The 144,179-nt window shown below is 36.0% G+C and overlaps 2 protein-coding genes across 2 annotated transcripts; both read right to left on the bottom strand.

Annotated features, from left to right (window-relative positions):
* Positions 1–45,698: 45,698 nt before the first annotated feature.
* LOC142335227 (uncharacterized) lies at positions 45,699–48,528 on the bottom strand. The gene has a single exon (XM_075383625.1). It carries the CDS (start codon positions 48,133–48,135, stop codon positions 46,216–46,218), a length of 1,920 nt encoding a protein of 639 aa, XP_075239740.1. The 5' UTR covers positions 48,136–48,528; the 3' UTR covers positions 45,699–46,215.
* A 371-nt stretch (positions 48,529–48,899) lies between these two features.
* Positions 48,900–126,489, bottom strand: LOC142358590 (neuroendocrine convertase 2-like). Its single transcript, XM_075410016.1, has 13 exons — positions 126,087–126,489; positions 121,967–122,050; positions 121,793–121,897; positions 114,040–114,269; positions 113,618–113,706; positions 113,047–113,219; positions 81,345–81,494; positions 80,907–81,011; positions 78,314–78,441; positions 66,711–66,956; positions 61,958–62,205; positions 52,667–52,930; positions 48,900–50,030 (listed from the first exon to the last, which is right to left on the bottom strand). The coding sequence occupies exons 1-13, from the start codon at positions 126,267–126,269 to the stop codon at positions 49,765–49,767; spliced, it is 2,271 nt and encodes a 756-aa protein (XP_075266131.1). The 5' UTR covers positions 126,270–126,489; the 3' UTR covers positions 48,900–49,764.
* Between the last annotated feature and the right edge of the window lie 17,690 nt (positions 126,490–144,179).

Genomic DNA, 144,179 nt, shown 5'->3' with positions numbered 1-144,179 from the left:
TTGTATAAAGCATGATGTACAGAACAAGAGCCGTGCATGAAATATGATGCACAGAACAAGAGCTTTGTATAAAGCATGATGTACAGAACAAGAGCCGTGCATGAAACATGATAAACAGAACAAGAGCTTTGTATAAAGCATGATGTACAGAACAAGAGCCGTGCATGAAACATGATGCACAGAACAAGAGCTTTGTAAAAAGCATGATGTACAGAACAAGAGCCGTGTATAAAGCATGCTGTACAGTACAAGAGCTTTGTATAAAGCATGATGTACAGAACAAGAGCCGTGCATGAAAAATGATGCACAGAACAAGAGCTTTGTATAAAGCATGATGTACAGAACAAGAGCCGTGCATGAAACATGATGCACAGAACAAGAGCTTTGTATAAAGCATGATGTACAGAACAAGAGCCGTGCATGAAACATGATGCGCAGAACAAGAGCTTTGTATAAAGCATGTTGTACAGAACAAGAGCCGTGCATGAAACATGATGCACAGAACAAGAGCTTTGTATAAAGCATGATGTACAGAACAAGAGCCGTGCATGAAACATGATGCACAGAACAAGAGCTTTGTATAAAGCATGATGTACAGAACAAGAGCCGTGCATGAAACATGATGCACAGAACAAGAGCTTTGTATAAAGCATGATGTACAGAACAAGGGCCATGTATAAATCATGATGTACAGAACAGGAGCTATGTATAAAACATGATGTACAAAACGGGAGCCGTGTATAAAGCAAGCTGTACAGAACAAGAGCTTTGTATTAAGCATGATGTACAGAACACGAGCCGTGCATGAAACATGATGCACAGACCAAGAGCTTTGTATAAAGCATGATGTACAGAACAAGAGCCGTGCATGAAACATGATGCACAGAACAAGAGTTTTGTATAAAGCATGATGTACAGAACAAGAGCCGTGCATGAAACATGATGCACAGAACAAGAGCTTTGTATAAAGCATGATGTACAGAACAAGAGCCGTGCATGAAACCTGATGCACAGAACAAGAGCTTTGTATAAAGCATGATGTACAGAACAAGAGACGTGCATGAAACATGATGCACAGAACAAGAGCTTTGTATAAAGCATGATGTACAGAACAAGAGCCGTGCACGAAACATGATGCACAGAACAAGAGCTTTGTATAAAACATGATGTACAGAACAAGAGCCGTGCATGAAACATGATGCACAGAACAAGAGCTTTGTATAAAGCATGATGTACAGAACAAGAGCCGTGCATGAATAATGATGCACAGAACAAGAGCTTTGTATAAAGCATGATGTACAGAACAAGAGCCGTGCATGAAATATGATGCACAGAACAAGAGCTTTGTATAAAGCATGATGTACAGAACAAGAGCCGTGCATGAAACATGATGCACAGAACAAGAGCTTTGTATAAAGCATGATGTACAGAACAAGAGCCGTGCATGAAACATGATGCACAGAACAAGAGCTTTGTAAAAAGCATGATGTACAGAACAAGAGCCGTGCATGAAACATGATGCACAGAACAAGAGCTTTGTATAAAGCATGATGTACAGAACAAGAGCCGTGCATGAAACATGATGCACAGAACAAGAGCTTTGTATAAAGCATGATGTACAGAACAAGAGCCGTGCATGAAACATGATGCACAGAACAAGAGCTTTGTATAAAGCATGATGTACAGAACAAGAGCCGTGCATGAAACATGATGCACAGAACAAGAGCTTTGTATAAAGCATGATGTACAGAACAAGAGCCGTGCATGAAACATGATGCACAGAACAAGAGCTTTGTATAAAGCATGATGTACAGAACAAGAGCCGTGCATGAAACATGATGCACAGAACAAGAGCTTTGTATAAAGCATGGTGTACAGAACAAGGGCCATGTATAAATCATGATGTACAGAACAGGAGCTGTGTATAAAACATGATGTACAAAACGGGAGCCGTGTATAAAGCAAGCTGTACAGAACAAGAGCTTTGTATTAAGCATGATGTACAGAACACGAGCCGTGCATGAAACATGATGCACAGAACAAGAGCTTTGTATAAAGCATGATGTACAGAACAAGAGCCGTGCATGAAACATGATGCACAGAACAAGAGCTTTGTATAAAGCATGATGTACAGAACAAGAGCCGTGCATGAAACTTGATGCACAGAACAAGAGCTTTGTATAAAGCATGATGTACAGAACAAGAGCCGTGCATGAAACATGATGCACAGAACAAGAGCTTTGTATAAAGCATGATGTACAGAACAAGAGCCGTGCATGAAACATGATGCACAGAAATAATTAGCTTAAATTACACGATGAATCGTTTAAAAACATAGATGTGAGGAAATAACATAAACAGGCTCTATTATGCTATGAACAGAATACTATTCAGAGAAAAGGTCTTGCTGGAAAATCTATGGTCCAGTACAGTTTGTGGACGCGAGATAGACCTGATTGTACGCATATTATGTTAAACTGATTAGAACGAAAATGCTATGTTAAATGACTGAATTGGAATGGAAAGCGAAAAGAAACTCATTTCACCAGTCGACAGCAATTGCAGTGATTGTCTTGATGTGTATCTCCCCAAAATTTTGCTACAAGTTTTTCGAGCGATTCTTCGCGGAGAGGTGCAAAAATAATACACCTGCAATTGATTTTTTTAAAATTAATAAGTCACTCAGAAGATTTTCCCAATGTTTTCTTTTTCTGAGAATTTGAGGCCCAAAGTTTTGAGGCGTAAATTTTTTTCACATTATCAAACTTGTCATATTACGATAATGTACTCACCGAGTCTTTAAATAAAGAATATAGAGAATCGAGGATCTGATGAAATTGCTTATGGAAAATTTTTGAATCTTAAGTGGATTCAAAATCAAAACAACTAGAGTGGCACACTAAAACCAGAAATTTTGAGTTAAATAAAAGAAGATAAAAACTAATTTTTTTCGCCCTTTCTTCAAAAATTTTCGGTCATCAGATGGAGTTTTAAAACCCGAGGCGGAGTTTTCTTATGATTAATTGAATTTCTGATTGCCTCTGAAATTGAAGATCAATTCGCAACAGTTTTGGAACACGCTTATTTTAATATTTTAACAGTTAAAAAAATTCGCCCAAAAATTTTTAAACTGAATTGTCTCTCTTAGAAGTGGTGTTTACCTAAATCTGCAACCTGAAATGCAAACCTTTAGATTTTTTGTAATTAACTGAAAAGGACGAACTGGGAGAAAAATTTCGTTGATATTGGCGCGGTCATTTCAAAAATTTTTTATTGAACTTCGCTTGAATTGGGCTCATAATTTGGTGCCATAACTTTCCATGAGGTGAAGGAAAAACTAATTTGAGTTTTTGTTTGTGTTTAACGCATTTTTTGTCTTAAACATCTTATAATTCTTACCTGACCAAAGCCGGGAGAAAAAAAATTTATACGTGGAAAATTTAAAAAACGCTGAGGAAATGAGATTCATAAACTGTTGATTTGTTGCATTGATAACCACCGTTATGTTAACCACAGTAAATTCTTAATTGAATCCAAAAAAAACATAAACATCAAAAGTTTTCAGAAGCTGATGGCAAATTCTTCATTTTTGAACGTAATTGTTGTTTTGTTCAATTTCTTCTTGCTCAGGCTTAACATTTATAGGAATTACCGGTTTTCTGAAGAAGCTTAATTGAAGGTGTGGTAATGTTTCAAATATTGCCTAAAGATTCTTTTTTTAATAATAATTATTTTCTTAATTGTTCGAGTTTTGAGTTTTGGAAACGTTTTCAATTTCTTGTCATTTTAGCATATATTTTTGTTGCTCAGCGGTCTGATCCGTTCTTAGCGAGACATGGAAAAATTGTTGTTAAAATTGCACTGAAAACCAGAGTTTTTCAAAACTTTTGCCTTTTAACATGAATAGAGTGTTAGTGGTCTTTGAGTTTTGCCCGTGTTAGTGGTTTTTCTGCTGTCATATTCTTCCAACCTACGCATAATAAGCCATGTTAGTAACAAAATATGAACAAATAATACCAAATCTTATGATTGTATTATTTTCACTTCATTTCGTCTTTAAAAGAGGAGTAAAAATCAAATATTTTTTCTCATTTTTGTCCATTTTCTGAGTTGGTTCTGATATATGCTTAGTTAACTATCGAGTGTGGTTCCAATAATGTGATTGAGCTACTGTTAGTCGAAATGTGATTATGTTCATTTGAATGGATTTTAATTCAGTCAATGAACTGGTCATGCTAATTTTGGAATCGTCTGGAAATCTTCTCCTTGCCCACTTTTGCCTGTTTTTCAATAGTTTTCGTGAAGTCTTATCGAGTTCCTCTAATTAATTTGATTTTCACTCCAGTTACTCATTGAGCATATGAAAACTAGATGTTCAGCAAAACAATTAGAATTGATTTGTTTCAACATCGAAAAACAAAAAATCAAATGTGATCAACAAACAAAGTCCATTCTATACGCTCTTTACCCAAACTTCGCTTCTTTGGTGCCAGGCCTATTATCCAGTTTATTCGAGTTAATCCCATTATCCTCTCGTTTTGAATATGAGTTAGTTTTATATGCTAAAAACAAAACAATCAAAATATTGTAGGAGAATGTATACCGCGAAAGGTTGTAAGAGATTTAAAGCGCATTGTTATGGTTAGCTACACGACAAAAAAAACTTTTCCTCACATTCCACCCCGTCTGTCTCATTTCTCAAGCGTGCATCAAGACTCTAACACTGGTTCTTGTATTGCAGTCGTGAGATATGATCTTTTAGAAATCGTATAGATTCAGAACTCCCTGTCCAATTATTATTTGTTCAAAAGAAAGAGATTTCAGAGGACCAGCTTGTGCCCAATCGGTATAAGACTTTGGTTAGTTAGACTCGAGACGCAGTCTGAATCGGAGAGATTTCGTTTTGTATAGATCCGCTTAAAGCACCTTCTTTGAACTTTACTTGGGAACCATACATTTGAGCCTTGTAAAAATTGAAACTCCGTAACTTCTATCTAGAATACACTTAACATACATTTTTGTATTAGCTGGCAAAACTCGTCAAAATGAGCAATTTTCGGAAGACCTTTTTTTTAATAACATGATCAATGTGAAGATTCCATGAGAGGTTTTACGAGAAATTTGAGCCAAGGTCTCTTGTTGACTTGACACTTTCAATTTGATGTTCTTTTGCTTAAAAAGTCACCTCACGGTCAGTACAATTTTTATGGAAACGTTTCAAAAAGTTTCAAATTGTTTTTTGTTTCTTCGGGCGATAGCACTATCAATATCAGTTTGCAGAGTAGACTGAAGAGCCAACATTTTTTTGTGACTCCAAAAAGAATCAAATTCTTTCATTCGGGAAGATTTATGGTAAATCATTTGAACAAACCAGGAACAGAAAGACTGCAAAAAATGAACACAGATCAATTGACGTTAAATTTAAAATAACTACACTTAGATGTCTGCCGAAAGAACAAAATTTGAACACCTTTTCATCAAAACCATGTTGAGATATTTTGTGGATAATAATTCCGAAATTTATTGTGTTTTTCGCTATCGCGATGTTGAGGCAGACAGATACCGTAATAACTTTGGCCTCCAGCTCTCAATACAGTTTTTACCGAAATACAAGGAGTTGAGTTATGGTTTATCGACCAGCGCTAAAATATGTTGTTCGAGGAATATCCGGTTTTGAATCAATTGCTTGAATTGTTTTTAAACCAAACTTTCTATGACAAATGACAAGGACGTGAACATAGCAATATGTCTGTAATTATTGATATCAAGTTGTATTACTCTTGGTATCAAGTCTCACAGAAATTTTTCTCCATATATCCTTGAAATGGCATTTGATAATTGAACAAATGGAATTGTAAAAAAATTGGCTAATCAGCAAGGGAGCACTTGTTTTAAGGACAAAAGGTAAAACGTTGCCATCGAAAACTGAGAGCGCTTTAAGTTCAGTAATTTCGTCGGAAGTTGCTCTTTTTTTTAAAAAAAGGCCATATCATCTAAGTAAATAGTGTTTATAGCAGTGTTTGGTTCTTCTACTAAAATTTCGTCCCGACTGAAAGCGGATGCAAAATGACTGATCAATGCATCAAACATGTTCTGAGGTCCGTTGAATTCTTTGACACTATACATCATTTTTGCTGGTAATGAGCTTTCATTCGGGATTTTTATAAGTGTTTTGTAAGGTTTTTTTGGATTCCAGCTTCAACATCCTTCAACAAACGTTTGTCTGTCTATCATAAGAGAATTTTTCAGTTGATTAAAAGTAGTGCTGACTTTAGATGCTTTTTATTGTCGGCTGGCGTTTAAAAGTTTGTTTCATAGGTGGATAAATTGAGAAGACAAATAAAGATTCACAATGTTCGGCGACGAACTTTTAAAGGTAATGCGGACTTAATTGCTGATACTTAGTAAATTCATTCCCTTCATTATTTGCACTAGAACAATTGTGAGGAGAATAGAAAAAAATTTCTTCGAACATGTTCCAATTAGCATTTTTTTAGACTTAATCTCCTAAAAGCAGATAAGCTTGCGTTTTTTAAAAGTGAATTGTAATTTCCACAAAAAGAAGTTTATGGTCAGAGAAATTTTTCTCTTCCAAAACCCGAGATTATACTCAAAATTTTTCTAAGAAAACTGTTAGTCTACGAGTTTGCTGTTAGGAGCAAAAACAATTTCACCTGAGCAACCTTCTGGAGCGACAATTTCGCACTGAAGTGACTACTGGTCAGATTATCCAAATTTGATCCGCAGAAATTAATTTCAACATTTACAATCATACAATTTTCTTCTGCTTCTGTCACACATTTGTCAATTTCCCCAGTCATATAGTCAACTGTTTCCCAATGTTGACGTTATTATAATCTGTAGCTTCTATTTACTGGAGGAGTATAAGTTGTAAAAAAAAATGTGACAAGAATATCTCTGAGAACATAAACGCAACTTCAAACAAACTTCTTGTCTGTTTTGATTGATTTCATTTCCTTGAGTGCACGGTTAGTTTTATTAGCTATTTAAACAGCACCATGCGCGCCAATTTGTCCATCAGTCTTTCTCTGCAATTGTTACCTAGTATTTAAAAAGTTTTTGCGCTCTTTAAATTTTAAATTAAGTGACGTCCGGGACAACTTTCCTTAAAAAAACTCTAAATTTCTGCGTCTCTGTATCGTCAGAATTGATTTACAATAAAGAGCTGTATTTAGTATCACAATATTTAGTTATAGTCAAAATTGTCCATTTTGCTGACTCTGCAGCACTGAGCAGATAGTATTTATCTCAGGTGCTTCATCATTGGTTTTCATGTTATGATAGAACTTTCCTTCAATAATGTTTTTATGATCGATTGATGTTTAGTTTTCCCAAAATTATGTATTGACTATCAAGCAGCTGTTAACATTCGTCTTTGCAAAAGAATTTTTGGCAAATATGTTTTTCTCCTTTAACTTTTGGTTGGACATCAATAAAACACGATAATTCCATCTGTTTACAAACTTTAAAACTATAATGCCCGCTCTTTTGAGCTATCGTTTCTGCTTTTGCCTAGACGAAAATTGGTTTGCATAGCAGCACTTGTTCCCCAAAGAATCTAGATTTTTTCAACTCTGTGTTCGCCATTTCAGTATCTGTCAAAAAATCACTAGATGAGCCCTCATTAGGGACCTGGTTTTCCGATACGCCAAATAAAATTAGCTTAATTTCCTCTTGCTTTGTTTTTGGGTTATCATCTTTGTTAATGTTTGGAGATGACTTAGTTTTCTGTTGTTGCTTTGTTTTAGGTTGCGGATTAATTTTAAGGTCAATTGTATTCTGGGAAATTTCTCGTCTCAACAAATCAGTTAGAGATTTTAAATCGTTTTGACGTTTTCAAATTTTTCATGAACATCATTATTATCGTTTTATTATCGTTAATTATCGGTCAGCTCTTTCCTTTTTTGAATTTAACATCTTGACTCAATTTTTCTAGACTACCTCTTTCGTAAAAGAATTTTCATGATGCTCGAATGACAGATTTGGTATTCCTTTTCACATTGAGGAACAATCTATACCGCAAATGAAGCAGATAGGACACAAATGACAATTATGCTGTATCATATCACAGGTGAAGACGTAGTTTTCTCTCCGTAGTCCAATGATCGTAAGCGGCAAATAGTTTCAGCTGGCATTCAGCGAGTAAGCTCGCAATAAGTGATGGGCGTAATCGTTCAAACTCCCAACGAGTTCATCCGAAAAACATTCTGCAGTCAACAGAATGCAACTCTAAAAAAAGTTCCATTGTCTGTTCAAAGTTTCTGACGAAAAACGGCTACGAACCCCGAAATCAGATGTGGCAAATGGAAAGTACAATTGACTTGGTCCGTTCTAGCAAAGGCAAAAATACGACCTGGCAAACCACTGGGAAACACTGACAATAGCTAAAGCTGTCAATTGAAGACGTCTGCGGACTGTAATTCAAACTCAAATACCTATGAAGAACTCGAGTTTTTGCATCCTAACAAAACTGACTTCCATTGGCCAAAATTTCTAGAATCCTGCAAAATGGCCGTTCCTGTAGAAAATAGCGTCCTCGCCAAATCCGGCACTTGTAATTAGCAAAAGACACCACTTAAACAGTATGCGAAATGGCGAGGCCTCGAAATTATTAAAAAAAAAAACAGAAAATACACTAATAAAAAGTGCACTAATATACACTAATAGAAAATACACTAATATCAAAAAGTTTGCTTGAAAATAATGACAAAAAGATGAATGAACGTGACAACACAAGTGCAGTGTCCTCAAATGAACCAAGCAAAGCACGCAGTAAGCAATTTCGATATCCATAGAATCCATATTTCTCGGCGCTGCGAAGTTCACCATTCAATAATGCTGCCCTGGCAGCACCACATGCAACCTCCCTTCAAGCATCTACCTCTGTTCCATGCAGCTTGCTACATGAAAGCACATTTATTTCGCTTGCTCCTCAACTGCTTGCTTTTTATTCCCAACAACATTCCGTTCGTACTAACGGTTGTTCACAACAAATTCCGAACAATTTTTGTGATAGACATTCAGCTACTTTGGATACCTGTCAAGCATCAAAGCAAACGCATCGAGAAGATAAAATCGGAAACGTTCAACAACATGTAACTGCAGCAGTTGCAATTAGGCAAGCTATTCCAAGATACCACGGAAAATTTTTCCGATGACGAAATGCCAAACAGTTTGACTGATATTTTATGGAGTATCCAATGAAAAGGCGTCTGCAAGCATTACAAGAACTCTTCAAGTGATGATCTACTGTCAATGACAAAAAAATGAAAGAGGCAGAAAAAATGAAAGAGATAATATCGGCAAAGAACCTTGTTTAAAAAAATAATTGATTTAATAATCATCATTAGCATTTTATGACATAAGTCATATTTTTCGATAAATACCTAACCGGTGAATAATTTCTAATATTCTGTAACCTCTTTTTAAATGGAGGGTCTTCCGTTTGCTTCTAAATCTGAAATGAAGCCTGAGAGGACTGTTGTACATAAAAATTTCCTTATTCAATTGATACAGTTAATTGTTCCGACCCCACTTGTGGGGGGGAGGAACTATATACTCAAACGGGTTTTTTTTGTTCAGTCAATTTTGGCCGATCGATGTATTCGTCGTAGAGAAATGTGAGTGGCATCATTGAAAAGCTGGTCCAGCGTGGAATTTAAAAATAAAAAGATTTTTTGATTTTCGTTTTTTTCGAGGAGTTATCGAGGATTGAAATTTTGTGTGAACACGGGATGTTTTGTCCACTTTTAGTGTAATTTTTCTCAAAATAAAAATATTTTCTATAAAAATAGTATTTCAAAATTAAATTTCACGCCAAAAAATGGACCAAATTTGTGTTCCTAATAGACTAAAGGGGATAAAAAATACTAGTTCTGGTCTCATAGGGAAGCTCACTATCAAAAAAAATTCGAATTCTTTTTGAGAGCTTTTTTTATAAAATTTTTCTCTTTTTCTGCTTTTTTTAGTCACCTAGAGACAAGTCACTTTTTATATCGAGCTTCTATTAAAAAAACCTTCTTTACATCCAAATGAAGCCCCATGAACAAAAAACATCGTTTTCAAGGAATTGCGCATGTTTTTTTGGCTTCGATTCTGAGTTTTCATATTTTTAAAGGAAAATTTTAATTTCTTTTGAGGTTTTACTATTTTCTTGAGTCCTATGGCATGGATTCATTAACTAACAGTGCAATATGTTCCATAATAAGTCTTAAGTGAACATATCTAGTGCTTTGAGGGGACAGCTAATGGCTGTTAAGACTTAAAAATAATTTTTCGAATTTTTTTAAACATTAAAGAATCATAAAATTGTTATCGTGAACTGTAAGTCTGTACAGGGTGAAAGCACCCTGCTCCTTTCTACTGCAATCAAAATAATCGGATTACCGCTTTTATCTTCTTACTATTGGTTATATGACTTCAATGACACAAGATTTCAAAAAAATTAAAAAAATTTTTTTTGATATTTTGGTATTATTGTTTACTTTTCACATTATCCAAATATTGATATCCCGCATTGGCTTAAAAAAGATGTTCAATGGATCACAGAAAAAACTTTGTTAGAAAAATTTATGGTTTAAATGGCTTCGACACGTTCTTCTCGCACTTTTTTTGAGTTTTTGGTTTTTGCGTGTTTTTGTTGTTGTTTTAATAGTCATAAGACTTATTGTGACATCTTATTGATTACCTATGCATGACCAACATAAATGTAATTCCATGGGGGCACCTTTGAGAGTTTTTATTGACTTCCGTTGAAAGCTAATGAAATTTATGGCTGTTAAGAATTTAAAAATAATTTTTCGAAAATTTTTTTTGAACACTAATAAATCTACTTTTTTGTGAACTGTTAGTCAGTGTCAGTACTGACAGAACCCAACTGCTTTCTAGAGAGGGTGTTAAGTGAATCCCAGATAAATTTTTCAGGGAGAAGCTAATTGTTTAATTGGTTTCGACACTTTCTTCTCGCACTTTTCTACTAAATTTTTGTTTTTCCCTGTTTTTGTTATTGTTCTCACAGTCATAAGACCTATTGTGATGTCTTGTTATTTATCTATGCATAAAAAACAACCTTTGTCTCCCATCAGGTTATACTTGAGCGTAGTTATTGAAATCCGTTGAAAACATTTTAAGTTTATTGGCTGTTAAGAGTTTAAAAATAATTTTTCGAAATTTTTTTCGAACATTAACCAACCTTAAAATTTTTTCGTGAAGTCCTGGTCAATGTCAGCACTAGCAAAATTCCTTTTCGTTCTACTGCAGCCAAAATTAGTCTGGTTAGAGGCTTTATCTTCTACCTATTAGTTTTAAAATCTTAATGCCACGTGATTTCTTAATTTTTTTTAAATTTTCGGGTACTTTATATTATTTTTGGATACTTTTGAAATCTTATCACATCATCTTACTGCTGATAGTCCCCATTGGTTCAGGGAATAAGTTCAACGGATCATAGATAAAGTTTTCAGAGAAGAGCTTACGATTTGAATTGCTTCGACATTTTCGTCTGCCCTTTTACTACTGATTTTTTGGTTTTTGCCTGTCTTTGTTGTTGTTTTCATAGTCAAAAACTTGTTGTAAGGTTTTTTTGCTAAAATATGATTGGCAAACAAAATTTTTGTCCCATCGAGGCATAATTTAGCGTATTTACTGGCTTCCGTTGAAAGCTAATGAATTTAATGGCGTTGATAATACGTATTTCCTCGAAATTTTCGTGGTTCTAATGTATTTGTTCATAATTGTTGATTTTTTGAAATTATACTGACAAAAGAGAGTAATGCCATTGTTCTTAAAAAATAAAAGAAAATAGAAGAGTTTTTAGTGAAAAGTTCATTTTTTTAATGCCTTCGACTTTTTTCTCGCTCACCTTTTTCTTTAATTTGCTGTTTTTGTTCTTTAGGTAGACGCAAATTGATGACAGGTCTCATAGGCTTGTAATTGAGGATTGGATGATTGATATTTCCTGAAGCAGTCAGTTTATAGCAAATAATCTTAAAGTTTTGATAAACATTTCGTAATGTTTTTTCAACTTTTCAGTTTTTGTTGTTCTTTTCGTCAAATTGTAACTTATTTTCATCAATAAGAGGTCCAATCCTATTTCTTGTATTTCAAGAAAAAACATATCTGTTGATAATATTTTTCACTAATATTTTGTTTGTTATGCAATATGCGTTTTTCTTAACGTTTATTGAGTGGCCAATTTATGTGCTTCTTTTTCTCGTCTTTCAGAACAATCGCGTAATAACAGATCCCAAGGGTTTTCAAATGTGGCCCAATTAAACTTATTTAATCTCAGTGTAAATCCTTCAGCTGAATTAGTAGAGATAACAACTGAAATAAAAAATACATAATATTCAGATTATAGCTAATGGTTTTAATTGTAGCAATAGTTTGTGTTTTCGCAAATCGTTTGTATTTTTTTGAGTTTCTATGGCTTATTCTAACCAAAGACAGGTCCTTTTGGTTTTGTAATAATTTTTTAGTTATTTATCAAGGATTATTTATTTAAATTTTTTTCATTTATTGGGGTAAAAATTGTTGAATAATTTCCAAGTTTCGCCTCACTGTTCGTTCTTTTTGTCGGTTTGTTACCTAGTCTCATTAAGAAAACTCTCAATCTGCTGTATATTTAGGAAAAAGTAAACTTGTGTAGTTAAGGTTTTATCTGACTGCTTTTTGACGTTGTTAGTAGGTGCTTTTAAATTTAGATATTGAGTTTTTGCCGTGAAATTTTTGTTGGTGCTAATTTTGTTGTTTGTTTTTTTGTCTCTTAGTCTCTTTGATGTCAGATCACGTTGGCGCTGTAATGAGTCATGGCTTTATGTAATTCAATTAGTAGATAGGTTGTGTAACGATTGTTTGAAACTCAAACATCTATTTTTATCTCTTCATTTGGTTGAAAAAAAAATGTAGATGAGCTCGGGTCGGAACATCATGTGCGAACGCACATTAACGAGCCGCCTTGTTTGTATAAAACGTCAAATTAAATTCCAACATGTACCAATTTTGATTGCTGGTAGTGAATTTGCTCACCAAATTACAAAATTCGTCTAGAAACAATATATGAGGCACAGTAGATTACCCGTTTCTTCAATTTTGAGTTTACTTGCAATTTTATTTCTCTAACTTTGTGACATCATTTTCGACCGATACGTTTTTCTAACAACGGAAAGTGGAAAAGAACATAAGGAGAAAACTTCTGCGGAAAAATGACAGAATACGACAACAATGCCACCGTAGCAATCAGGAGGAAACAATTGTCAGGGAACGCAGCCAACTTTCGATAAAACTCCAGTCCCCCAAAATAGACGAACTCCTAAAAGCGTACGCAACTACGTACTAAACGAAAACGGGTGCCAGCTGGAAAAAAATTAACCCTACGTCTATCCCTAATTGAGAGGAGATCTACATTTACGATCTGGCCGTCATTGAAGATTGCATTCTTCTAGGTTGTGTTCCAAACCACGAAATCTAAATGAACTTCCAGGATGATGTAGTTACGAAAAAGGACATGAACAAACTTTTAACTATATTAGGTGGATTTTTCAATTATCCAGAAACTGAAAAATTTGAACAAACATATGGACAAATTGTACCAAATTTCATGGAGCAATACGTTATTAATCCTGAAATTTCCCGAACAAAACTCGTTCGCCAACCAGGAGCTTAATGTGCAGTCAAGTTAATTCTTACTTTGATCAAAACAAGCGACGAAAATCGCATGTATCGAAAAAGTTGAACAAGACACCGATACAGTTGATATGAATTGTTTTGATTTCAGTGATATACCAATGTATGTATTCGCAAATAAAAACAACGAAGAATACGCCTTTCAAGCTCAATTTGATAGCAAACCCAATACTCCCCTAATCAAAATGATGACTTCTCCACAAAGATCCCAACTACGTCCGCAGAAATACTACAAGAAAGTGAATAGAAGGACGATGCATCACAGTGGTATTGAAGTGAAGGCAGGCTAGACAATTGCAAGGCAAGATGCCAAAGACGATATCAAAACTCGTATTGGGAATTACCATTCCTATAATAAAGAAACGATAGCCTGTCAATTCCTCTCGAAAAAGTGGTTACACTCAAAGAAGTAAGGAAAATAAAAAGTCAGCAGCGATTGAAGAAAAATATTGTCATATTCAAAGAATTCCTAGCCCCTTTTTTGCATCTTAACAAAACTGACTTCCATTAATCAAGATTTCTAGAATCCTGCAAAATCGCCGTTGCTGTAGAAAATAGCGTCCTCGCCAAATACGGCACTTTTAATTAGCAAAAGACACCACTTAAAAAGTATGCAAAATGACAAGGCCTTGAAATTAAAAAAAAAAGACCGCTGAAAAGAAATTACACTAATATAAAAAGGCTTGCCTGAAGAACCATAGAATTCAAATTTCTCCGTTGAGAAGTTCACAACGCAATAATACTGCCCTGGCTACACCACATGCGATCTTCCTTTTAGCATCTATTTCTGCACCACGCTCCTTGCTACATCAAGTCACATACACTTCCTTTCCTCCTCAACTGCTTGACTTTTCTTCCCAACAGACTTCCGTTCGAGCTAACGGTAGATCCCAATGAAGTCTGAACATTTTTTGTTATAGACTTTTAACTACTCTGGAGACAAGCATCAAAGCAAATAGATCGATGAGTTGACATTGAAAACATTCAACAAACTATAAACGCAACAGATGCAGTTAAACAAACTTCCAAGATACCACGGGTAAAATTCCCTATGACAAAATGAGAAAGTTTTTGACTGATATTATCTCCAATGAAATGGCATACTGGATGCAATGCAAGAATACTTCTTTTGATGATATATTATCAATCAAAGTTAATAAAGTAGAAAAAAGTGAAAAAAAATTGTTTGAAAAACACTCACTTACTTTTCAAAATTGTTGACATAATGCATAAAATTCAATCAAAATTTAACCGGTAAATATATACTTTTTAAAAAACGAGTTTTCTGTATGCATCTAAAATTTTTTAAAAAAAACTGAGAGGAAAATTGTAGAGAGAAATTTTTATAACAAGCCATATATAGTTCTAACATTTAACGTTTCGATTTCTGTTAGTGACCTTGCCCACCAATTTACAAAACTTCCCCAAAAACAAACTATTAGCTTAGTGGAATACCCATTCAATCAGTTTCGAGTTTATTTGCAATTTTAGTTTTCTCACTTTGCAGTCTGGTCACTGTATGTCCAATTTAGTTTTAACTAAATTGTTGCTTGTCTTGTTAAGAGACAGAATTTGGTTTTAGATTTCGGTCGGATAAATTAACTAAAAAATGAAAATGAATTTGCTTCGCAAAATCCCTACTCGCCTGTGGTCGCTCTCGTACTTCGGTTACCAGTGATATCGCAGAATTCAAAATTGATAAAGGCTCTGCCGTTTAATGGAGTGAAGATGCACAGCGATACATAATTGTTTTTGCCAGAGAACAACTAGCGAATAATTGAATCAACTATTGAAATCAACGATTACAAACAAGATAAACAAGCATTGTAGTTGTGGCAATTGGACTACGTCCTAAAATTGAACAGGATCTTTTCCGCTTACTCGGTTTTAGTATAAGAAAAAAAACGCGCTGAATGGAAATTTCATATCAGTTTTCAGTTAAAACAGTTTGCGATGAGTCTCAGTGGTCTCATAGATTAAAGAAGAAAATTGGAGTCATATCATTCAATCAAAACAAGGAGAAAACCAATCATCCCAAAGTTAAGTTAAGGTTTAATTACAAAAATGTCACCAGGAAGGTAAAAAGTAAACTTGTCTGACAACATTTTCAGTTCAGCAAAATCACTTCACCTAAAGATAGACTTGCACAAAGCTTTACTGATAATGAATGCACAGCAAAACAGCATGTTTTTCAGCCATAGATTTTAAATATGTGTATCGCCAGGTAAAATATCAAACAGATACTGCACGAAACTGTTGTCTGAACCTGGTTGTTTGAGAAATGACGGTCATTTATCATATTACAATTGCTTTTCTCTGATTGATTGATTTTTCGGCCTTTTTCCAAAAGCCAAAAGTCTGTACGCTTCTTGTAATCCACAAAACACGGCCTTATGACAAAATTTTGACTTGAGATTTCGCGAATAGCTATTGTGTTTGCAAAAAATGAAAGCCTTTTGTCAACTGATATTGTGCACTCACAAGACCGATTGGTTGATTATTTCCTATTAATTTGTCCATAGACCAATTAACAGGTTCAAAAACGGGATTTTCAGATTATTCACATGCATATCAAACTACAGTAATCAACGTTTAATAGTGATAAAATCCGAACTAAGTCACATTGCTAGTCAAATTGTTTAAATTACTCAAAATAAATTGACAACGCTCCGCAAAAAACTAGTAAATAAATTGAACTCAAAGCCTTCCACACAATCAATTCCAACAACAATAGTTGCAACGCAACACAAATATTTTAATTAAAGGTTTCCAGCTACTTTTATGGCTTTGTAAACCGCAATAATAGAATAAGCACCCCTAATTCCCGCCTCGCTTGCTGCCCAAATTAAATTTGCCAATCAGTCATTTCTTATTTAGATTTTGATTGGTTAAAATTAATTAAAAAATAAAAATGATTTCGCTCCGCAAAAAGGAAGAAAAAAAGTGAAAAAATGAATATTGTTTGAAAAACAATTAAATTTTTTTTCTTAACTAGCCATTCCTGTTATAAGGCATATAATGCCTTGTATAATTCCTTGAGTAAAAAACTGTTTAACAAGCTATATTTAGCTCTAACATTTAACTTTTGATTTTTGTTGGTGACCCTGTTCATCAATTAAAAAAATTTTCACCAAAAACAAACTAATAGCTTAGTAGAATACCCATTCTATCGGTTTTGAGCTAACTGGCAATTTTATTTTTCTCACTTTGCTGTCTCTTAACTGAATGTCTAATTTAAACTCAACTAAATTGTTGCTTGTCTTGTTGAGCGACAGAAATTGGTTTTAGATATCGATCGGACAAATTAACTAAAAAAATGAAAAAGGTTTTGCTCTACAGAATCCCTACTCGACTGTGCTCACGCTTGTACTTTGGTTACCAGTGATATCGCAGAAGTAAAAATTGATAATGGCTCTGCTGTTTAATGGAGTGAAGATGCACATCGATAAATAATTATTTTCTCCAGAGAACAAATAGCGAATCATTGAATCATCTATTGAACACAACGATCACAAACAACATAAACTAGCATTGTAAGATTGACAAATGGACTACGTCCTAAAATTGAACAGGATCTTTTCCACTTATATGATTTTACTATAAGAAAAATTGCGTTGAAAAATTTTTTCAAATCAATATGCAATATTTTGCGTTCCGAAGTTCACAACTCAAAAATGCTGCCCTGGCAGCACCACATGCAACCTCTTTTCAAGCATCTACATCTGCTGGATGTTGCTTGCTACATCAAGGCACATTGTTTTCGTTTACTCCTCAACAGCTTGCCTTTTCTTCCCAACAACCTTCCGTTCGTGCCAGCGGTTGATCGCAATGACGTCTAAAATTTTTTTTGTAGACATCTATTTACATTGGATACCTGTCAAGCATCGAAGAAAATAAATCAATCAAGTGATATTGAAAACGTTCAACAGACTATTACTGCAACAGATGCAGTTAAACAAACTTGCAAGATACCACTTGTAAGTTTCCCTATGACAAAATGAGAAAAAAACAGACTGATGTTGTTATGGAATCTCCAAAGAAATGGCGTACTGCAGGCAATGCAAGAACCCTTCTTTTGCTGATAAATTATCAATCAAATTAAAAAAGGAGGAAAAAAAATGAAAAAAATGAATATTGTTTGAAAAACACTTAATTTACTTTTTCTTAACTAGCCATTCCTGTTATAAGGCATATAATGCCTTGTATAATTTCTTGAGTAAAAATTGTTAAACAAGCTATATTTAGCTCTAAAATTCAACCTTTTGATTTTTGTTGGTGACCCTGTTCACCAATTTAAAAAAATTTTTACCAAAAACAAACTAATAGCTTAGTGGAATACCCATTCTATCGATTTTGAGCTAATGGGCAATTTTATTTTTCTTACTTTGCTGTCTGTTAACTGAATGTCTAATTTAAACTCAACTAAAGTGTTGCTTGTCTTGTTGAGAGACAGAAATTGGTTTTAGTTATCGATAGGAAAAATTAACTAAAAACATGGAAATGATTTTGCTCTACAGAATCCCTACTCGACTGTGCTCACACTTGTACTTTGGTTACCAGTGATATCGCAGAATTAAAAATTGATACTGGCTCTGCCGTTTAATGGAGTGAAGATGCACATCGATACATAATTGTTGTTGCCACTGAACAACTAGTGAATCATTGAACAACTATAGAATTCAACTATTGCAAACAGGGTAAACTAGCATTGTAGTTGTGGCTATTACACAGTTTTAGAATAAGAAAGAAAAAACGCGCTGAATGAAAATTTCACATCAGTGTTCACTTAAAACATTTTGCGAAAAAACTATGCGAAAAATGAAGAACGAAGAAGAAAATCAATCATCCCAAAAAAAAGTTAGCTTAAATAAATTGTTGCTTGTCTTGTTATGTCGTACGCAGACAATATGGTGTACTTGATCCGCGATCCAAATCACAGTCAGTTTTTCTGTTGAGCTATCTTGTGCGGCGAGAGCACTTAACAACATTTTATCTTTGAGTTCGCTAAGCGAAACGTCTATATTTCACTTGTCTGATTTAAAAGGTAAGTAAATACGATTATCAAGAATTAAATTAAAGTGAGCAACTGTTTACGACATGCAAAACAAAAAGAGTGAAACTAGTTAAGAAATGGATTCACAAAATCAAAACAATTTTTAACTATAATTTCCCGATGCGGGAAACAGGGTAACAGACTAACAAATAAAATAATATTGGGTACTCTAAGAATGAACCTGACTTTTACCACATGTCATTCAGGATTAAGTACAATCAATAAATAAGTCATCATATAAGAAATGTACTGCACTAGATTAAATGATTATGTACAACATGTTACAAAAGAAATTTTGCATTTGGATTCTCGTAAATTCCTTCGTGTGGCTAAGAACTTTAGCCTCTGGCAATTTTTTTTATGTATGTGGTCCTCGTCTGTTTATATATTCCGGGAGCTTCATTTTGCGCTCGTCCCTTGTACCAAATTTCGCAATATCGCCATTGCCATCTGTAATATCCAGTTTGCCCGGTTCGCATATCGCCGATATATGTTGGTCCGTTTTCTGAACCGCAGAACCTGGAGCCAGTACCTCATATAAGCCATCGAGGTACTTCATAGATCACTTGTCGGGATGGCGTATTCGAGCAATATTCAATTGAACTGCTGCCTCTATAAGACAGATCGCTCGATGTGTTTTCGTCGAGCGAAGAAAAGGAGGCTCATTGTCATTGGCAATCCCTTCATGTGGAAGGGCTTCATGTGTTGCTTTACACATATTTCGTTCAATTTCTTCGTCGCTTGGGTAGTTGCCCAACGGTCCTCCGGTAGCAGTTCATTTCGGGTTACAGTTTCTTCGTCTAAATAATAATTTTAAATTCTTTCTTAACTGAAATCAGAATAATGATGTTTTGTGCTTATATTGTTAATCGGAGTGTAAACCCGTCGACCAAAGTGAGATTCGAAAAACGAAATTTTGGAAGTTTTAGGTTTGCAAATGATATAGGGTATTCTATGAGCTTAACATGACTTATATCACATGTCCTTCAGGATTAGGTACAATCAATAAATAAGTACATCAAATAAAAAAAAATACTGCAATAGATTAAATGATTATATACAACGTTTCTCCCCTTTTGACAAAATTAAAATTACATGAATTGTCAAATTTTTTAAGAACATTTTTGAGTATATACTAGCACTTATTCACCGGTTAAATAAATATCAACAATATATTAACTGATTTTCATAGCTAATCATAAGTAATAATATATCCTGTTTTAATAGTTTCAAGCTTTAATTAAAATTCTTCCTCATCAATAACTAATTCATCAGTAGGGCTCTGATCTGCAGCTCGAATACGAGTATCAGTGGGCAAGACTTCTCTTATGACTGGTGATGGGTAAGGATTGTAGATCGGATCTACTTAAGCTGCTGTTGCTGCTATAGTCTGTACAACTGAAGGTTGTACTGATTCGACGTCACCAACCGGTCGTTTTCTGCAAGGTTGTGCGCAGGAGTTGGTGCGCAGGAGTTGGTCGACACCCCGGGCGATTCTTGATAATCGAAACCAAAAAACATTGGGCTTTTTCGTGCTTTTTTTGTCGATTTTGTTAATATCTGCTCTAGAGCCTCCATGGGTGCAGAAGTAGAGGGTATTTCTGCATTTCGGCTCGTGGGTAGCGCTGCAATTAAATTTTCGGACCTTTGTGGTGCTGTGATAGTCGAATCTGTTATGGCTGTCATTTGCAGAGCGGAAGTTGAGGCTGATTCTGTTTTGGTCTCAGGTGGTGCGAAATTCTATGGAATTTTTGGGCAACCTTACTCGCATTGCACGAGCAATATTTGAGTGGATTGAAGAATATAAACTAGCTGTATCCCTTTTCCGGTGCTTCATGTTACGATCAACCTTTTGGATTCTCATAAACTCCTTCGTGTGGCTAAAAACTTTAGCCTCTGTCGATTTTTCAAAGGTATGTGGTCCCCGTCTGTTTTTATATTCCAAGAACTTCATTTTGCGCTCGTCCCGCGTCCGAAATTTCGCAATATCACTATTGTGAACTGTAACATTTAATTTGCCCGATTCACGAATCACCGATTTATGTTGGTCTGATTTTTGAACCGCAGAAACCGGAGCCAGTACATTTAAGTCATCGAGGTTCTTCTTAGATTGCTTGTTTGGATGGCGTTTTCGAGCAATAATCAATTGACCTGCTGCCTCTTTAAAACAGATAACTCGCTGTGTTTTCGTCGAGCGAAGAAAACGAGGCTTATTGTCATTGGCAATCCCTTCATGTGGAAGGGCTTCATGTGTTGCTTTACACATATTTCGTTCAATTTCTTCGTCGCTTGGGTAGTTGCCCAACGGTCCTCCAGTAACAGTTCATTTGGGGTTCCAGTTTCTTCGTCTAAATAATAATTTTAAATTCTTTCTTAACTGAAATCAGAATAATGATGTTTTGTGCTTATATTGTTAATCGGAGTGTAAACCCGTCGACCAAAGTGAGATTCGAAAAACGAAAATTTGGAAGTTTTATGTTTGCAAATGATATAGGGTATTCTATGAGCTTAACATGACTTATATCAAATGTCATTCAGGATTAAGTACAATCAATAAATAAGTCATCATATAAGAAAAGTACTGCACTAGATTAAATGCTTATGAACATGTTACAAAAGAAATTTTGCATTTGGATTCTCGTAAATTCCTTCGTGTGGCTAAGAACTTTAGCCTCTGGCAATTTTTCTTATGTATGTGGTCCTCGTCTGTTTATATATTCCGGGAGCTTCATTTTGCGCTCGTCCCTTGTACCAAATTTCGCAATATCGCCATTGCGATCTGTAATATCCAGTTTGCCCGGTTCGCATATCGCCGATATATGTTGGTCCGTTTTCTGAACCGCAGAACCTGGAGCCAGTACCTCATATAAGCCATCGAGGTTCTTCATAGATCACTTGTCGGGATGGCGTATTCGAGCAATATTCAATTGAACTGCTGCCTCTATAAGACAGATCGCTCGATGTGTTTTCGTCGAGCGAAGAAAAGGAAGCTCATTGTCATTGGCAATCCCTTCATGTGGAAGGGCTTTATGTGTTGCTTTACACATATTTCGTTCAATTTCTTCGTCGCTTGGGTAGTTGCCCAACGGTCCTCCGGTAGCAGTTCATTTGGGGTTACAGTTTCTTCGTCTGAATAATAATTTTAAATTCTTTCTTAACTGAAATCAGAATAATGATGTTTTGTGCTTATATTGTCAATCGGAGTGTAAACCTGTCGACCAAAGTGAGATTCGAAAAACGAAATTTTGGAAGTTTTATGTTTGCAAATGATATAGGGTATTCTATGAGTTTAACATGACTTATATCACATGTCCTTCAGGATTAGGTGCAATCAATAAATAAGTACATCAAATAAAAAAAATACTGCACTAGATTAAATGATTATATACAACGTTTCTCCCCTTTCGACAAAATTAAAAATACATAAATTGTCAAATTTTTTAAGAACATTTTTGAGTATATACTAGTACTCATTCACCGGTTAAATAAATATCAACAATATATCAACTGATTTTCATAGCTAATCATAAGAAATAATATATCCAGTTTTAATTTTTCAAGCTTTAATTAAAATTCTTCCTCATCAATAACTAATTCATCAGTAGGGCTCTGATCTGCAGCTCGAATACGAGTATCAGTGGGCAAGACTTCTCTAATGACTGGTGATGAGTAAGGATTGTAGTTCGGATCTACTTAAGCTGCTGTTGCTGCTATAGTCTGTACAACTGAAGGTTGTACTGATTCGACGTCACCAGCTTGTCGTTTTCTGCAAGGTTGTGCGCAGGAGTTGGTGCGCAGGAGTTGGTCGACTCCCCGGGCGAATCTTGATAATCGAATCCAAAAAACTTTGGGCTTTTTCGTGCTTTTTTTGTCGATTTTGTTAATATCTGCTCTAGAGCCTCCATGGGTGCAAAAGTAGAGGGTATTTCTGCATTTTGGCTCGTGGGTAGCGCTGCAATTAAAATTTCGGACCTTTGTGGTGCTCTGATAGTCGAATCTGTTATGGCTGTCATTTGCAGAGCGGAAGTTGAGGCTGATTCTGTTTTGGTCTCAGTTGGTGCGAAATTCTATGGAATTTTTGGCAACCTTACTCGCATTGCACGAGCAATATTTGAGTGGATTGAAGAATATAAACTAGCTGTATCCCTTTTCCGGTGCTTCATGTTCTATGGGGTTACAGTTTCTTCGTCTAAATAATAATTTTAAATTCTTTCTTAACTGAAATCAGAATAATGATGTTTTGTGCTTATATTGTTAATCGGAGTGTAAACCCGTCGACCAAAGTGAGATTCGAAAAACGAAATTTTGGAAGTTTTATGTTTGCAAATGATATAGGGTATTCTATGAGTTTAACATGACTTATATCACATGTCCTTCAGGATTAGGTGCAATCAATAAATAAGTACATCAAATAAAAAAAATACTGCACTAGATTAAATGATTATATACAACGTTTCTCCCCTTTTGACAAAATTAAAAATACATAAATTGTCAAATTTTTTAAGAACATTTTTGAGTATATACTAGTACTCATTCACCGGTTAAATAAATATCAACAATATATCAACTGATTTTCATAGCTAATCATAAGAAATAATATATCCAGTTTTAATTTTTCAAGCTTTAATTAAAATTCTTCCTCATCAATAACTAATTCATCAGTAGGGCTCTGATCTGCAGCTCGAATACGAGTATCAGTGGGCAAGACTTCTCTAATGACTGGTGATGAGTAAGGATTGTAGTTCGGATCTACTTAAGCTGCTGTTGCTGCTATAGTCTGTACAACTGAAGGTTGTACTGATTCGACGTCACCAGCTTGTCGTTTTCTGCAAGGTTGTGCGCAGGAGTTGGTGCGCAGGAGTTGGTCGACTCCCCGGGCGAATCTTGATAATCGAATCCAAAAAACATTGGGCTTTTTCGTGCTTTTTTTGTCGATTTTGTTAATATCTGCTCTAGAGCCTCCATGGGTGCAAAAGTAGAGGGTATTTCTGCATTTCGGCTCGTGGGTAGCGCTGCAATTAAAATTTCGGACCTTTGTGGTGCTCTGATAGTCGAATCTGTTATGGCTGTCATTTGCAGAGCGGAAGTTGAGGCTGATTCTGTTTTGGTCTCAGTTGGTGCGAAATTCTATGGAATTTTTGGCAACCTTACTCGCATTGCACGAGCAATATTTGAGTGGATTGAAGAATATAAACTAGCTGTATCCCTTTTCCGGTGCTTCATGTTCTATGGGGTTACAGTTTCTTCGTCTAAATAATAATTTTAAATTCTTTCTTAACTGAAATCAGAATAATGATGTTTTGTGCTTATATTGTTAATCGGAGTGTAAACCCGTCGACCAAAGTGAGATTCGAAAAACGAAATTTTGGAAGTTTTATGTTTGCAAATGATATAGGGTATTCTATGAGTTTAACACGACTTATATCACATGTCCTTCAGGATTAGGTGCAATCAATAAATAAGTACATCAAATAAAAAAAATACTGCAATAGATTAAATGATTATATACAACGTTTCTCCCCTTTTGACAAAATTAAAATTACATGAATTGTCAAATTTTTTAAGAACATTTTTGAGTATATACTAGCACTTATTCACCGGTTAAATAAATATCACCAATATATTAACTGATTTTCATAGCTAATCATAAGTAATAATATATCCTGTTTTAATAGTTTCAAGCTTTAATTAAAATTCTTCCTCATCAATAACTAATTCATCAGTAGGGCTCTGATCTGCAGCTCGAATACGAGTATCAGTGGGCAAGACTTCTCTTATGACTGGTGATGGGTAAGGATTGTAGATCGGATCTACTTAAGCTGCTGTTGCTGCTATAGTCTGTACAACTGAAGGTTGTACTGATTCGACGTCACCAACCGGTCGTTTTCTGCAAGGTTGTGCGCAGGAGTTGGTGCGCAAACAATTTTTAACTATAATTTCCCGATGCGGGAAACAGGGTAACAGACTAACAAATAAAATAATATTGGGTACTCTAAGAATGAACCTGACTTTTACCACATGTCATTCAGGATTAAGTACAATCAATAAATAAGTCATCATATAAGAAATGTACTGCACTAGATTAAATGATTATGTACAACATGTTACAAAAGAAATTTTGCATTTGGATTCTCGTAAATTCCTTCGTGTGGCTAAGAACTTTAGCCTCTGGCAATTTTTCTTATGTATGTGGTCCCCGTCTGTTTATATATTCCGAGAACTTCATTTTGCGCTCGTCCCGCGTCCGTAATTTCGCAATATCACTATTGTGAACTGTAACAATTAATTTGCCCGATTCACGAATCACCGATTTATGTTGGTCTGATTTCTGAACCGCAGAACCCGGAGCCAGTACATATAAGTCATCGAGGTTCTTCTTAGATTGCTTGTTTGGATGGCGTTTTCGAGCAATATTCAATTGAACTGCTGCCTCTTTAAAACAGATAGCTCGATGTGTTTTCGTCGAGCGAAGAAAACGAGGCTTATTGTCATTGGCAATCCGTTCACGTGAAAGGGCTTCTTGTTTTGCTTTACACATATTTTGTTCAATTTCCTCGTCGCTTCGGTAGTTGCCCAATGGTCCTCCGGTAGCAGTTCATTTGGGGTTACAGTTTTTTCGTCTAATTATTGATTTAAAATTCTTTCATAACCTAAATCAGAATAATGAGGTTTTCTGCGAATTTTGCTAAACTCCTTGAAATTGTATATAGTTATCAAAAAACTTAATTACATTTGCAGCACTTGCGTTTTCAAAAATTGTTAGTAGAGCCTGCAAAATCTATTTGTGTTTCTTGATTAGGGACTCTACATGGTTTATGGGCTTGAAATTGCTCTGTGTGAATGATGGATTTTAAATTTTTACCGACCGCGGTGCATGGTTTGCACTCTATTGCGCGATTGAGTAAATTTCTGTTCATGTTTGACCATACATACCGTTCCCCAGCTGCCTGGGTAACTAGCATTGAGATCTATCAACGCGTCTTTCAAAGCGTTTGGAATAGCCATCTTCTCGTCCATACATACACAACCACTACTGACGTGTAGATCCCGCCAATAGCTGCGTAGTTATGGATGAAGTTGTTTGACCATCTCTTCGTCTGACCGAATGATGCAGTCTCGGACTTCCTTGAGCACTGCATCTTTGCTCGTGAGAGAAGTGATTAGGTTCTTATTAAAAACCCTCCCAATCACCTTGTCAAATGACAGAACATGAGGACTGTCGGTGAGCGGGGTAATAATATTGGAATTTGAAGGTGATTGGCGGGGCGTATGTTGTGCCCTCTCATATGTGAAAGACACGCGAGGCCCAGTTCAAATTGTTGTTCGAGAGGAGGATTTTCCTTTCATAGCAGATACGTGTTGATTCATTTCTGATATGAATTGAAAAGATTTAGGTATGAACCGACTGAAATTGAGATTGAAGTTGGACAAAAAGCGATTTTGACTGTTTGTCAATTGGGCACGCGAAGTATTTAAAGTTTTTAAATTTTTTGTGTTAATTAGGGAAGGAATTTGATACTTATTTGTGATTGACAGATTAGAGTTGTTAATTTCAATGGATTGGGATTGATTTGGGTGAGCGAGAGACGCCTGTTCGGTATTTAGCGTCTCAAATTGTTGTATTTGAGCCTCAATTTGTATTGGATAATGAATATTATTTATACTATGCGATGCGAGGGGAGGAATTATTTAGTATATTTCAGTGTGAATTCCAAAAGAGGTGTTTGTGGTATGTGTTTTCTGCGATTGTTGAAATAAAGAAGAGTTTTGCTGAGGGGATGTTAATTGATTCTGAGTAAAGCGTACCCGCGATTCATGATTACTATCAAAAGTAATGTGGTTAGAGGGAATTGATTATAGACTTTTATTTCGCTGGGCAGGTGTTAATTGATTTTGAGAATAGCGTACTCGCGCTGCATTACGACTATCAAAGTTGGTTTGGATAAAAGAAGCAAAATCTGCATTATAATTTAAAGAAAAAAACACTGAATTTCCAAATGAGTATAAATAGGTCAAGGAGCCTAAAAAATAACACAAAAGGCAGAGTAAAGATAAAACATAAATTATAAGTAACAGATAAAGGATTTTCTTCTCTAGGTAGAAGAAACAAATTCTAAGCTCCCATGTGTAAATACAAACTCAAAAATGAAGCGTTAGTTAAATTTAAAAGCTTTCCATGAAACATTGCCGACAATGTTTCCATTTGGGTCCTTCTGAAATTGTTGGAAAAATTAGTTTTTGAAAACTTTTTTAACCCGCCTGTTTGACTCATTTTAAGTTTTTTAAGTTTTTTCAAGACACTTTTAAGTTTTTTTCAAGACACTTTTTTTAAATGTTTTTTAAATGATAAGCCTCTTCGGATGATACTTTTGTCCAGCCATGATGTTTTTGACCTCTCTCCAAGAAAAATAGTTTTGGTTCTTGAATGTCTGTAAAACTTGAAAGTTGGCAAGCTAAGTCCTGCTATTCTCCGGAAGGCAGGCGTCTTAAATGTCAAGAGTTGATTGACATACAGTGCTGTTCTGTATTCAAGCAATTGTTTACATTACAATTTTGCGTGGCAAGTGTTGATTGATTTTGAGGAAAGCGTACTTGCATTGCATGATCACTAAAGAAATTATAGTTGTTAATTTGAGTCATTTTTGAGGTAGTATTTTGCGTGGCGAGTGGCAGTATATTTTGAGTTAAATGTACTGGAGTTGTGGAATCTATTTTTAAAACTTGATTTTTAAAATTAATTTGTGTAGTAGGGTGTATTTGCGTGTCCAGTTTGTTGTCTAAATAAAAATTATTGAGGTGAATAGCAGAAAGTTTTTAATTGCTGAATTAATTTTGCATCTGTTTGTATTTTAGATTAATTAGCAACTAAAAATTCTTCGTCAAAATTAGAAATAGTTTTTGCTGGTTGATAAGGATTACAAAATATATAACCTACGAGGCCCATCCTTGCTCCAGGAAAATGTTCTATTTTAAATTGATAATGTGTTAGGCGATCTACTCATCTTGATAAACGTCTATAGTATGATTTGTTAGATCTATGTTCTTTTCAAATTGAAAGGAGAGTTCAATGATCAGTTATAACTGAAAATTCTTTTCCAAATAGATAGTTTTAAAATATTCTACAGACACAAACCACTCCAAGTATTTCTAGTTCACTAATGCTATAACGTTCTTCATAACTATTTAAAAATCTAGAGGCAAATGATATCGGCTTCAAGTGATTGAGTGTCAACTGTTCTAATGCTGCTCCGAGGCCGGAACGAGAAGCGTCATTTTTGATGCGTGTTTCGAGTTGCGGGATGTAATGAGTGTTCTCTGTTTGATTTGCGATTCGTGTTTTAATAGCTTTAAAGTGTATAAAGTGTTCGTTGGTCCAGATATATTTGAGGGATTTTCAAAGGAGAGGACTTAAAGGGTGGCAAAGTTGAGCTGAGTTAGGAATAAATTTACTAATATAATGAAGAGAGCCGAGAAAAGAACTTAATTTTTAAGTGTGTTAGGTGGTATGAGTGAAAGAATTGCAAAAGTTTTAGATTCAAGTGGCGATATTACAGTTTGAGTGATATTATAACCTGATCACGAAATTTCTTGTTTGGCAAATTGACATTTGGCTAAATTTACGCGGAGATTATCTGCGTCTAATTTTTCGAGACAATTTGTAACAAGTTTAAAATGATCTTCCGAACGTTTATTTACAATGAGGATATCATCTAAGAAACAGAAAGTGTTTTTGAGGCAGATTACTGTATAGTCCATGGCTTTTTGGAACTCGGCAGGCATATCAGTAAGTCAAAAAAAAACCAGTTTCGAATCGATACGTGCCTGTCATGTCAATACTGACAATATTGAAATTACCTTGTTTGGCGATATTGGGATGGAGATTTAGTTGATTATAGTCATATTTTAGATCTATCGTGGGAAAGAAAATGTTGTCAGCTGGTTCTGTGTTGTAATCTGTAATAGTTTGTGATATGGAGTCTATGAGGGTTTCATTATTAGGCATTTGGTACTTGTTTTTGTGTATAGATTTTTTGAGAAATTTGGAATCTTAAGCTAATTTTATCGTGTGATCTCTTTTGAATGTAATAACAGTTGGGGAAATCAAATATTGATCTCAACAATTATTGAGTTTTTCTATATGTTCTTCTTGAAGTAGTCTTTTAGTTTCAGTGTGAACTCGATCTTGTAAATTAATGGCTACTCTACCTTTTTGATGTTTAGGTGGAAAAAGTTCGCGAAATTTAAACTTAACAATATCTACTTTTGATCTACCAAATATTTTGATCTAACCCAACGATTGAGGAAATTGATTTGCTATGCCTATTTTGAATGGACATTGAGTGATGATAGCGTTGACCATTTTACCTTTGTCAGAGTTTGGGTGATTGATATCCCAAGGACCTCGAGCTGATCTCTACCAATTAGTGGCTCTAATCCATCATTAACTACCACAAATTCAGCATCTACAATTCGCTAACCGTTACTCTCCACTGGCGTCTGCATCATTCCAATGAGGAGTATGGGTTCATTCGCGAAAGTTTTGAGCTTTTGCGAAAGTCTCGTCGTTAACCATCGCGCAGGGGTGGAGTTGCTAATGACTTCAGCGGCGAGCGATTCATTTAAAGTGCTGTATACACTACCGGAATCGATGAGGAGACCTACTTTTTTATTTCCGATCTGCATTATCGTGTTTTTCGGTCTGATTTGTAAGGTATTACTCCCTATGCTAGCCACCATGCTGTCATCTGAATTATCATAATCCGATCCACACTCTTGGTTATAATTTGTTTTTTGGAGAGCGTTAACAGAATTATCAGTTCGGAATTTATTCGTCAACGGAAATTACATTGGGTCGGGATGATTTGGAGGAAGCAGATTTTGGTTTATGTCGTACACGAGAGAAAATGGTTTTGTAGACCGCAGTTGTTGCACGTTTTGTTTTTCGCAAGAGAGTTATCCTTGTGAGTTGTTGACCCAGTAAGACCACCGTTTCGACTCAGTTGATTTGTTTGCCGAGTTGCGGCTTGAATTTTTTGCCGCTGATTCGGGTAACGAAATGCCGTTGTAGTGTTATTGCGTTAACATGCAAGGCAGGTTGATTGCTAGAATTTTTTAATTGGAACTGTTGTCCGAGTTCCGTATTGATGGCTAAACTTAATGCTTGAGCTGGTTCCACAGTTTCTCTCAAAAGCTCTCACTGAATTTCAGGGTCATGCATGTTGGCAATAAAGAGGTCTCTGATTAGAGTATCTTCTTGTTTTCCAGGATCGCAGTTTTTTGATAGTTCCATTAACTTGTCAAAGAAATGTTCAATTGATTCTCCCTTTGATTGCTTGATGGTGAGAAGCATGTACCTGTCGAAAGTAAGGTTGCGTGGGCGAAAAAATGATGATTTTCTAGAGTTCTATAGTCGGCAAAGTATCAATCTTGAGATGCGGGTTTCTGATGCATATAATTCGTCTCCCTTTGGTCCCTTTGGTGCCCAGACTGAGGTAAAATATAGAAACAGTTTTGCGGTCAACTTGTATCCATGGTTTATCACCACACATGACTCCTATTTCTATTTGTTTTTGACACCGATTCCACCAGTTCATTTTCAGCTGTGCCTCTCTAGATAAACGTTCTCGTTCCGATTGGACAGAAGAACCAGTGATTTTACTTTCAAAAATTAGCTCTAAAGGAAGTTAAACGTTCTCGGGCTTGGGTTCCAGTAAAGTATCCAATGTAATGTTTTCTTTTGCTAGAACTAATTTTGCTTGCATTCGCAGTTTTTCCCACTTTAATAGGGGGATCTGGGCTAGGTTTTTCCCAAAAGGATTCAATGCCAAGTTGGTTCAGGTGTTGGGCTGCTGGCTGCGCCATGTAGTACACAGATAAAATTGTGTACTTGATTTGCGATCGAAATCACTGTCTGATTTTTTGTTGAGCTATCTTGTGCGGCGAGTGCACTTAACAAAATTTTATCTTTCACTTGTCTGATTTACTAGGTAAGTAAATACGATTATCACGAAGAAGGTTAATTTGAGGAACTGGTCGCGAGATGCAAAATAAAAAAAGGGAAACTGAGTAAGAAATTTATTCACAAAAGTCACAACACATATGTACAAAAATTCCCCGATGCGGGAAACCGGGTAAATGACTAATACATGAAATGAAAGAGTGAATTCTTTGAACTTAACATGATTTTTGTCACATGTCCTTCAGGATTAAATACAATCAATAAATAAGTACACCATATAAGAAGTACACTTCACTAGATTAAATGATTATGTACAAAATGTTACAAGAGAGATTTTGCCTTTGGATTTTGATCGGATAAAATCAACCAAAAGTGAAAATGAATTTGCTCCGCAAAATACCCACTCAACTCTGGCAGCGCATGTACTTTGTGTACCAAAGATATTGTGGAACAAAAAATGATAATGGCTCTGCCGTTTAATGGAGAGAAGATGCACATTGTAACTTAATAGTTTTTTGCCAGAGAACAAATATGGAATCACTGAACCATCTGTTGAATACAACGATTACAGACAAGCATTGTGGGGGTGGCAATTAGACTACGTCCAGAAGTTGAACCTGATCTTTTCCATTTATATAATTCTACTATAAAACAAAGGCGGCGAAAATAAATTTCATATACATCTCCAATATTTTGCGTTGCGAAGTTTACCACTCAATAATGCCGCCCTGCCGGCACCACATGCAACCTCCCTTCAAGCATCTACCTCTGGTCCATGCTGCTTGCTACATGAGGGCACATCCATTTCGTTTGCTCCTTAACTGCTTGACTTTTCTTCCCAACAACCTTCCATTCGTGCTAACGGTTGATCCCAATGAAGTCTGAACATTTTTTGTTACAGACTTTTAACTATTTTGGCTAGCGGTCAAGCATCAAAGCAAACACATTGATGAGTGACATTGAAAACTTTCAACAAGCTACAACTGCAGTAGATGCAGTTAAACAAATTTCCAAGAAACCACGGGTAAATTTCCCTATGACAAAACGAGAAAAGTTTGATTGAAGTTGTTATGGAGTCTCTAATGAAAGGGCGTTCTGCAAGCAAGCAATGATTTATTATCAATGAAAGTACAAAAGGTAGAAAAAAACGACAAAAATGAATATTGTTTGAGAAAAATTTTATTTATTTATCTTAATTGTTATTCTTGATATAAGGCTTATTTTTCGATAAATTTTAACCGGCAAATAAACACCAATTTTCTCTTAATTTTTTCACTATTCTTCTGTTTGCATCCAAATCTATAAAACAAATTGAGAGGAATGTTGTAGAGAAAAAATTATATAACAAAAAATATTTAGTTCCAACAATAAACCTTTTGTTTTCTGTTAATGACCTTGTTCAGCAATTCACAAAAGTTCCCCAAAAACGAACTAATAGCCTAGTGGAATCCCTATTCCTTCAGTTTTGAATTAATTTGCAATTTTAATTTTCTCACTTTGCAGTCTGGTCACTGAATATTCAATTTAATCTTCAATAAATTGTTGCCTGTTTTGTTAAAAGACAGAATTTGCTTTTGGATTTAAATTGGACAAAATTAAATTAAAAAATAAAAATGAATTCGCTCCGCAAAATCCCGACTCGACTCTGGTAGTGCTTGTACTCTGGTTACCAGTGATAATGCAAAATACAAAAATGATAATGCCTGTGCCGTTTAATGGAGTGAAGATGCACATCAAAACATAATTGTTTTTGCCAGAGAATAAATAGCGAATCATTGAATCATCTATTGAATACAACGATAACAATCATGATAAACTAGCATTTTAGGGGTGGCAAACGGACTACGTCCTAAAGTTGAACAGAATCTTTTCCGCTCATGTGATTTTACTATAAGAAAAAAAACGCGTTGAAAAATATTTTCATATCAATATGCAATATTTTGCGTTGCGAAGTTCACCACACAGAAATGCTGCCCTGGCAGCACCACACGCAACCTCCCTGCAAGCATCCACCTCTGCTTCATGCTGCTTGCTACATGAAGGCATATTCATTTCGTTTGCTCCTCAACTGCTTGCCTTTTCTTCCCAACCACCTTCCGTTCGTGCTAACGGTTGATCCCAATGAGATCTGAACACTTTTTGTTATAGACTTTTAACTACTTTGGAGACCTGTCAAGCATCAAAGCAAATAGATTGATGTGTTGACATCGAAAACATTCAACAAACTATAAACGCAACAGATGCAGTTAAACAAACTTCCAAGTTACCACGTGTAAATTTCCCTATGACAAAAAGAAAAAAATGACTGATGTTATTATGGAGTCTCTAATGAAATGGCGTACTGCAAGCAATGTAAGAACACTTATTTTGCTGATATATTATCAATCAAAGTATATAATGTAGAAAAAAGTGAAAAAAAACGAATATTGTTTGAAAAACACTTAATTCGTTTATCTTAACTAGCCATTCTTTATTTAAGGCATGTTTCGATAAAAATTTAACCGGTGAATAAATAATGATCTTCAATACAATTTTTTGCAATTCTTCTGTTTGAATCCAAATCTTTTGAAAAACTGAGAGAAAAGTTGCAGAGAAAATTTTATATAACAAGCCATATTTAGTTCTAACATTTAACCTTTTGATTTCAGCTAGTGACCTTGTTCAACAATTTACAAAATTTCCTCAAAAACAAACGATTAGCCTAGTGGAATATCCATTCTATCGTTTTTGAGCTAACTGGCACTTTTATTTTTCTCACTTTGCAGTCTGGTAACTGAATGTCCAATTTAATCTCAGCTAAATTGTTGCTTGTCTTGTTAAGAGACAGAGTTTGGTTTTAGATTTCGATCGGATAAATTAACTAAAAAATGAAAATGAATTCGCTTCGCAAAATCCCTACTCGGCTGTGGTAGCCCTCATACTTCGGTTACCAGTGATATCGCAGAATTAAAAATTGATAAAGGCTCTGCCGTTTAATGGAGTGAAGATGCACAGCGATACATAATTGTTTTTGCCAGAGAACAACTAGCGAATAATTGAATCAACTATTGAAATCAACGATTACAAACAAGATAAACAAGCATTGCAGTTGTGGCTATTGGATTACTTCCTAAAATTGAAAAGGATCTTTTCCACTTATGTGATTTTACTATAAGAAAAAAAACGCGTTGAAAAACATTTTCATATCAATATGCATTATTTTGCGTTGCGAAGTTCACCACACAAAAACGCTGCCCTGGCAGCGCCACACGCATCCTCCCTTCAAGCATCCACCTCTGCTTCATGCTGCTTGCTACATGAAGGCACATTCATTTCGTTTGCTCCTCAACTGCTTGCCTTTTCTTCCCAACCACCTTCCGTTCGTGCTAACGGTTGATCCCAATGAGATCTGAACACTTTTTGTTATAGTTTTTTAACTACTTAGGAGACCTGTCAAGCATCAAAGAAAATAGATCGATCAGTTGACATCGAAAACATTCAACAAACTATAAACGCAACAGATGCAGTTAAACAAACTTCCAAGTTACCACGTGTAAATTTCCCTATGACAAAAAGAAAAAAATGACTGATGTTATTATGGAGTCTCTAATGAAATGGCGTACTGCAAGCAATGTAAGAACACTTATTTTGCTGATATATTATCAATCAAAGTATATAATGTAGAAAAAAGTGAAAAAAACGAATATTGTTTGAAAAACACTTAATTTGTTTATCATAACTAGCCATTCTTTATTTAAGGCATATGTTTCGATAAAAATTTAACCGGTGAATAAATAATGATCTTCAATACATTTTTTGCGATTCTTCTGTTTGAATCCAAATCTTTTAAAAAACTGAGAGAAATGTTGCAGAGAAAAATTTATATAACAAGCCATATTTAGTTCTAACATCTAACCTTTTGATTTCAGCTAGTGACCTTGTTCAACAATTTACAAAATTTCCCCAAAAACAAACTATTAGCCTAGTGGATTATCCATTCTATCGTTTTTGAGCTAACTGGCAATTGGATTTTTCTCACTTCGCAGTCTGGTAACTGAATGTCCAATTTAATCTCAGCTAAATTGTTGCTTGTCTTGTTAAGAGACAGAAATTGGTTTTAGATTTCGGTCGGATAAATTAACTAAAAAATGAAAATGAATATGCTTCGCAAAATCCCTACTCGCCTGTGGTCGCCCTCGTACTTCGGTTACCAGTGATATCGCAGAATTAAAAATTGATAAAGGCTCTGCCGTTTAATGGAGTGAAGATGCACAGCGATACATAATTGTTTTTGCCAGAGAACAACTATCGAATAATTGAATCAACTATTTGAATCAACGATTACAAACAAGATAAACAAGCATTGTAGTTGTGGCTATTGGACTACGTCCTAAAATTGAACAGGATCTTTTCCGCTTACTCGGTTTTAGTATAAGAAAAAAAACGCGCTGAATGGAAATTTCATATCAGTTTTCAGTTAAAACAGTTTGCGATGAGTCTCAGTGGTCTCATAGATTAAAGAAGAAAATTGGAGTCATATCATTCAATCAAAATAAGGAGAAAACCAATCATCCCAAAGTTAAGTTAAGGTTTAATTACAAAAATGTCACCAGGAAGGTAAAAAGTAAACTTGTCTGACAACATTTTCAGTTCAGCAAAATCACTTCACCTAAAGATAGACTTGCACAAAGCTTTACTGATAATGAATGCACAGCAAAACAGCATGTTTTTCAGCCATAGATTTTAAATATGTGTATCGCCAGGTAAAATATCAAACAGATACTGCACGAAACTGTTGTCTGAACCTGGTTGTTTGAGAAATGACGGTCATTTATCATATTACAATTGCTTTTCTCTGATTGATTGATTTTTCGGCCTTTTTCCAAAAGCCAAAAGCCTGTACGCTTCTTGTAATCCACGGCCTTATGACAAAATTTTGACTTGAGATTTCGCGAATAGCTATTGTGTTTGCAAAAAATGAAAGCCTTTTGTCAACTGATATTGTGCACTCACAAGACCGATTGGTTGATTATTTCCTATTAATTTGTCCATAGACCAATTAACAGGTTCAAAAACGGGATTTTCAGATTATTCACATGCATATCAAACTACAGTAATCAACGTTTAATAGTGATAAAATCCGAACTAAGTCACATTGCTAGTCAAATTGTTTAAATTACTCAAAATAAATTGACAACGCTCCGCAAAAAACTAGTAAATAAATTGAACTCAAAGCCTTCCACACAATCAATTCCAATAACAATAGTTGCAACGCAACACAAATATTTTAATTAAAGGTTTCCAGCTACTTTTATGGCTTTGTAAACCGCATTAATAGAATAAGCACCCCTAATTCGCGCCTCGCTTGCTGCCCAAATTAAATTTGCCAATCAGTCATTTCTTAAATCAAACATACTTCAAATATGTCATTAACTTCAGAAGAAGCATATCACAGTAAAAAGACGCAGGTCATCCAGAGTACGCTTCAACGATTCTGACTCTGACTCCTATTATCATTTACCGTGGGTGCCATATGTAACAACTGCAGCTGTGAGGACCTCTGACTCCCTTGCGAATGCAGCCGGCTTTCTACATTTGAAACATTAAGTTCTCTCTACGATAACCCCAATAATCTGACAATCCCAATATAATCTGACAATCTCTACGATAACCCCAATAATCTGACAATCTAATTGGCAAAAACTTTTTGCGGTTTCAAAATGTTTTCTACGTGCCTGTAACCGCGGAGGCAAAAAGCAAAAGCGCAATCAAGACCAGCGTCTCGCGGAACGTTTTGATCGTTGAAACGCCGGTGAATATGGCAAGCTTTGGTCAGAAGCCGTCTCCTTGAAACAGTCAAAAAGACAGAGAACTAACATCATTGAAGAAATATCGGTCCGAGCGAAAACGTTGTGCCTACAAGGCCAATTTGGGCAAGCTGCTAAAGTTTTAGCTTCTGAAGGTCTTGCACCCGATAACAGAGCTACATTCAAAGCACTGGAAAAGTTACACCCGAAAGAACCGTTACCTGTTGTCAATTTATCTGACGATACTGCAACCAATGCGTTCCAATTTAGTGAAAACGTAGTTTATGAACAACTGAAGATATTCAGTAAGCACACTGCAGCCGGTCCCTCTAAGATGTTTCCAGAACATCTTCAGCACGCAGTAGACTGCACTGCACCTGATCGGTCCGAGTTTGACCTGAAAGCGATAACAAAGTTTGTAAACTTCGGTAGCAGGGGACTCTTTCCTGCTTTTATTTCCAAAGCAATCTGCTGCGCTTCACTCACGGCTTTATCCAAAAAGAAAAGTGGGGTGCGTCCGATAGCAGTTGGCGAAGTGTTGCGACGCCTCATAGCAAAATGCTTGGTAAGTGAAGCTAAATCAGGAGCAATTGAGCTATTTGATAGTTTGCAATTGGGAGTCGGCATTAGTAGAGGCGCTGAAGCAATCATTCATTCGTCAAAAATTACATACGATAACATAGTCAGTGCTCAGACGGACGAGGGCGTGCTTCAAATTGATTTTCAGAACGCTTTTAACTCAGTCAAGCGTTCACACTTATTAAAAGCAACTTATAAATTTATTCCTGGAATTGCCGCCTTCACCAGTTTTTGCTACTCCCAGCACACACCACTCTTTTACAACAATGCAATCATTCAAAGTGAATCGGGTGTTCAGCAGGGTGATCCGCTGGGACCATTACTGTTCTCCTTGACGTTATGGCCAATCATACAGAAGATCAAGACTTCAGTTCCGAATTTGTTACAGCAAACTTGGTTCTTAGATGATTTATTTATTGCACGGTCTGAAGATAAGATCAAACAAGCGCTGGAATTCCTAGCCGAAGAAGGTCCTGAGAGAGGTCTAATCTTGAGAAAAGACAAATGTGAGCTGTGGTCAATTAAAGATTTACCCTCCGTTGATCAGGCAGTAAAAAGAAATTTGGGAAACGGTTTTGATGTTCTGGGTGCTGCAGTTGGTTCAAAAGACTTTGTCGCTTCTTGTTTGAAGAGGAGAGTTCAAAAAATTTTTATCTATGCTGGACAATTTGCATCACCTCAACGATCCTCAATGTGCATTGGGTATCCTTCGTTACTGTTTGGGAACTCCGAAACTAGTATACTCTTTGCGAACTAACACTCCATCAAACGAGATGCTCGAAGTGTTGAAAAGTTTCGATGACGGCCAAAGAGAAGTGTTGGATCAAATTGTTGGCTCAATTATTGATGATGACGCATGGAAACAGTCTTCCTTACCTATCGGTTTGTCGGGACTAGGCATTAGACAGTCACAGGAGCAATATAAAAGTGCGTTTGTGGGCTCAATTTTAGCCTCAGACGAGCTGGTCAACAAAATAACAAGTAGAAGTCCCACAGAAATTGACACTTTTAAAGAGTTAAACCAGAGTTTGGAACCGTCCAATCTACTTTCGCACACACAAAAGAAGATCCAAGAAACACTTGATAAAGAAAAACTGGCTGCCCTAATAAGAAATCAAACGTCAACCAGGGAAAGAGCAAGACTCCGATCACTATGCCTGCCTCGTTCCGACGCGTGACTCCTATTATCATTTACCGTGGGCGCCATATGTAACAACTGCAGCTGTGAGGACCTCTGACTCCCTTGCGAATGCAGCCGGCTTTCTACATTTGAAACATTAAGTTCTCTCTACGATAACCCCAATAATCTGACAATCTCAATATAATCTGACAATCTCTACGATAACCCCAATAATCTGACAATCTAATTGGCAAAAACTTTTTGCGGTTTCAAAATGTTTTCTACGTGCCTTTAACCGCGGAGGCAAAAAGCAAAAGCGCAATCAAGACCAGCGTCTCGCGGAACGTTTTGATCGTTGAAACGCCGGTGAATATGGCAAGCTTTGGTCAGAAGCCGTCTCCTTGAAACAGTCAAAAAGACAGAGAACTAACATCATTGAAGAAATATCGGTCCGAGCGAAAACGTTGTGCCTACAAGGCCAATTTGGGCAAGCTGCTAAAGTTTTAGCTTCTGAAGGTCTTGCACCCGATAACAGAGCTACATTCAAAGCACTGGAAAAGTTACACCCGAAAGAACCGTTACCTGTTGTCAATTTATCTGACGATACTGCAACCAATGCGTTCCAATTTAGTGAAAACGTAGTTTACGAACAACTGAAGATATTCAGTAAGCACACTGCAGCCGGTCCCTCTAAGATGTTTCCAGAACATCTTCAGCACGCAGTAGACTGAACTGCACCTGATCGGTCCGAGTTTGACCTGAAAGCGATAACAAAGTTTGTAAACTTCGGTAGCAGGGGACTCTTTCCTGCTTTTATTTCCAAAGCAATCTGCTGCGCTTCACTCACGGCTTTATCCAAAAAGAAAAGTGGGGTGCGTCCGATAGCAGTTGGCGAAGTGTTGCGACGCCTCATAGCAAAATGCTTGGTAAGTGAAGCTAAATCAGGAGCAATTGAGCTATTTGATAGTTTGCAATTGGGAGTCGGAATTAGTAGAGGCGCTGAAGCAATCATTCATTCGTCAAAAATTACATACGATAACATAGTCAGTGCTCAGACGGACGAAGGCGTGCTTCAAATTGATTTTCAGAACGCTTTTAACTCAGTCAAGCGTTCACACTTATTAAAAGCAACTTATAAATTTATTCCTGGAATTGCCGCCTTCACCAGTTTTTGCTACTCCCAGCACACACCACTCTTTTACAACAATGCAATCATTCAAAGTGAATCGGGTGTTCAGCAGGGTGATCCGCTGGGACCATTACTGTTCTCCTTGACGTTATGGCCAATCATACAGAAGATCAAGACTTCAGTTCCGAATTTGTTACAGCAAACTTGGTTCTTAGATGATTTATTTATTGCACGGTCTGAAGATAAGATCAAACAAGCGCTGGAATTCCTAGCCGAAGAAGGTCCTGAGAGAGGTCTAATCTTGAGAAAAGACAAATGTGAGCTGTGGTCAATTAAAGATTTACCCTCCGTTGATCAGGCAGTAAAAAGAAATTTGGGAAACGGTTTTGATGTTCTGGGTGCCGCAGTTGGTTCAAAAGACTTTGTCGCTTCTTGTTTGAAGAGGAGAGTTCAAAAAATTTTTATCTATGCTGGACAATTTGCATCACCTCAACGATCCTCAATGTGCATTGGGTATCCTTCGTTACTGTTTGGGAACTCCGAAACTAGTATACTCTTTGCGAACTAACACTCCATCAAACGAGATGCTCGAAGTGTTGAAAAGTTTCGATGACGGCCAAAGAGAAGTGTTGGATCAAATTGTTGGCTCAATTATTGATGATGACGCATGGAAACAGTCTTCCTTACCTATCGGTTTGTCGAGATTAGGCATTAGACAGTCACAGGAGCAATATAAAAGTGCGTTTGTGGGCTCAATTTTAGCCTCAGACGAGCTGGTCAACAAAATAACAAGTAGAAGTCCCACAGAAATTGACACTTTTAAAGAGTTAAACCAGAGTTTGGAACCGTCCAATCTACTTTCGCACACACAAAAGAAGATCCAAGAAACACTTGATAAAGAAAAACTGGCTGCCCTAATAAGAAATCAAACGTCAACCAGGGAAAGAGCAAGACTCCGATCACTATGCCTGCCTCGTTCCGACGCGTGACTCCTATTATCATTTACCGTGGGCGCCATATGTAACAACTGCAGCTGTGAGGACCTCTGACTCCCTTGCGAAGGCAACCGGCTTTCCACATTTAAAACATTAAGTTCTCTCTACGATAACCCCAATAATCTGACAATCTCAATATAATCTGACAATCTCTACGATAACCCCGATAATCTGACAATCTAATTGGCAAAAACTTTTTGCGGTTTCAAAATGCTTTCTACGTGCCTGTAACCGCGGAGGCAAAAAGCAAAAGCGCAATCAAGACCAGCGTCTCGCGGAACGTTTTGATCGTTGGAACGCCGGTGAATATGGGAAGCTTTGGTCAGAAGCTGTCTCCTTGAAACAGTCAAAAAGACAGAGAACTAACATCATTGAAGAAATATCGGTCCGAGCAAAAACGTTGTGCCTACAAGGCCAATTTGGGCGAGCTGCTAAAGTTTTAGCTTCTGAAGGTCTTGCACCCGATAACAGAGCTACATTCAAAGCACTGGAAAAGTTACACCCGAAAGAACCGTTACCTGTTGTCAATTTATCTGACGATACTGCAACCAATGCGTTCCAATTTAGTGAAAACGTAGTTTATGAACAACTGAAGACATTCAGTAAGCACACTGCAGCCGGTCCCTCTAAGAAGTTTCCAGAACATCTTCAGCACGCAGTAGACTGCACTGCAACTGATCGGTCCGAGTTTGACCTGAAAGCGATAACAAAGTTTGTAAACTTCGGTAGCAGGGGACTCTTTCCTGCTTTTATTTCCAAAGCAATCTGCTGCGCTTCACTCACGGCTTTATCCAAAAAGAAAAGTGGGGTGCGTCCGATAGCAGTTGGCGAAGTGTTGCGACGCCTCATAGCAAAATGCTTGGTAAGTGAAGCTAAATCAGGAGCAATTGAGCTATTTGATAGTTTGCAATTGGGAGTCGGCATTAGTAGAGGCGCTGAGGCAATCATTCATTCGTCAAAAATTACATACGATAACATAGTTAGTGCTCAGACGGACGAAGGCGTGCTTCAAATTGATTTTCAAAACGCATTTATCTCAGTCAAGCGTTCACACTTATTAAAAGCAACTTATAAATTTATTCCTGGAATTGCCGCCTTCACCAGTTTTTGCTACTACCAGCACACACTACTCTTTTACAACAATGCAATCATTCAAAGTGAATCGGGTGTTCATCAGGGTGATCCGCTGGGATCATTACTGTTCTCCTTGACGTTATGGCCAATCATACAGAAGATCAAGACTTCAGTTCCAGGTTTGTAACAGCACACGTGGTACTTAGATGATGCGTTTATTGCTGGATTTGAAAACAAGATCAAACAAACGCTTGAAATCCTAGCCAATCAAGGCTCTGAGAGAGGCCTAATCTTGAGAAAAGACAAATGTGAGCTGTGGTCAATTAAAGATTTACCCTCCGTTGATCAGGCAGTAAAAAGAAATTTGGGAAACGGTTTTGATGTTCTGGGTGCTGCAGTTGTTTCAAAAGACTTTGTCGCTTCTTGTTTGAAGAGGAGAGTTCAAAAAATTTTATCTATGCTGGACAATTTGCATCACCTCAACGATCCTCAATGTGCATTGGGTATCCTTCGTTACTGTTTGGGAACTCCGAAACTAGTATACTCTTTACGAACTAACACTCCATCCAACGAGATGCTCGAAGTGTTGAAAAGTTTCGATGACGGCCAAAGAGAAATGTTGGATCAAATTGTTGGCTCAATTATTGATGATGACGCATGGAAACAGTCTTCCTTACCTATCGGTTTGTCGAGACTAGGCATTAGACAGTCACAGGAGCAATATAAAAGTGCGTTTGTGGGATCAATTTTAGCCTCAGACGAGCTGGTCAACAAAATAACAAGTAGAAGTCCCACAGAAATTGACACTTTTAAAGAGTTAAACCAGAGTTTGGAACCGTTCAATCTACTTTCGCACACACAAAAGAAGATCCAAGAAGCACTTGATAAAGAAAAACTGGCTGCCCTAATAAGAAATCAAACGTCAACCAGGGAAAGAGCAAGACTCCAATCACTATGCCTGCCTCGTTCCGACGCGTGGCTTGCCGCGCCTCCCAATTCCCTCTATAGGTCTACACCTTTAAGCTAAGGAATTTCAAGTCAGTGTCAAGTACAGGCTCGGAATCGCGGTTTATGATCAAGAAAGAAAATGTCCTTATTGCAAGTCATGTATATTGGACACATTTGGTGACCATGCAGTTGCCTGCCATGGAGGGGGAGATGCGATTGCAAGGCACGATAGAATTCGCGATCGTATACCTTCAGCCTGTTCAGCAGCTAATTTGTCTCCAGTAATTGAAAAACGCAATCTCATCGCGGAAAACAACTCACGCCCAGGAGACGTCTATCTGCCTTCTTGGAAATCAGGCCAATCTGCTGCCCTAGACATAACGGTGACTTCCTCTCTGCAACCGAACATTATTTCTCATGCGGCAGAGAAGTCTGGCTATGCAATTGAAGCTGCTGAAGATCAAAAATATGCTCAGTATGAAAATAGCTGTGCTCAACAAGGAATTTTGTTCGTCTCTCTGGCAATCGAAGTTTTGGGCGGTCTGGCGAGGACTCTGAAGAAGGCCTTACTGCGCATGTCGTTGTTAGCTGATAGCAGAAATTATCAGTCAGTGGGACAATCCATTGCCTTCGACAGAGCAGTTCAGTCACTTTCTGTTGTCATCATACGAGGATCAGCTAATATACTGTTGTCGCGAGCCCCATAGTTGAACGCAGCAATTAGTTGAACTTGTCCGATAATCAGCGACCCTATTGTGTGGGACGTAATGTGAAGATAACTTTTCCTAGATGCTTCTGTTGAGCTGAATCAATCTGTTGATGAATTAGAAACAAGACCGATTTTTTATTGAACTCACCCAATGAGAGGGGAGTCTTTTCGTATGCAATGTCATCCAACAGTAGGGTACTTGAGCTCAGTTCATTAATGCAAGGAAATTTAAAAAAAGAGAGTAAAAAGGCTGAGGGAGAGAGGAAGAAACGTCAGAGATCGGAGAAAACATTAAGATTGGCAATAAGAAATAATCAGCAAACATTTAAATTTTAGACCAATATAAACCAAGATTATTTGATAATGGAGACCATGCAGATTGCAAGAATTCAGATTGCACCTATTTAAAAAAAATCTCAACATTGTTCAACCAAACCTTCGTCGAAGAAAAGATAAGCAGAGATGCCACCTTGAAGAAAAAACGCGATTGTGTATTTACAAGCAATGAAGAGAAATGCAAGCAGATTTCTCCATAAACACAAAAATTTTGACAGACATGACAGTGATTTGCACGTCGGTATTAGCTGTTTATGTATTACGATTGAAATAGCAATTCCGTATTACAGTAAAGGTGCCTTGTGAGGAAGTTCAACGTACTCAAACTGTCTCATGGAGAATACTGATAGTGACATACACATGGTGACCACAAATGAGAAGGGACATCACCGAGAGACATCTTAATTTGAACCATATAGAAAAATTGGTAAAACTTAACACCAATAATCCGCGCAGTGCTTTAGCAACGCGTAGTAAGGTGTTAAGTCGCAAATGAGGAAAAGCTAGATGACTTTGGGGGAGTTTCATACTCTGAAAAACAAAAAGGCCTCTGTTTTCTAGCTTGCAATGAAGAATTTTTCGATATCTACCTGCAGGAGTATTTAAAAAAGCAAACGGCAATAACAACCAAACAGTTTTAGAGAAGCACTTTTTTATGCCCTGGGTTCCTACTGCAATTCGTAAAGAACGGGCACGCTGTCAAATCACTCGTAAAACACTAAATTTTGTAAAAAAGAAAAAAATTAAATATAGTCAAAATTGTATACTTGACCACAGATCAATAGGATTAGTTCAAAACTTAATTCAATCTTTAAAGAGACATCTGATTTGCATAGAATTAGATAGTAGAACTGAATTCAACATGAGTTTTTTTTATCGAACTCAGTTATTTTTCGTGAAATAGGGAAATATTTTATTTATGAAATAAAGAAATCTAAAAAAAAATAACCAAATATCGTTAAGACAATATCGTCTGTCTCCTCTATGAAGAAACATTGTGTAACTGAAATTCGCTTCAAAACTCATTTCTTTCTGAGGGATGGCAATTGAATGTGATTTTTTCAAATACATGAGATAGTCAATTCCGAGAAAAACATTTTCTCATTGTTTCTCAAAATTTATATTTGTTTACCATTTATTTTCTTCTTTGTAACTACGTTACAGTAACTACTTAGTAACTACGTTTTCTAGCAAGCTTTTGCGAGTATTTTCGCAAAACTGAGTCTTCAATTTCAAAAATTTTAAATTTTTGAAATAGCAAAAGTTAATTGAATCATGCAGGCAGAACATGCCATGAAAAATGTTGACTCCATAAGCTTTATGTTCTTGACTTTTAAACAAGAGCTACTAATTGGTAATCATTCCTTCAACTGGAGAATTTCCATCGTGCTCTTGATATCTCAGGATAAGTTTTTCATACTCAAATTTAAGCTTGAATTAGGAATGACAAAAAAGGTTATCATTGGGACGGAAAAAAATGTTCAAAAATACAACAGTTTGAATGGTTTGCATGTTGACTGGGCGACACTCTTGAAATACGATAACCTTTATCATCGAACTTTCTGTTATTATGCAATGAAAACATGCATAAGCGTTTTGAAGATGAGGGGTGCGAAGACTGTGAACGCATATGGCCAATCAACCTTTTTTCTTGTATATTGTCCCTTTCCAACAGAAAACCAAAAATTTCAAATCGTTTATTCTTAGAACTATCCGTTTTCTGGCAAAAGCTTGTGTCTTCTTTTGCATGCTCAGAGATTTCTGTGAACAAGTTCTGTGTTGATACAAAATTTGTTTAAACGTCTAAGAAATCGAAATGTGAACGCATACAAGAATACAAAATCTATTCGACGTTTAATTATTCTGTCAAAGAAAAGCATTTCGCATAATTTCTAAGCAATTTCCGTGTCTAAGTCCAAGCAGTATCTGCAAGCAGTAATGAATTGTCATTAGAATCTATTTTTCTGAATCTTTGCCAAGACGTGTAGAAGTTGTAAAATCAATAGTATCTCCAAATTATTGTGTTCTACATGCACACTTCTAGTGTCTTCTGTAACTTTTAAAGAGATGGAATATCAACAAGTCTGCACAGACCTGGTTTTTCAGAAAAATACCGCACAGTTAACCAAGGACAGGCTAGAATTTTACTAAGATGCCTAAGGAAAATTTTCGCTTTTCAAGTTTCTCTACGCATTCTGTTTGATTTTTGAAGCCTTCAGTATTTAATTTAACTTCAATTTGTTGCAAGTTTGAGGGTTGAAAACTTAGCTTCTTATTTAGTGACTAGCTATTCAACAGGGGAAGGGTTGTAAAGGACACGGACAGCATTTCACATCAGCCTCCTCCACTTCTAAATGAGCTAGAGGTACAATCGAAACTAGCATTTTAAATTAATAGCATTTAAATTACTATTACGAATTAATTTTTGTCCCGGGCAATTCTTATCAAAGTTTTCTCAATGTGCATTATCCAATTCTCCTATAGTTTTATCATATGTCTTTGTTATATATAAGCTGCAATTTTTGTTCGACTGCTGTTGTCAACTTAAACATGCGAATTTTCGATCAAAAAAGCTCAAGGCAGCACTCCACACATAAGCACTTGAGTGAATTTGCACTCTCGAAAGCGGAAAATAGCCCTTAGCATAACTGTTGCTAAGTACTCGTAAAAAACCATGGTGCAAATAAACAATTATATTTGTCCAAAATACATCTATTTGTATACATATTTAGGGATAAAAATTTGTGGGAATTGAAATGTCACTTTGTAAACGAGGAGGAGGAATGTATAGATGAGAGGAAAGAAGGGTTATTAATAGACTAATTAAGTAGAAAATTGGTATCCAAATTGGTGACAGTTGAAATTGCTTTGCTGTTCCGATATCTGTTGCAAAATGAGGCGCTCTTTCTCAGCCGATTGGTGCTGCTGTTGTTGATAAGTGTCAGTGGACAGTTTGGGTTGATCTTTCATCAAATCCATAGACGGGACAGGACAGATTATGTTGAGATGATTTACGTGGAGGGGTGTGGCCGTCGAATTTGAAGGAATTGCTACATTTTGGTGCTCCATTGATGCTAACTTATCAGCTGCTCCTAGGATAGAATGTGGCGAAGCCCCTTGTGTAGCGCAATAACTAGCCAGACTTACTTCGTTTTTCGGGTCAATGAGTGAGGGTGGAATAGCTTCGCTGGCTGAGAACTGGCAATTTAACTCGTTGAATGCAGGATTTCTGTTTTGATATAATTTTGCATCGATAGCAGATGAAATGCCATTGTTTGGGTTACAATTTGGGTTTTGTTCAATTAGTTGCTCGTCCTCTCGAAGGTTCAAATCTTCGTCGTCACTGCTACTTTCACCATCACATAGAACTCCGTTCTCAAGATCATCTGGGTGTTTCTGCCCAGTCGGGTCATCCAGATAAGCGCCAGTCATTCGCTTCTCCTTCTGTCGTCGATTGCAAAACCACACTCGCACAACTTCCTTCTCAAGTTGCAAACTATTTGCCAGGGCTGAGATTTCATGTGCGGATGGTTTTGGTTGAATGTGAAAATTGTGCTCGAGAGCATTCTTAATTGACACCTCGATCGATGTCCGCTTCTTTCGTTTTCGTCCTTGCGATGCTATCTTGTCCAAAGCACTCGGGTAGCCGTTATTGTTTTCAGCTTCGTCAAGCCATTTGGTCAACAGTGGTTTCAGTTTGCACATATTTTTGAAGCTAAGTTGCAAAGCCTCGAATCTGCAAATTGTGGTTTGACTGAAAACATTCCCATACAACGTTCCGAGAGCCAAGCCAACGTCTGCTTGAGTGAAGCCAAGTTTGATTCTTCTCTGCTTGAACTGCTTCGCAAATTGTTCCAAGTCGTCATTTGAGGGTGTTTCTTCACACTCGCGTTCCATGCAGTCCAGCAAAGCCGTCTCGTCTAGGGTTCTCCCGTACAGCAGAGATTGGTTAGCATGAACAGCGGCGGCCGCTGCATAGTAGCTGTGGATGGTTGGTGTGGTTGATAACGGGTAGGGAGGTGCAGCTACATTCGGGGGTGGTGAGTCCAATCTTGAAGGTGTCATGTATCCGTTGAAAGGGTGCATACCAGCAGCTGCCAAATGTGACCAAGTATTTGAGCTTGCAAGTGGGTGTCCCATACCAACGGCGGGTTGTGCTCCGTAGATGCTCGAAGCCCCTGCTCCGTTTGGGAAGAAAGTTCCACTTTGGATTAGACATTGCGGGTTGTTCTGATAGGGAAAGGATGTCGCGTTCCATGATAGATTGCTTTCTGGGGATATCAACCATCCTGACCCTCCACTTGTTGTTCCAGCTTGTGGTGGAGTTAAACAAGTACTATATGGCGCTGTTGCCATTGCTCCCAAATCCTTATTATATGCTGAATAAGGCGAGGAGTTTCCGTTCCCCAAGGCAGAATGATGCTGCAATGCTTGTAATCCTGCAGCACTTGCACCCGCCGAGCTCACTGCAGAAGTTGCTGTCGCACATTGTAATCCAGCAGTTGGTTGTGGCATATTGGGCGATATTGTGGATGCTAGATATGAAGTATTGTAATCGGGTGCAGCTGAAGTTGCAACTCCGAAAGTTGCCGAGGACAAATTTTCCCCAAACGAGTTTAAACCGCTGAGACCGGAAGTTGTTCCAGTTGTAGATTGGTTGTAAGAGGGAGAGCATTGCTGAATCGGCTGAACTAATCCAGATGCAACAATTGAGCTGTCGTGAAGTCCAGGTGTAATCACCATTTTGAAAAATTAGCAGGTTTCGACGCGAATATTTAACCGTTTCAATTTTTACAGTTGATCAGCGGGTGATGAAAAAGTTGGAAAAATAAAGCAGCAGGCGGCGAAATGAGACTTTTCCTTTCTTTTCAGTGGAAGTGTCAACAAAATGGAAAAGGTGTTCAATGATAGGATGGCAATGATTGGATCTCGCCTGTGATTGGCTGAGAGTTAGCCGGAGGGGAAAAAGAAAGTATAAGTATTATTAAAGAGTGCCTAGCGTATGGAACTATTTCTCAAAATAAAGAAAAGCTGCTTTCTATAATGTAATTTGAGAAGTGGAAGCTAATAGAGCCGACTAAAATGGCAAGTGAGCAATTTAATTAGCATACAACACCTAACACTTCCTAGCCATTAACATACAGCTAAAATAGCAACAGAGAGATTGAGATACCCTGCCGACATTTCATAGACTAGAAGCCAGTTGATGACATTACACTCAACCCGGATGCTTAAAAATTCGATTTTCAAACTTTTCATATTATATAAGTTATAGCGACAAGAATGTTCTAAGTCTTGACAAACTTCTAACGTTCTGGTAGAACTAGCATCCTAAGGAACGTTTTAATTCGCAGCAACAATTGAGTAATATCTTTCAAACTACGTGTTTTATATCATCCGTTATCAATTTCTTTGATTCATTTAAACTCACAATTAAATCGCTAACATAAATTCAAATTAGTGGGTGCTGCCTTCTAAAAATCCCTACTTAACGAAATAAAAAAGGAGAAAGTCTGAAGATTATAATTGAGCAAAGCCTGCAATCCGAATTTGAAATTGATCAAAAATGCTTAAGCACACACAACTATGTACAATTTAGATACAATATCGGGGATATGATGTTAAGTATCACGTGTTAACTATAACTAAATTGATATTGAACATTTCAAAAATATATTCTCGATTTGACACTACTTAATGAATGGATTGGAATAGCTGGAACAGAAAGGGGTGTGACGCTGCAAGATAGTTTGGAACCTTAGCACCTCAACTTGATTCCTTTACTAGGGCCGAGATTGCCCAAATTTGAGTCATACATAATAGAAATATTGCATTAGCCCCAACCAAAGAATTATCCTCGTCCATTGTTGTCCCGGGAGTTAAGCAAAGCGATACAGGATAATTACCAGGTCCTGTATATAAATAGTAGCAAAGCACTATAACTAAGCTCAAAATTCACGATAAAGTCAGTCTGATTGTAAGGTAAGATTGAGGTTTTACTAAATTTCAGACGTTAAACTAAATATTAGCTGCATTTAGTTGCATTGGTTGTCTTTGTCTACATTTACTATTACACGACACCGTCAAAAATTTTACTGAAAAGTTGAAAAATTTTGGCCCCGACCACAGGACAAGATATCTGTTTTGACGCACGAAAATTTGACCATCAATTGATCACTATCCCAAAAATTTCTTGGAAAACTTTGGAAGAAATTCTACACAGAATTCTTGAAAACTATAATCATTCCAGTTGACGATGCCGACATATGTTGCATTTCAAAAACTACAAGTCCAGTCCAGTTAAATAGTGATTTTAGTCTGCGGCTGTATAGAGTTGTAGATCAATGCGTATCACTTGCGTCGCTATTCCAATCAGTTCATCGTGTTTTCCCTCCGGTACTTCCTAGTGCGCGCATCTCGAATCAGTTTTCGTCTTTCCTCGTTGAGTCTAGGAGAAAATTCAAATTGAGGAGGTCTTATGCTCCAGGGGTCCTGGAAATCCTCCGCAGATCCCCAGCCATATCTGGGCGTATCACGGGCTAATTGAATCATTGGATGGCTAAATTGTCTTCTGCTCATCATTACACCGTCCCGCTTAAGAGGCTGCTGTCCGCCTCTCTTCATTATAGAGCCGCGATCTGAAAAATCGAATAAAACCATTTGGTTTGACGCAATGACCAATTCATTACCTGGAAGTAGATGGATAAGGGGATATGAAATTAGAGGTGGGTGGGGCAGATAATTGAGGGGGTTGAAGTTGAGGGGGGGGGGGGGGTCAAAACCGCAAAAAAATAATTTGACACCATTTATTAATGTCTTCTCGAAAGCTACAGAGAATTCAAATACTCAGGGCTATCTGGGCATTCCGTTTTTGAGGCCAAAAGGCAAAAGCGTCCGACAAAAATCGTTCATACGAAAAATCGCATAAAAAGGAAGCAAGACTTCATTTGAGTGCAATTAAACATAACCCAATAAAGCTGCGCAAGACCTGCTTGTCGTAAAAGTTGAATAAAAACAGATAAATCAATAAAGCAAAGACGTCGCAATTCTTTTTAAAACTGTGAAGAAAAACAAACAATGTTTTATATTTCTTGTCCAGATTGAAAAAACTTAATGCGAAGGGGCTCAGATAATAAGCATAATAAGATGATGTCAATGAATATGACTTTGCAACTATGTCGTGTAAACCGAAATTTAACGTCAGACGTCATAACCGAAACAAACATACCCAACAAATTCAAAATGCCAATAAAAACATAGCCAGCAGATTGCCGGAAAATAGCCGCGACAGACGCTTGGGGCCTTCCATGAATTGAAACAACTAAAGAGATTAGATAGACAGATCAACCACCAGTCCTTCAATAGACCACTAGACTTTTTGGGTTAGCTTTGGACGGTCGTTTTTATGAGACACATAAGCTCTATAAGGAGAAAGCCCCAATAGGGCTTTTCACAACTAGGATCTTTTCCGTTTGTGCCCCCTCAGCTTAGTGGGTGCATATTATTTGCACCCCTCAGAAGCACGTGCAATATTTTTTTACAATGGCTTACTATGTAACGGCAAGTGCTTTGTAACTGGGGGCGCATAACGTACTGGGGGGCAAAAACTGAGAAGATCCCAAAATTAATATTCGAAATCAAAAACTCAAGACTCTAATAATCAAGAAACATACCCGGCAGATTGCCGGAAAATAGCCACCGTTGATTCCAATAAGCATGATTGGGATTGCACGAATAGAATATATTGAAAAAAAAAAGATATTTGTACAAAAACATTTTTTAAGTCTGATTTATTTTGATGGTATTTCGTAGTTGAACATACCTTTGTTTCTTAGAGAGAGGCTACAGGGGCTGCTATCATAACCAAAAGCATTAGAGATGCTAAATAAGACTTATAGGAACGACGTTCAAATAGCGGGTATCCAAAATTGGGCTTTATGGGTTTATCCCGTTTCTGTTTCTGAATTCAATTTTTTATACTGACTCTGTTCATTTTGAATTGCTTTACTGGGCAAGTGATGTGCAAAATCACTTTTAACAGAATGAGAGAAGAGAGAAACTAGCCTAAAGAAGTCAAAAATATTTCACGCAAAATGTTGAAAAAGCGGCAAAATGAGCTAAAGCAAAACATTTTTTTCTTCGACGAAAAAAAAATAGGAGCGGTATAATAGCCGGATGAGAAGATGAGGGCGGCTATTAATTAGGGCATATATGTTTGGCACTACTTAGCTGCACCCTATTGACCTTTAATAAGTAAATGTTCATAAAATTTAAAGTCCCATAAGTGAGTTCAGAAGTCATTTTTTGAGTGAGGTAAGTCATTGGAAAAAGTCAATTCCAAGAAGTCAGGGTAAGACGAAACAAAAATCTGTTAGATGAAGTAAAAAAAAATTAGGAGCGCTATAATAGCCGCCTGGAATTGAGGACGCGGCTATTAAATATGACCGAACAAGAATTTCAGATTTCTATTTGAAGAAGTATGTTTTACGGATTTTCAATTTAGATGAAAATTTTTGATAATAAAAAATTAATAACATAAACCGAATAAAGCCGGACGAATTGCTCTCGAATTAGAAAGGGGCAAATGCTAGAGAAAAATATTCTTGTAAAAACCTAACTGTGGTATTAGCTAACTCCATATACTGCTAAACATTTAGAGCTTAGAGGCCTCGAACCTACTATCTCCAGAACCGCGATCAGGCATGCTACCGTTGCACCAACACTCTGCTGAAGTAGCAGCTTTGTCAGCTCGATATACCACAAGCTGGGTTATTACATTCTCAGTTAACCTCAAATCCTTCAATTAAAGTATCAAAAATCGTTTTGAAGTGGAGAAAGTCACTTTTGAGAGGTAAGTCGCCATGTGTGACCAGAACTTGATCATGCGAATGAACCAAAAGGCTCGCTCCAATAATAGTGAAAATGACCCAGCTCATTCGAAATTGTATGAATGACCGAAAAACAAATTTGCATTCACCTGACTTTAGAGGCCAGAAGAAAAATCTTGAAAGAAAAAGAAAGAAAGAGAAGGCCATAATAGCTGCGCTCACCTATCGCAATATTAAAAACCAAGTATATTGCAATACAGCTACGCTTAGCACCTATTTGATACATTTCAAGCACTAAATAAACTTAATCGATAAAAAAGAAAGAATTTCTGACTAGCATTCCGTCCGAAGCTGCACTCAAACCAGGCCGAGCTAGCTTTCGAATCCATTATTTTTATCCTAAAATTTGACCTTTTGTATTCAGACAATAAGATGAGGGGCGCTACCTATGGTCTCTCCAATTATATTGTTGGTCTTCTTGTCGAACTCAAACTGTTCCTGAATGGCCTCCCTTTCCAGTTTCTGTTTTCGCTTCAACTCTGCCAGTGCCGGACTGCTCTTGGAGGGGTTCACATGTCTGCTCTTCGTTCCATAGAGAACCAACTTAATGTTTGTGACTTCCGCTTTGAACTTGTTTGACTGAATGTAGCTAGGTCGGAGAGAATCGTCATAGGAGAACTTTACTTTCCAATCGCCGGTCGCGGGTTCGCCTGAAAGAATTATAGTTCAAATTAATCATCTTGCACATTGATATACTTCGATTACATCACAGTTGTTAAAAGGTTTAGCATTTGAAAGCGGTTAAATGAATTACGGTTACATATCGCTATGGCAATGACCTTTACAAAAACACATTATCATCAACTATTTACTTGAACAAATTTGTTTTATTAATTGCTTTCAATTAACTATGGTCGAACAATTGCTCGGAAACGGGAATAAATTTCCCCTTGTACCGCAAGTCAGGGCTCCCCACCAATTTTTGATCGCTGTGAACCTGAAAGACCACTAAAGCTCTAAAATACGCTGCACCTTGTATTCGGGATTTAGTAGTTCATCCAATTTGAGGACGACGGGTCAAATGGTCAGCCAAAATATTGATGGCACAAAAAATTGCATAAAGAAAGACGTTCGGCAAATTACTCTCAAACGAATGGCGAGTGGTCCAACCTTCCCAAAACATCCCATGTGATTAAACCTCCTCAGCAGTTTTGGTGACGTTTACTAGTTTAGTGAGATTAGTAGTGTTCTAAGAGCACTGGAGAAAAAGTCAGTTACAAACTTTGAGAGAAATTAAATTTAGCCGGCAGATTGCTCGTCAATAGCAGCCAAAGATACTGTTGAAACCCCTACCACCAACACCAAAGACAAAAAACCTATTCAAAAACTGAAATTGATTTCAAATTCTACTCTTATTTCCAAATCAGTTTTGAAACACTGACGTATATCAAGCAAAATGGTCTCTTAATTATCGAGCTTGGGTGACTGCTATTGAAAATCAACTGGAGATAAAGTTCTCAATTTAGATTTAGTGCGTCCAGAAGTCAAATAATTGAATGATGTATGTCATTTTGATGAATAAATTTATCATACGAGTGATAACTTTTACCAAGACGGCAATAAATGAAGTCACACACGAATTCAGCAACATTTTTTCGTCCCTTTTCTGGCCAGATTTTGGAAACTGTCCTGAATAAAACTACCACTCACTCACTGACTGACTCACTCACTCGCGGTTATTTTTCCCGACAACGTCAATCTCAAATGAATTTTATACAATAGGAGTTTAGAGACAAACTTTAAACTTTAAGGAAAACCAAAGCAGAAACTAAAATTACAAACATTTCCAAAAAAACTCGATTTTTACGAATGTCATTAAAATAAGTGGCATGAAAATTAATGAAACACTCAACTGAAACATGAACTCTCTTACATCTATTGCACTATTTATCAATAGCAAGCATATATCAATTATAATGAAAACAATTGATGCGGACCACGCAACAAATGTAGAAACAAATGCAGGCAACAATTAAACGTCCAAAAACCTTCGAAAACAAATGTGGTCCAAGCCAATTAAATAATTATCCTGTAACTTAAACCAATAAATAGATTCAATTAGAGAGCAAAAGGAATTAGAAAAGTGAACAACCTCACTGACCTTATCCATATTAACATAATTATCCAAAAATTTTGAAACAACAAAAATAACATGGGAAAACTTACTGACAAAAACTCAATAGCATTTGAAAAAGTTTGAGTTTCCTTTTATTTGTGACTCCAAAAAACTAGACGGCAAAACTCCCTGTAGTACAGGTAGTTTGATGCAAAACAAGAGCAAATGGCAGAAACTCTCATCAAAATGGGTTCATAAAGAAAAAGCAGATGAGAGCGAAAGGAGATGACGATGGACAAAACCGAAAAATAATGTTCTCCAAAAATGTCTCTGGCAACATTCTCTACAAAAGTCAGAAATGCAATTTCCCCATTATTATTCAAGTAAAAATGTTTAAAACAATTAAAAATGCAAAGAACAAAAAACAAGAAAAGAAATTTGTATAATTTATTTGTATATTGAGAAGTGCGATGTCCAGCCTTCAAATGTGAGCTCACAGAGCAAACAGAATAGCCCTTAGAAAAGAAATTAACAAAAGCGAGAAAAAACTAAAAAAAGAGAAAAAACTAGTAAAATCGCTGGAAAAAACGGACAAAAATTGGAAAAAATTCCTAAAATTGACAAAAAATTCAAAATAATTATCAAGAAAATTGAGATACTAATTTCAACTACATGCCACGACAAAATCAAGAAGAATGCATAAACTTCCATAAAACCATTACGCACGGCACACTGATTTTAAAAACTAGCACAAAATTGAATCTAAAAGTAACATTTGCTTCAGATGGTCAAAAACTTTTGCACATTATTGCTTCAGATGGTGAAAAATTCTTGCATATCATTACTATACCTAATTGAGAGCAACACCTTTGAGTGGACAAATTGGAGTTAAAACAAAAACCATGCCCAGAATTAGCGGAAAGCAAACCAATTGCCAGAAAATAGCCGCCATTAATTCCTATAACACCGATTGGGAATGAAAGAACAGAAGTGCGAACTATTTCGAGTTCATTTTATTGTTAGAAAACCTCCCGATATTTAATGACAGGATACGGGGGCTATTAGCAATATCAATAAGCATTAGAGATCGTAACTGTAGCTTAAAAGAACAAACTTCAAGTAGCGGGCATCTAAAATTGGGCTTTAGGGGTCATCCAGTTGAACGTTTAAATATTTGCTTTTGTTTTTATGACTCCGTTCATTTTAGATTGCTTTCCTAAGCAACTGCTGTTTAAAAGCACTTTGAGCAGAATAAAACTAGCCTGAAGAGGCCAAAAATATTTCACGCAAAATGTTGAAAATGCGGCAAAATGCTGCAAAGCGAAACAAATTTTTATTCGACGAAATAAAAAAACAACCGGAAGACTCCGGAACTGACTCGAATTACATATCCACTTAGGCACCAGACAAATACTCACTTCTTTATGAAAACAAGTTCCTCTACTTATTTATGATTGTTATTTTGAAACAATAACAGAAAAATCTAATCTGTTAAAATAAGATAAAAATTTCAGAAAATACCGTCACAACTTGCGACCCCCAATAAATTATTGGTCGAAAAGTTGCAATTAAAATTTGTTTCAATCGATAACTAAAAGTTTCTCTGCTTATTCATGATCGTTATTCTTAAACAACAACAGTAAACTAAACATGAGAAAAATCTTCTGTTAAAATATCAAACAAAAATTTCAGATAAAAACGTCACAACTTGCGCCCCCTAAGAAATTAATGTTACGAAAATTACAATTAACATTCGTGTTATTCGATAAACGACCACCAATTGAACAAAAACTATAAAACGGTGCACACGGAGAAAACAGAAACAAAAAGAAACAACATTTATAGTTTACAAAACCCTCTACAAAATGCTAAATGCTGCTTCACAACCTTCAAAACACTTAATGCTGTTTCCCATCAATTATTCAGTGCTAATTGCTTTTCTGCTCAATTGGCTATCCAACCAATGCCTGTCAGAGACCCACTAACCAACAATTAAAGCAAACAAAAGAAAACATGAAAAATTAGAAAAAAATGGTATCCTTTATTTTATAATATAATCTGACCTACATAACCTTGACCTGTCATCTCTTAACATCAGCACCAAGTAAACAGCTCCCAATTAACTAGGGAACAAGAAAACCACAGCAAAACACAATCAGAAATTTGCATCATTTCTCAAAAAACACACGAAATTGAAAAAATTTGATAACTTCATTTTTTTTAACAAGCACAACAAAAAATCGATTTTAATTAAATCAATTGATCATCAAATGCACTAAAAAATTAACCTTAACAAAAAAGAAAGGCCCCAATTGCTATAAAAAATTGAAGATTGCGAAAAGTGCTAAAAAGGCGTTCAACAGGTCAGAATTGCAAAGCAAAAGGAGCTCAAAATTTCATCTTAGTCTAATATTTGCCTCAAATATTAAAAATGCTTCCAAACTTACGTTTGTTAGCCAAACTGAGTCAGGAAAACAGTTTTGGAAGAAAAGTGTAAACAGAAAACCGCTTTGAAAAAGCCGCACGTGATCAAAACATCTCGCTCGCGTAGTGAAAAATTTCACACGCAGCCTGTGAAATTGTATCCTGTGAAAAGAAAAGTGGCCGATTAAAAAATAGATCACCATAACTCTTGGAGTCGTAAAAAGAAGCGCAACTATAGTCTGCTGAGAAACCTGTAATAATAACCTCGCTCTCTCAAAAACGATATGAACGAAAAGCACTCTCTTCTCTTTGCTCTTCAATTCGTTCAGCCGTTTGATCAAAACATTTAGTTTTCACATGCGGCATTGACTTTTACATCCTGTTTGAGGCCGACAGGATGTAAATAGGATGTTCACTCCAAAAACTTTTGATCGATACTCTTTGGACTTTCACTCCAAAAATTTTTGATCAAAAAATACGCTCCACCAATACTCCTCTTCGAGTCTTAAAAAAGACAGCGCACCAATACAATTCAAATTCTTTGAATTGCAGAAAAATCGCGATGAAATCATCGACAGCCCCTTTCGTAAGTTAAATGCTTAGTTATGAACCCTTCGGGTAATTGTTTGCAAATAATATCAAAAAAAATTTCAATCTGAGTGCAATGTATACGCATGAACACTTCGCATAATTTTTTGCACATATCTCTTAAATTGATATCTCTTAAATTAATTAATATAAAACTTAGAGAAGTGCGTATATGGCAGCGATATGGTTTATAATTATTTATAAAAATACAAAATTAAATTAATTGTTCAAAAACTATACTTTAACGCGCCTTCCTATTACATTAATTCTGTCACTTTTTCTGTCGGCTTCACTTACCTAAACTTTGAAGCAACTTTTTAAGCTAGCCCCTCATTGTGTGAATCAAACAGAACCAAGTATTGGACAAATGTCTCTTCTTATGGGGTGACCAATAATTACGTTTCAATATTTATTGGACATATAATTATCAATAAAAATATTCCTGAAGAGCTTGTGAAGATCTTCCTGTGCTGATAAATCCGAGATCGAGAGGGTGAAATCAATCAGTTGACAAAATCAGAAACAAGAGTTTATTTGTTAATGAAAGACAATGTACTACTTATTTAATTGGAGCCATTGGTTTTGATTCAGTTTAGGATTACGCTGAAATGCATTACATACAGCATTATTTATTTTCTACTTAGTTGACATTCGATAGACGCTTTTTATTACTTCACTTAACCCACAATTATGCTAATTCAGCATCAACACACAATATCAAGTTCATCCATGTCGCACTGAAAGAAAGTGAACATTGCAAATGTAGCCGGGTTGCTGCATTTCAACACATGAGAAATTATATGACATTTCACAACATAAAGAGACGTGATCCGGAAAATCGATGTTTGATTAGGATACGAATAAAGACACACACGTACAGATATAGATGCAGCAAAACTACTCGGGACCGCATATTTTTCTTTTTCGTTTTTTTTATCTTTGTTTGTTTACTAGGCATTTTATTTCCCACTTCAGATAGTGAGTTCTGAAGCAGTGCGTACGCACAATCACAAATACTGAATCCCTATAATTATCTGTTGCGGTACCTGTAAATCCATGAAAAATTGATCAGTAGCCCCTCAGTGGGATAGTAATTCCCATAAAATAGGACAATATCAGTGGATAAGGTAATCTATTATCTCGCAGATTGTCTGCACATATTTTAGCACTACTATTTATTCAAAGAGCCTTGAAAAATCAACTGTCATAATATTCAAAACAAAAATCAATTTTGAACGTAGTTGACGCATGTACATCCTTCAATGTATTAGGGCTATTTTTTGTTAAATAGAACAGACACATATATTTGATCTGAACAAAGCAGAAATTGGGCTAACGGGAGAGAGTTATGAAGATAGCCTAAGTTATTAAAGTTAAGTTAGAAAGCACGCTTAAAGAAGTTAGGCAGAGTTAAGTAGTTAGAGATGAGTGTTAGTTAAAAAGTTAGTTGTGTTTAGGGGTGATTTGATTTTGGTGATAACGAGTATTGATTTTGAACGGCTGTATGAACAAAAGTTAGCGTCATTTATGGAATCAGCTCCCAGATAAAATCAACAAGCCCTCACAAAACCACTGCAGGCCTTATTGACACCTATTCAACAGGCCTCTTAGTACACAACAATACACAACTTAGCACAGCGCCCAACTTACACAAAGCACCCAAAGCTCACTTACCCCACTCTCCGCCATTCCTCTCCCCTCTTCCCTAATTTTTATCACTACCACCCCTCACCCGCGCCCTCCCTCTTACTTTCAACCCTGCACATTAAACCCAATCGCTCTTAGTATAAAAGCATGACCACACTTTTGACTTGAGATGATCCCTATAGTCTCAGCTTATTGTAAGTAACAGTCATTTCAGGCAGGCCGTTTTAATTGAAAAGGATATTAGACCTTCACTTGGAATTGCCCCACACCCAGATGCATGCCAGCATAATGTGTGAAAAGTAATTACAGATATATCTAAACAATCACTCTAACTAAGGTGCCTTTAAACCACCAATTCTAATGGTTGCTGTGTTGTTTTAAATTAATCCAACTTGGGTATTGTTTCTAAAAGCTACTCTGAAATAACCTTTAATTGGAAAGAGCTTCCAGCTTTTGATTAGTTGATAAAAACAGAAAATGAAAAATAATGCATGTAGTAAAATCCAGTTGATAACACTACCAGTCAACTATCGAGATGGTTCATGAAGCACAGAGAAATTTTAGAAATAACTTAGAATTTAAATTAGCAGAAAACAGAACGTTTTGCCTCCCAACCACGCACTCGAAAAGTTTGAATCAAAAGTTTAACGAATGCTTTTTTGGTCTTTTTGCAGTCACAGACAAACCTAGTAGCAGCACTCTAGCGTATAGCAGATACAACAGATATCCTCAGTGGAACATAAATAATCCCAAAAACTACTTTTGAGAGTCAAATAAACAAAAACAAACTCCACACTAAAATGACTATACACACCACTCAGTTTCAAATTGCCGATTAGAAGTGAGAATGACGTCGCAAAATTTTGATATTTATTAGAAAAAAAAGACGGTCACTAGCTCGAGCAGCTATTGACAAGAAAATCGTTACTCCAAGATAAAGATAGCAAATTACGCCTTTGAGCTCTATCAGATGAAAATGACAGCTGAAAAGGTTTTGATTCGTTTATTTCAGTCGGGCAACAAGCAGATATTATTTACCTTTGAGCCTGACCTTATTAGGTTTGTACATGTAACAAGTTTCGGGTGCATGATTCCAGAACGCATATCACCGGAAACGCACGCATCATAAACTACTCACGAAAGACCCTTCCAGCCACAGAAAACAGAAAACTTTGGAGGTTGTTTTCAAAAAAATCTTTTGCTTGTCATTTACACATGTAACTTCAAAAACAATAATACGAAACAACGAATTTTACTTTAATTCGGGTTTTTGAATCTGAAAATTCGTAACTAAGAAATTTTGAATTTAGCTTAAAAAATCATTTAAAAAATGAAAATTCTAAGGCTCCTGTATGCGTGAAGGTATCAACCATAACTACTATCTCAACTTCTTATGCTTCGCCATATTTGACATAATGGCGGTTTTTATTTGGAAAATTTTTTGACCACACCACAAATTTGAGTAAAGATAGACATATTACTGAAAAACTCGCTGTGGACCCTAATGAACGAAGTTGGAGTAAATCAGTTCGAGAAAAATAAAGAATTGTCGAGAGCCTAATTTTTTTCCAAGTATCAAAAAGTGCTCTGATTTGATCCGCAGTTTCATTAGATTTGATAAATATGCTGATCTCACTCTATAAATTGAATGACCGCAAGCGCAATACAAAAAAAACAATTAGCAGTAAACTCTAAGGAACTTTGAAATCTTATTGCATGAGAAAAAATTGACGACAGCCTAATTTTGTTCTCAAGCGTTAAAAAGTGATTCGATTTGGTCCGCATTTTCATTAGATTCGATAGATATGGTGAATTCGCCTCTAGATTGGAGGATAACAAGATCAATACTAATAGCAGTTGGCAACATACTAAGAACTGTGAGCGCACTCGTTTAAATTTGCAGAATGAATTCTAAATTCATTTGAAACAGTCAGAAATCAAACGTGAAGTGGTGACTTCCGTAAAAACGAGAAAGTTGAATAAATTGTACAAAATGAGAGCGCCTATGAATAGCCTTTGAAGCTGACGGCAGCCATTACCCATAAGCGACTAAGGGCGACCGAAGTTGTCTCAAATGACTGGCGAATGGTTCGCTTCTATATTCACAATGTTATGCCTATCTTCACTTAGTAGGCGCAGGAGCGGCAAGATTGTGTTAAAAAGTGGGGGTCACACTTAAAATGTGGGGGCCAAAGCCCCTCACAATATGAATTTATGTTTAAAAGTTCCACTGAATTGCATACTTACAGAATAGTAATGTTCTAAGATAACTGCTGAATGAATAAATGCTCTCTGGCTTTTACCGTTTTTCTTCTACCAGCTTATCCCGTTTTTCAACACAAAGTACCAAAAATTGGAGGACGTAAAAATATTGGATGTACGAAAAATAGCATTAAAAACAACCGACTAACGTCGGACGAATTCTTCTCGAATGACGGGCGAGGCAAACAATTTAGAAGGGCGCATAGGCTAGAGAAAATTTTATGGTTCAAAAACTACTAACCGTGAGGGGTTAACCCTCGACATCCTGGATACGAGTCTTCCACATTAACCACAAACGTACACGCGCTATGTACGGTTAAAGCTGGCAATCGGTTTTAATTTAGCAACAAACTTTATTTCTGAATGCGTGCAGTTCAAATCACTCAGAAAATCAAAAAGTCAAGCATCCAAAAGTGACTCACGAAGTGAAATCGAAAGATGGTTCTAGAAGAAAACGGTCACCTGAAAATTTTGCATTAAAAAGACACGCATGTTTACAGTATTTGCTTCAAACTTCGTTCAAGAGCTATCAAAGACCGTGACGATTACAATTGAAAAAGTTTTGAGAGCCATTAAAAAAATCACGCCTACGTAGCTTCCAACGTGCTAAAAAAACTAGTGATATCGTCCTCAAAATGGCGCGTCTGAGGAACTACGAGCCAAATATTTGGACAAGTGAATCGATTCTTATTTCTCTCACCCCAGTGAAGAAAAGAGACAAATGGCCATGTTAGGAGTGGCGCGGATGAGTTGTCCTTGAAACGTGGCCTCATGAGAATGGAGGTGAATCCGTTAGGAGAAGTGAGTTCCACTTGTACGGCGCCTCTAAAGGAGGCCTCGTAGGAGGTGATGACGACCGCGTGCTCAACATAGTTCACCTCATCTATGCACTGCTTGCCATCAAATGTGAAAATCAACTGGTCATCGCTGTCCATCTTGTGCATAGCCCTGCAAACAAGGTTCATCCTATTTTTTTTTTGGTTAGTAACCATCAATCCATAATCCAAATTTTAGCTTCTAGCTTATTTCTTGGGAAACAAAAACATAACTGACTAACGTCAGGCGAATTGCTCTCAATCGACCGGTTGGCTTCGGTAGTAGCCAGCTTCGGCTTAGGGATGCTGGCATTAGGGGGGGGGGGGGGTGATATCGATGTGTGTGGGGATTTGGTTAAGCGATGGGGGGGGGGTAGTGTTGTGAGAAAGCTGGACGAGAGGGGGTCCAAATCGCGAGAGAGGTCGGAGGAGGGTTGACGCGGGGTGTCGGGAGGGGGTTGGTGGGGGGGGGGGGGGTGACTGGGCGGGAGAGGGGGGTTTCTGAGGGGCGTCAAACTTTTAAGACTAAGAACCGCCCTCTCACACCCTGAAATTGTTTCAAAACAGTTTTGTTGAATACGAGTAAAACGGAAGGGCTAGAAAGGCGGAAGGCTCTAAGAGAGCTGCTCAGCCACGTAATGCCCACCGAGCGCGACCTGTTCATCCAATTTTTGAGGAAAAAAATTAGAAGGGTTGTAGAAAACTGATCAAGCGAAAAATCGAATAAAAAGGCCACATGACTAATATAGTTGCTACAAACTCTGAGAGCAATTAAAATGCAGGATAGAGTAAAAATCGTAAAAATTAATCTTTACGAATAATTTCAAATTACGTTTTAATTATGCGTTTCATGCTGACAATGGTTAGCGTGGTTATAGTATGTTAACCAACAATTGTTCGAATATGAGAGTTATCATTTCGTATGTTATCTCTTCTGTATTTCTTTCTGTCATAATTTCTATGAGGAGGTAAAAACTTAATACTGATCTAAAGACAATTTTGCATTGCATTTCGACACAAAAATTAATTTTCACTTTATTCTGGTGGTTAAGGATCAACTAACAGCAGCACAGCACAGCAACTGCAGAGATAATGTTCTGGTTTAGCTTATAGAGTTACTTCTATATTAAAAGAATTGGTGTTAGGAAAATTTGTGAAAAACGAAAAAACTTGCACAACTTCACCCTTTCCATTAGATTAACCATTCGAATATATTGAACTACAAAAATTAGTAGAAACACGCATATAAAAGCAGCAAAGTAACATGGCAATGACAATCTGAAAAGATCAACATTGCTCTTTCGAAGTTTGGGGTGTGGAAAAATGTAAACCGAGAAGAGTGAGACGACGAAACAAAAACGAAAACCAATATCACCACAATATAGCTTGGCTCAGCTTACAGCTTTGGACCTATAAAGAGAGCACCTATAATTAATTTGATATGAGTTGCTTCTTACAGAAACACTTGAACTTAATAGCTGTCAGGTCGTTGTCAACTAGTACCTTGAGAGCTAAGAAGAGATGATCTCTTAACACTCCATGAGACATACTATATACCAAGGACAATTTACCTTGCTCACTCGATACCTCCTCCCATAGCTCAGAGAATCTCGTATTTATTTGTAGCACCCGAAAACAAATCTACAACTTATCCCACGCATCTTTACAAAATACCGTCAGAACACTGCTGCCGTGAAAACTTTAAGTGTCTATGTACAAAACAGTACAAGTTCAGTTTGTGTGTGCTTATAACTGTGATGTGGACTATGGCTACTGCAGGGACACGGAGGGTAGTGTTAGTAGTAGTAGTAGTGAAAGCAGTGTTGAAAGTAGCAAGAGCAGCAGAACTAGCACTAGCAGCATAGGCAGATTGAGATGAGGGTGGTGGGATTAAGGCCAATTCCAATTCTGATCTCTTTAATACCCCGCGAGACTCGACCAAACTGTCCATCAATACAACTCCCACTGCCGCTATTGCTCTTGTGCTTAGTTCTACAGTTCCACTTATACTTATTATACTTGCGCCATTGCCAAACACAACATACAATCTCTCATTCTACATATGTACATGCTCACTGTACTCAATGCAAAAAGTGATGCGATCACTGCAGAAAATAATCTTGTATCTTCCACTCATACACTAGATGATATAGCTACCCAGAATCACTCCAGCTGCACTTTTGGCCCAATCCAATATCGGGAGTAATAATCGTTCCAATGTCCTATTCCTCATTTAAAATATCCCTTAAGCCCACCCGCGCCCTGCCAACATTGTACTGCCGCATGTGATATATTTAATTGCAGCCCAATTCAGGCTCCAAACAGATCACAGCTCAAAGGCTACCACAGACTAACTGCCGCTCAGTAACTAACAATCACTCACTCACTTATAACTGAACTCAGACCTACTAACCTTGCCAAGACTGAAAAGAAGTTACTTACTTGAGCAACAGTGTAATGTCATGCTAATTAATCATCTGTATTCAAACTACTGTCCATCACAAAACAGACACTCTTTTAGAATAATATTGTTTCTATTAACCTTTAAGATAGGCAGTCCAATCTATACAGTGTAAAAAGTAGACTGCCAGACAGACATAGGCTACATCATAAGCGAACACACAACCAACAAGACAGGAAGGAAGAATTGCTAACTTTCACTTAATTCCCTAACTCCCAGGAGAAAAGCCTCAATTGACCCTCATCAAATCATCTAGATACAACAAACAACTCTAAATCAATATGCCGTTAAAAGCATGCCATAGACATACAAAACCAAAACATATCCGGCGAATTGTCAGAAAACAGCCGCCGATGTCAAACACGGAATTTATATAAGTGTCAAAGTGTATTCTAATTTGTTGCGCAGTTTTCGGTTCGATTCTAAAATTAAACTAAATTCGGCTTCTCAACTCAAGGCTATTAAGCTTAGTACATACAATATGTGATAGAATTTAAAAACTATTTAGTTGAAACAGTGAACAAAAAACGTGATCAAAAGGTGAAGTGAATTAAATACATAGGCGGTCAGGTCCTGAAATGCAGTCCAAAACAGTTTTCGGGAAAATAGCCGCGATAGACGCTTGTGCCCTTCCATGAATTGAAACAACTAAAAAAATAAGATAGACAGACTTTTTGGGTTAGATTTGGACTGTCAATTATATGACACATACGGCCTATAAGGAAAAAAACCTAAAAGAGAAATATTCAAAATTAAACAACCGAATAAACGTCGGAGGAATTGCTCTCGAACGACTAGTGGGAGCTGTAATCAATTGCAACCTGCTTCATTCGAGGGTGGGGGAGCCTAAATGGGACTAAGAAGTTCAATAGTGGGCTGCAAATAACCACATTAGAGGTCAAGACATACCACTATTACGTTTCTAAAAGAAAAATGGCACCAGTTTCCGCGCACTTTTCATTTGACTTTTAGAATTAAATTGCCGCCAATTGAGTTCAGCTGCTTGAAATCGTGATTGAGAGAGAATTTTAGATCACGCGAAACGCAAAAAGTCAAGGGCGTAAAAGTCACTCGAAAAGTCAAAACCGTCAAGCGAAAATTTTGCATAAAAAAGACACACATGTTTACAATAATTGCTATGGAGTCAGTTCAAGAGACATTAAAAACTCTAATAATTAAAGACTAATACTCAAGAATTAGGGCATATAAATTTCGCATTCCTTAGATGCACTGTCGATCTTTAACTAGTAATAATTCATAAATTTTAAAGTTCCGTAAGTGAGTTCAGAAGTCATTTTTTGAGTGCGGTAAGTCACACACTAAGAGCAGAAATGACATCACGCACACAAATTTTAACTGTAAAGCAGTAGCAGTCACTGAAGTCACTGAAAAGTCAATTCCAAGAAGCCGGGTCGTAAGAATAATCGATGGAGACGAATTAAAAACCAAGATGTCCCCAATAATAGCCGCTACCGCTTCGTAATTAAAAACTATTACTACAAAAAACTAAGTAATAAGCAAAAAACGGGGCCAATTGGACAAAAAACGGCTAAAATGGTTATCTACATGCGCACTCTCTCAAAAAACACATTTTTCAAAGTCAAAAAGTCATTCACTGATCGAAGCGCATGATCAAAGAAACTTCTCTCGCTTAGAAAAATAGTTCACACGGCTTTTACTCTCATTTGCTTTTAGGCCAAAAACGCCGTCTGAACGAATTGTGCTGTCGTTAAAAAACCTTAAGAAAACCAATACTCTTTGAGTCGTAAAACCAAGAGCACCGCAATATAGCTCCGCACAGCTTCGCAGCTTTAAAAAATACAGCTTCGCAGCTATAAAAAATACAGCTTCGCAGCTTTAAAAAAATACAGCTTCGCAGCTATAAAGCTGTACTCAATTGGTATCTAAGAACTCCCTCAGTAATAAGCGTCTTATCCACCTCAATGTCTTATGCACCTCAATTTCTCGTTCTCTCGAAAACAGAAATATGAACAGTACCCAAACCACTCCCAATTTTTTCAACCGTTTCATTTCCTGATTCAAAATTTACTCCAATAAATTGATTAAAAAAACCCTCCTCCAATTCTCCTCTTCGAATCGTGAAAATAGAAGATAGTGGACGACTATTAAACAACAAAGGGAATATTTCTCGATACCAAACGGAACGGAATACTGACCACAATCCCTCGTCCACTTCGCCCACCGTGCACTGTTTGCGTTCTGGCACCGTAGTCCAGTTCTTTGCTGCCAGAATCATTTTGGCTGCATTCATGACTCCAAACCCGAAATCGTGACTCACAGTGCGGCCGTCTCCATTGAACTCCCAGGCTCCTCCCTCCCTCTTCGCATCAGCGTCATCTGGATTGGGTTGATCACACGTCTCTACTATGATATGTTGCACGTCTCTCCAGGTGAGAAGAGGACTAAAAACAATCAATCCTCACCGAGAAATTATTGATAAAATAATGGAGCGTTGTGCGCTTCAGCATAAGATTCGCACTATCACAATGTAAAAAGACCAGAAGTAATTTTTAGCATAATTAAGGAGTCGAGCGTGTGGGTTGGAATGAGGTGGACTGGGTGGTTAGGGATGTCAACCTTTCACAAAAAGAAATTAAAGGTAGGAGAATTCATCTTGGAATTTTTTTTAGTTTATTTAAAATTTGGTTAAAATAGTTGATCATTTTTCTTTTTCTGTAAATTTTAATAAGTCAGGGTTTCGCAAGGTCAGATGCTTGTGAGGACCACATGGTCCCGTCCATCTGCCCTCTTCTGGTTCATTTAATAATGTTCTTGATTTTTTCATTATTTTTTATGTATTAAACGAACCAAAGAAATTTATTATTCTTCCTCTTCATCCTCGAAAGTTTGGGTTAATCGCATACTCAGAGATTAGGCTTAGCGAATAGAGTAAGGCAACAACAGCAAAGAGACTAAATGCCCTGCTGGCTTTACCCGTTTATCCCTTTCTGAGGACGAGAAATCAAATGATCAGACGAAAAAAAAAACGATCAGACGAAAATATTGGGCCGACGAAAACGGTAGTACGAAACATTGCGCTACTACCAGCAGGACAAAAATAATTGCGTCAACTGTTTGAGACAATTATAAATCTTCACTTAGAATAGACCAGGCTATTGCGCAATGGGTTGGAGTTTTCTTGCAGGCACCCATGCTCATTCTAAGACACACTGATGAAATTATAAATTAGCCCACCTTCCATATATTTACAACTATTTCTGATGGCAACCTATCAACATATGTCCAAGATGTTAGCACGCGACATTGTGCGCTTATTTTTATTTATCTAAAAATCACCGAAGCATCCGCAAATTTTTAATTTGGGAAGCTTTACACAATTTCCATTACTCCAAAATTGACTCTTGTGCCTTTTCACAGATTAACTTTCCTTTCGAAATGTAAAATCGGACAAACAATCAATTGCATTTATGTTCGAGCTGACACAGGTTATAATTTTCTCACATAAATTTTGAGGAATGCTCACATAATTTATAATTTAGTACATTACATAATTCCCCTAATTGTTTCCTTACAATTGCAACTTATGTTGTTCAATTGTATTTTCCATAAGCCTCTTTAAATGGAATTATTTATGGAAAGGTTTATCCGACTAGTTCAGCTTTTTGTGTTATTGAGGCTTAGTAGCCATCACAGCTCACAAGTAATATTTCCTTAATTGATTTTGAGGAGTGGGTAAATGTAGTGGGAAAGATGTGAATAATTAATGTCTGGAAAGTGGTGGAGTGAAACAAAACGGAGCTGATTTCTCTCACTCTGTCAATTAGCTACAATTAGGGCATAAGCAGGGAAGGGGTGGTGGAGTGACCTGACCCGTTAAACAGCTTCCACTCGTTGACCACACCACGAGTAGTAAATGGAGCATTAAAGAGTGACTATCGAGTATTCATAGAAATTTCTATCTAAGAACAACGTAGCGATTGCAATGATATTTTGGCAATTGCAGTGATATACTGACGCTTTTGGCTCCAATTTTATGACATTACAAACACTGGAAGGAGAAAATACTCAAAAACAAGAGCGGACAACTTCCAATAAAACCTTAAGGGAAATACGCACATGTTTTACGAAACCAGAACGGGTCGCAAAAAAACTTATGAGGAATGGCAATTAAGCAAATTCATTCAAGCTCTTGTTTATTTTGAAAATATTAAGGTCATTTGCTCTCAATGCCCTTTTGGATACCGAACAATACAAAACAAATGTTAAATTAACGCTAAGATATCATAGCTTTTCAGTAGTTTTGATACAGAAATCCCAGTTTAAAACTTTTCTGAAATTTTGCTGGGAAATAGTTATCCCTTACTTCTAGAGCTATTAGCATACCAACTTACAAAGTTATACAGATAAAACAGATTTCTCCAAAAGCAAAGTAATTGTTGACATTTAGAAAAATAAGTTTAGAAAAAAAATTAAGTTTGCTTTGGAACCGTTCATTATTAAAATTTCAAACACACAGTTCTGCCAGCACTTACTTTTTTCAGTAAATCTGCTACTCTCCAGACAAAAACAAAGAGAATCAATTAATTAAGGTAAATTATTGTTCAAGAAATTGTTCTGATTATGGCAACTAATTTTTTTCCACCCTTTATTCACATGTCTCCTCTAAAAGTAAACAATCCAATTAAACACTCGTCGGAAGAATTGTTCTCAAGCGACCAGTGGAACGTGGGATCTCATATCCATTGCAGCCTCAATTAGTTGGGGAGGGATGTTCAAATTCGCGAAGTGCGGCTACAAATGACAACATTAAAAGTAAAGTAAATTACCAATCGGCGAGGTTTTCATTTACCACACTGTCTCCACTTGAGCTCAGCTGTTGACACTTGTCAACGAGAGAAAAATTTAGATCACGCAAAAAGAGAAGTCAAGGGCGTAAAAGACACTCGAAAAGTCAACACAGTCAATCAAAAATTTTGCGTAAAAATATCAACATGCTTACAAAAATCGCCTCAAACTTCGTTCGAGAGCAATTAAAATTGAACTTTTAACGCCTATTAACAGTCTGAATCGAAGCTATTCAGAGAACACAGAAAATAACATAACCAACCAACGTCGGGCAAGTTGCTTTCACGCTACGTCAAGGCTTCGTCAGTAGTTAGTTGCGGATCTAAGGGAGTCTATATTAAGCTTAACTGAGGGCGAGACAGAGAGAAAGGGTAGAAAAAAAGGAGAGGCGGCATAAAGGGGCTTAGCTGAGGGGAGTTGGTTGGTATTTTGAGCAGAGTGGGGATCTCAAGGAGAGATAAGAGCGCTGGGTGGAATGAAGTGCGGGGGATTTTTTGCCGATGACACAAAAATTATTGGAAGTCATGTGAATATATTTTCGCTACAAAATGATGTAAACAAAGCTAGCAAATGGTCAAAAGAAAACAGGTTGGAATTCAACAATGCCAAGTGTGAAGCTATATGTTTTGATGTAAAAGTTAGATCAGTATAGTTTCCACTTGTATACAGATGATACAAAAATTACATGCATATCTGCGGTGAATGATCTAGGTATAGTTATTACTAATAATTTTGAATGGGACAGTCATATCAATCAGCGGCTATCGAAGGCACAACAAAAGCTTTTTTCTTGAAGAGAAACGTTCCCTTTTCTACAAATACGAGAGTAAAAGTAAGCTTATACAAAAGTTTACATTTTATCAATTCTCCTTTACGCGTCAAATGTTTAGTTCTCGAATTGGCCAAACCGCAGAAAATTAGAAAAGATGCAAAGACGAGCGCTCAAGTGAGCTTTGAATAAGAAAATTTTTACCGATAGTGAATAAAATCAGGGCCTCATTTACAACAATTTGTTGCCAATCAGTTTTCTTTTGGTTCGAAATGATCTTCTTATACTGGACAAAATTTACAACTGTGATACTGCCCTTAAGTTTGATGATTATTGGAAAGTTTTCAAGGGACAACGCAGTAACCGTTCTGCAGCAAAACAATTTTTGAGGACAAATTTTAATTGGACGAAATCAGTCATATTGGAAGAGTATTTTGTTTTGAGAGTTGTGAAACATGCAAATATTATCACCCAGCAAAACGACATCACAACTTTTGACTGGACATGTCCAACAGTGTTATTTCGGAAACAGCTGAATTCTCTGTTGAAATTAAAGGCTATGAACTTTAAATACTATCAGTATCCTGTTAATTGGTCCTGTTTTTATAATTAATTAACAAAGTTTCCCGCATCGCGGGTACCAAGTCACTTTAATAATAATAATAATAATAATAATAATAATAATAATAATAATAATAATAATAATAATAATAATAATAATTGAGGGCTGTCGTAACTGCAAAAACTGCCCCTCGAAATAATTCACAGCAAATTCTTCACAGCAGCTTACGTAAATTATATACTTACAGACTAGTAAAGTTTCAAGAGCAGGTAATCGAGCAAATACCTAAAAACTTTAATAAAGGTCTCCTACTCTGATCTTCAATTAATTGTTCTCCTGAAATAAACTCAAATTAGGCAAGGCGGGCGGCGTGATCAAAACAACTTCTATGTTCTTCTCCTTCAGATCAAAAGCGTCAAAAACTCAAAATTATAACATGCCTGGCAGATGGCCGGAAAATAGCCGCCGTTGATTCCTATAAGCATGATTGGGATTGAAAGAAGAAAAATAACGAAAGATCATTTTTGTAGTAAAAAAATTTTTTAAAGTGCGAACTATTTTGATTTGATTTTGTAGTTCAACATACAGCTGTTTCATAGTGAGACAATACAGGAGCTAGTATCAACAACAATCAGCATTAGAGATAATATACGACTAAGACATAAAAGATACCCGGCAGATTGCCGGAAAATAGCCGCCGTTGATTCCAATAAGCATGATTGGGATTGAAAGAATAGATATCGAAAAAGATTTTTGTACAAAAAAATTTTTTAAGTCCGATTTATTTTGATGGCATTTTGTAGTTGAACATACTTCTGCTTCTTAGAGAGAGGCTAGAGGGGCTACTATCAATACCAATAAGCATAAGAGATGGTAACTAAGACTTATAGGAACGACGTTCAAATAACGGCCATCTAAAATTGGGCTTTATGGGTTTATCCCGTTTCTATTTCTGACTTCAATTCCTATACTGAATCTGTTCATTTTGAATTGCTTTGCTGAGCAACTGATGTTCAAAATCACTTTTAGCAGAATGAGAGAAGAGAGAAACTAGCATAGAGAAGTCAAAAAGATTTCACGCAAAATGCTGAAAAAGCGGCAAAATGGTAAAGCGAAAAAAAGTTCGACGAAGTAAAAAAAAATAGGAGCGCAATAATAGCCGGCTGAGATGAAGGCGGCTATTAAAAAACCAAATCCGAGTAACGGGCATCTAAAACTGGGCTCTATGGGTTTATCCCGTTTCTATTTCTGATTTCGTTTTTTGATTCTGAATCTGTTCATTTTGAATTGTTTGCTGAACAACTGCTGTCTAAAAACACTTGTAGCAGAATGAGAGAAGAGTGAGATTAGCCTAGAGAAGTCAAAAAGATTTCACGCAAAATAATGAGCAAGCTGTGAACTAAGGTAAAGCGAAAAATTTTTATTCGACGAAGTAAAAAAGCATAGCAGGACAAGTCCTGACGTACAGTTCAAAGAATTTTCATGGACTGAATCAAAAACTAGACCTAGGACTATGAGTGAATTGGAAAAACCATTTCTAAAAAAATCAGATAAAAAACATAACCGACTAACGTCGGGCGAATTGCTCTCAAACGACCGGCGAGCGGTTGGCTTCGTCAGTAGCTAGCCACGGGGGGGGGGGGGGTGTGCACTGGGGGCTGATGGGGGCAACACTGGGTTGGGGGGGGGGGGGCAACAGCGCGGTGGGGATGGGGGTCAACGGGGGGGGGGGGTTTCTCAACCTCTCAGAACCGCCCTTCACACCATAAGTATAAGTATAAGTCTCCAAAACAGTTTGAGCTGAAACAGAGCTGAAAGGCTCTAAGAGCACTTAATGCCCGCTGGGCGCTACCTGTTTTGAGGACGAAAAGTCAAAAGCGTCAGACGAAAAATCGGTCAAGCGAAAAATCGCATAAAAAAGACCAACAGGACTAATATAATTGCTACAAACTTCGTTTGAGAGCAATTAAACAAAATAAATTTCAAAACGCCGCATGTGAACAAAAAACACGAAAAATGGAAATTTGGTACAAACAAAAAATGAATGGATTGGGAAAACCATTTAGAAAACAAAACTGATTCAAAAAATCGAAAAACAGGAAAATCAAAGTAAATTTGCCGCATGTGAACAAAAATCATGAAAATGTGTGAACAGATCTTGAAGACAGCGCCCAAATACAATTCAAATTCTTTGAATTGTAAAAAAAGGAGCGCTAAATCGCCGGCTGAGAAGCTGAGGCGGCTATTGAAAACAATAGCAGAACAAAACCTTCGGTTGTCACAAAGAACAACAGCAGCCGAATGAATGCAAACTGGGGCGGGCATAGGGATGTTAGCATTACGGGAGGGGGTTGAGTGGAATGGAGTGGGGGGGGGGGGGGGGGGGGGGTAAAGTGAGGGGCGGGTGGGTCAAGCGTTGAGAGGAGGGGGTCAAGCAATGGTGGGGCTGGCTGGAGGGCATTGCCCGGGAAGTCTGGAGGCAAGGAGGGGGATTACAAATCGCCAGGTGAGGGAGGGTCGACCAAGGGAGGGGGGGGGGGGGTGAAGATAAGAATTAAAAATTACCCTGCATACCATCAATTTATGTTTCCGCAAAACATTTTTGGCGAAAGGCATACATAGAGGCTGGTAAGGCAATAAAAGAGCTGCTTAGCTTGATGTCATCCGGGCGTTACCTATTTTTCCCGTTTAAAAGAATAAAAGTTAAAAGCTTCACACAAAAAACAGGTCAAGCGAAAAATCGCATTCAATAATTGATCTTTTTACATTATTAAATTGGTAGGTTTTAATGGCTAGTTGCACTTCTTACAAGGCTATCTGAACTATTGAACCATAATAGCGCACTTAATCAAACATGGCAATGAAAACAAAATGTTTGTTCCGTGGGCTATAGAAAAATTCCAGCGTGATGTAGACAGTTCCAGTGTGAAAATAATCATGCGTGAAAATAATAAGCGCGAAAATAACCATAATAATGCGCAAGATTAATAACATATCCGACAAATTGCGGGAAAATAGCCACCGTTGACCTTCTTGACGCATGTTGGGATTGAGACTGAAAGAAAACATAGCTGGCAGATTGCTTCGTAGATCTGCAGTCTCAAAAAACAAAAAGACAGACAAAAAAGTCTTTTCATTGAAGGCTGACTGTATAAGTTATTGCTGCCTCTGCTATTAGCTGCTCTCAAATAACATTCATTTAGAGTGACACACATTCATTCGCTCCACTAAGAGCAAAAAATGACGTCAAACACGCAATTCAGTTGGAATTGCATGAACGAATCAAGAAAAAGCAGATTTGAACTGGATGTGACGTCATATGGTCGTAAATAAAATCTTGACGACTAAATAAAAAAAACATAGCAAGACAAGTCCTGGCGTACAATTCAAAGAATTTTCATTGACTAAACAAAAACTGGAACTAAAACGGACTATAAGTGAATTGGGAAAACCATTTCCAAAAAAGACCGACAAATGTCGGAAGAATTGCTCTTGAACGACAGGCCAGGCAATATAATTCAGGGGCTGTAGCCCAGATCAATTTTTCTTTATGGGTGCAAAAACCTTTCCCCCGCCGGGATTTGAACCACTGACCTCCCGATCCACAACCACCCGCAATAACCACTGCGCTGCGAATCACATACCTCTGCTACGCTGCAACCAATTTTATATTAGCAACAAGCTTTACTTCGAACAATAGAGATCACTCAATAACGAAGAACGAAAGCTTGAAAGTCACTTGAGAAGTCAAAGAATGTTCCAGAAGAAAAGCGCAAAATTGTCAAGCGAAAAATTTGCTTAAAAAGACACACGTTTAAAAAAAATGCTATGAACTTCAAGAGCAATTAATCAGAAAAAATAAAAAAAAAACAGAAAATCAATGTCAAAATGCCGCATATGAACAAAAAATCACTAGGGGGAAATGAAAAATTGCTTCAAACAAAAAACTAAGCCTAGAATGCACTTTGAATGGATTGGGAAAACCAATTAGAAAAAAATCCGATCCAAAAAATCGAAAAAAACAGTTAAAGTCAAAAGGAAATTGCGGCATGTGAACAAAAAAACCAGTAGTGAGAAAGCTAATTTTTGTTCAGACACCGTTTCCCTTTCTACTTTAAAATTAGAGCGAAAAAAATTCATGCCGCGAAACCACTCGCTTTCTCGCTCCATTTCCTGCTTCGGAGTGACCAAAATCACGAGTCCAATTTGACTTCGAAAATCATGAAAATGTTTGAACAGATCTTAAAAAAAAGACAGCGCCCCAATACAATTCAAATTCTTTGAATTGTAAAAAACCAAGCGAAGGCCAATAATAGCCACAGCTATCGCTGTGCGTCTATTAAAAAAGGCCAAGATGACTAATACAATTGCTACAAACTTCGTTTGAGAGCAATTAAAAAATTAAGAGATCGAAATTGCCAGAATTTTCCCAAGTGTCAAAGTCTTCTTATTTAGTTTGTAAATTCAGCATATTCAGTTAGATTTACTTGTCTCAGCTAAAATTACACTAAATTCGGCCTCTAAACTGAAGGCTATTGAGCATAATACTAACGCCAGCTAGCAATCGCTTTAAAGAACTTTGATAACCTAATGCATTATGACTTACTTAATGACCGGGCTTTATATGTTTATCCCATTTCTTTTGATTTTGCTCTTTTGAATTAGGCCATATTCACCACATTACGTAATTCAATATGTGAAGGAATTTAAAAACTTTTGGTTGAAAGAGTGAGTGAAGTAAATCAAGAAGTGAAGCCTGAAAATCGTGACTTATGTAAAACGAAAAACCTGAGCAAAAGGTGAAGAAAATTTTAAAAAAGGAGAGCGCCAAAAGAATAGCAAAATAGATATTAAAAACAATGGATCATAACAATAAAGTAAGCCCAGTCTTTAGACAGATATAGTTTAAGTAAATTATATACTTGAAGATGGCAAGGTAGCCTATTATTATTAAGACTAATTCCTTCTGAACATAATCAACCGAATTCAAGAAAATTTCTCTCAAACGACTTGCGAGCGATTTGATTCATCATTATCCAGCTGCGGCTTAGGGAAACTAGCTTTGGCTTAACGGGGGTTACGCGTGAAATGAAGTTGAGGTGAAGTGGTCAGGTAGGGTTGCGTGTTAAGTTAGAGGGGTGTATGAAGTTATGAAAAGGGGATTAACCACTCTTCACATTCTGAATTATATTTGACTGGCATATTTTTGATAAATCGCTTATTTATAAACTAGGCTCTGAGAACTTAAAGCCCTCCCGGCTTCAACTTTTTATACCGTTTTTGGGGACGCGATGTCAAATAGTTACACAAAAAGAAAGATGTCAAAAGCGGTAACACAAAAAATTGCATTAAAAAGACCAGCACGACTAATACAATTGCTAAAACTTCGTTTTTGAGCATCTAATTATTCAATCTGCATTTAATGATTGAATCTTCAAACTATAGGCGTCAAGTTTAAACATAACTGAATAACTTCGGAGGGATTGCTCTGATTTAAGCAGCAAAATTTTTTTCGACCATCTCTTTACATATCTCCTTTGAAAAGTGAAAAATTCAATTAAACAAACGACTAATGTAGGAAGAACTGCTTTCGGATGACTAGTGGAAACTAAAACCTATTGCAGCCTGCTTTAGTCGGGGAAGGGACATAATTTTTAAGGCTTCAAATGACCGCCAGTAGAAGTTATTATACACAACTAATAATATTTTTAGCAAAAAAAATTGCACCAAATCTCTTCAGCTACTGACACTTGTGAATGAGCGAGCGAAATTTAGATCAAGCATAACGAACGCACAGGCGTAAATTTCACTCGAAAAGGGGTCAGGCGTCAAAACAGTCGTGCAAAAAAACATAGCTGGTATAATACCGGAAACGACTTGAAGAATCATGCAATAAAAACTATTTATGAGAGACTTCACAAAAAACAGCAATATTTAGTTAGCAATAACCAATTTTTAGTAAGAAATGTGTTTAGTTGTGTATGGGATGGTTGGAGGGAGGGGGGTTAGGTGTGGGTTTTGGTTGCTGGGGGTGGTAGTGGGGTTTATTTCGGGGATAAGTATAGTGGGTAGCTTGGGGGGGGGGGGGCCAGGAGGGAGCTTGACCGATAGGTGGTTGGTCTGTAGGTTAGATTGGTGGGAGGGAATTGTATGGAATTAAAAATCCTTAAAATGACACTATCGACTTCACTATTACCAGCAGTTCCTTATTACTATTCATTACAAATTAAGCTACAGTCAAAGTCCGAAAACAGAAGTCAAGTTTCAAAACCGGTAGAAGTTCAAAAAGATCTGCAGCTAAAACAATTGTGTAGTACCAATACTCCTCTTCGAATCATAAAAAGACCATTTTGTTTACAATAATTGCTTCACACTTCGTTCAGGAGCAATTAATCAGTATCAGATTAATTCATTACATTCTATCAATACCTCGAGAAAAAGATAGCAGAATGTCGGTAATGTGGAGTCGCACACATCAAGTACTAACATAACCGCATAACCTCCACTTAATAACTCTCAAAGCATTGGTCAGAAATTAGCTCACGGTAGTAGCTAGCTTGGGCTTACGTATGCTAGCATTAGGGGAAGGTGAGCAGAGTGGGGTTCAAGCGAGCGTGGGGGGTAGGGTTAGAAGGACTGGACGAGACAGTGGTCCAAATAATTAGGTGGAGGAGGGTGAACGGGAGAATCGTTGGGGGAGGGAGGGGGGGGGGGTGAATTACGGGGGGGGGGGGGGGGTGGCGGAGAGGGGTCAAAATTTTAAGACTAAGAACCACCCTTCACACCATGAAATTGTCCACTCAAAACAGTTTTGGTGAATTGCATACTTTGAGTCTAGTAAGGCGGACTAATAGTAATCGGTCAAGCAAAAAATCGCATTACAAGACCACAGGATTAATATAATTGCTTTAAACTTCGTTTGAGAGGAATGAAGAACCATTCAATCAAATTATGCTAGTTACTCAACCTTATGCTAGATACAAAACCTTACTCAAATTCTCTTTTTATTAATTCTGAACAAACTCCAAAGCAGAATCAAAGATCATAAACGTCTTGTTGACAGATCATAATATTTGAAAATCCTCAATCGAATGCTTGTTTTTAATTAACATTTTTCTTCAGTAGTATCACGTCTGTTTTTCTAGTCAAGTAACAACGACCGCCTAAAGATGACGGCACAAAAGAAAACAATCCATACAAGCAAAAGTTCTTCATACAGTTCTGTTAGGTTGCTGGATGTTTTTTTGCTGGATGAAAAATAAAGCACATCAAAAGCCTAATTAAGAGAGGGATCGATTATCTAGCAGGTACCCTAAGAGAAGTCAGAGGTTGAAACAATCCGATTACTACTTTTAAAACCCGTACATTGTTAGATATGGCTAACCCTCTACTAGCTCTATTCACCACGTGCCTGTTGTGTTGTTTTCACAATTCACGTAACAACAATCAATCCAAATTTGCACCGATATCATTTATTCACTCCTCGAAAGATGTCGTTTGGAAAAATTGGGTTGAAAAAAGCCAGAATTATAGATATAGTTCTTACCCATGGATGTTCGAATTTAAAATTAGTGCTTTCCAGCGCTACGAGTATAGCATTTTTAACAGAATGAATAAATTACTTGGATTGGAGAAGTAAGGCAATCATGCCGGCTCCAAGGGGTCCTGCAGCTGAGGTGCCACTGAAGTACTCGTCACAATTCTCTGCTGCTTGTGGGTTGTGCTTGTTGAACATGATGGACGTTGTCACCTGTAGCCCAACATACTTAATTAGAACACCTTTCAGAGATAATAATCGCTGTCATCAAACAATCAAACGAACTGTACCTTATAAACAAAAGGTTGTTGAACAGATATGAAGAATCCCAAAGATCTTCATTCAATGATAAATTTTTTCAATCCCAATTTTATGAATGCCAAATAGTGACGTCACAACTCCCCAGCCAACCAATATATTTTACCATGTGACAGTCACGATCATTATTAACATGCACAAAGTATTAAGAAAGAACATTCCCTCAACTTAGCTCACATGCAATGTCGGTTCAAGATTATATTACCTAATATCTAAGACCGATTTCAATTCCCGTAAAATTTCCAAGACTACTGCTTTATGAAATTGTACAATACACAAATATCTTATGATCAACATTTTTTTTCTGGTGCTATTCAGTAGCAGGAAACGTTGGGTTTTTCTAGAAAGTTAAACGTACAAGCATTGCAAAAAAATCAGAAAAAGCTGTTTTAAAATTTCATAAACGCATCTTATTGCACAGATCAGAATCTTAATCGTGGTTTATGAGGCGGTTAAGTAATAATCCTATTTTACTTTAAAAAAACTACATCGCCAAATCGATGTGAACATGAAAACGAAAACATTGGATTTACATGAAAAGGAGCGTTGAAGTGAGCACAGCTCCAATGATACATGAAACTTGAAGCCATTAATCTGAACATGTAATACTAATAATGTAAGCTAATGTGTGTCCCACTTACGACAGCAGTTTTTATAAGATAACTTGAAAGTTCTCAACCACATTGCCAACACACACCAGACCATATAGAATGGTATTGAGTCGAGCTGAAGTAGTTCATATCTTCTGTTTTTCGTGCCATTTAAACTAAAGCTGCCCTCGAGAAGATTTTTCGTTTTTCTCAAACGAGTACATGATTGATTAAATGATGGTGACAATTCGACCTCACGATGATACAATTCAGTTCAGCTTAACTATCGAAAACGAGATGAGAAAGGCTTGATTTAACAATATAAACATTTACCACAGTACTCAACTTTCGTCAAGCACATATGTTCATGATGTAAAATTCAAAAATTGAGTTATAATAACAAATCCAAGCCAATGTACGCCCCCAAAAGTGTGCCCCGAACTCACAAATATCAGTCATGCATGCAAACATTTTTTTGGCTCCATGCGAAAACAGTTTGTTGCTTCATTTTTTTCGGGACAAAACTGGCAATGATGCCAGTAAAATCACGAATATGATCTTTCTAAGCAGGATTAAAATATTTTCTTACAATTTGTCATCAAAGTAAGGCTATCATTAAGGAATGTCCAGGATAGAAATTATTAATGGAAAGATCACCATTCGTTGTCTTTACGAGCGCGTATTAATAACAGGACAAAAATGTTTGACACATTTACTTTGATACCAAGAACATGTATCAAGAACATTTAAATTAGGATGTCTACATCTGGAGAATAACATGCGGCTCAACGAGTCCTTTCAACGGGAATTCATTGAAAACTAACAAACGAACTACAACTTGATCGCATTAAATAGTGATACACAAAAAACGACATAGCTGGCACATTGCCAGAAAATAGCCGCAATAGATTCGTAGATCGGCAGTCTAAAAAAACAGTAAAAAAGACACCAAAAAAATTTGTCTTTTCATTGAAGGCTGATCTGGTATATTTTGATTAAAAATCTGTATAAGTTATTGCTGCCTCTATTAGCTGATCTCAAATAACCTTCATTTAGAGTGACACACACCCATTTGACCTTATCTCTTTGAATTAAAGTAAATAAAAGTCAATTTCAAAGTGAGGAAGTCATTTTTGAGAGTGAGGTAAGTCAAGTGTGACCAAAAATTTAATCACGCGAATGAACAAAAAAACTCGCTCCACTAAGAGCGAAAAATGACGTCACGCATGCAATTCAGTTGAAATTGCATGAACGAATGAACAAAAAGTGTCTGTGACGTCATATGGTCGTAACAAAAATCATGACGACGAAATAAAAAAAAAAACCAAGAGAAGGCCAATAATAGCCCCAGCTATCGCTGTGCGGCTATTAAAAACAGGTTCTGATAGGGGATAGCAGCAACATGCATCAATTACTCCAATTTAAAATTACTTACCACAACTTACATTGGTAGGTCAAGATGCTAAAAATAGACAACGACGTTCAGTACTTCCCAAAACCCGTTTTTCTTTACACAAATGATTCCTTTTACAACATCTAGCTTTCTTTTAAAAGCCATTCGGAAAACACCAGGTTTAAATTTTGGCAATTTAAGTACAACAACTACCCCTCCAAATTGAAGCAATTCAGAATCTAAAATTTCAATTAAATGTCAACTTGCGGGAGACGTTCCACAGCAGTTACAAGTAGAAGAAATAGTCTTAATCGTCAAAATTGTGGATAGGTACGCAGGAGCGAGGGATGGGGGATGGTGGGGGTGGGTGTGCTTACCATAGGGTATGATTTCTCCTGTCTGCTGCCCTGCATCAGAACATCCATTTGTTCCCTGCTAACTCCCCCAGTGTACACAGCTGCAATAGTACTTGGACACGACTCCTGTTAAAAATATACTATAGTCACTTTGAGCCAGCACAGCTTAACTTTAATTGTTACTCATGAGACCCAGATCAATTATGGTTCTCAAATGCATTTGCTTGATTCTCGTTTTATCACAGATGCAAAACTACGGTTAACCCTCTATTATTAAAATGTATCATGCCCCAAAATGTAAATTCTGTGAGCTGTTAACACACATTTTGCCATCTTTCACTGAACCGAGGCATGAAGCTAAAATGAGGACATGAGCAACTTCTTCTCCGATGGCCACATTAATTTACATGACAAGTATTACCTCTCAGTTGTTGAGCAGGCTTTTGTTTTAGATCATACCTGAAAGTAGGCAGGTCTTCCCTCGTGTGTGAGTGCACCAATTGAGACAGTGAAGGGGGAGGAAACCAGGGAGTCAGCCGAGCAGCAGTCACCCACACTGCCCCCATTTCCACTGGCCCACACGTAGATACTGCCCAGACCACCTCTGCCCTAGAACACAAATTCGAAACTGCAGTATCTGAAACTGTTAGTTTGAAAGTACACATAAATATGAGGAGACACAATTACGTACCGTAACAAATTGGACTACCATTCAAACAGAACTAATGAAAAAGCCTTTTCAGTTTATCGACTTGTAGTCCCATTACACTCAAGACCGTACAAGATCTCTACATCAGTCACGCAATGCATAGTATTATTGCAGAACTCGATGCTGACTCAGCCCTGGAAATCGACAATATAGATCGAGAGCGAACCTCGTAGCTCATGAGATGAAAACGATTGATAAAGAAATGCAAATATTAACTAAAGACCTTAATTTGTACCCAAAGACAAAGATAATCTCTTATCACCAAATATTAAAAATACAGCTATAAGATAAAACATGCATCCTCTTATCATTTTATCAAAATCTTCACATCATATAACTCTCTTATTAGACAAAGCAAAGGTCAACAGTTCACATACACAAATTAAATACCAGAAAACGCCGTTCATAGCCAGACTCGTTTTATGTGTTCTAAAAAGAATTCGCCTGGACAGACAGACGTTAAAGGGAACAGAGTGTAGATGAAGTAAGATAATGATCCCTCATTAAAATAAGGTCACAAGGAACAACTGTCTGGCAGGTATCTAATATGTGTGTCAATTTATCAACTTAACTCCTCAGCAGCTTATAGGAGAACCTTCAAAACATTAGTTTTGCCACTTGTTCAAAAGCGCTTCTCTTCTATTCTTTGTTAACCGAAGCGTTCCCTGCAGAAAATTTTTTAAGCATTATGTTTATCGACTTAAAAAAGACCATTTTAGATGCACAAGAGGGCTTCAAAAGCCTGAAACACAAAAAGCGTTTAGTTCAACTTGTGTAACACTACATGTTCCACAAACACAAAATGTGGACACTCCCGAAAATACACTCGACTCGTAGTAAAAAGCATAGCTGTCAAAAATTTTCAGAATTTCTTGCAAGTGAAAAACTAGACATTACTGTGGAGCATCACAAACAACGTTGTCAATTTACTAGTTCGATTTAGACGCGATAACTAGGATTCAAGTGAACAAAATTTTTTGAAATTTTCTCCCGAAGTGTTTGAGACAGATTTTGCCCCCTTTAAACCAAAATTTACCGTTTTTTCCGCCTTTTTAAAAAATTGTTGATCTCGCTCATTTCTGAATTAGATAAAAAAATTTTTCCTTAAAAGATTTCCCGATAAAAATCTGAGAACTCCTCTTTATAAAATTCCTCTTAAGATTTGGTCAAAAAGTTTACTTCTTTGACATTTCGCTGTACTTCCACAGGCAGTGGATTACATTAATATAATAGCCACCATTGCAGTCCATTGCGATTGAAGAAATAAAATGACTTTTTTTCAGAAGATCATAATTGTTAATTTGGTGCGCAAAACATTTCTACAGAATTCAGGCTCTTAATTCCAGGCAAAATTCCCATCAGTATTCACTTCAATAAGTAATAAAAACCTTAAGCCTTATGATCGGGCTTTATCCGGTTCCTGGTCTTTCAACATCGAAAGCATTCACTACTTAGCGCAAATTTCCTGAGCGAAATGTACACTTCAATAAACAGAAACAGTGATTAAGGTAAGCCAGACTTTAAACGTGAAAAGCATGACCTGCGTAAATCGAAGAACGTTCATGAAAAGTAAAGCAACCAAAAAAGCTGAGCGATTACGTCTTAGACGTTTAGGTAGCTGACTGCTCCTATTATTTCGACATTCATTTTCGGCTTAATTTTTGTTCACATTTTTCAGTTATTTTTCTTGTATATGTCATTCTATTAATTTTGGACCAGCTGAGAGACAAGTACACTTTCTTTGGCGCCGTTTCTATGCCCAAAATTGCGTTTTTCTGTTGTTTCTTTAAAAAAGAAAGGTTTCGCTTTTAAGTATGAGACCAGAAACGAAAAATCCAGATATCGATAAGTAACCTGTCAAAAAGAAAAACAAACTAAAACTTAGCCACCAGATTGCCGGAATGGCATCGAAATAGACTTGCGTGCCACTAATAGAGATAGAAACAGATATAGATATAAATTGAAAATTCATCGACGCCGCTTAAAAAATCACGTAAAAAAATTTTGAGCAATATATTAAAAAAAATTGTTGAAAGCATTTCACAGAAGCCTTTTTACCAGAAACCTTTATTACACATGTGAGCTCTTTTAACTTTAAACTATACTGAACGGAAAAAGTTAGCAACCCATAATTTAATGAAGTATTAATTCTTGACACAATCACAATTTGAAAATAATTTTTAGACCATTTTCCCCTGCACTAGTCCTCTCTCGTAGCTATGAAAGTCAGATAAAACGCAACGTTCACGTACCAGAAATCCCAATGTAAATTTGATTATCTTTAACCAAATTTCACAATAAAAAATTGCTACAAGATCACAACTTAGTCATATTTTTCTCTCTCAGGTTCACAAGTCATAGTTCAACAAAACTGAAAACATACATCTGATGACAACTTTCTTTTCCTTGTGAGATTTGGACGGATTTCATCAACTTTACATAACGGTTTCTGATAGCAAAAATTTGTAATTTATCTGAATTTCATAGGTATGCGAGAAAACTAATGTGGAGGATCAAGGTTGTAAAAACTGCTTTCGAAATTTTAATTTAAGTCAGAGTAAATTTGCCTCAAAATTGAATTTTTTTCTTATTGAAAATGGGAGTGCTAACTTACTTTTAACATTCACTATAATTCAAACTGAACTCAAAGCCATTTTTTATTGAGTGAATTATGATCAAAGACAAATCACACAAGTGACCTGAAAATGTTAGCTAGAGAGAGTGAGAAATGACGTGAGAAAGTTTTGAGCATTGACATCATAAGAACAAATTGAAAGAAAAACGATCATTCATTAAAATTAAAAAACAGCAGAGATTTAAAACATAAGATAACATTTGTCCTTAAAAACTCACTGAAATCTTGATACCGCAAAGTTTCATATGATGAAATTTGGCAACGCTGAAAGCTGAAAAACGGCCGAAAATCTTAGGATGGTCAAATACTGATATGCTAAAAATGACAGATATAACTATTGTCATGAAAAAATCATAATACGAGTCTTAAAAAACGAGAACGGGACAATCAACTTTGCCCTCCAAAAGACACATTGAAATCATAAGGCAGATAATGTTTTTAGAAATTAAACTGAATTGTTTGAAGAAAAGGGATACTTAGGTATCAATTTTTTTTGTTTTCAAAAACAAAATGCACGGCAATTCAAAGTTTGATATAATTCTCATTGGAAACAACTTACACAAAATCAGTTATAAATATAATAAAAAAATTAATCAAGAACGACATAAAAAACGGAATACAAAGGCAAACAAATGGTTTAATATTTAAACTGCGGCTCCACAATTTGTTGCAAAAAGCAATAGTCAGTCAAATTTTGAAAGCTATTTCAGCAAAATCTCAGAGCTGCAACATACAAAATGAAAAACAATTATAAACAAAAAAATTAGAAACATATACGGAAAATGCTAAAATAGTTTAACTGTTTTAACAACTGATAAAACCAGGTCAAATAAAACTGTAGTCCTTAGGGGAATGCTAGAATGACACATGCTGGAATGTGGAGAATATGGACACATTGTAAAAGAAAACTTCTCTATTATTGAGAGTTAAAAACCAAATTGGAAAAAAATTAAGTAAAAAAAAAACAAATACGTTGCATTATTTAGCATTCAATGCTGAGCAAAAAATGTTGCCATCGTCATGTACAGATAAAAGAAATAGAAAGAAGCGAAAACAATTCAAAGATTTGAAACGTTCAAAGACCCAACAGCAAAAACAAAATGACTATTAGGAAAACAAAGTTAATATCCCTGAAGGTGCGAACGTTTTTCTAGTAAATAAAACAAAAAACAGAATTTTATTACAAAAATTTCCCACGTAAGAAAGAGGCTTTCACTGCATGGAATATCAAAAGAAAGTTGACATATGTAATGACTTTAGACAAAAGCCTTTTAAACAAAAATGACGAAATTCATGAAAACAAGCCAAAAATTAACAAAAAACTTGAGAAATCTGTGCCCATTTTACACTTCGAAACGCATCTTTACTTAATTTTCGTTTTACCGGAGAACTGCTATAGCCTCTTTGAGAGGTTTCGCCAATTTAGATTTTCCATCTATTCTCGAGTGAGCACCTTTTGTTTAAAAAACTATCACTTTTATCCATGTTCCCTTTCAAATTTTGAAGTTAGAAATTGTGAAAAATAGACCAGATTTATAGAATTAATCCACTCAGAAAACATTCAACATCATCCCATTCAATATCAAATATGAAACAAAGACCGGATTGAAATAATTGAGAAAAATCAGAGCAATCTAGTAAAAATGAATTCTAGTACCGATTCATATAATTGAGTATCTATCTTCTGGATACGTGTAGCCCACGCTTAGATGGACTCACTACAATGTAAAATTCGGCAGACTATTCAGGATTATACTTCTCTCAGAACGAACTTTAAACTGTTATAAATCGTCTGTCTGCATTAGTTGCCCATAACTATCTCACACCAGGTTTATATAAACATTCAGAAGTGCACACTCTATATATGAGGTGTTTGTGTGATGTTATCCACTAGAGTTCAACTACCACTTCTATCTAACTACTTCAACAGCCATTACTGCTGCTGCTATCCTTTGCTCTTTCCACTTGTGCTTCCATCGAAATCCATGGACATTGAGAGAGAGAGAGGGAGGCAGGAGAGAGGTGGGGGGATTAAAGGGAAGCCGGCGTTAATTAGAATTTTTATCGGCCACTCTTCCAGCATAAGCTGTAATAAACTCTGATAAGCGTCTGTGTATCAACCACAGTGGAGAAGCACAACAACAACAACAAAAACAACAACAACAACCAGAACAACCACACATGAGGACTGTGCGACAGATAGCAGCCTCTCAATACCCCCCAAATCATCCTCACTCCCTCTCAAGTTCCCAACATGTTTATCTACAATCTGTCAAAACATGAAATCTTACATTCACACTTTAAAACGCATTTTTGGAACACGCAATTCACATTTCCTGCCGTAAACAGTTACAATTCTGTATTCTCTAAAATTTAGCGCATTAAGTAGAAAAATCGTTTCATCAGTTCGCAAGTATATCTTATTTTTCAAAACGGTCCTCTAGTTTTTTTTAGCATTGCACGATAGCTTGCCCCATAAAGCTACAGTTCAACATTTATTCAGCAGATCGTAGCTCAAGTAAGCGAAACAATTTGCTTGAATACTTTGTGTTTTTGAATATTGTGAATATGTGAATACTGTTTGATTTTTTTTGTAGCTTGAAGAGGTAGTTAAGTTTTTTAGTTCAAATTGTACTTGCAGTTCAGAGTCTACAAATAAAAAACTTCTGACTAAAAATAATATCAGAGTAGTCACTAATTACTTGATTGAACAGATAAACAGGGAAAAACCCGATCGAACAAGGGAAGCCGAGACCCAACGTGATCAAAAGCCTATTATAACTCTAATCGATTAGCGAAACTAGGCGAAGTTGAGAATGTGAGACAATCTCCAATTAAAAATCATTAGTCTAATACCTATCGCAGTTGGCTGTGCGTCGTCTCAAATCAATGAAAACTTCTAATTAGGCACTTCGTCAATGTAAGGTGACGCTTCCTAATCAATGGAACAACAGTTTGAAGAAATCAATTCATCCCAAATATCACACTAACATTTAAATGGAAAAAAATTCTTGTTGCCAACGCGATTCACGTTTGCGTACATTTATGATGAGACGGCAATATTAAACCTAAAATGCATGTTCCCGGATAATTGCTTCCAGATTAATGACATAATCCATTCAAGAATTGCCGCTAAAGTCAAATCTGAAAAATTGGCCCTATTTTATTTTCATTTCAGATTAGTGTTGGACAAATTACTTTCAACGACAGATGGAGATTGATATTATACTGCTTCAGCAATAAAGCGGACTTCAATCTCACTAAGGGGCTTCAACTGATGTTATTGTATCTTATCATTGACAACTGCAATTAATTCAATAGAAAAATGAAACAAATTTTAGGCCATTTTGATATACAATGTAGCAGTAAATTTCCCTAGCTCAGTAAAAATGTGTTTCAAAAGCATGCGCAAAAATGATTTTTCAGCTATGAGGACAAAATCAAACATAGCTGGCAGATTGCCAGAAAATAGCCGCGATAGCTTCATAGATCTGCATTCTCAAAAGGATAGTAAAAAGACAAAAAAAATCATTAAATGCTGATACGTCATGTTTTGGATACGAATTTGTAAAACTTATTGCTGCTTCTATTAACTGGTCTGAACTAATCTTCGATTAGAGTGACACACAGTAACTTCACCTTATCTCTTTAAATTAAAGAAAAGTCAATTTGAGCGAGGAAGTCATTTTTTAGGGTGAGGTAAGACACGCGTGACCAAAAACTTAATCACTCGAACAAAAAAGACTCGCTCCACTAAGAGTGGAAAATGACGTCACGCGCGCAAATCAGTTGAAATTGCATGAAAGAATGAACAAAAAGCAAATTTATAGATTGTGACGTCATATGGTCGTAACAAAAATCTTGACGAAAAGAAAACATAGACGGAAGAATTCCGGAAACGATTCAAAGAGTTGTCTTCGTGAAACAATTACATCTTAATTTAACTGGTATCTACTAAGGTGACTAATTAAACCAAAAAAAAATTGCCCATATAAACAACTGAACTGAAAAATTACATTACTCCAATATATAAAACGAGCCAATTTTTGTACGAAATAGAAAACATCAAACAGCGCGAGCAGCGAAGTCACGACATGTTAGGCTCCCAAAATTTCCTATTTATGAATACTACAAGAAATGGCCAAAAACTGTTAAAATTTATCAATTTCCGTAAGTTCTCTCAATCGAAAAACAATTTTACAATATAAAAACAGTAATCGATTGGTAACTAAACAAACTTTGCACACTAATTGTCGCTATAAATGACAGTGAACGCGACAAAGCTAAAGAGTGGCCAAAAAATTAATCAAATCGGAATTAATCGTGAAAAACACAAAGAGACAGAACAGTATTCAAACACAAAAAAATAAAAAAAAACAAAACCAAAAGCTAAAAATAATAGCAGAGAAAGAGTGTCGTCAAAAATTTGAAAAAGAAGCAAGAAAAATTTCAGAGCCATATATTAAATAAAATTGTGAACAGAAAAATTCCAAGGAAAATTATTGGTTCAAATCGATAATTTTCAATCAAATAAAAGCAGGGCGAGTAGAACTATAGTTCGTAGGAGAACGTTACAAAGAAACATGCTAGAACGCGTAGAATATAGACATTGTGAAAAAAGATAAAGAAACTAGTTTTCAATTTCTGAAAAATCAAACTAAAAATTCAATTGGAAACGCAAAATTAAAATTTAAAATCAAAATGAAAAAAATCAGGTAGGACATGGAGTTTCTGTTACTCAGCGATTAGGTTACTAAGCGATCGGGTTTAATAAAATTACATAGCAATCTTCCTGTCTCAGTAAGAATTAAAAACAGCTCAATTATTGCGAAACAAAAACAATGAAAAAAGAACTGTTTAAAAGATGGCAAAAATTTTTTGGCGAATTTCAAAGAATTATAGCCAAAAACAATTCAATTAGCAACGAAACGAAGCCAAAAAAAACCGACAGTGCACTAAAAGACTCTTTATGGTAATTAAACTCAAAATACAAACATAAAACTTAGAAAATATGGACAAAATCGAATTAAAATGTATACAATTTCGTAAAAATACCTCATGTCAAAAATAGGCATCAAATTCATCAAATTATCAATAAAAAGCTATCATATTTACAAATTTTGAACAAAGATCTGAAATTGAAGAAACTAATGAAAAAAGCCAAAAAATTGACAGAAAATTGAAACATGCGCCAATTTTGCACTTGAAACTTGTTATTAGGCTCTCGAAAACATTGTGATATCAATTTCAGATGGCTGCATATTCATTTGGCCTCGGTAAAAATATACATCTACAAAAAACGTATAACAATTTTTAAAAAAAATGGGCCAAATGGACGGAAAAGAAAACACGGCTAAAAACTGTCATTTATGTGTGCCAATCTCTTTTCTCTCGCAAACTCTTTTCAAAGTCAAAAAGCTATTCAATGAAAGCAGCGCGTGAACATAGAACTTATCTCGCTGCGAAAAAGTTAGTTCACACGGCAACTTTACTCACTTTCACTATTAGATCAAAACGCCGCCTGGACAAATAGTACTTCCGGTTAAAAACCTTAAGCAAACCAATAGTCCTCTTCAAGTCGTAAAAAAAATAACAAAAGAAGAATAATAGCCTCAGCTATCGCTTTGCAGCTGTAAAACACACCTCTATCCAATGTCAATAAGTTTAATCCTATAAATCTAAGAAACAGGAGCATGGTAGAAAAATAACAATTAAAATCGAAAACATCAAAAATGCCTTTACACCAGGAATATGCGCCTTCTGAGCAATTTCGTTACGGGCAACTCAAAAACAAGCTAAACATTAGAACTGTACATCAAATGCACACCCCAGAGCTTCGACAGTTAATCCAGCTTCTTTCAAAGAAAAGAAAACATATCAAGTAGATAAAAACAGAAAAAACTCTGTAAAGAAGGGACAACAGTGGAGTTTGTCTGGACCGCTGAAGACTGCTCCTCACGCGATGATTTTATTTCTTCTCAGCAGCTTCGCTGATTTCTACATTAACAGGACAATAAAGCTATGAGAGAACTGCAAAGCCACTTATTACCTTTCGGTCTTTACCCATTTATACCGTTTTCGATGAAAAGTTATCAGACTCAGATCAAAAATCAAACGCAAAGTCAGTAGTAGGAAACATTACAATAGAAAGACCGGCATGACTAATATCATTGCTACAAATTCCTTTGAGATTAATTAAGAAATAGTAAAAATGCGATATACAACTAGATCTACAAAAATGCGAACCATCTGAAATGAGCGGACTATTAATAAATTCGCAGCAATGTGTATTAATTTCAACCATTGTTTTTGTCAAATTCAGCTGGAAAAAACATCGTAACAACATTAAATTTTCTTCATACAAAATATCGCCATAGAATGTACAAAGTTTTATTTAGTTCTTTTCCACAGTTTCCTTATATAACAAACCAGTTCATATAACAAACAAAAACCGATTAACGTCGGATAAATTGCTCTCAAATAACAAGCGTGGCAATTTAATTCAGAGTGTCTATAGGAGTTCAGAATCTCAACCCTCCAACGTGCAAGCTTCAAGTATTAACCACTTGGCTATCAGGGCCTCGTATTATGCTATCTCACAATCGCTTTTGTTTTGCAACAGATTTAATTTCTGAATGAGAGCTACGAAAAATAAAAAAACGTGCCTGAAAAAGTCACTCGAGAAGTGAAATCGAAAGAATGTTCTAGAACAAAAGCACGAAAACGGTCAAGCAAAAATTTTGCATCAAAAAGTTTACAATAATGGCTTCAACACACGTTTAAAATAATTGCGTCAAACTTCATTCGACAGCAATTAAAAATTAAAGCTTTAGTATATTTCTCTAAGTCGATTAATTAGTTTAAAAGTCTAAGAACAATTCCAGCGGTTCTTTTGCTTCGATAGGTCGAGAACGACTTGTACACGCATTAAAAGAAACATGAGTTCGCGAAATCAGGTGTTTGGTTTTTGCCCCTAGTTTCTCAAATTGGAAAAATTGAGACGTTTAGTTCCAGAAGATGACAGCAATGTTAACCAATTTGACTGTCTAAATTGAATTACACATATATCACTCAAGCATCAGGCAATTCGCCTATAAACAGGTCCACGTGATCAAAAACCAACATGGACCCAGTACGGTACAACCACTCAGTAGAGACCGATTTGTCACAAATGCTGTTCCATGAAGTTCTCGGAGCAGGCAAGCTAGATAGATCTTTCCAATTTTGATTTCATTTGCCAAGTGGCTTTAAGACAACGGAATAAATCCGGAGTAAACGGAAGCTGCTATTGGGTTCTAACCTGCTATCTTTTCTGTCTCAACCACTCATTACACTCATTCACAGTTGATTAGGGCCCAATTAAGGGCGAACAAACTGGGCGTGAAATTGAATTTGGGCACGGTGACAAACTAAAGAGGAGTTGTCTATTAGCACTGTGGAGGGGATCCTCAGAGCAATTAGCCTCCACTTGTTCCAATGTCTAAGCCCTCTTAATTCAACTGGAGAAGGGCGGCGATGCTTGAGACCTGAGAGGGGGGGGCGGTAAGTGGGTTATAGACTAAACTAAATATTATCTCAGAAGAGTGAAGCGAGAGAGAGAGAGAGAGAGAGAGAGAGAGAGAAGAGCGGAAATTAAATAAATCAAGTTGCTCCAATTCCGCAAATCAGGAAACACTTTCAACATTTTACCTTTCTTTTCATCTCTCCCTCTTAACTCAACGGATCAGCTAGACGAAAGAATAAATCAGCCGATTTAAACAAATGGAGCATATTTGAATTCAAACACGCAAATTCTGAATTTACGTGACCAAATTATTAACATGCCAAAAGAGCAGGAATTGTTGTGGGACTATCATTTAAGGAACAAATAGTACAAAAAAAAATAAAATTAGAGAGGGAAAAAATCAGCCCTCCCTCCCCTTGTTCCAACAGATATCTTATTGTTTGATATTTTTTTTCGAAAGTAACCGAGCACATTTGGATTCCTTTAAATGAAACTTCACACAATTGAATGCCTCATATTTGGTGCACATGCATCTCTCAGATTTACACTAAAAAGCGTCATTGACATAACTCCAACATTGTTTATCGTCATTATGGTCAATCGGCCACTATGTGCAAGTAGTGATATCAAATTATACTAATTACAGGCTTGAATACTACCTGTCCCCGTGAACGCTACAATCCCACTAACAGCAGCAACAGAGTCTTCTCTTCTTTAGCAATAACTGGAGACTCTAAGCAAGTTAAACTGTAAGAAGTATCTCTCTCTCTATCTTGGCTCCCTTTCCATTTTGGCTAAATAAGTTAATTTTTATCTCTCTTCCACTTGATAGAAGTCCAAGTTGGGAAGCAATAGTGGAGAGAGGAGAGGTAGAAGGTAGCAATGTAATTTTACCCCATTCAAATTCAATTAGCCAAACAGTCCCTCTTCTACCTAATACACAACTAACACTTTTCCTAATCAATCACAACACATACACACACTCAACCCCCTCCCTCCCTCTCAATACCAACCCACTCTCAATAGCAATCTTTTCTCAATATTATCCCAACTATGAAAAATGAGGCAAAGAAAATTTTGACGACTAAATTCATAAATCCATGCGAAGAGTATGTATGCTTAAACAAGATCCAAAATATCATCCTTAATAAGAGGAAAGACTTAGCTGTTTCAGCTCATTTTCAATTCTAATCTGCTGAAGAAACTTGTCAAAATTATTCAAATCCTAACAACGAGTGAATTTTGTTAATTGAAGACAACTTCTTTATCCTATCTTCAAACAAACGCCATTACTACTGATTGCCGCTTAGCTACACTCAGCTTCAAAAACTTAAGAATGCTCCAGAACATTTCCTAAAAAAGCTATGTTGCACGTACTGGCACATTAACCGTTCTTTTCAATAAAAACTCAAAACTATTTCCGGCTTCAGTTTTGAAGTGAATGGAAAATCCCAATTTTAAAATTTTTTTCCGAAAAATAGGAGTTATATATTTAGGGCTAAAATATATAACTTGAGGCGTAAAAAAAACAAAAGAAAATTTGTAGAATTCAGTTAAATACGTAACTCTATTAAAAGCGGAGGCGTTTTGAAACCCAGTTTTCTTGGCCTACAAAAATGAAGTGGATGAGAGTTGTTTCCTTAAATAGGTGCAAATGTGGGTATACTTGTACACAGAAAGCAAGACAAGGAAACAAGACAACGGGGGAGGGGATTGGGTGGGTGGGGGGGGGGGGGGGGGTTTCTATCGTGATGTGTGAAAACAAACGATAGTCAATCGAGTTAATATATGCAGTTTAGACAACTATCAAAGGAGTTGAGCGGAAGGAAAATGGATTGTGGCGCACTTTTTAATAGGCCATTGAGGCGAGAAGTTAGTCCTGTTCTGGGGGCCATAAAGACAGTCATTAGGAGAGAAAGTGACACGAAATTTATTGGAGTAGAGAGAGGCAACCGGGGCACACAGCGACTGTTACTGACTACCCCACATCCCACCGCGGCACATTTAATGGTGTGAACTACTAACAATAACTTAATTCCACCTCGGGATCCAACAACCACAACAACAACAACAGCAGCATCAACCATTTACTCAAATAGGGCTATTAATCTTAACAACTACTATCGGGAGAGAAAGAGTAACATCACAAACATTCACAACAAAGACACAATTCTTGTCAACTTTCCCAAAACAAGATTATTTTTCACACAAGTGCTGAAGTTGTAGACATGAAAACATGAAATTCTAGCATTTTTTAAAATAATTACGTAGAAAACCGAATGATTGTAGAGCTGGTCACATTTGCACAGCATGAATAATACTCAACAAATAAACGAAACTCATTTACTTTGGATTTCATTATAAAAAATTCTAAAACATAGTTCAAGTTTTGATATTTGATTTGCTAATTGCCCATCCCACAAAGCAATTACTTTTTCAAAGCATAGGTAAAACAAGGAAAATATGATTATAAGTCGCACTTTTTGCAGGGGCGTTACATTATATCTCCAGAAAAAGTGAAAAAAAACAAGAACTTAAAAATTTAACTCCAGCACTTAATTCAAGTTTGCAAATGAAACAACGAGTGTAAACGTTAAACTGTTTTATTAATTATGAATCTTAATGGATCATTTTCAAATATCCGAAGCCTGAACGAATAAAAGGGCTCGTACCAGCCTACGTTGCAGAGAGACGTTTCTAACGGTCACCAAGATAGAGAAAGAAAAGGAGCGACTGTTCACCCTGCTGCTCGAAAAACGGATACAAAAAAGAGGTCTGTCTGCCTTAGAATTTCGGGACTTTTTCCAACCTCAAGGAATAGAGCCCCCATCTAAATATTAACCAGAGAAAAACAAGAGTGGTACCATACGAAAGCCAAGGCAAAGTACAATATCTACACAAAGGATTTTTAAAAAGCCTCATTGTCACTAAAGATGACAAAAACTGGAAAAAGGACAATAAAAATAAAAATGAAATATTATAGAAAAGTATGTATTGAAAATTTCCAAAATACATCTTGAAAAAAAATTGGAAAAAATATTCCTTCTCTAAGCCCTGAAAAAATTTAATTGGGACGTAACGATGAAATAACAAATTAAAAACAAAAACAACAAAATCACTCAGTTTTTGTGTTTAAGTTTACATTACTAACACATACAAAAAACATAGAAAGACATTATGCATTGCAAAAACATATAAAAACTACGACCAACTTCAATTTAAGACCCATCTAACCTAAAAGAATGACAAAAGACGTGGAAAATTGAACCACAATGGGCTCAAACACTCCAAAAAAGACCTTTCGCCTAGAATTTAGGCCTTCCCAGCAGCTTCAGCACGATTAGGACTTCAAATACTACTCAAGCCAGCATAAAACTTCTGAAATCTAATGCCCACTGGGCGTTATCTGTTTATCCCCAAGTCATGGAAAATGCGTAGAAACGTCTAAAAAACAGCATTAAAATCTAAATTCATTGATTGTAACATGTAAAGCGCCAAAATAATAGCCCGTGAGAGGCCGACGGCGTTAACGATTTTGACTTGAAAAATAATAAAAGCATGCAAAAAAATTTTTTGTTTATTCATTTTTATTACGACCTACTCAAAGAATTGAAAATAAGTAGCTTAAATTTGTGCAAACATTTTTGAAGTTTTCAATAATTGTTCCCTACCACTTGAGGAGAATCACCTAATTTCACCGGTTAGTTGAACGTCTGAAACAGCTATATATAAAACACAGCAGCTTCGAGAGCTTTCTTGTTTTATTGAATGGTTATATAAAAAATGATACCAATTTCGGGGCACTTTTCATTAATAATAATAATAATAATAATAATAATAATAATAATAATAATAATAATAATATTGAATTCAACCAAACATGGTTACAACCAGCTTGGTAGTCCCCAGATTAGGGGAGAAATCAAGTTTCAATAATTAAATTTTCTCGAAAACTTTCCATCCTGAAGGGTAACTTTTATATTTGAATCCTTTCAATGCCTCCCCTTCCAAAAAGTTCTTCACTTCTCTTCGAAACTGACATGGATTTTTGTGTGGTGAATAGTTAGCGAAACTGTTAAGTTGAGACAAAGAATTATTGAATCGGGCTACTCTATTAAAGTAATTATTTTCAGAAATGTTTTTCTCGCTTCAATAAAAATCTTTTCGCTTGATCTGGTCTTTGGACAACCGAAAGTTATTGACCAGTGGTCTGACGCATTCATCGAAGTTAAGCCCATTAAAATCTTGTTAAGCAGAATTAGGTCGTTAAGAACTAGAAAATAACTGACTGGCAATAGGCGATTTCGAATTAGGCTCTCAACGTATTCTTTGTCACCCAGAACAGAACGGCAAGTTATCCATTTTAAACATGATCTCTGCAGTCTTTCCAAGCGTTGAAGATACTGTGGTCCTGGGTTCCAGACATTTGACGCATAAAAGACCGCAGAGAATATATATGTTTTCACCAACGTGTATTTGACAGTTTCTTTTGTGGTGCGGGGTATAACTCTTCTTAAATGATTCATTTTTTGAAAACCTTTCTTTACCGCCATTTCGAGGTGACAATTCCAAGTCATGCTGGCCGTAAAAATTAATCCGAGATCTTTAATTTGTTTTTCATTTTTGATGGCAATTCCTTTTGCAAATAACTCTGTAGACGAATTATATGTATTTTTGTATGAGAACTCGAGAATGCTGAATTTGTCAAAATTGAAATTTAGTTTGTTTGAACCAGACCATTCGATAGCTCTATTTATATCAAACTGAAGTTCTTCACGTTCTGAATTCTGTCCTATTATTTTCGTATCATCGGCATAAAGGAATGTTTTATTATTAAGTTGATCAGGTAGGTCATTTATGTACACGGAGAACCAAAGCACAGCAAATATTGATCCCTGGGGACCCCCGCTTGAGATTTTTGAGAAAGTCGAGTAACTGTCCGCAATTTTTACTCTGCTGCCGATCAACCAGATAAGAAGCAAAAAATTTTAAAAACTTTTCATCAAACCCAAAACGAGCGAGCTTTTGAAGCACAATGTTAAAATTAATCGTATCAAAAGCTTTAGCAATGTCCAAGTAAACTGTTATCGGGGATGAATTTTCGTCTAAAGCTTGATATAAGTTATCACAATATATTAACAATTGGGTAACTGTTGAATGTTTTTGCCGAAAACCATGTTGAGCAGTGCAAAGCTTCCTTTCGAATGTCTTCTTAATTTGTTTGTAAACTATTCTTTCAAAAACTATAGAAATTGCACAGAGCATTGCAATCGGTCTGTAGTTTTTAATTTCCATTTTACTACCATTTTTGTGATGAGGACGCACGTGTGTGTTTTTCCAGACTTTGGGAAATTGGCAAGCGTTAATAGTGCAGCTAAATATATACAAGATACTATTTATAACGTACGGCGCAGAAGCTTTAAGGAGTGATGGTGTTATTTGATCGTAAGAGTTGGCACCACATTTAGTTTGTGATATTTCATCTAGCACATCTTTTGCGTTGAATGTGATATCGTCTAGAAAGATCTCTGATTGAGCTGTTTCAGGCACAACAATGTCAGAATTATCTTCGATAAATACTGAAGAAAAATGCTCGTTGAAACTTTCCGCAATTTGCTGAGAACCCATTATATCTTGGCCTCTGTATTTCATTTTCTCGGGGAAAGTTTGTTCTTGGTTTAGTCTTCGCAAAAATTTGTATGCATCGTTGTTTGTTGAAATACAGAAACCCTCAATAAAATATTGTTTGTCCTTAAGCAAGGATAAAATTGACTCCATCTCTAAATTTCTAATTTCCTCTGCTCTTTTGTTTGTTTTCCTTAGCGTCTTCAGCTTGTTTTCTATGTGTACACTATGGGAAGACATATACGATGGTGCGTCAAGCCGGCGTTTTGTTATACGAGGTATTGACTTTTCACAAGCATTGTAGAAACTCTGATAAAAGCAATGTAGCAAGTCATTGGGACATCTGTTTGACATAGTGGGGATTTCAAAATGAGAAATGAATAAGTGCCAATCAGCCTTGTTGATGTTGAGTTTCTGGAAGAGAGGCTTTTGTTCTTTTCTTGTGAGTCTGACAGAAGTTTCTGCTATGAACAATTTGTGATCTGAGAAGGAATTAGCCTCAACCACTAGATTACATTGCTCCAGATTATTGCATAAAAAGATGTCGGGACAACAGCTGGAGTTGAGGATTGAGCAAAGGTTCAGAGAATCTATTTCTTTTATGAAAGCTTTTTCATATTCATTACTACTAGAAAGTGTATTCCAGTCAGCATGTGAAAAGTTAATATCACCATTCATAATTATCAGTTTTTTCTGAGTACTGGAGTCAAAAAGCGACTCCAATTTAAATAATGCTATACTTATTGAACTTCGTAAATCTGTATCAGAAACCCGGTATTTGCTGTTTTGTGGAGGGTTATACAAGGTGATGATTATTAATACAATGTCGTTCAGGAAATAAACAGAACATGACAAAAAATCAAAGTTTAATTCAATTTCTGCTTTATTGAAACAAAGATTTGTTTTGTGAGCTATAAGAGTACCACCGTGAGTTCCAACTTTTCTATCTTTTCTGGACTGCACGAAATATTGCCGATTTAGGAAAATTTCTGAATTTCTTACTTCATCTGTAAGCCATGTTTCAGTTAAGCAAAGTATGTCAATATCATGTTCCCTTAGTAAAATATCGAGATTCATTCTGCGATCAATTGTTAAAATTGACCAGCAGTTCAATAAACCTATCTTCAGTACTTGTTTTTCCTCTAGTCATGATCGTGAATTTGTTTGATGGCCTATCTTCTGACATGTCTCTTCTACTGAGAGAGTTATGTCTACGAGCTGGTTTTCGACGAACAACGCTCCTGATCTAATTTTGATTTCTGATCTGTTAATGTTCAGTTTTTGAGCAAGTTTAAAACGATAGTCAAGTAGCTTCTTTTCTTTCTCCCAATCATCTTTGGATAAGAAAGCTTTCACAAAAATGTTTTGAGCCTTCAATTTTTGATTCGACATCAAGAGCAGTCGATAGTTCCAAGGATTAGTCAACTTAACTACAATTGGACGTGTTCTTTGTGCTGCTTCATCAAACTTCCCCAGCCGGAAAACATCTTCAACCATGATTTTGTCAATTCCACAAGACTGTGCAATCTCTTCTCCTTTTTTCTTGTCGTAGCTGATCAGCTCTACAAAAGAAGTTGTTCCCGTACCATCTTTGGGTTTCTCGGCTACTCCAAAAAGAATCAATTTGTTTAGGTTTTCACTTTTTTGAATTTGATTTTTGTCACTTGGTGTTTTTGAAGAGAGCTGTTTATCTGTTTCGGAAATTTTTGAATTCATATTTGTGTGAACATTTCTTATGCAATCGCGAATTTCAGTTTTGAATGATTCTATTTCCGATTTCAAGTTGCCTTTGATATCCTCAATTTTTTGAGATAGTTCGTCTTTAATGTTTGACTGATCTTGGGGAATCACGACTTGATTTCGACAATGTACACATGCCCAAAAACATCCATTAATGTTCCCCAGTATCCTAAAATTTTCCTCTGACAATTGACTATGACAATTGAGTTCGGCTGCTTGAAATGGTTAATGGGAGACCATCTAAGATCACTCGAAATGCAAGAACTCACGGACGTCGACATCAATAAAAAAATGTGCCTAAGTCAGACGACTAAAATAATTGCTTCCAACTTCACTCGAGAACAATTAAAAAAGAGGAGTAAAACAAAATCTAATTGAATTCCAATTACTTGATTTACGCCGAAATCTATCAAATGAACACTCAATTTAAAAATATATACAAGTGTAGGATTCAGTCTAGGTGAAATACGTCTGCGGCCTGGAAACTTTTCACCAAACGGTTAAAGTCACTAATTACAATAGTTGTTCTCAGCTTCTGAAGAGTAATTACATTCAAATTCGGGCAAAAAACTTCATCGTAAAATATTTCATATACAAACGTTCGATACCGGACACAATCTTCTTAGGATACCAAGTTGCGTGATAGTAGCCTGCTTAATTTTGGGTGGAAGCTAGCCTCACTAGTGGGCTTCAGAAGCTGATAGATAGCTTAACATACACCAATTAACATGATTAACGATACAACAAAACCATGGATTTGAGTTTGACGTTGTAAAACACTGCAGCCAATCAGCGAGGCAGTACGACAAAAATTGCTTCAACTATGAGAAAACAAAATATCTGAAGAACTTTATCAAAAACTTAAAAGCTTTAGTTTTTGCACTTCTATCCACGAAAACTGTTATAATCAATTATTGAACACCGACGACACTGGATATTGCATTCACCCGGACACAACCCGAAAACTCACAGACTTCTTTCATATTAATTATCTAAAGAAGAGTTGCATTTTAAATACGTTTTTCTTTGGAAGAATGACAACAGTTTAATTGATTGTTTAAAATTGCTTTGGTAAGCAGTGAAGTCTTTGCGCAGTGATCTGGTGTGATATTTAGGGAAGATATCAAGCACTGGCTGGATACATTTTTAGACTGTTCTTGTTTTACTTTCTTCTTCACCTATGCAGTGATCCACGTTTTTGGTCTAAGGGTGTACATTTGAAATAAATTATATAAAAACAAAACCGGCTCCCCACCGCTGAGTTTAAATTGGGCCCTAACGTATTCGCGAAAAGAAACAAACTTTTAAGCGATTGGGCAAAAAATTATCGGTTCTGTTTCATAAATGGCCAGGTGGGCAAAATTTAAAATGCAGTAAAAATTGCTGAATTTTTGTAACGTTATTTATTATTCTAAAGTTTTTTATTCTAAATCTTTATAACGTTACTTTTTAATCTAAAGTGGAATAAAAACTTTATAACGTTAAATTTTTACTCTAAATTTTTTAATTCTTAAGTTATTCTATCGTTGTCATTCTAAAGTTTTTTTATTCAAAAGTGCTGGACGCACATTGGGATTGAAACAGTTAGACAAAAATAAGAGACAGAAGTTGTCAGAATTTTTCTAAGTGTCAAAGTGTTTTTAATTGGTGTGCAAATTCTGCATAAGCGGTCTAAGATTACACTTAATTCAAACTCTAAACTGAAAGCTATCAAGCATAATAATAATGCCAACTAGCAATCGATTTAATGAACTTTGATAAACTAATGAATGCACTATGAACTAATGATCGGGCTTTATATGTTTATCCCGATTCCCTTGGCTTTGCTCTTTTGAAATGACCGTATTCACAACATTACGTAATTCAATGAGTTAAGGAATTAAAAATCCATTTAGTTGAAACAAACTGAGAGGTAAGTCAGAAGTCAGACGTGAAAATTATGACTTCTCGAAACAAAAAACGAGACCAAAAATTAAAGCAAATTAAACACAGCAGGAAAACTCCTGGCCTACAATTGCCACGCATAATAGACATTGAATGGATTAGAAAAAAGTTAAAAAGATTAGATCCAAAAAGTTATTAATGTCAAATTGCAGCAACAAAAAACCACTAGCGAATATATGTTCAAACACAATTTTTTCACTCAACTTTAAAACTAGAGCGCAACAATTTTACGCCACAAAACCGCTCGCTTTTTCGCTCCACATCCCGTTTCAGCGTCACCAAAATTGTAACTTCACATTGACTTCAAGAATCATGAAAATGTGAGAACAGATCTTAAAAAAAGTAAGCCGGGAGAATTCCAGAAACGAATCAAAGTCTTATCCCCGAAAGAACTCGCTCTTCAAATAGCTAATATCTTGCAGAACGCAGCAAGGCAGAGAAAACAACAGTCTTAAGTCGAAGAACAAAAGAAATTTTGCCAGAAAAAACTAACATTAGGAAAATTCAATTTATTTTTTATGTAAAACAAGTACACATACAAACGAAACCAGTTGTTTCAAGCATTTTAAAGTAGTTTTTAAACAACAAAGTATCAGCCAGGCCTTAATGAGCCCACAAACAATTCTGTTTTAGAAAAAAAAGGAGAATGAGAACAAAATTGTTTAAAAATTCTTTTTGACAAACTGCATAGAAACACATAGATATGTAGCAAAACAACAATCCTTTGTAGTAAACAGAGCCTAGAGGCATGAGAATTTAATTCATTTACCAATAAATTCAATAAAACTATACAATTGGCCAGAAAATGCATTATGACTAGAAGTCAGCGAAATAGTTGAAATCAAAACATACAAATTAATCAACAACAAGACAAAAGAAACAATATAACTCAAAGGCAAAAAATTGTTCAATCAGCACTAAGAACCAATTAATATTCGTAGAATGTAATTATCACTCAAACGTTTAAACGGCATTTCAAGCAAATTCTCAGTCCCTCACTATGTTAAATGAAATCAATTGCAAACAAAGTAAAAATCTTGTAAAAATCTATGAGTCTATGAGACTAAAATCCTTTTTTAACATTTGATAAAATCAGAGCTAATTAAAACTATCGTTCTCAAGAGAATGATAAGTTGATACATGCTAGAATGCAGAGAACAACGACAGAAACAAAAAAATATGAAAAACAAATATTAGTTCTTAAAAACCTAAGACAAATCATTTTTTAACAACTGATAAAAGAAGAGCTGACTAAAACTATCCGTCTCAAGCAAAAGATAGATTGATACATGGTAGAATGCGGAGAATAAGGATAGAAACAAAAACAACATGAAAAAACAAAGATTTAGTTCTTGAAAGAAAAGAGTAGTTCTCTATGCGGAGAATATGGATAGAAACAAAAACATTAAAAAACTAAGATTCAGTTCTTGAAAAAACAAAGATTAGTTCTCTGCGCGGAGAATAAGGACAAAAGCAAAAATAACAAAAAAAGATTACTTTTTGATCTAGATTGTTCCAAGTTTGGCAACAATTAAGTATTTTGCGAAATTGAATTTTTTTTCAAAAATAGCTAATGAAAAAAATTTGCAGAATTTCAAATACTGAACGCAGAAAAATCATTCAGTTATTAGTAACAGAAAATTAGGATCGCTGACAGTGCGCAAGAAAACTTTCTAGTAACTGATTCCAAAGACGAACAAAAAAATGGAAAAAAAATCGGACAAACTGCCAAAAGCGGTCAAACATGTGTACAATTGTATAAAACAAAAAATACCTCACGTTATAAAGAGGCATTCAATGCATGAAATATCAAAGGTAAACTGCTATATGCGCTGATTTTGTCATGAAAATCCACTTTACGATCCAAAATTAAATAAACTAAATAAAAAGCCAAAAATGAATTTAAAAAATTGGGAACGAACAGACAGTCGATGCATTTTAATTCAGGGGCTGTAGCCTAGATTAAGTTTTCTTTATGGGTGCAAAAAAGTTCACCACGCCGTGATTCGAACCATGGACTTCCCGGTCCCTCAACAGAAGCCTTGACCATTTGGCTATCAGGCCCTTCTTTTTGCTATACTGCAGTCGATTTTATCAAGCTTTACTTCGTGGTGAGAGCAATAGAGATCACTCAAAATTGAGGAAAGAAAACGTGAAAAAGTCAATTGAGAAGTCCAAGAATGTTCTAAAAGAAAAGTGCAAAATGACCAAGCGATAAACTCTCTTAACAAACTTGCTTTAAAACTCATTCACCGATCGAAGCGCATGATATAAAAAACTTCTCTCGCTCAAAAAAAAATCAGTTCACACGGCAATTTTACTCTCTGTGGCTTTTAGTTCAAAACGCTGTCTGAACGAATAGTACTACCGGTTTTAAAAAAACTTTAAAGAAAACCAATACTCCTCTTCGAGTCGGTCGCAGCTAGTAAAGCAGCACAAAACCAGCTAGCCACAGAACTTTGAAGCTTTCTTTCATACCGTTGTTGATGGGAACCAGCTATTTCGATGAAAAGGTATTTTTCGATATCTTAAACATAAATAGACAAAGTCGGACGAAATGCTCTCAAACGGCAGCGACACAATTTAATTGTAGCCTCTGCAGGGGAAGGGGGGTAGTTGCTGGAGCTGAATAGTAAGACGTTATTAGAGCTCATATGCCTCAACTGGAGTTGAGTGAAAATTTGCCAACTTTGTCACATTGATGATTACGCTTTTAATAGTTAACTGCTGTGATTAAAGTTGCCGAATTTAATTCTGGAGGAGCAAAATTTTTATCACGTAAAGGTCAAATTAAGCGTGCAAAAATTCAAACGAGAGGTAAAATTGCTCAAGCCAGCGAAGGAATATTATAGAAAACGGTCTATCAAAAATTTCATAAAAAGACACTACTAAACAATTGATCAAAAGCAATTAAAAATCATACAGTTCGAAACATAAATTATGCTACTTACCATAATCAGCTTTAAGAGACATCGCAGGCTCAATTTTTTTTACCTTTTAAGTATTGGTTTTAACAATGATTGGGAACGTACTTCATCTATGGTGGGACAAAAAATAACCTGGTCCTGCTCATAATCTTTTGAAGAGCGGATGCAAAATAGGAGACACTGAACAAAAAGCAGATATGAAGTGAGCGTGACATCTGGTCATAATAAAAAATCGTCGAGACCAAATAAAAACAAGCCAAGACAAGGCCAATAACAGCTCCAATGAGCTATCGCAGCTGTCATAAACCAAGAATACCTCAATAAACTCACACTCAGCAGACACATTTCGTCCGCAAAAAGACGCCATAACCGAGACACGACCAATAATAGTCCCGCTCAGCTATTGCTGCTCAACATTAGCTTACATTATCTTTGCCTTTAGATTATTACTGATTTTCAACATATACTAGAGAAATTGAGTTAAACTATTATTTAGGTTGAATGTGGCTATTATACATTAAAATCTTAGAATCAAGAGCAAGCCAATAATCCAGAATCAGGGATTCAATTGGGAATTTCAATACTACCCTATTAAACATATAAGCATAGCCTATGAAAAAGCATAGTCGGATGAATTTAAAATCTGCCACTGAATTACACACGTGAGACAGAATTAATAACCACCAATTTTCATTCATTGAAAAAGTTAATATCTTTTCACACGAATGTTGACGCTGTTTGAAAAAATTCTCTCAATATCTTAGCGAAAACAGAGGTGCTTTCAAAATTTTCGGGCAAAAACATTCATTTAGGGCGATAATTGGTCAAGACACGCTGTTACTATAATCGATTGGCTCCTTTTATTTGTGGATCTAACTGTACATTGGATGGGAAAACATGTTTTCGCAATTTTAGTGACGCTTTCTTTTGTTCCAAATGATACTTTCTGAAATCCTTTTCATAGGTCAACAAAAATTTACTGCTCAGTCATCGACAAAGTAAATGCCAAATTCAAGAAATGGTCCAAAATCTTTGCTGATAAGTAATTCCAGCTTCCTTGATGATCCAAGTAAGAAACACAATTCAGTCGCCAATTCGGCTTTTATTGAACTTTGTTTCGGGGCCTTCATATCGGCAAACACCAAGAGCACCATTTGCTTATCCAAAAGCATCAAACAAACAAGGCCAATATAATTACAACAAACCTCTGAACATACCCGGCAGATTGCCGGAAAATAGCCGCCGTTGATTCCAATAAGCATGATTGGGATTGAAATAACAGAAGATATTGAAAAAGAAAGATTTTTGTACAAAAACATTTTTTTAAGTCCGATTTATTTTGAAGGCATTTCGTAGTTGAACATAATTCTGTTTCTTAGAGAGAGTCTACAGGGGCTCCTATCAATAACAATAAGCATTAGAGATGGTAAATAAGACTTATAGGAACGACGTTCAAATAGCGGGCATCTAAAATTGGGCTTTATGGGTTTATCCCGTTTCTACTTCTGACTTCAATTTTTTATACTGACCCTGTTCATTTTGAATTGCTTTGCTGCGCAACTGATGTTCAAAATCACTTTTAGCAGAATGAGAGAAGAGAGAAACTAGCCTAGAGAAGTCAAAAAGTTTTCACGCAAAATGTTGAAAAGGCGGCAAAATGAGGTAAAGCGAAACATTTTTTTATTCGACGAAGTAAAAAAAAAAATAGGAGCGCTATAATAGCCGGCTGAATAGATGAGGGCGGCTATTAATAACAACAAAAACTGACTTTGATAGGAACTGACTTTGATCAAATGTTGCGTATAGAATGAGTAAATATATGCTATGTAATAACAAACATAACCGACTAACGTCGGGCAAATAGCTCTCAAACGACCGGCGAGTGGCTGGCTTCGCCAGTAGCTAGCCAACGCTTAGTGAGGCCAGCTTTAGCTTAATTGAAGGGGCGTAAGGCGAGGGTAATAGATGATAACATCACGCCACATAAGAGCAGCTGAAGTGCGGCATCAACAAAGGAGTTAAGGAAAGAGAGAGAGAGAGAGAGAGAGAGAGAGAGAGAGAGAGAAACAGAGATAGTGTGCGATAGGTAAAACAAGAACGAGAAAGAGAAGGAAAGACACCCCCAACCAACACACACAGATAGATAGATAGATAGATAGATAGATAGATTGATAGATGGATAGATAGAGAGAGAGAGCTAGGAATATTTTCCATGATGAGATTCGACTCTGCAACTTTTAGTTTTCTAGCCACATTAGTAATTAAATCACAAAAATTGAGAACAAAATTCAAAGGAAAAGTTGACACAATTTGCAGTGAAAAAAAATTTTCAAAACCATTTTTTGTCTCTGGAGTTTTGTGATGTAACCCAACTGCAAGACTAAAAAATTTTTGTTGGCCAGTAATGATCGTTAAACTCAATGACGAAAATATTCAATAATTTTGAAAACAATTGCAATTTTAACAAAGTGTTGCTAATATTCTTGATATTAGTCTCTTGACAATCATTTCATAGTGTCAACAGACTATCCAGTATCCTTACTTCAAGCCTTGAATAGTTTCACTGCCTCAGCTCAAAGATCCATAAACTTGTTAGATGATAATAATTTGTCGAAATTTGAAATTAAAATTTTATCTAAAAATTGCAAAAAACTCTAGTAACTAAAAAAATTGATAACCATTCCATTAACTCTAAAATCTATGCAACAGCTTATTAACCCTTAAATTCAAATGATACCTTGAAATTTCAAATGAAAAAATTGCGATTTTTTTTTAAAAACTTGCTTAAATTCGATATATTAAAATCTTGAAAAATAATCCATTACATCTCGAAAAAATGCAGTAACCTATTATCAAACCCTAGATTAAGTTCCTTGGTTCTTGAGACTGGAAAAACCTAAAAAAACAACAAACAATTTCAAAAAACTTGAAAATTGCAAATATTCGTAAAAGAGAATCGTAAAAATCGTAAAAATTGCTCAAAATCTTGAAAAACATTTCATTACATCTAGAAAATATGCAGTCAATTAAGCTTAAACCCTAAAGAAGGTTACCTGGCTCTTTAGGCTGGAGAAACCTAAAAAATGACAAACTTTCAAGAGCTTGAAAAAAATTGCCAAGTTTTATCAAAAAATTGGTAAAATTTGTGATATTAAAAAGTTGACAAATATTCCATGGCCAATAAAAAAAACTTTTCAGCAACTTATTATCAAACCCTTAAGGAGGTTTTCTGGCGTTTGAAGCTGAAAAAACCTCAATAATGTAGATGAATGTAAAAAAAAATTGAAAAAATTGCAAGTTTTGTCAAAAAATGCCAAAATTCGTAATGATCCTGAAAAACATTCCAACACATCTAAAAACTATACAGTAACCCATTATTAAACCAAGGAGGAGATTCCGTGGCTCTTCAGGCTGGAGGAACCTAAAAAATTACAAAGAATTTTCAAACAAAAAAAAACTTGAAAAAAATTGTAAGTTTTATTAAAAAATTGCTATAATTTATGATATTAAAAAGCTGAGAACTATTCCATGGCAAGTAAAAAAATTTTCAGTAACTTATTCTCGCACCCTTAAGGAGGTTTTCTGGCCCTGGTTTTGGAAAAACGAATAATGATAATAAGTTGCAAAATATTGAAAAAATTTCCAAGTTTTGTAAAAAAAAAAAAGATGCTAGAATTCGTGATGTTTAAATGTTGAAAAGCACTCCATTACCACTAGAAAAAGTGCAGTAATCCCCTAGATGAGGTTTCTTGACACGTAGGGCTGAAATTTTCCAAAATCTTGAAAAAATTGTGAAAATTAATATAAATTTGCGCCTTACTGTTTAGATTTTCAAAACACATAGCTCTTGAAAAGGCCATAAAAAGTTTTTGTCTTCCAAGAGACCTTTATCAACTTCAACCAGCCGCAATTTTAGACTGGTCCAACAAAAAATTCGGTCCTCTAATGAAACTTAATGCCCGCTGGGCGCTACGTTTTTATCCCGTTTTTAAGGACGAAAAGTCAAATGGGTCAAACGAAAAATCGCATAAAAAGACCAACAGGACTAATATAATTGCTACAAACTTCGTTTGAGAGCAATTAACCGACTAATTCCGGACGAATTGCTCTCAAACGACCGGCAAGCGGTTGGCTTCGGTAGCAGCCAGCTCGTGCTTAGGGATGCTAGTATTATGGCGTCTACGCTAGCTTTGCGTCTTTGGATGCAATTTAATGCTTCCAATAAACAACAATTACAAATCGCAATTTTCTAAACACGGAGACAAACAGCATGGAACGACAAATTTCTAATACTACAATCGATATATAGGCGGAAAGCTATTTTGTCAAGCAATGCTACTTTAACACATACATGGCAAACGTGAGAGCATATCTGACTTACTTCAGATGAGCTGCTCTCGAACTATATTTCGTTCGAGAGCTATTAACAAGACTTCAGTTGAATACAGCTTTCATATATTAAGATTAAGCTTAGACTTATGCACTAGGGTCTTACAACCTTTAAAAAAACATTGGTCGCTATTCAGTGTTCTTAATTTGAGAAATGCAACTGATTATTTTGAAGTACAAATTTGCATGTCCATCATTAGGCGCAACTCAGAACAATAAGAACTAGACGTCAAATGCGTTCAACGTCACAAAACCAAAATTATTCAGGCAAAATTGTTTCAGACTAATTTATAAAGACTTGTGATTTGTAAAGGCGTATAGGAAACGTAGATGTGAATTTGATGAATCCAATACTTACATTCCTAATATAGTCCATTGAACATATATTCTAACAGACATTGACGATAATACATTAGGCTGCAGCAATCTTTGAACATTTAACTTAGAGACAGTGTTCCATTGAGCACCTTCTAGCATCTATAAATTTAATCAGAGCCAATTAACCGCAAAATAAAACCAATATACCAGGAATTTCGTTGTTATGCAAGTAATGCTTGAAAAATTAGGCCAGATCAAGTTCAAGCAAAACAACGGTCAAAGTAACTGGGTAAAAGTGGTATCCAAGAATACGAAAAAGTGCGAGAATGAAAGAAAGAAGGGGACAGCACACACAACATAAGACGAGATAAGGAAGAGAAATAAAGAATAATTTAATGATAACATAATGATGAACAGTTTAATTTAAAAGGCAAATCCAGAATTTCGCCTCATTATACTTGCAAGTTAAGTTACAAACAACGGCTGCATAAATTTAGACAATATCACCACATGCAAATAACAGCGACTCCGGCGAAACTACGCCAACCTCCCCACTTGCTTCCCTCCCCTATATAACCTTCTGTTGAGCTGTGCTAGAGCGCTCGTAATAGATACAGCACCACTATTGCCACTAGCCGGCCACCCACCCCAACAATCTATCCCGCCATCTCCCGATTACCATAACTAAAGTCAAACTAATCAGTATGAGGGCAAAAATTTGCACACAGCCTCACAATAGTGCATGGGCAGTGTAGAGACAATACGTGAGATGACCAGACCCTATCGTTAAGTCCTCATTAGTATTCTCCCATACAGGAAGTATCAATCCCCCATACCCGCGCATTCGAACAAAACAGCTTCAAATAATTTTTCTCACAGATCAACCTACAATTTTGTTCGTGATTTTGGATCATAGTAGAACCTGGATTAAAACTAATGAATTGTTCCTATAACACTAATCTTCCAAATTTTGGATTCCTTCAGATCTGGAATTTAAAAACCGGTGTTCACTTAGCAACTGCGAGACCTAAGCTGTTGCATTTCCCAGCTTTGTTATGACCACACCTGCAAATTATATGTTGTTATAGAGCACGTTATTCGAAAATATTACATGTGTCTGCAGGCGGTGGGGCGTAGAAGATATGTCGTAACTTTAGTGATTGAGGGATAGATTCTAAATTTAAACTCAACCCATTAAACTTTAGAAAAACATAGCCGGCAGATAGACGGAATAGCTGCGAAATAGACTTGCGCGTCGCGCAATACAGAAATAGATACAGATATATGTTGCAAAAGCTATCGACGCCGCTCACCAATCTTTGTAAAAACCATTCAGCGATAAATTAATCGGGCTTGTTAAAATCAATTCCGCAGAAGCGTTTTTATTAGCGACCATCATCATACAGATCAGCTCCTTTGACCCTAAATTAATTCAAAAATGTTATAAAAATTAAGTCACTTTATTGAGTGATGTAAGTCACGTATGATCAAAATCTAATCACCCAAATCACCTTAAAACTTCTGCTAGAGTGAGTTAGGAATGAAGTCAGGCGCGCAAAAGCCGCGAGTGAGAACAAGTCATCAAGAAAAATTGACTTTCAGCTTTGCGGTGTGAACAAGTTTAAAACGAAAACGGGCGTCATACGACAAAACATAGCAAACAAATTCCTGACACAATTAAAAGAATTTTCATCGATTAAACAAAAAATTACAACCCGACTGGACATTGAATGAATTAGAAAAAAAGCCGTTTAAAAGATGAGATTCAACAAAAGAAAAAGTAGAAATCAATATCAAAACGCCGCAACAAAAAACCACTAGCATGAAAGCGAATATTTGTTCACACACTGTTTTTTCACTCTACTTAAAAATTAAAGCGAACAGATTTGACGCCGCAAAACCAATCGTTTTTTTTTCGCTCCACTCCCTGTTTCACCGAGACCAAAATCATTTACTTCAATTTGACTTCAAAAATCAACTCGTGAAAACACTGCTACTTTTCCGAAAAACACTATTTCGTTAGCACATATTAAACACTTATGAAGATTTACATTAAAAATGTTTAAGTCAACTCATGAAAAAAGCACTTAAAAACAAATTGAATTAGGAAAACTAAAAGGAATTTTTTTTAATGATACAAGTACTCATTAAACAAAGGATAAGTTTGTTCAAGCAAATAAGAGCAAAAAAGCTCACAAAACAGTGGGCGAGTTGTAGTAAGCTAAAAAATTTGTCGAAGATTGGGACCTCCAATTAGGATAAAACACATACTATTTCATATTAGGATAAAACCTCCAAATTAGGATAAAAACCTCTATAATCGGATGAAACACACATTATTTTCAAAAATTACTCAAAAATTTAAAAAAAATCATAAAAAAACCTCTTATCCAAAAAAATTGGAAAAAAACCGTTCAAAAATGCCGCATGTAAACAAAAACTCTAGCTCGCTTAGAAAAAGTTTTTTCACACCTCCATTTCTCGCTCTCTCTGATACAGTGTTATGAACAAAAATCAAACCACTCCCATTTTCCTCACGCGTCTCATTTTCTGCTCAAAATTCACTCAAACAAAATTTACTCAAAGACTTCTCCAATAATCTTCTTCGACTCATTAAAATACAGCGCGCCAAAACAATTCAAATTCTTTGAATTGTAAAAACATAGCCGGAAGAAGTCCAAAAGCGTCTCGAAGCTTCGGAACTTCACAAGCAAACAGTAAACGAAGCCGAAACCATTATCATTTGTCTTTTAAAATAAGGTATTTACCTCACCAGTTTTTATTTTAAAAATTTAGTTAAAAAACTTATACCTGAAAATAAATTATGGAAACCTAGCCCTAAAAACGGTTGCAAAAAACAAATACAAGTCAAATATTTTATAACTTATTCCAGCAAAGTCTAAGTGCTAAATATATGAAATCAATTGCAAAACCAGCAAAATATTTGAAAATAAAAAAATATTTTTGAAAAAACTAAAATCAGTTCCAATACAATTCTAGGTCTTAGAAGAATTCTAGAATGATATGAGCCAGAATATAGATAGTACAAAAACATTGCAAAAAATAGCAAAGACACAAAAATGACTACGTCGTGAAACCTTTTTTAAATATAACGAAGAAAAAAATTGAACAAAACTGCCAAAATCGGATAACTATATGTACAAGTTTAAAGAACAAAAATACCTCACAATAGGAAGACGCCCTCAGTGCATGAGTTGTCACAAAAAATCAAATTACAAGCAAAAAACTGGGCAAATCGGACGGAAAAACGGCTGTAAGCGGTTATCTATATGCGCCCTTATGGCAAAAACACTTTTCAATGTCGAAAAATCATTCACTACACTCAGCGCATGATCAAAAAAACATAGCCGGAAGAAGTCCAAAAGCGGCTCGAAGCTTCGGAACTTCACAAGCAAACAGTAAACGAAGCCGAAACCATTATCATTTGTCTTTTAAAATAAGGTATTTACCTCACCAGTTTTTATTTTAAAAATTTAGTTAAAAAACTTATACCTGAAAATAAATTATGGAAACCTAGCCCTAAAAACGGTTGCAAAAAACAAATACAAGTCAAATATTTTATAACTTATTCCAGCAAAGTCTAAGTGCTAAATATATGAAATCAATTGCAAAACCAGCAAAATATTTGAAAATAAAAAAATATTATTGAAAAAACTAAAATCAGTTCCAATATAATTCTAGGTCTTAGAAGAATTCTAGAATGATATGAGCCAGAATATAGATAGTACAAAAACATTGCAAAAAATAGCAAAGACACAAAAATGACTACGTCGTGAAACCTTTTTTAAATATGACGAAGAGAAAAATTGGACAAAACTGCCAAAATCGGATTACTATATGTACAAGTTTAAAGAACAAAAATACCTCACAATAGGAAGACGCCCTCAGTGCATGAGTTGTCACAAAAAATCAAATTACAAGCAAAAAACTGGGCAAATCGGACGGAAAAACGGCTGTAAGCGGTTATCTATATGCGCCCTTCTGGCAAAAACACTTTTCAATGTCGAAAAATCATTCACTACACTCAGCGCATGATCAAAAAAACTTTTTTTGGCTCAGAAAAAAATTAGTTCACATCGCAATTTTACTCAATTTCGCTTTTAGGTCAAAACACCGTGTGAACGAATAGTATTTCCGGTAAAAACAACACAAAGAAAACCAATACTCCTCTTCGGGTCGTTAAAAATAACGAACACCGCAATATAGCTCCACTCAGCTTACAGCTGTAATAATGCATCGAGTGAAGAATGCAGAGCACATCTGTACCTACCACGTGCAGATGAGATCGGGTGCCTCAATTATGCGACTTGAACGAATGCACACTTGTAGCAAAGATAAGATCAACTTACATGGTTGATGCAGTACTCGACGGCTTCGTATGAAAGTTTCATGAAACCTCCGAACGTCTTGCCATCGTCGGAGGGACCCCAGGACATGCTGTAGATGTCGACGTCTTCGCAATAGTGACGAAAGGCCTCTGCTTCTAGAGAGTCAGTCACTCTACCATCCAGAATTTTGATTCCTAAACAAACAGTCTGTCTGGCGCTCGATACCTGGAGATCAGTAGGACAACTCACAAGGACAATTCTACGTGTTACAGAAGCTATTTAAAATCCGATTCTAAGTTCATGCTTATTAAACCGCAGCAACTGCAGGATGAGTAAATGTAAATAGAAAGTTAGAAAAAAACTAAACGCCGTGTCCAATAACTAAACGCCGTCCAAAATATTAAACCATATACATATATAGGATGCTCATACTAGCTCTCAAGGCCTGAGTATCGACTCCTTCACTCTCAAATTTTTTCTAACAACTCGTATGTGTTATAGCAAGAACGCAAAATCTTTGTTATACTATACAAACTATATCAACTAAATTAGCTGTAACAGACAATTTACATAATACAGATAATATAATTACCTCCAATTTGGGCCCCATGAGCAATTCCAACGCCGCATATTTTATTATTGGGCACAGCTGCAATCTGCCCTCCACATTTGGTGCCATGACTAAAATCAACAAATTCGTTTCAGGCACGTTTCAAAAATTACTACACACGCAACCATCACACCGCCTAATTCCAAACAAAAAACACGCTTTTTTGTTTGGAATTACTTCCAAAAAACACGCTTTCGTCAAAATGTTTGCCCATGCCAAACATTTTGACGAAACGTGTATAGTATTAAAATAACCGCATGGTTAAATATTTAAATGCTTAGTTAAATAATAGCTTATTGATTATTAAACACCAACATCAACATTAAATTTACAGAACTGACTCTTAATTCAATTGAGTAAAAATGATTTGAGGTACTGCATATCAACAAATACGGCATACGTACGCATTGAACTCCCGATCATCCTCGGGAATCCTAGGATAAGGATCATCATCATCTTCGTTCAAGTCCTTTGAGATAGTAGAATTGTAGTTAGGATGCAAGTCTGGGTGCGTGTGGTCGAAGCCGTCGTCAATCACCACCACTTTGATGCCACTACCATTGAAGCCCATTTTCCACACGTCAATTATGCTGTGGTCACTTCCCTCGGTGATGCCCCTTTGGCCCTCACTTTGCTGTAAAAATATAGGCTCTTTTGAAACTTCATTTGTACAAATTTAAACAAGGAGTAACACTGCTATACACAATGTTTGAATCTGCTAACAAACGAATAAAATAAAACAATACTAGAACCACATGCTCAGATATGTATTCGACAATTCATTTTCCGACCACAACAGCAGGTTGCCCAGTAACTGTTTAGCTGTAAAGCATCAAGCTCCGCTAGCTTTCGCAAACATACCCTGCAAATTGCTGAAAACAGCCGCCATTGATTCCCATAACCCCTATTGAGATTGAAAGAACAAAATAAAAATCGATTTTTGTAGAATCAATATTTTAAAGAGCTAACTATTTTGATGTCATTTCGTAGTTAGAAACACCACTTTTCCTTATTCAGAGGATAGAAGGACTAGTATCAATACCAAAAAGCACAAGAGATGGTAACTAAGACCTTAAGAACACGTTCAAGAAGCCGGCATCTAAAATTGGGCTCGTCCATTTCTATTCCCGATTTCGTTTTTATGACTCCGTTCATTTCAGGCTGCTTAGCTGAAGAATTGATGTTTAAAAATTTGAGCAGAATGAGCGAAAAATAGAACTAGCCTAGAGAAGTAAATATGAACAAGATGTGACTTACGGTAAAGGTAAACAAATTTTTATTCGACGCAGTAAAAAACCATCAGTACAACCCTGGAATACAAACCAGAGAATTGAAAAAAAAAATTGGAATTACTGCATCTGGTCAAGGTATCAATTAATAGTGGGAGCGAAAAAATGCAAAGAGTCCCAAAATCGGAGAAACTAACTATAATAATCAAGCACAATAAACAAAAATATAATCATTGCTATAAATCTTGAAGCTTTTACCTTGAACATCAAATTTATTCCACCTAAAAATACACATCAACTAGCGCAAAAGCCATAAAAGGGGTTAATTCGCCACTATGGATGGTAAAACTAACAATAGAAAAATATTTAAAAAAGATTGAAAACTGCAGAAAATTTTTCAAAAAGATTCTAAATTTTGCGAAATTATTATGTTCCAAACGATTTTTTTTGCCTGCCTCCCCAATCTGTCCACTAACCGATTTGAAAGATTTTAAAAATCAATTGGCTTTTGAAGATCGATAAAGTCAGAGTTGCTCAAATTCGTAATATTAAAATCTTCAGACATCTCAAATACTTTCATTGTCTTCAGAAATTATCCAATAACTCAATTTTGAGCCTAGCAAAAGTTTCACTGGCTCATAAAGAACAATAAACTTCGATCACGATAAATTTTAGAGCATTTCAAAAACATTACAAACTTGCAAAAAAATTGCAAAAAATGTGTAATATATTGAAAACCACTCCAATGACCCAACCAATTATACATTAACCTATTACCAAGCCATAGAGGAGGTTCCCAGGCCCCTGGGGATAGATAAGCTAAATTAACAAATTTCAAAAAATGCAAAAAAAAAACTGCAAGTTACGTTGCCAAATTTGTGACATTTAAATGTTGAAAACAATTCCAATATCATGAAAAACTAGAAAAACTAAACAGCAACAAAATATCAAACTCCAGAGGAGGCTCCTTGGCCACTTGGACCGGAAGAAACTTAAACGATAAAACTTTCAAAAAAATGTTAAAAATTGCAAGCTTTATCAAAAATAGCTGTAATTGTTGATGTTAAAATGTTGGAAATTCCATCTACGCTAGAAAAAATGCAGTAACATCTCACAAACTCCAGAGGAGGCGCTTTGGCACAAGGGCCTGGAAAACTCAGAACGACAAAAAATTCAAAAACTTAAAAATTGCTAAATTTCGTGATGTTAAAATGTTGAAAACCATTCTATTAACGATAGAAACTATGCAGTAAAGTATTATCAAAACCTAGAGGCAGTACATTGGCACAATTGACTAGATTTGTCTCGCCAAAACCTTTATCAATTTTTACAAACCTCAATTTCAGACAGTAAATTCCACAAAACTCAAAACAAAAAACGAAAATAGACAAAAAAACGCAAAAAATGCACATTTTGGGCTCAAAAAATCCTAAAACTTACTTTTTAACCTTAAATGACGGCCTTCCCAGCAGCCGCACAACTCTAAGCACTTGAAGGACTCTTAGAGCCCACTTTGGGCCTCTAATGAACAATGCCCGCTTGGCTTTACTCGTTTATCCGTTTTGAAACAAAGTCATTGAAAAAAGTGTAAAAACATCTTTAAAAAACACAACAGGACAAGTCCTGAAATACAATCCAAAGAATTAAATGAAAAACTTTGAAGTACTGCGCCTGACCATCAGATCAATTGAACAATGCTAGCCAAAACGAAAAACAGCCCCAAAACAAGAGAAACTAAAATAACCAATTAAACTAAACCAGAAAATAATCATTGCTAAAACTCAAGAAACTTTTACCCTGAAGGCCAAACGTGATCCATTTAAATACCCCAGTTAACCCACGAATAAATCTTGAAAGAGGTTTATTGGCCAATAAAGACAAAACAAATCGAGAAATATGAGGAAAACTTGCAAAATTCAAAGAAAATTTGCAATGTTAAAATGTTCTACTCCACTTTTTTGTTTCTGTGGTCTGTCCAGCAACCCATCTGCAAGAGCTCAAAAAGTTTTGCCCCGTAAACATCAACCTCAAAACAAAAGAAAATATCAAAACAATTGCAAATTTTATTGAAAATTTGCCAACAATTTTTATAGTATATTCTGAAGAACTTTATTGTCTCCAGAGGCTACCAGTAACCCAACTTTAACCCCTTAAAAGTTTCATTGGTTTGAAAAAATCAATAAATCAGGAACATGGCAATAATTTTCAGAAAAGATGAAAAAAAATTAAAAATTTAACAAAAATTGCAACATTTCGTGATATAAAAAAGCTGAAGACCATTCCATTGTCACAGGCAAACATGCAGTAACATACTGTCACACTCTAGAGGAGACCACCTGATTGCTGAGGCAAGAAAAACTCAACAAAAGACAAGTATTTAAAAAAAAACTTTTTTCAGCATTTTTTTTAAATGCTAAAAATCGAGACATTAAAATGTTGAAAACTGTTTCATTGCCACTATACGCTATGCCGTAACCTATTATCAAAAAAACCTGAAAATATTGCAAAAATTAGTTTCACTTTTCGGGTTCATGTTTAGAGTACCAAAACATATAGTCCATAAAATTCTCATGAAAAAAGATTCATCCTACAGAAGATTTTGACAAACGTCAATTCAAGAAAAATTTAAACAAGAAAAAGCAAAAATGAAACAAAAAACGTGAAAAATTGCACAATTTGGGGCTTCATAGAATTTTCGGGGCTACCGTATTGGTATAAGCAAAACACTTAAAAAAGTTGGACAACTTATTTCCTTTGCTTCATATTGTCCCTAATCATTACACCAAATCACTCCAAGGCTATAACAGCGTGCAAAGGCAATTTCATCCTAAAATGGTTTGTTCGTTTTTTAATGAAATGTAATCATTTTCAGGGACAATCAACAAAACTGAGCAGCCCTCTGATTACTCTTGCATAGGGATGCACACTTCAAGAAACGATTATCACAGCTTGCAACGCAAAATTTTCATTGTTCTAAACTCTTTCTCACGTCAAACACTTTTTGTAAAAAATGAAAACTTGCATGCTTACTGTCCAAACATAATTTGTTAACATTTGTTGAGGTAAAAAATACATTTGATGCTGCAACGGCGGACTTTGACGTAGGTCCTAGTTAGTACCAATAGACTTTGAATTCCTAGACCTTATAAATTTGCGGCGGTGATAATTAGGAAAACTACTTATGGTATACCTGTGCGGTCATCGTGGATTATAAAAACATACTCGGCAGATTGCCAGAAAATAGCCGCCGTTGATTCCTTTAACCAGGATTGGGATTGAAAGAAGAGAAAAAAACCAGTGAAAAAATTATTTTCGTACAAACAATTTTAAAGTGCCAACTATTTTGGTGTCATTTTGGAGCTGAACATACTCCTGCCTCGTATTGAACCCACAAAGGAGCAAGTATCAATACCAAAAAGCATTCGAGATGGAAACAAAGAACAAAGTTCGAGTAACGGTCATCTAAAAAAGGGCTTTATGGGTTTATCCCGTTTCTATTTCTCATTTCGTTTTTTGATACTGACTCTGTTCATTTTGAATTCCTTTGCTGAGCAACCGCTGTCTAAAAAAAATTGTAACAGAATGAGAGAGGAGTAAAACTAGCCAAGAGAAGTCAAAAAGATTTCACGCAAAATGTTGAACAAGCTTTGAAATAAGGTACAGAGAAAAAATTTTATTCGACGAAGTAAAAAAACATAACAGGACGAGTCCTGACGTACAATTCAAAGACCTTTCATTGACTAAACCAACAACTAGACCTAGAAAGGACTGAGTGAATTGGAAAAACCATTTCTAAAAAATGAGATAGAAATTTTAAAAAATCAATGTCAAAATGCCCCATGTGAACAAACCACGAGCGAGAAATGAAAATTTGGTTCAAACCAAAATTAGGCCTATAATGAACTATGAACGAATTGGAAAACTGTTTAGAAAAAAAATCCGATCCAGAAAATCAAAAGAACAGTGAAAATCAAAGTAATTAACGCATGTGAGCAAAAAACCACTAGCGAGAGAGCGAATTTTTGTTCAAAACACCGTTTTCTCACTCTACTTCAAAATTAGAGTGAAAACAATGCACGCCGCAAAGCCACTCGCTTTCGACTTTTTGACTTCGAAAATCATGAAAATGTGTGAACAGATTAGAACAAAAACAATTCATGCCACAAAATCACTCCCTTTTTCGCTCCACTCCCTGTTTCGGAGTTACCAAATTTATTACTCCAATTTGACTTCAAAAATCATGAAAATATGTGAACAGATCTCCTACCTGACCAATTCTGCCTGACCAACAGATCAATTGAACAATGCCAGCAAAAAAAAACAAGCACAATCATTTCAAAAAGTTGAGAAACAAACAATCAAACTAAATAACAATACGCTCATTGCTAAAACTCTTACAGCTATAGCCCCAAAAGCAAATTTCGGTCCCTTTTAAATATACCTATTTAAAATATGTTCAAAACCAATTTTTGTCTCTGAAATCGGTCCAGTATTATATCTGCGAGACCTGAAAAATATTCATTGGACCTTGAAGATCAATCAACTCATAAAAAGACAGAAAATTCAAAAAACAATGAAATCAGTTGCAAAATTTAATGAAATGTAGCTGAAAGTAATATTAATAACTTCACAAACATTTCTGTGTCTCTAGATGATATCCAGTAACCCGATTCCAAGCATAAAAAATCATTGGGTCAAAAATTATCCATTGCAACAAAGTAAAAACTTATTATTATCAAACCCTGACTACTGAGGAAAAAAACTGAATAAATACAAAGGTTTTCAAAAAATTTGGATAACTGCAAATTTTCTTAAAAAATTTCTAAAATTCGAAATCTTAAATTTTTGGAAACAATTCCATTGACACTAATAACCACGCAGTATTTTTTATCAGACCGTGGAATAGAATTTCTGGCCCTTGAGACTGGGCAGAAATCAAAATATTAGGAAGAACTTGAAAAAATGTACAGATTTTATTTAAAAAACGCTCAAATTAGAATCATTAAAAGGTTGAAAATTATTCCATAGTTACTAGAAACTTTGCACTGCCGTTTTTCAAATAAAGTTGAAAAAAATTGCAAAGATTAGTGACATTTTACGTGTTCGCGTTTCTAGTAACAAAACTTATTGCTCATAAAATGGTCATAATAAGTAACTTGTCGCGCATAAGACCTTGATCATTTTTTGAACAGTTCAACCTAAGACTAATCGAACAAAAAACTTAAAAAACAGTGAAAAATTGCACCATTTTGATCACAGAAACTCCTATAAATGACATTTTAACATTAAATTAGGGCAGCTGCACCACTCCAGGCACTCGATTGACTTAAAAAGCCAACTTTGGACCTCTAATGAAACTCAATGCCTGCTTGGCTTTACCTGTTTATCCCGTTTTGAAAGATCAAAGTCATTGAAAAAAGTGTAAATACCTTAAAACATAACAGGACATGTCCTGAAATACATATCAAAGAATTAAATGAACAACTTGGTAGTACTCTGACCCGCAGATCAATTGAACAATGCCAGCCAAAACACAAACAAAATCATCAAAAAGTTGGGAAAGTGAAACAATCAAACTAAACAAAAATATACTCATTGCTAAAACTCTTGAAACTTTTACCCCGAAGGCATATTTTGAACCCTTTAAAAATACTTATATCAAATATATGTTCAAAACCAAATTTTGTCTCCAAAATCGCTCCAGTATTATGTCTGCAAGACCTGAAAAACAATCATTGCCCCTTGAAGATCGATAAACTCAGAAAATGTTTTTTTTTTAAAAAAGGAAATCAAATGCAAATTTTAATTAAATATTGCTAAAAATTGTGATATGAATATCTTCGAAATCATTTGTATGTCTCCAAAGGCTATCCAGTAACCCAAATCCAAGGCTTAAAAAATTCATTGGCTAAAAGATCGATAGGCAAAAAATTTCAGAAATTTCAAAATATAGAAATTCGTTCTATTGAAACGTTGAAAACCATTCTATTGACCCTAGCAACTATGTAATAACATACCAGCAAACCCTGAAGGGGCTATCTGGCTACTGAGGCAAGATAAACTGAATAAAACAAATCTTTTCAAAAAATTTGAATAAAATTGCAAATTTTTAAAATTCCGAATGTTAAATTTTTGGAAATTTCCATTGACATTAACAAACATGCAGTAACTTTTATCAGACCGTGGAAAAGGTTTTCTGGCCCTTGAGGCTGGACAGAAATCAAACATTGACAAAAAATTTCGGAAAACTTGAAAAATAAACATTTTATTTAAAAAAACGCTAAAATTTGAATCATTAAAACGTTGAAAACCATTCCATAGTTACTAGAAACTATGTAGTGTCCTATTATTAAACCTTAAAGAAGATTCCCTATGCCCTGAGGCTGGAAAAACTCAAAAAATGACAAAAATTGTCAGAAACTTAAAAAAAATTCAAAAATTAGTAACATTTTGCGTGTTTGTGTTTGTAGTAACAAAACTTATTGCTCATAAAATGGTCATAACAAGTAACTTTATCTCGCAAAAGACCTTCATCATTTTTTAAAAAGTTCAAACTAAGACTAATCAAACAAGAAACTTTTAAAAAAACAAAAGAAAAATTGCACCATTTTGAGCACAGAAACTCCTAAGATCACCTTTTAACCTTAAATAAAGGCCATCCCAGCAGCTGCACCACTCTAAGCACTTAAAGGACTACTTAAGTCCACTTTGGGCCTCTAATGAAACCTAATGCCCGCAGGGCTTTATCTGTTTATCCCGTTTTTAGAGATCAAAGTCATTGAAAAATGTGTTAAAACATCTTTAAAAAAGACAGCGCCCCAATACATTTCAAATTCTTTGAATTGCAAAAAATAGGAGCCCTATAATAGCCAGCTGAAAAGCTTTGGCGGCTATCAATAATTATAGACAGCATCGTAATAACACTTACGTAGTACCACTGCTCAGCATATAGGGGATCGTTGAAGGCTGGAACCAGTGGTACCTTTCCTCTTTTAGAATAAGGCAGATGTTCTTCCCGTTCATACCACGCAATCTAAATAACGAATATAATTAAATAATTCTGATATCAATTATAACAATGTATTGGTTCATATGTACATACATTTTCATTTTTAGACAGTCTTTCAAAGACATCGTCGCTTATTTCTGCATTGCGTCTCTCTACCACGTAGTAGTTATCGAGTAGCTAAAACAAAACTCAGTTTGAGAAAGGAAACTCTGTTTGGCAAATTCCACTCACTTATGAGAACTAGTCATTATTATAGATAATTAGAGGTTGATCAATGATTGGAATACACACGCAAATTAATAACAAGTCATACACACAACCGATAGTATAAATTTTTCCCGACAAAAATCTGATGCAGCGTTTGTATGGGAAATAATTACGTAAAATTTTCATTACGTAAAAATCAAAACAAGCAAATTTTGCGTCTTCAAAGACCTGGGCATATATTTTTCAGAAAATTTATCATGGGATCATCACCTAAGTTTTGTTCTACTAAAAGCAAATCAGAAGCTTGCTTATCTAAAGAGAACAATTCCAAGTGAAACAAAATTGTCAGTCAAATGCAACCTAGTCAAAACTTACATAATATCATCTTGTTTTATGGATCAAATGTTTGGTATGCCAGTAAAAATATCGTCAAGCAAATGGATACAATCAAACAGTCATTTAACTGATAAAGAATACACTGATTGTCTTCGATCATTAAATTTACTTCCGATCACATATCAATTTGTCTTTTTGGATCTCTTAGTTTTAAAGAATTTTGACAAGAAAATTTCCACTTGAGGCAGAGCAATTTTGGCAAATAAGGAATGGACATCCGGAAACACGATATTTTTATACTCTAACGAATGTAATCGCCAGCGTTGCCGATCTAATTTTTTCTACTGAGTTACAAACTTCAACAATTCGATGTCACTGGCGCGTGATTTTCCCAACTATAACCCATATTCAAGTCCTCCCAAATTCAAAAGAGAAGTCAAAGAATATCTATTTGATTTAGCTAAGAACAATTTTAATTACAAATTGCACCCATATGGATGGACAGTGTTTGAGGGAAATCAAATTCAAGCCCAGTTAGGGACTTAATGAGCTTGGTGAAACCAAGTTTAGTGAAATTCATCATTATTATTATTTTTATTATTATTATTATTATTATTATTATTATTATTATTATTATTATTATTATTATTATTATTATTATAAAACATAACCAACTAACGTTGGACAAACAGCACTCAAGCAACAAGTATGACCGTGAAAAAAAAGCTCTAAGATAATGCTCGTGAACAACTAATCACCTATTTAATGCCCTTGAACTTGACCAGCTTAGCGGGAAGAAAAATCAAATGGTCGTGCGAATTATTAGTAAAAATTAAAACCAGGATATAGATAACACAGACAAATTTCGTTTGAGAGCATTTAACGTATTTGCTAAATATATACTGAACGGCAAAAGTATGTAAGCACCCCCTATTTTCCCGAAGTAAAAATTCAATTTTTGAGTCAGTATTACAACAAATTAAAATGTAATTTTGAAAACAAATTTTACACCATTGATCCCTTACACTAGTACTCTCGCCTACCTATGAAATTCAGATAAAATGCAATGTAGACATATCAGAAACCCCAACGTAAAGTTGATGAATTCCATCAAAGTTCCACAGTAAACAGAAAATTGTCAAAAGATCCAATTTATTCACATTTTTTCTCTAAAGTTTAGCACAAGTGAACTGCCATATATGAACAAACCTTAAAACATAGCACGTCTTGTGACAACTTTCTGCTTACTGTAAAACTTCGATGGCATTCATCATCTTTACATTGGGGTTTCTGGTAAGTGTACATTGCGTTTTATCTGAATTTCATAGGTAGGCGAGAGTAATAGTGTAGGAGATCAATGGCGTAAAAATTGTTTTCAAAATGTGATTTTATGTTGGAGTAATACCGCCTCAAAAATTAAATTCTTACTTCGTGAAAATATGGTAGCTAACTTACTTTTGCCGTTCAATATAGAAAAGAAGGTTGAACGCGTTTTAAGAAACTACCCAGAACATAAGGACCAAAATTGCGACTGAACGGCAGGATGAAGTGATAACATAGCCACTAATATATTAACATAACCAGCAGATTGCCGGAATAATAGTGAATAAGACTTTCGTGCTGTACAAAAAGACAGCAACAGTTTAACAATAGAATTGCTGGATTTCTCGACATCATTCAAAAGACTATTAAAAACCTTAAGTGATATCTGAAGTAAACTTTAAGCTTTAAATTGCAGAAGTCATTTTGTGCATGAGGTAAGTCACGTATGATGAAAAGTTAATCACGCAAAAGACCTAAGCAGTCATGATGGGGAGGGTAACAAAATGACGTCAAGCGCCCAAATGCCGCGAAATTAGTCATTGACATACAAATTTTGCCTTTCTAAACGTTTTCGTAAGAACGAAATTATTTGAAAAAAGAGCGACAGGGCGCGAATCTCTAATGTTTCGTGTATAGCAACTGTGTATCCCTACTGTTTGAAAACTGTATAACAACTACTTAATTTAACAGCTTTAAAAAAAATTACAATGTGATTTCCAAAAACAAAGTGGTTTTCACACTGGTCAATCAACAATAACTCAGCTTCTTGTCTATTACGACAGAAGGTAATGTGCGTCAGGGAACAAAAACCCGCTAATAAAATATGTTTTTTCTGGATAAAACCCAAGCGCTTGATTGAATCAACTCAAGTTTTCTCATTCCAAAAATCTGTTGTTCTGACTTTGATGAGCAATTTTTGCGACTTTTGAAGTCATATATAATAGATCGCCATCAATGAGTACGGTAAGTAACGCTACGGTAAAATGGAAGGGATTATGACAAATGGGAAGTCCCTGATTAGGAATTATTATTATCAAAATGACTTCGTGGATATGCCATGGGAAATATGCCCTGCAGTTGTAATCTAAGATTAGCACGACAATTTTCGCACAGACAAATGTAAGTCCAGGTTCAGCTGTTGTTTTTAGTCCAGTGTATATTAAAGTAAATCCATATCAGTTCGATCAGCTTATATTTCAAGTTTTCTGAGTTAAAGAAATCTGAGTTAAAGAAGATTTGTTTGATAACATTGACTCTGAATCCAGTTCTGTACAAAAAATTCTGCCTATGTATCTCATATCTTACTTCTGGGAGAATAATACGTCTTCTGTCGGTATTACTTATTTTGACCTGCTTCGAAAAATCAACGTTGTACTTCCCTTCAACGATATTACTGAGCAGAAGTATCTCTTTTAGCACTTTATAATAAAGTGGTGGTAATAAATTTGATTCTACTAAGCATCCTTATATCTCACGCTGCCGTTAATCCGTCTCAACGCTTTTCTGTTGAAGTTCTCAATAACTGTAAAGCTAGTCTTTCGGAGTTCCCAACATTCTGAAGCAAATAGTAACGAAGGAATATTTATAGCCCGGTGAGGATGAGCTTAAGCTTTACGATACGATTTAGTTTACGATACGTTAACTAAACAAAGCTTGTTCAGAGTTAGGTATGAACTGGTCGTTCTTTAAGATCTCATTCTACTCAAAAAAATTTTAATCGGATAAACAGTGGAGAATCCGGATGATTTGTGGAATAGACTAGTATAGTATCTCTAGATATAAACCAGAGCTCAATGCAAATCAATTGAAAATATTAGAGCGTAAAAAGTTGAAGTATTACTGCTCTACGTGAGGGTGGAATCTCTGAGGAAGATTTTGAAAACCAAGAAGTTTGAAAACCATGTTTTGCGTTTCGTTATTATTATTCAGCACTTTCGGCAAAATTCAGAGCTGGAAAACAAAATTGTTCAAAAGATCCATTAGGCTTTGGGCGACAAGACACCTAGTTTGAAGTTTCCTAGCTGGTAGATTGACGGCAAATTTGAGTTTTGGGTCGAAATGCTCAAAATATTAAAATCCATTTTTCTCTGAAGGTTTTACGGGAATTATTTTCCAAAATTCTATATTGGTGCGAGCATAATGCCATCCCTTACGAGTAGAAATTTGTGTCTTCTACTATGAAAAATGACAGCTCAGCATTTTGGCGAAAAAGACCTTATAGTGCGGGCTTAAATGCAAATACCATTTTATAGTCAAGTTAGCACAAAAATGATATACTGTTAGCTGTAGAAATATGAGATAACATAGCTCCTATGAATTCCAAAGTACATTAAAAACGTCGACTCACCCGTTTGACAACCTTGGTGTCATAACTATCTGCCAGTCGCCTGAATGAATCTGCATCTAAATCACTTTGCACAACCGCTCGCTCTTTCGGTTGATGGTGCTTTGCAGTCGATCTGACTGACAGGTATGCTACTACCACTAACAATAGCACACTGAATGTGGAAGATAACTTTACTGTGAACATTGGATAGGCAACGTGGAATGAATCTGGTATTTAATTTTTTGAAGCTTTCGATTAACAACAGCTTTCAAACGCAGTTTTAAACTATTATGGTTTACAGGCCTTAGGTATAAGTTTATATTATATGCTCATGCTGATCAAGACGAGATAAAGACAATCGTTTATATTACAAATCGAATCAAACTACGTTCACGCATATTGACTCATCAGGAGCGCATAACCGTAACCTGAAAATGAAGCATTTTACCGTCCACCTGCTGAAGATTCGTTTAGGGGGGCTTTTCCATTATACATCCAACCCCCCCCCCCCCCCCCGCTTAGGGGTCATATAACCTATAGCTCCCCCCAATAGTAGTAGTAGAGTAGGCTTCAGAGCATGAGCTCTAGGTGGTTTCCCCCTTTTAAGTCCTAAGTTTAGTTAGATCGTAGTTGGTCGTAGAGGTTACGGTCTCCGCGCATGCATAAGTGTCTCCATAATGTGGGGGGGGGGGGGCTCTAATGGGAAAGGCCCGGTTTAAGGACTCAAAGTCAAAGGATAAGGGAATTTTTGGATCTTTTCCGTTTGTGCCCCCCCAATACGTTTATGCGCCCCCAGTTAAAGAGGGCACTACTTAGGAAATCATTAAGTAAAATGTGGCACCTGCGTCTGGGGGGGGGGGGGGGGGGCAAATTATATGCGCCCACTAAGCTGGCGGTGCACAAACGGAAAACCTCTTCCAATATTCTATGGAACAAAAGCTAAATTAAGAAATATCCCTCCCCAACACGGTGAATATTGGCTGGTCCGGTGCCCTCCCAGCACTACGTCTTCATAAAGAATTTCGTATAGTTCAAATCTATCAATAAAATGATAATATTATACAAAAACATCAGCCGAGAAAAATGTAAAACGAAAGACAGACGGCATTATAAAACAAAATCCAATCGCAAAAGTAAATGAGTCAAACTAAAAGCCTCCCTTTTTCAACCACAGCTCCCATTGAATCATCAAAAATTTCGCGGCGCCAAAGTGTCCTTGGGCCTCGAATGCAGAGGATGGAACTCCTTAGGAGAGCTTAGCTGATTTTTGTCCTAAGATATGACATGATGTCAGTGTAGCCGTAATTTAAATAAACAATGGGGACTAGAAAGACCCGGTCAAACTGAAATTTCATTTTTTATGTATTTACACGCAATAATACATATCAGTAAAGACATTACAGAACAATATGATTGAGTAAGGTTCCGATGTATATCAGAACTGAATTCAAAGAGTACTACGCAGATACGAGCATGACCTGGAAGTAAAAGCCGAAATGAAGCACCTAAAAAACCACTAAAATGTCAACGATAACAGACGGCTAGGTAAATTCTCTGAAGGCAAGCATCGAATCATGGAGGTAAATCATAGTGTGATTAGGCAGACACTGTGTCTACCGTCCCTAAGAAAAAAGAAAGACTATGGCAAGCCAATATTGTAATATCCGTGCACTGTCTACGGTTACGGTTTGGGTTGGATGTTATTCTTAAGCACTTTAAACCTCGGAGTTACTGAGAAAAATTTTCCAAGTTTCAGACTTGAATTTAATTGAGCAGATGTAAATGTACAATCAGTTTAATACAAAGTTAGATCTATTGCTTGTAAATATTAGAAGTTTTGTGAAGATGAGAGATGTAAAGCAATCAAAGCGAGGCAGCTCGATTGTGTAAGGTTTAGTTTTGAATATGTTCTTTGGTTTCAGTCCTATCAATGGTTAATTAATCTTAGGTTCTTTTTACCCATTTTCGTTAATCTCCTCGGGATTTTCTCATGGTTATTTTCAACCAAGAGAAAACGAAATGCTACAAGTCAGAAGAAGGCTAAAAAATCAATGTAAAATTGCAAAAATTCTGATCAAAAGGAATCCTGTTCTCCAAAAAGAGATAGACAAGACGTGGCTCCATCTAAAATTAAACGAACATGATAGTGAGACAGTCACAACAGCCTGATTATCAAAATCAAACGTTGAAATGTTTCTGACTTTCATTGTAAGAAGTCTAGTAGACCTCAATTGTTGATGTAGAGAAGTAATTGTCAATTAAAACTTAAATTGATTAAACAACAAACGTTTTCGAACATTGCTTCCATCGTCAGGCTTAAAAATTAAATGAAATCATTTACAAGGTATATAAACTTGTCTTTGACTCCAATTCTAAGAAACGAGTTAAGTTAACATCGAATTTTTTAAACTATTTACGTTAAAATCACCTTTACATTTTATTTACACTTATTACACTAAAATCAATTGAATTTTTATTCCGGAGTTTTTGAAAATCCCGGATATATTGATTTCTATTCCTGAAAAGGGCTTTTTACTTTCTTCCTATCTTTCTGTTTTTATTGTTGGGGTTGACAGAATTTTGATTTAACATTTATCAAAATTTTCGAATTTCAAATATCAAATTTTTTGAAGAAGATTTAAAAAAGGATTGTCAATTTAAAACTTTCTTACGAACGTTTTTGAACTCTGCGTTCATCGTCATGTTATAAACAATACGAAATGCTAAAATGAAAAGCCCGAAAATAAAATGGAAAACATTAAAATCAATCATTCAAGGAAATTTAAAACGAATTTTTACATATCTACAATCGTATATACAAAATATTTACATCTGAGTAAAAATACATTTTCAACTTGGTGTAGCAGATGCATATCGACATGTTTTTTTAAAAAAACCTACAAATATTGCTGTAAACTTACTTTGGTTTTGTTCAATTGTAAAGTTGAAATTTTCGTTTCTTAACGTGTCTTTAAAGTTGGATTTTCATCTCCAAACTAAGCTTTCAGTGTCAATTCTCGTGTTTGGTATTTATCGCGCGTGTCGATGACTGGTTTCAATGTTTTTATATAGAGCGCCTCTAATGTCATTAACTTAGATTGGTTGCTGCATTGGTCTAATATCTTCCACTGGAAAGCTGTTTTAGCACCGTTGCACTCGATTGCATATAGTCCCATCGGTGAGTCCACCATGACATGCTCTGCAACCCTTGTGGTAATATGTCAGCATCTCTGTCCTACATAGATGGAATTGCATACATTACAAGTGAGTTCATAAACCACATGGGATTTGAGATCTTTATCAAAGGTAGACTTGAGGCCATGTAAACAGCTTTTAAGTTTCCGAGTGTTGAAAATCGTCTGTACAGGATGATTTTTTTTCAACTTTTTTACCAATTCATTAGAGATGATGTTGCCTCTGTAGTGTAATACAAATTGTTGTTTCTCAGTATTTTCCCGTTGTTTAACGGCTACACCCGCGTTATATCTATGTCCTCTTCTTTGTTCTTTTATTCGCAGCTGGTTAATTGTATCATTGACGATATTCCATACCCAATGCCTATGATTTTTTACATTTGAACTAATACTTCAATGTCAATTCCCACCTACGATACTCATCGCGCGTATTTAATTGCGGTTTCAGCTTTTTGATGTAGATCGTTTCTATTGTCATTAGTTTTTCAACCCCGCGATATGTATCAAGAATCTCCCATTCAATATTATGCGCAGTACCACACCATTCAACGAGATGTTGTCCCACTGGGGAATCGTCTTGATGCTCCAAAATTCTAGTTGTAACAAGTCGGCTGTTTTGGCCAAAATAGATGGAACTGCATCCATTACATGTAGCTTTATATACCAAATGGGATTCAGATTCTTATCATAAGATGATTTCAGGGTGAGCAAGCAAGTTCTTAGTTTTCTTGTTGGGAAAATGATTTGAATATCACACAATTTTTTCAGTCTACTTGCAAAATTTTGAGTAATATTTCCTCTGTATTGTACAAAAAACCTCGGTTTAGCTCCTTTTTGTTGAGAATTTTAACTTTTTTGAGATGTTGTTCATTTTGGGTGGTGGTTTACTTTGACCTTTTCCTTCGTGACTGTTTTATCCAACGTCTCGTTAACTATACTCGGGGACCATTTAGTTGGATACTGATTTTCTGTCCAGATCTCTTGATTTTTCTTGAGATCTGCATCAAAGGATTGCCAGTCACTGTTTGCATTAAAAATCTTATGCACAGTCCCTTGAATCACAGTTTTCTTATGTTGTAACGTGCACAGCTACCGAAATTTAGTATTATGCCGGTATCGATGGATTTTTGATACCAACGACAGCTGATTCTCCTATCTTCGTTTACGTTTATGTTTAGATCTAGAAATGCCAGGTCTCCACTACCGTTTGGTGTCTCAAGAGTGAATTGTAAGTTCTTGTGAAGAGAATTTGCATACTCAAGATAATCTAGAGGGTTTCCATTGATGGTGCACACTGTGTCATCTTCATACCTCTTGATTAATTTCAATTCCTGTGTATCCTCCTTTGTACCTTTTTCCGCACAATAGGAACAAATCCAAACAATGTCCTGCATGGTCTTATAATCTTTGTCAGTGATAACTTTACATTTTGCAAGAATCTAGTTTTTGCATCGAAAACATGAACAACAGAAAAAAACCAAATCTGAAAACATGCAAAAAAAACTGATCAAATTTCATCAAAAGCTGCTAATCCAAAAAATAGATCTAAAACCAAATTGAGTAGGCTTCAGAGCATGAGCTCTAGGTGGTTTCCCCCTTTTAAGTCCTAAGTTTAGTTAGATCATAGTTGGTCGTAGAGGTTACGGTCTCCGCGCATGCATAAGAGTCTCCATAATGTGGGGGGGGGCTCTAATGGGAAAGGCCCGGTTTAAGGACTCAAAGTCAAAGGATAAGGGAATTTTTGGATCTTTTCCGTTTGTGCCCCCCCAATACGTTTATGCGCCCCCAGTTAAAGAGGGCACTACTTAGGAAATCATTAAGTAAAATGTGGCACCTGCGTCTGGGGGGGGGGGCAAATTATATGCGCCCACTAAGCTGGCGGTGCACAAACGGAAAACCTCTTCCAATATTCTATGGAACAAAAGCTAAATTAAGAAATATCCCTCCCCAACACGGTGAATATTGGCTGGTCCGGTGCCCTCCCAGCACTACGTCTTCATAAAGAATTTCGTATAGTTCAAATCTATCAATAAAATGATAATATTATACAAAAACATCAGCCGAGAAAAATGTAAAACGAAAGACAGACGGCATTATAAAACAAAATCCAATCGCAAAAGTAAATGAGTCAAACTAAAAGCCTCCCTTTTTCAACCACAGCTCCCATTGAATCATCAAAAATTTCGCGGCGCCAAAGTGTCCTTGGGCCTCGAATGCAGAGGATGGAACTCCTTAGGAGAGCTTAGCTGATTTTTGTCCTAAGATATGACATGATGTCAGTGTAGCCGTAATTTAAATAAACAATGGGGACTAGAAAGACCCGGTCAAACTGAAATTTCATTTTTTATGTATTTAAACGCAATAATACATATCAGTAAAGACATTACAGAACAATATGATTGAGTAAGGTTCCGATGTATATCAGAACTGAATTCAAAGAGTACTACGCAGATACGAGCATGACCTGGAAGTAAAAGCCGAAATGAAGCACCTAAAAAACCACTAAAATGTTTACGATAACAGACGGCTAGGTAAATTCTCTGAAGGCAAGCATCGAATCATGGAGGTAAATCATAGTGTGATTAGGCAGACACTGTGTCTACCGTCCCTAAGAAAAAAGAAAGACTATGGCAAGCCAATATTGTAATATCCGTGCACTGTCTACGGTTACGGTTTGGGTTGGATGTTATTCTTAAGCACTTTAAACCTCGGAGTTACTGAGAAAAATTTTCCAAGTTTCAGACTTGAATTTAATTGAGCAGATGTAAATGTACAATCAGTTTAATACAAAGTTAGATCTATTGCTTGTAAATATTAGAAGTTTTGTGAAGATGAGAGATGTAAAGCAATCAAAGCGAGGCAGCTCGATTGTGTAAGGTTTAGTTTTGAATATGTTCTTTGGTTTCAGTCCTATCAATGGTTAATTAGTCTTAGGTTCTTTTTACCCATTTTCGTTAATCTCCTTGGGATTTTCTCATGGTTATTTTCTACCAAGAGAAAACGAAATGCTACAAGTCAGAAGAAGGCGAAAAAATCAATGTAAAATTGCAAAAATTCTGATCAAAAGGAATCCTGTTCTCCAAAAACAGATAGACAAGACGTGGCTCGATCTAAAATTAAACGAACATGATAGTGAGACAGTCACAACAGCCTGATTATCAAAATCAAACGTTGACATGTTTCTGACTTTCATTGTAAGAAGTCTAGTAGACCTCAATTGTTGACGTAGAGAAGTAATTGTCAATTAAAACTTAAATTGATTAAAAAACAAACGTTTTCGAACATTGCTTCCATCGTCAGGCTTAAAAATTAAATGAAATCATTTACAAGCTATATAAACTTGTCTTTGAGTCCAATTCTAAGAAACGAGTTAAGTTAACATCGAATTTTTTAAACTATTTACGTTAAAATCACATTTACATTTTATTTACACTTATTACACTAAAATCTATTGAATTTTTATTCCGGAGTTTTTGAAAATCTCGGATATATTGATTTCTATTCCTGAAAAGGGCTTTTTACTTTCTTCCTATCTTTCTGTTTTTATTTTTTTACTTGTTGGGGTTGACAGAATTTTGAGTTAACATTTATCAAAATTTTTGAATTTCAAATATCAAATTTTTTGAAGAAGATTTAAAAAAGGATTGTCAATTTAAAACTTTCTTACGAACGTTTTTGAACTCTGCGTTCATCGTCATGTTATAAACAATACGAAATGCTAAAATGAAAAGCCCGAAAATAAAATGGAAAACAATAAAATCAATCATTCAAGGAAATTTAAAACGAATTTTTACATATCTACAATCGTATATACAAAATATTTACATCTGAGTAAAAATACATTTTCAACTTGGTGTAGCAGATGCATATCGACATGTTTTTTTTAAAAAACCTACAAATATTGCTGTAAACTTACTTTGGTTTTGTTCAATTGTAAAGTTGAAATTTTCGTTTCTTAACGTGTCTTTAAAGTTGGATTTTCATCTCCAAACTAAGCTTTCAGTGTCAATTCTCGTGTTTGGTATTTATCGCGCGTGTCGATGACTGGTTTCAATGTTTTTATATAGAGCGCCTCTAATGTCATTAACTTAGATTGGTTGCTGCATTGGTCTAATATCTTCCACTGGAAAGCTGTTTTAGCACCGTTGCACTCGATTGCATATAGTCCCATCGGTGAGTCCACCATGACATGCTCTGCAACCCTTGTGGTAATATGTCAGCATCTCTGTCCTACATAGATGGAATTGCATACATTACAAGTGAGTTCATAAACCACATGGGATTTGAGATCTTTATCAAAGGTAGACTTGAGGCCATGTAAACAGCTTTTAAGTTTCCGAGTGTTGAAAATCGTCTGTACAGGATGATTTTTTTTCAATTTTTTACCAATTCATTAGAGATGATGTTGCCTCTGTAGTGTAATACAAATTGTTGTTTCTCAGTATTTTCCCGTTGTTTTACGGCTACACCCGCGTTATATCTATGTCCTCTTCTTTGTTCTTTTATTCGCAGCTGGTTAATTGTATCATTGACGATATTCCATACCCAATGCCTAGGATTTTTTGCATTTGAACTAATACTTCAATGTCAATTCCCACCTACGATACTCATCGCGCGTATTTAATTGCGGTTTCAGCTTTTTGATGTAGATCGTTTCTATTGTCATTAGTTTTTCAACCCCGCGATATGTATCAAGAATCTCCCATTCAATATTATGCGCAGTACCACACCATTCAACAAGATGTTGTCCCACTGGGGAATCGTCTTGATGCTCCGAAATTCTAGTTGTAACAAGTCGGCTGGTTTGGCCAAAATAGATGGAACTGCATCCATTACATGTAGCTTTATATACCAAATGGGATTCAGATTCTTATCATAAGATGATTTCAGGGTGAGCAAGCAAGTTCTTAGTTTTCTTGTTGGGAAAATGATTTGAATATCACACACTTTTTTCAGTCTACTTGCAAAATTTTGAGTAATATTTCCTCTGTATTGTACAAAAAAACCTCGGTTTAGCTCCTTTTTGTTAAGAATTTTAACTTTTTTGAGATGTTGTTCATTTTGGGTGGTGGTTTACTTTGACCTTTTCCTTCGTGACTGTTTTATCCAACGTCTCGTTAACTATACTCGGGGACCATTTAGTTGGATACTGATTTTCTGTCCAGATCTCTTGATTTTTCTTGAGATCTGCATCAAAGGATTGCCAGTCACTGTTTGCATTAAAAATCTTATGCACAGTCCCTTGAATCACAGTTTTCTTATGTTGTAACGTGCACAGCTACGGAAATTTAGTATTATGCCGGTATCGATGGATTTTTGATACCAACGACAGCTGATTTTCCTATCTTCGTTTACGTTTATGTTTAGATCTAGAAATGCCAGGTCTCCACTACCGTTTGGTGTCTCAAGAAAGAATTGTAAGTTCTTGTGAAGAGAATTTGCATACTCAAGATAATCTAGAGGGTTTCCATTGATGGTGCACACTGTGTCATCTACATACCTCTTGATTAATTTCAATTCCTGTGTATCCTCCTTTGTACCTTTTTCCGCACAATAGGAACAAATCCAAACAATGTCCTGCATGGTCTTATAATCTTTGTCAGTGATAACTTTACATTTTGCACGAATCTAGTTTTTGCATCGAAAACATGAACAACAGAAAAAAACCAAATCTGAAAACATGCAAAAAAAACTGATCAAATTTCATCAAAAGCTGCTAATCCAAAAAACAGATCTAAAACCAAAATTTGCAGAAAAAACCAGCTCAAATTCAAATAACAAATACCAATTGAAAACAAAACTGCAAAACAGTACAGTCGGAGGAAACCAATTTTTGCAAGATTGGCACTTGGTCATTTTTCCTTGGAAAGTAACGCGTCAGTTACAGTCAATGCATATCACCTTTGTGTCAGGGCTTTTGTTCTCCCTTCCCTCATTTGGTTTCTGTAAGGATTTTTTGAAAGATTGCATCCACAAATTTGCCAAAGTTATAGCCAGCAAAGCACCCATTGCTAAACCGTCCAAGTGAGTGTACCACATTTTATTACACTTAAAGTGAATATTAGTTACGGTTAGTCTCAAAAGGCTCTTCATCGTTGACCGTCAATTGTTGACCTGGATTAGACTAATTGTTAGAATTAGACATCAATAAAACCTCAAGTAGACCTCATTTAGCCTAATTGTTATAATAAACTTATTAAATAGTTGGAGAAAAATTATGCTAAATAGCCAAGATCAACGATTGGATTCTCTGAAAGACGACAAAACTACCAGAGACAGTTGTGCCGTGTGCAAGAAGACGTCAGCCGAACAGTAGCCCGAAAGTGATCATTGCTACAATTGAATTCATGCGTCATGTTGTGGCGTCTCAAGGAAGCCTTCATTGTTATGCTACAAACGAAAAGCTTTCTTCGGTGATGTGTGGTACTCCTGCACAGGATAAGTTGAAGTTACGTCTACCTGAAAAGTTGATTGTTGATAAAGGTATTACCAACTAAAATCAGTTATCAAATTAGCAAACGGCGTTATGGCGGCCGTAACGGAGCCATATAATGTTTTTTTTTAATTAAAATGGCGAAAGTTCTAGTAAAGTAAACAGTCCTCGAGGCATTCCTATGGGAAGTTATGGGATGCGTATACAGTGCCTACCTGAAACATCAGGTGGAAATTACTTTGAACGATTACAGAGTAAGAAAAAAAATAAAAACTAAAAATTTCCATAAATGAAGATATTGCAATAGACTATGCTTATAGAAATGGTCGCTTCGTTGAAAACAGCGAGAAATTGAGGAATATTGTTTTTAAGCTTACGAATGCATGGCAGTACAGATCTTTGCTCCGCTCAACCTATAAGTTGCAACAATATCCACAAAAAATTTCAAATCGAAAGAACTTTCAATGGCCGAACGTAAACTGGACAGAAATTGTCTCATCACCAGATCAAGCCCCATAAATAGTAGGACAGAGAGGAGTGATATAAAGATAGGCGTTTCGTCAGGGGGATGGCACCAGGCCAGAGGCTTGAGCATTCCACCTCTCAACGGAATTGTCTACAAAACCGCAATATAATGTTTTTGAATGCCAGATCCTTGAAGAAGTCAAATGCCCTTATTCAGTTAGAGGTTGAAATCAAAAATCAGATCAAACGTATATGCTGTATCACCGAGGTTTGATTGATCAGAGACATTGAGAGCTCTTTTTTATTCATTGACATTTTCAATTTTTAACAAGGTGACCGTGGAAAACACTCTGATGGTGGCGTTTCTTTGTAATTCTGTCCAATATGAGCCACTCACACCTCAAGTTGCGCCGCTCCTCAAAAAACTATGAACAAAGGCTACTACAAAAGCGGGACACTTTCTATTAGCATTATTTTTTATCCTCCTGATGCCAATTATGCGTCAAGTTTAGCCAGCACGTCAATGTTACCATTGCAAAACTTCACGTGGAGTTCTGTTTTGAGTCTGTAATTGTCTGTAATGATTTCAGTCATTTTAAATTTAACCCTCATCACAAATAGCAGCGGATTGCATATCATCGTTAACGGGCCAACAAGAGGTCACAAAATACAGGACTTTTTTAATTTTCTTATCATTCCTTTTTCAATTAAACATCATGAAGCCATAAAATTGACTAAAAACCACGACAAGAATGACAGTAGTGTTCGGTACATCAGTGATCAGCGGCTGAACTATAAGAATCCGTTATCTTGTTTTATGGTTGAACGAGCTTTTATACCTTTTTTTGGTTACACGGATGGAAATGAGACAGTTGAAAATCTTACAAATTTCTTGGAGAACTGTTTTCACTTTCACTGCCCTCTTCCCAGAGTTAAACTTCGAAACTCTGAAAGTTTTTTTTGTCACTCCAGTAGCAAAACTGCTACTCAAAACGCTTTTATTTGCAAGAAGCGATTTGCTGATTCGCAACTAGTCTCTTCTCAAATTAGATTGATTACCTTCCAAAATCCTCAAGATAAAAGAGGTAGTAGATTTTAGTGGTATCAAGTAAATGAGGGATCTGGATAAATATGCTCCGAACACAGTGATCAAATCAAGTTCGATGCTGATAGTTTAAATGAATATTATCCTGGAATTAGCACGTCGCGCAATGCTCCCATTATGCCTGAGTTTGCCGTGGTTGAACTTTGCGTGCCACAAGTGAACCCAATTGAAGTTTGCTTTTATCACAATGGATCAACACCCTAAGAAATCTTCTGACTGATCGACAAAATTTCACAAATTTACAAGCGTTAAATCAGGCTCTCGGATAACCAACTTGCGAGTCCCTCAAGTCACTTTTTTCCGTTGTTCCCTATTTTTATCATTGTTCATCGTAGCAAATTTGCATATACTAGAGGATACAAAATTTACATTTGAGTGTCAACTCACTGCCTATGCTGACTATATTTCACCTATAATTCCCGGCTTAGTAAGCAGTCATTATAGTGCCGGTCAAGTGGTGAGTTTTCTATGTGACATGTTTTAAAAATTAATTTGATGCTCAACAAATCCAAAACGAAAGAACTAATTATCAGTTTTCCCAAGACAGGAGATCCGTCCAAATTAGCAAAAATTGAATAGCTTACCAATATCAAAATCTTTAGTGTTATATATGTTGAGAAACTAACCTTCAAGTCATGATTAAATTCGGCGAAGCAACGAATTACGAGTCGAATTTATATTTCTATTTCATTACGCCTAAAAAGACAAAATATTCTAAAATTGAAGTTTAGTGTTTGAATCAAAGTCTAGTTACCAGTGTCAAGATTTATTGTTGTAGTGTTTGTACTGCCAATAATGTCCTCGACAGACTAGATGGTTGTCAGAAAAAGCAGTTAGAATTGGCATTATTGACGATTACAAATCTATCAGGCAACACATCAAGGAGAGTGAAAGCATTTTTGACAAAACTATGGACTTTGGTAGAGCGCAATCACTACATATAAATGTTTCAAATCAAACTGTTTTCGCTCGTAAACTACAACTAAAAACCGTTGATATCAAAATCAAAAACCAAAATTGAACTTTTAAATATTCCAAACAGGTTTTTCAAAAAGCAAAATATGTCTATTAAAGTGCTTTCAAAAATATAAAAGTCTACTCATATTCAAATAAAACTTTTTCTTCTTTGTTTTTTTCTCAAATGCAGGACGAATTTTGTAAATTGTTTGTCAATGGAAGACATAGTTATTTTTATCCTTACTGAAACTTGGTTAACAGGCGACATACCTAATGCTGGACTTTATCTTAAAGACATCACATTGCATCAAAACGATAGAAAAACTGACGATCGAAACACAAAACACAGAGATTTCCTCATTTCGATTGGACACATACCTGATAAAAGATTGGAACTTAAGAACAAAAATGATTATCTTTTTGTCAAAAAACAACTAAGAAACACATCATTCCAAAATTGCTGTTGTTATAAACCAGTCAATGATTAGTTGTTGAAGTAAAAAATCAGATAAAAGATTATAATTGAAAACGTTTTTGCTATATGCATTATCTGTTAAAATGCAACATAAAGTCATTTGATTTACAATAAAATTGATTAGAAAACAATTACGAAAAAAAACATTACATAAAAGTTTCTCGGAAGATTATTCATCGGCTAAAACAAAACCTTCTGAATTTATATTTACTTTTAGATCATAAACTTGCGTTCATGGTCTTCTCTTTTATCGTTTAAAAGTTTTAAATAGTTATTTGCCGTTTCGGTAAGGGTTTTTAATTTTTCTATACTTTGATTTGCCAAAATTTTTGCTTCAATTAGGAAATAACGAAATTTGACTAAAATTTTAAAGTTTGTTCCTTGCTTTTCTACTCCGCTCGCGTATTCACAACAGCTTCCATTGAATTATATGCTTTGCTGCGAAAGAGATGAGTTTTTGAGGCAAATTTCGTTGATCAATTATACGCCAATAAAGCGCACGTGATTATATTTGCTTAGGTGCTGGCCTAGAGATGAGTCTGTTTCTTGATGCTCTGCAATCTGCGCTGCTATATGTCTAAAAGTTTGCCCAACATAGGTGGAATGTCTTCCACTACTAGTTGTTTTGTACACCACGTGCTGTTTCGATGCAGACCAAAACTGAGATTTCCGTGATGGATAGCAGGTTTTGAGTTTTCTTGTTGCATAGATAACCGTTAATAGCCGTTTTTTACAGCTTTTTTTTAGTTTATTGCCTAATTCGTCTCTATGTTATGGAGAGCGTTTGGGCTTCCATTTCTGGCTTAGTTAATTTGCAACCTGTTTTTCGCTCTCTTTTTTTCGTTTTTTTAGTCACGTGAATTTTTTGCAATCGCCACTTTACAATACTTGTCGACCATTTTGCCGGATAACGATTTATAGCCAAATTTTTTGATTTTAGAAACTTCATCAAAATTTTGCCAGTTGCATGTAGATCAGAAAACTAGTGGATAGAACTTTCTATAATTTTTCAGAATTGTTTCTGTTTTCTTGCTTTCGGATTATGGTACCATTTATTAGAGACTTTTCTTTGTTCATCAATGTAGAATGCCGTAGAGGGAAAGATGGTTCACGATCTTCATTAATTGTCCCATTTTGAACTCCCAATATTTATGCAAGTTATTATCTACTGAAAGCAAACATTTTGGGCCGTTTGATCTTTTGGTTTATCTTCAAAATTTTCTTCCGAATATTGGTCCAGATAACCTCCTACTGATGATTTTCTGTTGATTTAAAGATCTATATTGAAAAAAAACTTTAATATATTTATTATTTCAGGTGATCTCAATCATAAAAAAATAATCGTTGGAAACGTGTTAAACAAACCTGATTTTACTTTATTATATACAAAAAATTTTTTCAGCCATATTGCTACAGTAACATCGAAGAATTGGTCAAGCAATGGTAAAACCGGTTTGACAATGACTTAACCAAAATTGCTCCAAATAACACATTACTTAGATCTAACCTCTCTCTATGTACCGTAAAATTGAAAACAAAAAATGCAAACCAAAGCAGACTGATTCAAATCGAAAAGGTAATATAGAATTTGGAAGACCGCTTAAAACAAGATAAAGAGGAATTTGAAGACAATTATCCAGGTACCTGACTCTAACGAAATAAATACCTGACTTCTGTTTCAAATGCAATAGATATCCGGAAACAGTGTATTGCAAGAATAAAAAAGCCATGGAAATTTTATTGAAGTGAAATCTTAGTTGAGTTTTTCTCCAGTGTTATTCTGAAAGTAATAGAATCACAATTAAAACGATACCAGAAAATTAAAAACGAAAATATACGAAGCGAAAAAATAAAGAAAAATTGGCCAATCATCAGACCAATGATGATATTGCAAATACAGTCTTAAAAAACCTGCTAAAATCTTACATAATCAAAGATTAGAGTTTTCCAAGCTGCTTTAAACAAAGTTTAATTTCCATCATGAAGGAATAGAAGTAACGTAATCCCAGTGTTCAAAGACGAACACCGAACAATGATTGAGATGTGCAGACCAATCAGCTTTTTCTGTAATGTCTCGATGTTTAAGAAAATTTAGTTTTCAATGAAATTTAAGAAATATTGAAGCGAACAATTAATAACTCCCAATATGGATTCAGTAGACAACGGTCTGTGGTAACCCAGCTGCTGCTTTTCCTTGCAATTTTTTATAAGTGCTCTTCTTAGATTTTAAAGTCGTCTTTTTGAAGGAGTTTTTAAAATCTAAATCTTACTTAAACAAATGTATTTATTCTTACAAAATTCCTTAATTGCTCGCGACAATTTTAAAAACCTATGGCCCCTTAAACTCATATTTTGAATTCCAAAAAGTTCTATTGCTTAAACTCGCAATTAGAACATCATGTTTGAAAAACAATTCAAAAAGAAATTTGTATACGTCAACCAAAAAAGAACCATCGAAACGACTTGAAACAGCCAGCATAAAACTTTTTAAATCACTTGATTCAGAGAATAGGAAAATGCATATGCAAGACGATCTCGTGTCTAGAACAGGGGTTCCAGCCGCCAGCAGGCCATAAATCATGCGTCGGCAAGACAGAACAGATCTTGCTAAGCTGAACCAAACCACAGATATTGAGAACGCTGGACCAGAGCAAACAGGTCTAGGGACAAACCCTGGGGACCAAACAGATCCAATGACAGAACCGTAGCCAGAATGAAGGAATTTTGATTATCCTAGGCCACTGCTAGTTAAACAAGTAGTAATCTATGAAAAATTGTGTTTTTTACGTGTAAAATAATCAGCTCAGACTTTTTTGACTGATTTTTAACTAACAAACCTCATATCTTAAAACCACAGAGTATTCAGTAATTGAAAAGCAGTGTAAGTTCAATCGACAATGTTTCTGCTGCTAGCCCCAAAAGATTGGCTGCTGCTCAAAAAACGGTCGATTCCGGGCTAAAAAAGTTTTGCAGAGGACTGTCTAATGTTTTGAGTTTGACTTCTGGGCTTATATCAGTCCAATTGAACTGTTTGCACGCTAACTAGAGCAAACGTTCTGAAATTAACTCTAAAAGAAGGTTAACAGGATAATATTTTTCTCGTGGTCAAGCCACGAAATAGGTATAGACCAGACCGAGAGCACCAAAGTAAGGGCATGGACCAGATTGAACGGACCAATTATTGGGTATGGTCCAGACTGAAACAAGATAAATATTTTTACGGGCCAGAATCAACAGATTGCGAATTGAGTATAGGCAAGACAAAAAATTTATCATGGGCCAGACCGAACAGACTAAAATTCAGTTATAGGTTAGACTGAATTAATACATGCTCCAGGCCAAACAAACCAAATTTAGTCATGAGCTACAAGAATGGAGGGACCCAAACTGTATTTTGACTAATGTTTAACGAAAAATCCTCAAATCCTAGAGCCATAGAGTAGTCAGTAATCAAAAATCAGTGAATTTTCAATCGTCTATGTTTCTGCTGCTAGCCCCAAAGATTGGCTGCTGCTCAAAAAACGGTCGATTCCGGGCTAAAATAGTTTTGCAGAGGACTGTCTAATGTTTTGAGTTTGACTTGTGGGCTTATATCAGTCCAATTGAACTGTTTGCACGCTAACTAGAGCAAACGTTCTGAAAATAACTCTATCAGAAGGTTAACAGGATAATAGTTTTCTCGTGGTCAAGCCACGAAATAGGTATAGACCAGACCGAGAGCACCAAAGTAAGGGCATGGACCAGATTGAACGGACCAATTATTGGGTATGGTCCAGACTGAAACAAGATAAATATTTTTACGGGCCAGAATCAACAGATTGCGAATTGAGTAGAGGCCAGACCAAAAAATTATTATGGGCCAGACCGAACAGACTAAAATGCAGCTATGGGTTAGACTGAATTAATACATGCCCCAGGCCAAAAAAAACGAAAATAGTTACGGGCTACCAGAATGGCGGAAACAAAACTCTATTTTAACTAATGTTTAACAAAAAATCCTCAAATCCTAAAGCCGCAGAGTAGTCAATAATCGAATATCAGTGTATGTTCAATCGTCGATGTTTCTGCTGCTAAGTGCTAAAGTTGTTCTGGGCTGCTGCTCAAAAAAGGGTCAATTCAGGACTCAAACGGTTTTTGCAGAGGACTCGCTGCTGTATTGAACTGGAATTCTGGGCTAAGATAAGTTCAATTGAACTGTTTGGACGCTAAAAAAATAGGTGTATTCCAAACCGAGCGGACCAAATTACGGGTATCGACCGGACTGAACGACAAGTTTGTTTACCGGCCAGAGTCAACATACTGCAAATTGAGAATAGGCCAGACTAAAAATATATTATGGGCCACAAAAAACAGACTGAAATTCGGGTATGGTTCAGACTGAATTAATACATACTCCAGGCCAAACAAACCAAATTTATTTATAAGCTACAAGAATGGTGTGACCCGAACTCTGTTTTGACTGATTTTAAACCAAAAATCCTCAAATCTTAGAGCCACAGAGTAGCCCGAAATCAAAAATCAGTGTTTTTTCAATCGTCCATGTTTCTTCTGCTAGCTGCTAAAGAGTGACTGCTGCTCAAAAAATGGTCAATTCAGGCTCAGACATTTTTTGCAGGGAAAAAGCTGCTGTATTGAGCTGGATTTTTGGGCTTAGATCATCCCAATTGAACTGTTTGGACGCTATCTAGAGCAAACGTTCTGACACTACCTCTATAAAAAGGTTAAGAGGTTTATAGATATTTTCGGCGTCAAGACACGATATAGGTATAAACCAGACGGATCTTATCAAATTACAGGTATAGGCCAGATTGAACGGACCAAATTTTGGGTATACGCCAGACTGAACAGACATAAGTTTGTTTACGGGCCAGAGTCAACAGATTGCGAATTGAGTATAGGCCAGACTAAAAATATATTATGGGCCACAACAAACAGACTACAACTCGGGCATGGTTCAGACCAAATTAATAGAGGCTCCGGGCGGAACAAACTAAGTTTAGTTATGAGCTACAAGAATGGCAGGACCCAAACTCTATCTTGACTGTATTATAACCCAAAATCCTCAAATCTTAGAGCCACTGTGTAGTCCGTAATCAAAAATCAGAGCATTCTCAGTCGTCTATTTTTCTTCTACTAGCTGCGAAAGTTTATCTGCTGCTCAAAAAATGATCATTTCGGGGCTCAAATATTTTTCGCAGAGGACAAGCTGCTGTATTGAGCTGGAGTTCTGGGCTTTGATCAGTCCAAGTGAACTGTTAGGACGCTAAATAGAGCAAACGTTCTGACATTACCTCTATAAGAAGGTCAACAGTCTGATAGTTTTTTTTCAAAGCCTTGCAAGAAAATAGGTGTAGACCGAACCGAGCGGACCAAATTACGCTTATTGGCCAGATTGAACGGACGAATTTTTGGGTATGGTCCAGACGGAACCGACAAAATTTTTGTTAAAGTTCCAGAGTCAACAGATTGCGAATTGAAAATAGGC

This window comes from Convolutriloba macropyga, chromosome 2 (genome assembly GCF_964194025.1).
Source record: "Convolutriloba macropyga chromosome 2, txConMacr16.3, whole genome shotgun sequence".
NCBI lineage: Eukaryota > Metazoa > Xenacoelomorpha > Acoela > Convolutidae > Convolutriloba > Convolutriloba macropyga.
This window is presented reverse-complemented; position numbering and strand designations above follow the sequence as displayed.

Coding starts and splice junctions, on each gene's coding strand:
- LOC142335227 (XM_075383625.1), bottom strand. CDS start 48,135: ATGGTGATTACACCTGGACTTCACGACAGCTCAATTGTTGCATCTGGA.
- LOC142358590 (XM_075410016.1), bottom strand. CDS start 126,269: ATGTTCACAGTAAAGTTATCTTCCACATTCAGTGTGCTATTGTTAGTG. Junction 81,495..113,046: donor TCGAGTACTGCATCAACCAT/GTAAGTTGATCT, acceptor TTTGTGTTCTAG/GGCAGAGGTGGTCTGGGCAG. Junction 50,031..52,666: donor TATAATTGGAGAGACCATAG/GTAGCGCCCCTC, acceptor TCGATTTTTCAG/ATCGCGGCTCTATAATGAAG.